The following is a 124,808-nucleotide window of genomic DNA, read 5'->3' as shown; positions in this document are numbered from 1 at the left end:
TGAGCAGAGAATCTCTTGCTGCCTCGTTCATGTGAGAAAGGCAAAAGACCCAATTCGCCGCAATTCCTCCGGAGGTCATGTCTGAAAATGGCTCAAGAGTACTGCACATGTATCCCTTGTTGTGTATAGTTTTATCACATGTTAAAGTCAGTACAATTGAATGGGTTCTCCGTGACCAAGAGGGCCTGATGTGTATGAGTGCCTCTGTTCCTTTCACACCTCCTCTCATGAGTTTCCAATGTGTGTTGTGACTTGGAGCTACATCAATAAAAGTGAAGTGAATTGAATGAAATGTTGCACAAGCTCTATCCAAATAAGGGTTAACTGTACAATACAGCAGACAGCAAGTCAAATCAAAACAAGGCCACATCACAGGTAAATAAATACAATTTATTGAAAATATTGCATGTAGTCCATCTAAAACAAAGGCCAACCGAAGTTGACCACTCAGACTGCAGCCCTCATCATCATTGGAATGAAAATCAAGTCGGTTTCCAGTTTCCTTCTGAGGTCTGGTTAATTAGCAGGTAATTACCTTGAATGCCATTACAGACGACTTCTAGCGTTGTGTTAAAGCATGCATACTTTCAAATTCCATAAAAGCACGGTCTCGTTTAAAAAAAAAAAAAAAGTCCATTGCACTCAGCGGAGCCTCGTGATTACATAGAGAAGAGAACAAAAGAAGACAACAAAAATAAAACATCATTAAAATGTCCTCAAACACGGCTTGCATTGCTCTGCGTCGACATATCCCTCACACTGTCAGCGTCTTGGTCCAAAGTGTTGCATGTAGTGACACCAGCGGTGAAAGAAAGACATTAGAAGCAGGTTTAGAGTATTAGCACATGTCATATTGAGCACATTAAGAAAATAAAACAGGCATTAATGTTGCTTTAAATGCTGTGGGAGGGACGACTGGTTCAAAGCATGACAGCCAATCAGATGTCCTGATTTCAAATTAATTAATTTCCTGTCTCCTGCTGTCAAAGGAATAAAAGCTTCTCCTCTGCTCTCACCCTTCTGTTGCAGCTCTAATGCGAAATGCATGCAGGTATTGATGTGTTCATATGTGAAACTTTATTTTGTACTTTTAAGAGAAAATTATATTAACTGTGATCTGAACATTGTTGTATTGCACAAATATTGAAAGACTTAATAGATGAAACAAGCTAATATTTCTTACATGATTCTTGTCTGCTATTAATGCACAACTACTAAAGAAGGGTTGTAGTTTTATTTGTTTTACCACATTTATTTGTACTGATCAACACAAGTAGATAGAAATGCCCCTTAAATTCCTGAATCTGTTGTTTTCCCATTTGTTTTCATTCCTTAGCATTCAACATAGTCAACAAATTTGTTTGATTTCTATCTACTTTCATTTCCATATCCAAAATGTTTCAACTGTATTCCTTATATTTAGCTTGTCGGTTTGGAGATTGAATTATGCTTCTGTGGGAGTGTTGCACATTTATTCTAAGATTATGTATTAATCCATATGAGTAAAAGTCTGAATTAAAAACAAATGTTTAGAGTCACTTTCTGGCAGATTGAGGCGGAACATTAATCAAACTCTGTCAAGCGACTGCGACTGATACTATGGCTTGTGTTTGAGTTGTGTCAGAAAACGTGAATGGCACTTAGAAGAATTGAACAGTATTTTCCATACATCTCACAATTCTTCATCATTTGCATTCGAGTCAAATGGAGCTCCCTGTGAAACAACGGCCAACAATTTATAACGCCCATCCTCAGCTCGACCCCTGACCGCTCACTCTCCACTGTCCGCCAGTCAAAGACTCGGAGGAGCGCCGACGTGGTGGGGTTTTCATATCCTGGCCCGGTCAGACCCCGAGTTTGTTGGCCTGTGTCAGCACCACCTTGAGTACAGGCATGAATGCTGACGTCTCGCTGAAGTTGCTGTTGCTGACGATGTGGGTGTGGATGTTGAGGCCCTCCATGTAGGCTCGGGACTCTATAGTCCTGGCTATGTTGTGTAGACCTCCTACGATGGCTGGAGAGAGCTGGAGAGAGGAAAAGCAGAAAGTGTCAGTGAGAAGTCAGCGCTCACCATTTGTAAATAATTCAATAATAACCATCAAAGCATGAGAAACGGCAATGGAAGCCAAGAATTATTTGTTAAGTACAGGAGTTTATTCATGTGGATGTCACATTTTTGTTGCTGCTTCAGAGCTGTGCAACAATAAATCCTTATAATACCATGAATTCATCATTAAACACCTGACCTGGACCAGGAGAAGCAGCAGAACATGTATGGAAGTCATAATAATAATCAATAGATTTAAGGTCTGCATATGAATTTTACATCAGATGTTGGCAACAACAGAATTGGGAGATTTTCCATCCAGTTTCTGATCAAATCAGATAAAAAAAACATTTGAGTGGTCTTGAGTAATGTGGGTTGTTTACACCCGGGTTAGGATTTGTTTTTCCCCAGAGAAAAGTTGGGCCAATGTGTGATTAAAGAGGCACTGCTGAGTATATGGAGATTATGTATATTCATTTGGTGTTTGAAATTACTCAGATTACTTCGCCTCCATCACTGAGAGGCACTGTGTGATTTAATTAAGCTTGTAGCTAAATCTGGTACAGTGCTTCTTTTCTCTTTGTAGGAGTTTTTGTTTTACTACATGGTCCCTGACGAATAAATGTAAACTCAACTGAAACTAACTTTTGGTCTCTGTGATGTTTAGCTCTGAGGAGCCGTCAATAATGAAGTTGATCAGAGAATCCAAATAATGACGATAATTCCTCTAATTCATGTGGGCCACCATGTCATCTGCACTTGATATCCTAAACTCACATCTCATAGTTTCTTAAGTGATGCATGTAAAATATTTAGATTCCAGATTCATATAAAGCATTATAAGCCTAAAGAGGAGAATGTTAGACTAAACCACATTTATTCTCCATGTTTTTCTTATTATTGTTGACCTCTTTCCACCCTGGTACTCACCGTCTGCTCTCTGAGTTTGTCATAAAGTGCTTCCAAACGTTTGTTGGCATCATCGAGCTTCCTCTTTGTTTGCTGTGAGAAGATAAAACAGAATATAGTCAAACATCTATTGATGCACTTTGTTGTTAGAGCAGAGATGAACTGTGTATTTATCCTCGTCAGACAGACTCACAGGGTCGGTGGCTACTGCCAAGCACTTCTGGATGAGCCCCTCGAATGTGGTCTTCAGGACCACGTGCTCATCGGGGATCGGCTTCTTCATGATCTTTTCAGCAGGGATGGACCGCAGAGGCTGAAAGGGACCAAGAGACTGTGAATAGTGCAAATCCACAGATAAGGACCTTTTACAGCCGTAAATCAAAGTCTCTCAAGGAACCGTTAAAAAAATATATAATGATACATTTACATGTAAAACAGTAAATAGAAACAATGGTAACACTTCTGAAACTCTACGGATTTATAAAATATTAGTTCGAGTCTGAACCAGTTGTCTTGGCCTGATGAAAACCTGAATTTGTAAGGTCTCGACATTGAGATACTGTATGTTGTGATTTGGATTTAAAACTGAATTGAATCATTGTACCATGATAGAATAGAAACTCTATTCAAACTATGCAAGTAGAGATGTCAACTTGAGTCATTCATCTTCAGGTTTTAAAAATGTAGAAAACAAAACAATGAACAAACTTTGGCCAAAACATTTACCTGCCAGGGTCTTTTTACCCTGTCTCCTCCATGTTAGTTGATGGGACATGGATCAAACTTAATAGTCAAAGTACACGTCAAATAAATCTTTCTCAAAGATGATTTCTGTGATTTTAGGTAGTCCAACATATCACACTGATATTTGTTCAAGTGTTAATTTTGAAACATCATGATTAACAGCTAAGACTGAGTTGTGATTGGTTGATCATGTGCATCGGCAGGGGCTCGATATCGAGTCAATAGGTTAACTCCACGATGACTTGACTACTGTGCAGACTCTGGCTCTAAATTACGTCAAAGTGCAAAATGGAGGCACCAGTATTTAGGATATTTTAGCTTCAGTTTTGTACAATTGGAGGAAGTGGAGACACCTCGTCCATAACAATGTCAGCACCTTAAGGGAACCTGAGGCAACCTCACATTTTCTAACCTGTACTGTTTACATTCTGTGTACCTGAATAACATCTCCAGTAGGTGCTCCCGGTGCTCCTTCCATACTTGTCTTGGGCATTGCAGGGTTCATGGTTGTCGGGGAAAACTGCTGCTGCTGCTGCTGCTGCTGCTGCTGCTGGCTCATTCCTGAGTAAGGGATCTGGGCACCCTGTGGGCCCTGGAGCATGGCCTGAGGGGCCCCAGAGGACCCCATCTGCACCTGAGGATCAGCACCCAGTGGAGACAGGATGGGAGCGGTGATGGGTGCAGGGGGAGTGTAGTTCTCTGGAACCTGCTGAATTATATAAATTAATAGATTTTATGTGAAACATACGACATCCACTATTTGTCTCTTTCTACAGCTTGGACACATATGGAGAAGAACAACAGTTACATATATACACTTCTATGACAGAATGCAGTTATATTTCATTTAGGAGACGAACCTTCTTCTTCTTTGTTGCTCTGCTCAGAGCAGGGGGGTCGTTCCAGCCGTTCTGAGGCCCTAAAGAACAGAACCAAACAAAATCCTCATGATTCACCCTCTCTCACTCTACCTGTATAAAGGGGTTAGCAACATTTTTGATTCAAGTTAAGCAGTAAAATATGTATTTCAGAAAAGTTGGGACTTTTTCCAAATAAATGTTTTTAGCAAGGTGTGAAATATAATCATCACACTGGTGACAACTTCTCTGTTGAGGGTCTAAAGAGTCTGATCACACATCTCTAAGCCAACCTGAATCTGTCTTTTAGCATCTTTAACGGGTCACAAGTTTCATCCATATGACAAATAGCTTCTAGTTATGTTCTGCATACAATTTAAAACATAAATAATGATGTTAAAATTCCAATTGTAGTCATTAAGTGTGGTCTATTTTTGCTAATGTGCAGAACGCTGATGAGCTCTCAGTGCTGTTCAGTGATGACCATCATCTTTATTAATAATTATTACATTTTTTTAGACCTGAATCATCTGGCTGAGGACTGAAGGATTTTTAATAGTGTTCATTTTAAATGCAGCAGATAATTTTGAAGCAGCAAAGTTATAGTCAGACTCATTTCTGTCTCGCTCTCTTGTCCTCGTCATTATCTGCCTTTGTCACTGTCTGCAAGCTGAAGGGTGCCAGAGATAATATTAATGCACAATATGAAATTATTATTCATTTGTGTCAAACACAGATGAATAATAATCAATTGATGATTTCTAAAGAAACAGTGTAAATTGATCAACATTGCATTTAAGGTGTACTCACTGTTGTTGCATTGAGGTTGTACTTTAATTTTGAAAGTCGTCCATCCAACATGCTAAGTTTTAACAAAATATAAGTATCTAATATCCGACGATCCTAAGATGGTAATATTTACAATAATTTAATATTTCAGTGATATTGCACATGGGTGTACTGTACTGTTCTGTTGTATATTATAAATAAATAAAAAAAATTAATTCATCATAACTTATTTGATCAACTTAATTGATTCTAATGAAACCCTGTAAAAGTCTATAATTATTTGTATGGCACAATCTCTAGAGTTTTGTCAGATTGAGTTCTGTATCGACAGGAGGAGAGCGATGACAGTGAGGGCAATCAGAGCCATGCAGACCTGTTCCCTGAGAGGCAGGGGTCAGCTCAGGGTCAGGGTCAAGCAGTGTACCTGAGAATCCGCTTGTTGGAGGAGGAGGCATGTACGACACAGGAGATCCTGGCCCGCCATGCTGGAAAGATGCTCCGGAGGACGGAGGAGCAGAGAAAGAGGAGGAGGAGGAGGAGGCGGCAGGGGGAAAGAAAGGAGGATGCGAGGGTGGAGAGGAGGACAGGCAGTGGCTGATGGGAGGTTGTCCGGGATAGAAGTTTGGTGCTTGCTGAGAGGGGACAGGTTGAGTGTACTGAGAGATAAAGCCTGGGGGGTGAGGCGGAGGGGAGTAGGGCTCTGCAGGAGCAGGTGGAAGAGGAGCTTGAGAGGAGGAGTATTGAAGAGGCTGATAGACAGGCACCCCCCCAGCTCCAGGTGGATACTGGCTGACCTGAGGGTAAGCTGGGGGTCACACAGGAAACAGATGCTATTAGAGAAAAACTGCTGCATGCTATAATACTGTATCGTGCAACAAGAAACATTCGATTAATAAGAGTTACAGTGCATGCTACAAAGGTTTTCTTAATTGGTAGGATACAAAAGACTCAACAGGCATAGATATTGAACCAAGACACTGTCATGTTCTGTTAGTGACTCTCAATGAAAACAACAGAAGATGTCTTGATATCTCAAACATTTTCTACAAGGAAATGTTTGCAAGCGTTTTAAAGTCAAGAGAGGAAAGTTTGTGTGCTGCTCATGTGCCACGCTCCTATAAATGTGGAGGTGGTTGTGGAATGCACACGATTATAGATGGTGTAACTCCTCCTCCGATCAATTTGTCAACATAAGATTAGCTGGAAATAAATCCACGCGAGGGCGCTGCACCATTCCACTGAGAAGAGGTGCTTGTAGTTGGTTTCTGTTCTCATTCGACTGCTGGACACATACAGTTTACTTAGAGCTCATTTACTTTCAGATATGCACTGAACTTTTCTCTCCGGAGGGGCTGTGAGTGAAAACACATATGTCTGAGTGAGACGCTCTGGACTTTCTCAGGAGTTTCTCCAACCAGTCCCATAGTTAAAAAAAAAACTCTGGAGAAAGCCCGAATGAGCCGATCTAGAACACAGCAGGATATCCTCCGCAGGATTTACTGCGAGCGAGTGGGTGTGTTGATGACGTTTTCAAACAAAAAAAACAAAAAAGAATACAATCAGGATGCAGAAGTGGTGTCATACACAAAAAGGACACTGATGAAGATGTCAAGAGAGTTTTTGGTGACAACGTCTGACGCGGGTGTCGATGTATACACGATCTCCGCAGTGGTTTCTATGTTGTTGTGAATGCGTCTGAGTGGAGAATCTCTGCATGTGTGTCTTTTAACTGTATGCTTATAAATGATCTAAAGGACTGAAGTCACATGTTGTCACAGGTAGCCCAGAATGGATTGAAAGTAAAATGATTTTAGCATTTGCCAAGACACAATACATGCAACTGGTTACATTTTGGCAAATTAGCACCATTAAAAGTGTTGCCGGATTAGCGACTAGCTACTATCACTTGCGAAGTATTCACGAGTGTTTTTAAAATCTCATTAGCAATCTATACTTTATAAATGCAAAATAATCATCACATTTAAAAAATGTCTTCAATCAAAGTAATACATTGAAAGTTGTCTGGATATCATAGCTACATTGCAAACAGGAACTGCTAACAGTACTTTTATGATACATTAATTTGCCGAAATGTGAAGTAAACTGTGATGTGAACCGTAGACTAAAAAAAGGTTTAAGGTTTAGTTTTAGCAGCAAATATTGAAAACCTTTGCTTTTCATTGTCTAAATGTATCCGTGGTCAATAGGGTTAGAACAAATAGGTTCAAACAAATTGGTTGTCAATGACCCTGGTGCTACAGAGCGCAGTCTTCTTCAGTGGCCTGTAAAACACTTACGCTGGTACTGATGGGAGTACATGAAGGAGGAGGCCGGAGGTGCAGCAAAAGCTGTGGAGGAGGCTGGCATCCCGTACATGGAGTTTGGAGGCTCCGCCTGCAAAAAAACAAAGAAGAAAAAAAGAGATCTGAAACCATCCTTCAAAATAAAGGAGAGAAAATTGTTCACTGAGCTCTGCAAGAGCGGCTGAAGCCAGACAGAGTTTGCAAACAGGGCAGAATGTGTGTTAAATCTACCTCTTCTGCTTTTTTGTGAGTGAGACTCACTCACCTATGAGGAAGTTAAAGCATTTTCACTATAGTTCAGTCATATTTTGTTTAGTAGCAAGGAACGGCATGCATGTCAGGAGTGTGAAGAGTCATGCAATAAATCACATTAATAATGGAGCAGCAGGAGAAACAAATGAAACTGAATGGAGTGCATGCATCACAGGAGACAGAAGAACCAGCATCAACAGGAAGTGGGCTGGTGAAAGCGAAAGGCATTACAACAGACAGAGGGGCCACAGAGAAGTTTAGGATATCCGGCATTGGTCCTATTATTGAAAACAGTTTAGTAATTTGCAGCTGTTAAGGTCGACTGTATTCAAGAGCATCAGCAGAGGTGTGTGTCGAGGCTGGATGGGTGGTCAGTGGTTGTACCTGTGGCTCTGAGGCGCTGCCTACTTGAGGAGGAGGAGGGACATTGGGGAGGGATGTGGGACTTTGGTTACTCCAGGAGGTGACAGTGGAGGCAGCCCTCATCTGAAGCACACAAGAGAAACACGGCACATACTAATGATGGCCGCGGCGCAAGGGGGGAAAACACCAAACAACAAACGCTACAGCGCACGAGCACTGGACCAGCGAGCACGAGAGAGAAGACATAAGAGGAGCCAGGGTTCAAATAACAGTGATACTGAAAACCAAGTTTGCACATACAGAATTATGTATCTTTCCCTTTTCACACATTTATCATTAATATTTGGCAATCAGTGTGTAATTTAAACCCCGGCTAGAATGGAATTCCAGTTACTGAAGTGACTGCAACACAATGGAAGACTGCAATGAGCACTTCACCAGACAGACAGGTGGTTAGTGAGTGTGAAGACATGGTCCTCGTCAGAGGGAGAACAGGGAGCGGAGCAGCCTGTGTTGAGGCTTAATAAACACCAAACTTAAAGCTGTGTGGGTCCTGATATGTGATGTTTAGAGTCTGAAGATAAAAACTCCCGGGGCTGGATGTGTAAACCATACGAGCACTTGTGTTTATAATGGAGCAATGTGTGCACTGCACGCACACTACAGAGCAACAAACACACATTTTTACTACAGAGATCTGCCGGTGATATTACTGAGAGGAGGTGAGAGATATAACCTTATCGTGAAACACGTTGTTATACTGATTGTGTTAATTTTTTTATCCTATATCTTCACAGCTTTCTGTAAAATGTCGATGACACATTTATAAACTTAATTTAAATCCTTTTTAAGATATTTTGTTCATTTACATACAAGCCTTCATTTTCCTGTTATTGATTATTATTGGTTATACATACATACAAGTTTGTACATGTATCTATTTTATAATTTTATGGTGTGACTCACTCAACTATATGAATAAATCTCCTTCTTCTTTTAATCATTAGTCATTAGTCTAATTGTGGAAGTGGAAATGAGGCCTGTGTGTGTGTTCGGCCCACTTCCACAGTGTCTAAGATTTATAAACAGAACCTTTTGTTTGTGTGGATTCATAAATCTGACAACAAAACAATTTTTTTATGTATCTGGTCCCTAGTTTTAAAATTAAGTTAATGAATAATAAAATTTCAAAGGAAACAACTGTGAATAAATAAGTAAAAACTTGGATCCGTGTGTGAAGACTTGTGTGGGACGTACTGGCTGGAAATACTGCGGATGGGCAGGTGCAGGCGCAGGCGCAGAGGCAGGTGTGTGCATCAGTACTGGAGCTGCAATAGGCTGAGTGGGCTGAGGCACCATGGTGGGCTGGACCGGGGTAAAGGGGTGGCGGGGCAGCGCTGCATTGTGTTGAGCCTGAGGGGCAGGTCGCTGAGACTGAGCTCTCTGGGTTTGTACAGGAGCTGCAGGAGCCACCGCCTGCTGCCCCAGAGCCCGACTGAGGCGGTCACGGAGCTGCTGTATGGCAACCTGCATGGACAAAACATGAGAAGGTGGACTTTGGTTAACCTCTGTGAGTGTTTTCAGTAAAAATGTTTAAAAGCGGCAAGCAGTCAAGACTGTTATGTTGAAACTAGTTATTTTCACACTTTACACAGTTACATCATCTCTACTTAGCCTCTATAGTCATATAGTGATGTTTCACCTAGTACATCATTCAGGTAATAATGAAAGTAAGACCCTACTAACTAGTGACAGAAAGAATATACTCATAGTGTGTTATTTTTATCAATAATCATATATTAATGAAATAAGAAAATGGACATCACTTCTTCTTTCTGGGCCGAGTGCTTGGACAATCTTTTGAATCTTCTGTCTGTTCTGCCATGGTTACAGTTAATAAGGAATACACATTCTAAATGACATCTTCACTCTGTCTTACCATACCAGTCATACCATAACTTCAACACAAGCTAGTGTACATATGAACTTATAGATACACTTGCATAACAGGTTGCAGCACTGCTTCGTACCTGGTTGGTGTTGTCAGGCAGGTAGGAGATGGCGGTGGTCAGACTGCCCTGCGAGGCCAGCAGGTTGGCGTACTGGCTCATCTTCTCGGCCAATAGGATGCCAACAGCAGCGGGATCAGAGCGCTGGGTCTGTTCGACAGCACGACGCAGCACCACCACTTTCTCCACCAGGTCCTGAGTAATGGAAACAGCACATTAGCATGGCTGAAACAGAAAATCCACTTGAACAGATTTGTTTGGGCCTAAAAGATAATATGACATATTATCAACATACTGTATGTAGTGCTAACAAACTGTAGCCTGGTGACACATCTGGTGAGATGATTGATTGAAAGCTCAAAAAACAACTGTCCACTACCTGCTCAGCAGCAAACAGCTGGCAGACACAGTTAGTGACCAGCAGGTGAACATTGTGGAGCATTTAGCAGTTTAAGAGTCAGATATTTCCCTCGGTAGTTGGTGGAGACCAAAAACACAAGATAAAGGTTCAATATTGGACTATTTGTGAAAGATCAGAAGCACAACTATGTATTAATGATAATTTTGTCCTGTAACTGTTGGGTAGCTGTGTAACTGCTATCTAGTTCAATGCTTCAGCTTCAAAAGTGATGAAATGTCAACAATATGATTCATTCTATCAACACACCTGGAGAGAGAGGGGACAGTGTCCTTCCTGAGCTTTGGTCCAACAAGACACAAGTTTCTCCACGTTGCCGGCACAGATGTAGCACAGGCAGGCCTGGACTCGGAGCTGAGCGACTTCTGCTGCATCCAGTCTGTTCCCAAGAATGTCTGACAAACAGAGAGACAATGACATTTAATGAGAGGAAAAAAGGAGGAACTGATGAAACCCAGAACAAAGACACATGAAAGAATGACCCACGGACAACAAACAACCATTTGCATGACAACTAACCACAGAGGGAAGAGAACTCCTCAGGCTGAGCGTAGGTCATGACGGCAGCTAGAGCTTCTTTCCAGTTCTGCAGGTCGCACGTCTTCAGGATGTCATGCCAGTCTTTCATCACCACTGCACTGATCAGCTGCAGGACAAACACACAGTTATGACACTGGCAATAAACTCTCAACTCATAAAATACATTTCCCTGCTGGTCATTACAAACCTTGGTTATCTTGCTGTGTGCTTTTGTAAAATATTTCTTCTGGGTCTTCTCCAAGAGTTCGGCCCCTCCTGCGATGGCGAGAATGATGCTGTCCGCCATCCGGTTGTCATGGAGACAGAGGTCCACAGCTCCCTCGAAGTCTCCGGTCAGCAGAGCCTGCGTGATCAGGCCGTCTACATCTTGAAGGGAAACAAAAAGGTTTAAATATTTAACAGTAACCAAATAATACAGCCATAGATTGTTTAAAAAAAAAAAATCACACTGGCCACTTTGAACTTAATAATTACGACTATTCTATGTCCGTACACACTAAACACTGAAAGTGTTGTTACCTTGACTGATGCTGAGACTGACTCCTTCTGCAGGAGCAGGAGCTGGGACCTCAATGGCCTCCTGAACTGGAGCCTGAACCGGAGCCTGAACCGGAGCCTGAACCGGAGCTGGGACCTCAGTGGCCTCCTGAACTGGAGCCTGAACCGGAGCCTGAACCGGAGCCTGAACCGGAGCTGGGACCTCAGTGGCCTCCTGAACTGGAGCCTGAACCGGAGCTGGGACCTCAGTGGCCTCCTGAACTGGAGTCTGAACTGGAGCTGGGACCTCAGCCGCCTCCAGAACTGGAGCTGGGACCTCAGCCGCCTCCAGAACTGGAACTGGGACCTCAGCCGCCTCCAGAACTGGAGCTGGGACCTCAGCCGCCTCCAGAACTGGAACTGGGACCTCAGCCGCCTCCAGAACTGGAACTGGGACCTCAGCCGCCTCCAGAACTGGAGCTGGGACCTCAGCCGCCTCCAGAACTGGAACTGGGACCTCAGCTGCCTCCAGAACTGGAGCTGGGACCTCAGCCGCCTCCAGAACTGGAACTGGGCTCTCAACTGGAATGTGCTCCTTCTCCTCCTCTTCCTCCTCTTCCTCCTCCTCTTCCACTGATGCTGTCGTCTCCTGAAACAACAGAGAAACTTTAAGTGATGTTTCATATTTATTTATACATATTTTCTTCTCCTTCCCCCTTGTGCTACAGATTATTGAACATTTTTCAAAGGCTAGACTCTATGGTCATGCTAGGTGCTCTGCCAGGCCTGTAATCTAATTTTCACAATCATTTAATGTGTTAGCATGCTAACATTTGTGAGACTGGTGGGAATGTGATAACCTCCTCTGCAAAGAATGTTACGTTTTCATCAGCGTTTGCTTGACTGTTAGGTAGCAGCAATACACAAAAACCACTGGACATATGACCATGCAACTTGGTGGAAGGATGTGGTATGGGTCAGGGAAGATTCAATTTCGGTAAGGATCTAGATCCAGGATTTTTTTTTTACTTTCTTTAACATTGCAAGAAAGAGCGTTTTTCAACATTCCCACTGTTTCCCCAGAGAATAATTCCTGCATCTAGATGAAGGCAGGTGACTGACATCTATGAGTGTGTGCACTTTGGTGCGGCTTGATTGAATTTAGAAGTCAGGGCTTTAGCAAAGTGATTGTAATTCATCATTAGGAGGAAATGTCTATACATATAAAATGGCATATATGAAAATGCAAAATTATGACATTATACCTCATCTAAGGGGATTTCCTCCTCCTCCACCTCCATCTCCTTCCCCACCTCCTCCTTCTCGTCCTCAGCGTCTCCCTGTGGGAGAACCTGTTCAACAATTTCTTCTGGTTCATCGGTGAGAAGATCTTCCTCTAAATCTTCTGCTTCTTCTGGCTTTTCACCCTCTGCTTCAGGAGTGGAGTCCAGTTCAAGTGTGGCAGCTGGCTGAAGGTTTGCTGCAGCGATCATGTCGAACACTGCCTCCGGAGTGTCTGCAGGCTGCATGAGGCTGAGGTCTGGTAAAGGCTGCAGGCTGACTGGAGCAGGCACCTCCACCTGAACAGGAGCTGGTGGCTAATTCAAATAGTAGTATGGTGATAGTTACTTCTGGAATCCTGAGATACATGCCCAGTCAAGTACAAGAATAAATACTCTTATTTTCTGGTTATTTTCAAAGTAAATGTTTTTACAAGGATATGTTTGATACACGAGTCTGAAATTAACATAAAACTCAATGGAGAAAAATAATTTGCAATTGAGAAATTTGTGCAGCAAGGTTGGAACAGTTTGGCACAGTGTGGGATCAGCTGGCTGAGATCTGACTTGGTTTCATTTTGTGGGTAATTACAGCACAGTCAGCTCTCTGGTCCACATTAAGATGATGAGATGGCGCTTAAGGTGGAGGCTATTTTTAGGCAGTCACTGGAGTAAAATTGAGTCCAGCAACAGGCCCAGGAAACCTCTAACAGAAGAAAGATGGGCACTAACTCGGGAGTTGTTTGAGGTTAGTGGGGGGACGTAAATATGAATAGATGATACGTTTACACCTCAGGGAGGGAACAGTTCATGTGTAAGAGAAGAGAGTCAAATGTGTGTGACAGTGTCTGTGAACATTATTCCAGCTTCCTCTGACTTGTGACACTTCCTCATTTAAAAACTGTAAGAAATATACTTAACAGCAATTCGGCTCCAATTACTGCCAATAGCACTAAGTCAGTTTTGTTGTACTGTCACAGAAAGAATGTGGACGGATTGATGAAAAAGCAGGTAACGTTGGCTGCCTGTTGTGGCAAAAAATAATGCTGCTTCAATCTATTCCGCTTTATACCAGTTAGATTCATATTTAGCCGATAGACATTTGTGTGGTCTTTTCTCTTAATCAAATTGTTGGATATAAAGCAAAAAAGTAGCGTTTCCTAAAATGTCAAACTATTCCTTTAAAATACCACAAGTTAACTAAACTAAAAAAAACTCACCTTGGGAGGATCAGCAGGTTTTTCCTCTAGTGCTGCTGAAATCTGAACACAAATGGACACATTTGTCAGGAGATGTACCCAAACTGAAACACTGGATTAAAGTATGACAAAGAATGTATTTTGAACAAATGTATATAAATACCATCATAATGGTTGAACAATAGCCAAGAAAACTTCTCACCTTCAGGGCTAACTCCTCTTTGTTGTAACCCAGAAGTTCCAGGAACTTGCTGCGGATATCGCTTTCAAAATTAGCCTGAAAAAAGAGTTTCTGTTGAAAACTACACTGTACATTTCTGAGTTGACTCTGACTTTCTATAGGAGAGGATTCTTTCTTATTTTCATACCTTGAGGAAAGACCAAATTGTCTTTTCAAACTCATTTGCAGCTGCATCGATCTTTTCCTGGCAGAAGTCCACGAAGCTGCCTGAGCTCAGAGTGGCCTGCAACTGATCGGAGCGCTTCAAAAAGGCTGTTTCTGTAACAACCTGACTGACGTGTACAACGTGGGAAGCGGGCTGCTGCAGCTGCTGAGGGTTCGGCTTTGGGTTCTCCAAAGACACCAGCTTTCCACCGAACTGCGAGTGACCGAATAAAACCACAAGAATGTAAGTGGGTCACATAGCAAAATATAAACACTTATACTGATGTAAGGCAAAAAAGAACCATGACTCACAGCGAACGAGGCCCCAACAGGTCTGCGGATCCATTTGGGTGGCTTCTTCAGGGGGTTTACTACAGCTGGGGGGGCAGTGGTCTGGGGCATTTGCAGTGGAGGCAACGTTTGTCCCGTCCCAAAAGGATCCATGTTCCCAAATGAGGTACTTATCTGTAACAGTCAAGTTAGACACAACGTAAAATGACTTGATGAAATGATGATGTAGTCAGAGGTGGGTGGCATCAGAAGAATCCAAGCATGCCGGTGTTGATATGCTTTAAACAAAAACATGTGATCTCCACAGCAGAATTTATACATTATACGAGATTTCTCTGTTGTTATTAACCCATCTGAAAAGAGAATCTCCTGCTGCATTGTTTATGTGTGGAAGGAAAACTCAGGAAAAAGTTTGGATCAAATTCTGTGGCGATCTCCGGAGGTCATGTCTGAAAATGGCTTATGTCTGTCATCTCCTCAGAGAACCTTATAATACACCTTTTTCCATTGAAATGTCAAAATGGCCGCACTGAAAAGGTTGTATTATACAAACCATCAAACACAAACTGCCTCTTGTTCATCTCAGTTTATAGCAGACACATGTTTTTGTCTGACGAGATTTACTCTTACCTGGTCAGCCTGTCTCTCGCTCTGCGCCTGGTTGCTGCCTCCCATGATGGAGTAGATGTCGATGTGTCCGCTGAAGCTGGCAGCCGACAGCACCGCAGGGTTCCTGGGGCACCACTGGATGTCGAAGCACCACTGGCTGCTTGTGGGCAACTCGTACAGCACCTGCATATTCAAGCAGGATGTTTATTAAAGAGGACAACAGCGGGACAGTCTTAGTGGAGCTACATCATTTACTCCGATAACCTACTTTATGTATTAAAGACATTTGCAGTAAACTTTTACCTCTGCTGTGTTTGGATTCCAGCACAGGATCCTGTTGTCCTTCCCACAGCTCAGGAGCAGCTCCGGATCAGCCAAGCTCCAGGCGATGGACAGGACACCCCTGCACAAAAAGACCAGGACTGTTACAACTTAAAACAGACCAGGACTGTTAAGAAACATGCTGCCAATATTTTATATTTTTTCACTGTCAAGAAATCCCATTAAAATACCAAAACCAACCATGTGTTAGTCTGCCTCTTAATACTCTGATATCTTCAGTCTTTCAGTGGCACAAGTATATTATGTTTGACTGGAGACAAAGTATTTTGAAAAACAAGTCACAAATAGAACATTTAAAGGTTTTTAAAAAAGCTCAGTAATTTTCTTCAACAGCTGGATACTGGAGCTTTTCCTTTTGTGCTCTACTGGGAAAACAGGGCAGCAGGATGATAATCACCAGTGTGTATAATGAAGGAATATGTCAACTGGTGTAATTATGTGACTCACTCAACAGTTTTTGAACACCAATGGCGCTTCACAGCACAGAAGAATAAGATTCCTCATGGTTGGTTTTGGTCATTTTATGGGATTTGTTGACAATAACAAAAATATTAAATATCACCCGGGTTATCGTTAAATACTGCAAAGGATAGATGAAAGCTGCTGTGCTGCTTAGTGTGCACAATCATAGATCTGTTTACCGTGTGTGATTCTCTAAAATCTTGAGAGGAGAGGTAGCAAAACGTAAGTCCCACATCTGGATGACTGGCATCCGATCGTCTTCCGAGGCCAAGACCAGCTGAGTGGCCACTTCTGGGTTCCAGGCCAGTCCGGAGCAGTGCATCTACAAACAAAGACACGCACACAAACAGTTTGAGTATTTAGTGCCTATGGATTGTGAGAAAACAAGGTTTCATTTGACTGGAAAAAGAACAACGTACTCTGTTGCTGTGGTCGCTAACTTTAATAATGAGGTCGTTTTTGCGGAGGTCCCACACTGAGGCTCGGCCACTCGGGCTGGCAGAGGCCAGGATGTGTTGGACCTGTTGGTTCCACGCCACGCAGCTGATGTCCTCCAAAGGCTGTAAGACAAAACCATGAGCTTTTGTTCTCAAGAACTTTTCTGTCATCAGAAGGGCTGAAAATGTAGCTGATTTACAAGATCTACCTGTGTTTTAGGTCCTGGTGTCATTGGAGAACCAAAGGTATTCATGTCCCAGATGTAGATCTCAGACTCATTCCCACCTGATGCAAACAGGTTTGTCTGCAACAAACAGAAAACAAAGTGCAACATGAGTAACAGCGGTTTTAAACACAGTGAATGTTAAATTCAGCGACACATGATGAAGTGGATCATACTTGGAACGGGTTGACGTCGAGAGCTCTCACTGGCCCCGTGTGTCTGTCACTCTCAGCAATGATCACGTCGCTCTCTCCAGCCATGATCTTTGCAGGGTCATAGAGGATGACGTTGCCATTCTCACTTCCTGCGATAAGGACCCCAGATGGGTGAGCGCCGGAGTCCATCCCATAGGGACCCCACACCAATTTGTGGTACCTGCAGGGAGAAGAAAAAAACATGAACAGACAGAAATTTCATAGAAAGGGGGACTAGTAATTCTTTGGTTTCAGCTTCTCAGCTGTGAATATCTGCTGCTTTTCTTTGTCAAATGTTACAGAAAACTCAACAGATTCACAAATGATAAAAACAATTGACAACATGAGTGTAGTCAGTGGTGTTTAATACCTGTGAGTGGAGGAGAAGCTGCCACATGACTTCATGTCCAGCGACCGCTCAGCCAGGTCCAGCTCGAAAAACTCCAAGGAGGCATTGGTGCTGAAGGAGGCATCCAGCTGTTGGGCTGATGTTCCTGCAGAGAGACAGAGCACATTTAATGTAGAGCTGCAGTGGTCAGTCGAATAATCACTTAAATAATCAACAGAAAATTGGTTGGCTCTTATTACAATAATCAATTGAGACATTTTTCAAGCAAACACAAACTTTTGACACAAACATTCACTGAATTACGAGAATCTCTGTAATGTTCTTGATGACATGACTACTCGCAGCCTATAATTGTTAATACAACTAATTTGCAATCACACAACTATACACAGCTTTTATTCTGAAGTTAGAGAGGAGTACTTCTTTTATACTTTTAAAGGTCCGCTGTGTAAGATTTTGTTGAGAGGGATCTATTAGCAGATATCGAATATAAAATATTCCTAGTGATGTTTTCACTAGTGTGTTTCATCTAAATTGTACTAATTGTTGTTTTCTTTACCCTAGAATGGGCATTTTATGTTTAAATACTTTATATTTACATCAGTAGTGGGTCCTCTCTATGGACGCTGCCATGTTTCTTATATTAAAATATACAAACTAAACACCTTTTGAGTTTTTATGACAACTGAAGGCTGCCACAGGTTCTCTGTCATGTTTGGAAGGTGAGGTGAGGGGGATTCAGCTGCAACATGCAACTTCACCACTAGATGTCACTACATTCTACACACTGAACCTTTAATTTTACAAGTCAGTTACAACTTTTCTCGTCAAGAGGTTTATTAAATACTCCCCTAGCTTTACATAAAAAACACATGGCAATTTAATCTTAGACCTGAAGGATAAGACAATTGAAGAAAGTGCTTTGATAATTTAAGCGAAAATGCCAAATGTGAGGACTTTGCTTTGCCATACGTATTTATAAACTGAAGGCTTCACCCTGAAGGCTTCCCCTTTGGGGGAAAATAACAAGAATTTTCATTATTTTCATATCGTCGAACTCAAATGTACACAAAATATAAAAAACTTTCTATTGTTAAAATCAAAGAAAATTATTATCTGATTAACCAATACTGAAAGTACTTGTCTGTTGCAGTCCTAAGCTTGTTGGTGTTATCCTTAAGAACTTTGTAGTTTTGCTGTCCTCCATCTCCTAAGATCAAATAACTTAAATACATTTAAACTGTATAAAGTTGGAAATCATTTTCTGTGTTGATGTCATTTCCCAGTGAAAAGGCAAACAAATAACACTGTAGGAATCAGTTGAGTGAATGGCTAGAAGAATTACATAATGTCCTGTCAGAACAACCGGCAGTAACATCAGCAGCAGCAGGTCTGTGCCGGTGTTTGCTGCATGCTCCTACCTGTAGCCAGGTAGACAGGGTGGTGCTGAGCAGGACTCCAGCTCTGGATGGCCGTGCGGTTGATCTCTTTGAGTTTCATCCTGAAGGGAAAAAGGTGCAGACTGTAAATGACTGTGCATTAATTCCTGGAGTAATCACAGAGAATCATACATGTATTGTATGTGGCTTCTGGGAGAATCATCACAGACAACGGAGCATACAATATTTCAGCTACTAGAGTATGAATTAAAAAAGAGCCTTGACTATTGGGTTTTACGTTGGGTTTATGCATATGTTTATTTATTTTCAAGTCTGACTTACATGCAGTTTTTTTTTAATAAAGGCTTCTATTTTTTTTATTTTCTTATGCCTTTAAGAGTTGTCATGGTGTCATTGATCTTTGAATTGCCTCACTGTTGAAATGTGCTATTCAAACAAACTTGCCTTGCATAGCATTGACAGTTTTTTAGGGTATCTACAGTTGTTATTGATGTCTATATATATGAATGTGTGAGAATGGGTGAGTGTGACTTCTACTGTTAAGTGTTTTGAGTGGTAAATGAGACTGGAAATGCTCTATATATAAAGTCAGTCCATTTGACATTATACATGGGCTGTGGAAAGATCCCTTCTTAATCTGATTCCACTTTAAGTGATCTGGATCTGTGCTGAGTTTGTTAAATCAAGACACTATCTTTTCAGTCTTTAAAGATTTTTTTTAAATCCCTCTTTGTTTCACTATGCCTCCATAACAAGACTGTAACTGGTTGAAATTGTATTTTACACATAACAAATGCAAAATATAGTCCCACATCATTTGCATTGAACTCACATTGGGAAGAGGAACACAATAAGTGTGGACAGCAGCAGCCAACACTAACTCATTCAATGTACATATGGTCATGTCAGTTTTATGTTAATATCTACTTGAAATAATGTGAATCTACACTTTAAAGGTAAGATGAGGCAAATACATACAAGTTAAGTCGTACGGTAATAGTAAAGTTATAGTATTACATGAATTGGACGTGGTTATTGACAAAGAATGTGTCTTTTATCTCAAATGTAAAGTATTCTGCTGTCATAAATACAATAGTTAGTTTTGTGGGTAACACTTCACCGTAGAGCTGTACAAATGGAATGATATTCAAAGTCTATCAATGAAAATCAGTTGAAATAATAAGACCTATAATTATTTATTGAGCGCCATGTAAAATAAATCGCAATGCCTCATCACACGTGACCTGCAGCAGAAATAAGGGGTTTAACCAAGTGAAAGATAGCTCATTAAATAAAGGTGAGAGGTCTGCAACACTGAAAATGTACACTGCTCATCCCGGAATAAAAACAGTTTCTAACATTGCTGCTTTGTAAATGAAATCTGAGTCTTTAAATCACCCTCTAGTGCTGTTTAAAAACTCAGACCAGTGTTTTTAATCCCGTTAAGACCTGTACGAACCCAGGACGTTAGAAATGCGTTAACTATCTCTACAGAGATTGAGTCCCGAGTGTTGCGTTCAAATACAGTGAGTTAGCATGAAGCTAATATTCTCAGTAGCAGTGGAAATGCACAGTAATGTGTTGACACTTTTTGTACCTGGTACTGTGTGTACTAGTACATGCTATAGGCTGATACATACTATAGTAGCCTGTTAGCTGCCTGTGCAGAACACCACAGTGAGGACAGATACACACTCACACAGATCTCCTTACTTCATTGAAGCAGCTTACCTTAACTTCGGTGCTCCTTCTCACACGAACAGACATAAAACACGTTGACAAACAGACGCAGTTCCTCTTTTTGAATCTGCTCAGGGTTTAAATGGCTGAGAAAACACCAGGAGTGGAGGCTACCGGGTCCCGGCGGCGGTCTGCAGGATTTCCACGTCCCCACTGGTGTCCATCAACGTGGCACTACCCGGAGCAACCACCTCCTCCACACGCGAAGAAGAACGACAGCTTCCGGGGGACGTCCGCCGGTGACCCACCTCCTCCGAGCTAGCACCATGCTAACGATGCTAACTGCAGACTGTTTTCAGATTAAAACTTGAAAACTCTTATCCTGGTACAACATATCCCTAAACACCCAGACTTTAGTGTTAAAAAGTAGGCACTATGAAATAAATTGTTTTCTCTGATGTAATGCTATTTATTTTTTTGTCAGATGTATTTCTACACTTGTTTTGTGTTTTATAAATTGTTTTCTCATGTTGCATATTTAATTGTATTTAAGGTACTAGAGTTAACCTTTATAATAAATATATAAAACGCTAAAAGGATAATACAAGTGAAAACATTTGAAGGTATTAAATATGGAATAATTCAGTTGTGTGGTTTCCTGTTAGTTATATACTTTTATGGTTAAGTATTGTAATTTAATACATAGATGCATTTCTAAAATCACTTGTGGTGTAAGTACTCAGATCATGTACTTAAGTTAAAGTAGCAATACCAGTGTAGAAATACTTAATTCACACTTTCTAGATGAGCATCAAAATATATTTTAAAACACCAAAAGCTAATGTGCCTGTGCAGAATCGACCATATTAAACATGGAAAGTAACTAAACTACAAATTAACTAAAATACAGTTGAATACTTGGAAGTATTTCCACTTTCTGCTACTTATACCGCTACTCACCGACATACTATTTTAAAAGTTAACTGCATTCATCTGATTCTTTTTGACAATTCAGATGATGATCAGCGTGAAATGAAATACCTTTTGATATATCATTTAATGGTTAAGTTACAGAATTAATTCATACCCGAGTGAGGAATTTGCATGCTACACCAGTATGTAAATTATAACTAGCTCCATCTTTACCAACTGCAATAATAAAATTAACAGATTAATACATCAGTGGTAGTAATCTTATAATATAATAGATACATGTGATTTTCTTATTACAACCAATTGAAAATAAATTAAGTACAATGTTTGAAATGTGTAAATAACGTTGAAAAAATGATTTCAAGTATCTCAATATTGAACACAACCAAGGTAATTTAGTTAAATTGAATGTCACATTCACCCTTGCAACCCAACTCTAGAGATTGAAAAGAGGATTAGATGCAACGATAAAGGAGTATTGTTTTAAAGCAAATATACCTGTAGAACCTGTAGTGAGCAGGAAGTCAGGTGAAGAATGTACTAATTGTCTCAAAACCACTCTTGAACAAAACTTCCCCACCAACCAAAAACCACACACACACACACACACCATGTTTATTCCACAACTTATTTTATTGTGAAAACTAAAAGCTTTGAATAATAAAACAAACAAAGACAAACCCTTTTAGTTCTTGTGGTAGATGCCTGGAAACACAAGCTCTGCAGTCACATCAGCAGGTCGAACCTGAAAGAACAATACAAAGCAAATGGAAAAGTTACTCTCACATCTGTTCTCCGCCCAAGAGCAGCAGTAAACTCGATGAGTGCCAAACCCTCATTTATAAGTTCATAGATAATCTTTCCCAGACATGTGAATGGGTCAGATGGGTAGTGATTGGAATAATCATTGGGATGGCAGCTCACTTTATTAGATTCAATGACTGCAATACTTACATGTGAGATCCAGGAGCTCAGTTCACTGGAACCCATTTTGTTCAGGGAGACCTGTAAGAAGATGCATTTAGGTTTTTAGATGTTCACAATGAAGATTTGACCTTTTACCATCAAAACAAATACAGAGACAAAAACAAAAGTGACATTTGTGTGTGCAACAGTCTAAGCGTTTGTGGAATTACACAAACAAGACTAGAATACATGTTTACACGGAAATATTGCGGAAATATCAAATTCATGTTATAGAATATACGCCGAATTAAAAAAGATATTGTTTGGACTTCAGAAGTTATATTCCATCGTGTTCTGATCATTGCATATATTCGTAAATTGTCGAGTATTTAACAATCACCAATATTAGAACCGGGGTTTGGCGTATCGCTTCAACAACAGGACCATTCCTCGCCACGTGGTCTGACAGCGGTGGGTTTACCCCATCAATCAGATCGATGGTGAAGTTTGAAACACGCAAACGATACAGACAACAGTAATGGATCATTTAATTGAAGACTCACTCACCCAACGGACTATCGAGCCTCTCCACGTGTTCAGTTTCAGCTAAAGTTGCTAAACGAAACCTTTTGGGGGGGGGCAAAAGCTTAAAATAGTAGCGTAAACAAGCTAAGTAGCTGTCAACAGCATCTAGATTAATTTAATACAAAAAACGGGATAATTTAACGCTTGTGAGTAAAATCAAACTGCTCTTAGCACCTCAACATTTTTCCTGAACCCCAACATGCTACTAACACGAGCCTTCTTCTTCTTCTTTACTGAGTTTCACCTCTGTACATCGCTGCCACCTAGTGTACGGGGTGTGCACTACAATAAATTACTGTGACACTGACCCTTGCACCTGAATTATAAACATTAGGGTGTAATATAATGTCACGTACTTTCTGTGACGCATACGATGAGGGAGGGAGGGAGGGCTGAAATATGAAGCCAATGCAGAAGAGCCGTTTCCCAAATCACCACCGGAGGCTGGCTCCAGGAGCGAGTCAATTCCTGGATGCACCACTCAAGAGTCAATGTTGATGAGAATGCAGCCACATTGAAATCACACATCACATAGACATCTGATCAAACTACAACCACACACAACTGATGAAGCGGATTAGCTGATGTTCCAAGAGGAACACTTCTGAATAAATAAACATTTAAGTATGTTTCAACAAAATATTATGACCAGTATCAATTTATCTGCTGGGTGCTTTCTCGATTTACCTTAGCATCTGTGCAAAGTGGAGGGAAAATCGTGTATAAAGTCCTTGTTGTTATTATTTTGCTAAGATAATGCACTTAAATTGTTTGTTTTATTCAACCAGTCAAAATTCCAAACATATTCTGTTAACACACAGAAGTTTGAACCCTTTTTTTAAAAACATTAAAACAACTTAAATAACAATGAATTGATTAACAAAATAGATGCTTTTGTGTCAGAAAACTAAATGTTGCTGCTTTTCTAACTTTGTTTAGTTCTTTTTGCTTTTTTGAGTTTTGGATGTTTCAAGTTAAAGAGAACTGCTTAAGACATAACGCTAAGCATACTTTAGTATTTTCTATACCACTAAATGTTTATTCTGTACCTCGTAAGAACAAGTGAAACTTTTGGATAAACATTTTTAATAAAACCAGACTTATCTATAATTTAACACTTCAAAATTCAGCTAATTTGCTTCATAATGACTGTATGACTGGTTTGATTAGGTTTCATTGTCAGTAACCTGTCAAAAAAAACATCACTGTCATCAAATTTTGATTGGTAAAAAAAAAAAAGAAAAAAAAAGACAAACAAAAAAGGCAGTTGAAGATGTAACCTTGGGCATTCATTCCAATTTTTTTTCTTTTACATTTTTATAGACAAAACAATTAATTGAGGGGGGGGAAAAAAGCTTTCAGGCACCTAAAGTGAGCCGGCAAACAACACCAGGACTTTGGAAGGGGAAAAATGTAAATGAGAAGCAGCCATGTTTAATGTTATGTGTTTTTCCTGCTCTGTAATGTGTCTGTGCCCCATCAGAGCAGCTTTGGACGGATGAGGTAACTTTAGATTTCAGGGACCAAACTTAACAAGTCTCAATTATTTTCTAATTGATGGTGTTTTTAATGTACAGTAAGCATGTAAAACAGAAAGCAGCACCAGATAAAAATGTGTCCCTCTGCCAGGCTAGCCAACTATTCTCAGCAGTGCTGTGTCTGTGTGAGAGAGCATAATGCATTACGTGTGCATTCATATTACAACTGCATTTATGATAAAAACCTCTTCTAATCATTTTCATTAAAACAATTTAGCCTAGCCGCAGTGAATAATTAACAGTTTGCAGCACTATAAGCCACACAATATTAGCGCTCACAAATATTTGTCAAAATAAATATCAAAAGATACATGTTCTGCTTGTCTACTGTAAGCACAAATGTACGGATTACATAAAAATTACAGGCATTCTTTTCAAAAAACTTCAACATGGGAAAGACAGAAAGTAAAAATAGAATAAAAATGGATCAACGAAAGTGTGGAGAACACAGATTTGATAGGGCCCTGTAGGGAAAATAAAGTGAGGAGATGTTTATAATCCTGTTCAGCACTTCCTCTCTCAGTCATTTCTATCCATCACAGCCAGGTGAATGGGTGCGATTAACAGTTCTGAAGGCAGATCCACCATATGCGGTGTCCATTTGTCCTTCAGTTAGAGGGTGAACAGCGCAAACAACTGTTCCATGTTTATTATTCCAGCTGGCCTTAGCTCGGCCCAGGCAGGGGAATCCTTTTACTTTGTTCTGCCTCCTGATGAGGGAGACAACCTGTTTTCCTGCAGGAGAGAAACTCCAGGGGTCCGAGACAGAATGCAGAGTAATCTGTGCCTCTTAGCTCCTTAGCCATGGCAGGTTAGAGGGTGGAGGGCCTTGGGAGGGCTCTGCCTAGCAGTTGATAGAGGCACAGTCTGCTTTGGCCTTCCCAGCGGAGCTAATTATCCTCATGAGGCAGTGTCCAAACTCCTCCAGGATCACCCTCTCTGCTTCAGCCTGAGGCTGATGAGTCTGTTCTGCCTTTTTGGCCTGTTCCATCAGACACTCGCACGTCGCTTCAAGCACCTCCTTTGTTACAAACGTGTATGGCAGTCTATGGAGAAACAAAAACATGGCCTTGAAAAGACAATACATCATCCCTCATGTCATCAGCCTTTATTCTCTTGTAGCAGAGGTGGCGACTCATTTGAGTAAAGTTTTTATTAAACTGAGTCAGTGTGGGCAATAGAAGAAGACGCACTCTGTGGTGAGAGAGACATTAAAAGTGAGTTTTTTCTTATCAATAGATAAGAAGAACATGAACCATAAGAAACATTTTAATACCAATTTACACCTCATCCATCCCCTGAGTTAATCCTTGGCCTGAAGTGACAACTCTGAATCAGTTACAGCTTTGCACCTGACTCACTTTCATGAATCATTTGCCTTGCTGTGAACAGATGTCCTTCCTCAACCACCTCTTTCCTTCCTTCTTATGCACTTGAGGATGGTCAAAGTTCAATGTTAACTTTACATAGAGCTGCCTCATTGACGCTTGAGAAGCAAATTGCTCTTGTCCAATAGAAAACTGTGTTCTCAGTAGCTTTGTTTACATGAACCGCAATAATCCGACATTAACTCGATTGACAAAAGATGTTGCCGTGCAAACAGCATTTTCTGATTACCTTAAACTAAATAATGTCATACTCCAGATAAGCAATAATCAAAAGAAGGTACAGAGTATTCTGACCTTAGTCACATTAGGTAGACATTTATACATCTTAAATGCATTATAACATCCTGTTGGAAGTTTTCACAGCATTCATCAACATGTACTGCAGTTACCAACTGCTTGAAGTCATAATCGGACTAGGCTCTGTAACATGTAAATGTAACATGTTAATATGAATATTCTATTAGTACCTCTTGTTAATGTCATAATCAAAATGATGCCTTATTCAGAATAAGGTTGACCATCATCATCATCATCATCATCACGACAGCTTTATACATTTTAACAATATCGGAATATATTTTTCTTCAGAGAGCTCCTGTAACTCGTTGTTGTTGTTTAAGAGGAAAAGTGTAACAATACCTCCCGCTTTCACTTGAAATAACAGGTGTCGACCTCATGAGCAGGTCTGAGATCTGTGACGACAGCTTGGTCCTGGCTGCAGTCTGCTGCTGTACTCTCACTTCTGCTGCATCGGCCAAATGCATCAGAGTCTTCCTCTCCGGGCTCTCCTCAAAGTTCTTACAGCCGATGCATTTACAGATGGACGAGCACATGATCTTCGCCTGAAAAGACGAAACGAAGGAAATACACAAATGTAAATAATGGGCTATGTTGTCAATAAGAAGAAAAAGAAAATAAAGTTATCAGATCCTTTGAATCAATGCAGTGACGGCGAAAACTCACCTCGTAGCACTCGCAGTAGTTCTTCAGGCAGCCTGAGCGCTTGCAGTTGCAGCCTTTGCTGTGCCGACGGTCCGACTCTCCCTCTTTGCCTTTACCAATTTTAGGTTTGAAGGCCTCTGGATTTCGGTCCAGACACGTCTGTGGAAGCAAATTTTCACAATCAAATATTAATTCATCTGTCTGTCATGGAGAAACTTCAATCAAACAACTAATTCGCAGGAACTTGGTCCATACCTTTATAGCTTTAAGACGTTCCGTTTCGTGCTCCAGGTTGTTGAAGCAGTTGTTGCAGTTACAGTTATTGCAGAACTCTCCGTTTGCAAAGCAGTCGCAGTATCTGGAGGAAGAAACACAGAGCTCTACTTAATCAAAGTAACTGAAAAAGGACTTTGAGTCAGCAGCCGATATGACAGGGAATTAGGAATATGGCTGCAACTAATGATTACTTGCATTATTGATTAATCTATTGAGGATTTGTTAGGATTAAAAAATGTTCTTTTGATTCATGAGATGTTAGAAAAAAGTCAAAATCAAAATCATTCTTAAACTCATTCAGGATAATATTATGAAAGAAAAAGAAAATTACATCCAAGAACCAGAAACTTTTTAACTATCTGATTATCCAACTGATTCTCCAACATATACATTGATAAGGTCAAGCTCCACCCTTTTGTCCAACAAATGCAAACAAGTTAGCCTCAGTGACATGTTGTACTTACAGTTTGAGACACTGTGACTTGGTGCAGTTGCATGGTTTCCTTGGTCTTGAGGTCGCTTCTGCTGTCGACAAGCTGTGGGCCAATGACAAATATGGCTGGGATTAGAATCGAATCACACACACATTTAATTAGTCGATTGGAAAAGGTATCATCTCAGTCATAATTTTAAAATACTATAAAATATTAACTTTGTGGTTGACGTGTTACTTCATTGTCAGCGTCTGTATTTTTTATTTTATTTGAGAAGTGTAAAATATGATTTGGTTCATTATGACACTGTGGCGGGACAAATTAGAATATGACAGGCCGCCACAGTCTAGATAATTAATGGGAAACACTGGGTATAACTGTATAGTGCTTGCTTTTCATGGCTATTTTAGTTAGTTGCTTGATGAAGATTGTGTCAAACTTAGGTTTTATTTTCTAGTCTGGTGAACACCTGTTTAAGCTGATGGTAAATGATTTAGTTTTTTCTTCCACACATAAAAAAAATGTATGTCCCTTCTTACCCATTAAGTGGCAGTCTGGCCTGAGTCTGGATACCAGTGGCCGCAGGGAAACCAGAGCTGCTGGCGAGGGTCACAAAGGGGGACTGCTGGAGCTACAGGAGGCCAGAAAACACAACAGAGAAAGCTCAACACATGCCTATAGAAGAGAAGTGCTTATTAAACGCCAATAACACGACAAGCCAATATCCCGACCAACCTGTGTAACGTATTGTGCTGGCACCACCGCATAGCCCATATTCCCGCCCCCGGGGGCTGGTGCCAGGACGGTGCCTGGAGGGAGGTTGGTGAAGTTGGGCTGGATCTGGGGGAGTGGAGTTGCAGGCATGATCAGGCGTTGCTGGGTCTGAGTGGTTACTACTTGTGCTGCCGATGTCAAGGGCTTAGGTGCCACCTACAGGGAGTTAAGTCAATGAATGAAGCTCAGGGGAGATTTCACACAAAGTCTGGACATAAACATGCTTGTACAGGAAGCCAAAGGTACCTGTTTCATGGTCTGTGCTGGGATGATAGGGACAGACATCCTCACTGCTCCTGTACTGACCACCATAGGTTTAGCTGAGGAATGTAAAAATCATCATGAGTTCCCACACGCGTCTTTGCTAAACAACATTAAATGCCACCTGGGTTTCTTGACTGTGAAAGGGTCTGTTCATAAGTCACCTGTCTGTATGGAGCTGGTGCTGGGACCACTGGCCTGTCCTGTGCTGCTTGCCGTGGTCGCTGTGACGAGGCGGACGTAGTGAAACCTGCTCCCTGGCACCTGGATCTGCTGCACGTTCGACTGGGTGGCCAGCGGGATGATGGTCTTGAACTGGGAGCCACCGACTCCTCCCACAGTCATAGACTGCACTGTTTTAAGATTCTGAATGGCAATAGGACAATCAACATTCATCATAATGACATTTACAGTGTTTCTTGTGTGCGGTCTCTTTTCACATCAGATGTGACTGTGGCTTTAGCAATATAGCAGCAGCAGAAACTGTTAAACTGTTAACATGTGCTTCATTGATAGAGTAACTCATCTGGTCCTGACCCCATGTTCCCTAACTCCTGCACACAATAAATGCTCTTACCTGTACATTGCCTTGGTTGGTGGCCACCTTGACTGGAGAGGAAGACGTGGACTGTTGGACTGTGAGGATCTGCTGGCCGAGTGCTACGTTGACAGGCAGCGTTACTGACTTCTGAGTGGAGTTGGAGGTTGGTGAGGCCACCGATACAACAGTTACCTGGTGAGAGACAAGAAGAGTGTGATCTGTACAACTAGTCACCTCATCAAATACTAATAAGACACAAAATATACCTGCTTTTCTCACACAAACACTGTCAACTAGCCTGCTTGAGTTTACTGACAATACAGATCTTTAACAATCAATGATGAATGTGTGTTCCGTCTACCTATCCTACAGTGGCTATCTTTATCTGGGAAACACATGTGTACACAGTAACATAAATGACTGCTGTATTTCATGTAGGCGTGTCAGGTCCACTGACATGGCCACAGACACTGTTTCATGCAGTAGTGTAGGTTTAGGTTATTAATCACACTTGTCCTCTTACTGCTTGAATTAAGTCAAAAATACTGTAATCATCTTCAACTGCAGTAGTGGTACTTTGAGGCCCCTGTTACTGGAAATATTCAATAAAACTGCAGCTACAAAAAAAAGGAAAAAGAAGAAGGAACCAGTTATTGTGAAAATGAGAAAGAGTGAGCAGAATTTACCTTGCTGGGAGTCTTAAGGGGTGAAATAGCAATCTTTTTGCCAGGGAGGGTCTGTATACTAGTGTTGTGGGTTTCAGTGAGAGTAATGGTCCTCGAAGGCATCCCTGAGGAATTCTGTGTCAGGACCCGTCCTGTGACAACGTAATGCACGATTTAAGAGAAGATAGTTCAATAACATTAATCTAACAGACAACATTTCAGCACTTACTTATGGGTTTAAAAAGTGAAACCGAGTGGTCTTGATAACGGACTACAGCAACAAAAAGTCAGTTATTGAACAATAATTTTTTTTATAGACTTACCAGTAATAACAGAAGGAACTGATGTCTGAGGACTGAGGCCTTTGCTATTGACAGTTTTCGTGATGATGAACTTGATTGGTGCCGCGGATGACGTTGGTGTTTTCTTCGCAATCTGTGGAGATAGTCAGAATTCATTTGTGACTCCATTCTTTTAGCCTGATGCCAGACTTTGAAATGTGTGTTTTAATTTACCAATACAAAAGCTCCGGGTGCTGGCTTATAACAAAGTACAGCTCGACTGATACAGGGTTTTTTGAAACAAATACTGAAAGTGATTTGGGAGTTTGAACTCCAAGATATCAAATAGTATCTGAACAGGCAACTATTAGTCAATTAATCATTTAGGCAATTGGGAAAAATATATTCAAGTATTTCAATAACTGATTCATCGCAGATATTTTAACTTGTGGTCAAACAACAAGGATGGTCACTGAAGATTTATTCGATATTGACATACCTCAAATCCTCGAGCTTTCATTATTCTAATGTATTCTTCTGTGTTTGTTTGTACTCTGTCTATCTCTTTTCTTCAGCTTTGTGCAAGTGTTAATCCAAACCCCCCCCAAACTTTTTTTGTCTTTTTTCGTCAATTGCTCTTCATCTTGTGCAAAACTCTTTTCTTGTCAGGTCGTGCCATAAAGCCACAAAAGATAGGAAGAAAAAATTTGCTTCATCTTCAAAATTCAACGTCTTAAATTGACAGGTTGTGTCTTTTAATACAGATGAGAAAAAAATAACCAAGGTGAGGTAAACCTAGAATAATGCATCTAAGCCAGTCTCCTAACGGATTACTGTAACAAAGAATATTGACTCGTCTTTTGTCCTCATTTCTTTTCAAAACAACTGAGGGTGGCTTTCTTACTTACCGACCCGGCAGGGAGGCTAATTCAGGAAAGCTAGATGTGTCCTGTACTGCTGACATACAGTCATATGATTGACAATTAGCTGCAATTAGCACAAAAGCCTACACACCACATAATAGTAATCATGTTTAACACTCTAGTGGAGTCAATCCAGCTGACATTAGGTGGGTCGGGGGGGTACACCCTGGACAGGTCGCCAGCGTATCGCAGGTCCAACACAAAAACAGACAACCATTCTCACTCACATGCACATCTACTGACAATTTAAAGACACCGATCAACCTAAAACCACAAGTGTATTACATAATCAAATAATATGAGCATACAACCGTTTAAATATTGCACCTATAATAAAATAATCAGCGTTACCTGTACAGCCTTCAGCTGCTGAGCCTGTAATGTGGTCAACTGGTTGCAAGGACCGCCCAGCACCGGCTTCAGCTCCGTTCTCCCACCAATGGTCACCACTTTAAACTGAGTAGCTTGAGACTTGGTGTCTCCTGAAGTCTGTAAAACACCAGGCTTGCTGCCCGTGTGGGGTAACTGCAGCACTATAGGTTGCCCCGACTTTCCTATTGCTGTAACCAAGAGTTTTTGTCCATCCTGCTTGATGACCTGGGGTGACACGCCTGCAGTCTTTGCCGCTTCAGTGGCCTGAGACGAGGCCACCTTGTTGAGAATGATCTGGTGGTTCGCGGGAGAGATAGTGAACGGGGCCGTGAGCCTCGTTAACCCACTCGTAGAGACACTACAGTCAGTCGCAGTGACAGTCACACAGTCTGTAGTTTTGATGGTGGATGTGGACAGGGCTGATTTGAGGGTTAGCAGGGGCGACGATGAACTGGAAATTGAGATAGGAATTTGACTTCCCGAGATGATGCTGAGTGCAGAGTCTGTGGTCGTGGAGGTGGTCAGAGCCCGAGTGTGTTCTGTTGAAGCGGCACCTGAACACAGGCCCAAGCTCTCTGAAGCCATGGGCGTATCCGTTTCCATGGGGACCGATGTGTCGTCACTGGCCTCTGACTGGACCATGGTGGTGGCTTCAGGTTGTGTGTGAGGGACGTCCTCTATGGCCTCAGTATCCATGATCTCATCAGGCAGGAGGCTGTTGAGCTCTGGTGACACCACATCCATCCTTGCATCCAAGTGTCAGCTCTCTGTTGATACTGACAAGAAGAATAACACAATTATCTTTCATAGTCACAGGAAAATGTAAAAAAAAGTACAACTATGCACATTTTTGTTGAGCACATATTACCTGGAATGTCTTAAGAATGTATTAAGAATGTATTAAACATGTTACTGGCTTTCGCCGCACATCATGGCACATTATGGACATATGGCCAGTTTATTAGGTTCACCCATATTGATCTGTAATAACTCTGCTGTACGTTCAAACTGTAAGTTTTTGATGACATTGTTGGAAATGTGTAAATTAAAGTATATGTTTATTACTGAAATCATAGTTTGAGTTGAATTGTACATTGAGGTGTGTTTTTACTTCTTTTTTTAATGTGTATTAGAAACACATCTCAACATAATGCAGCCAAGTCTGACACCATCATAACCTCTGACCTCTACAGCCCAACTGAAAAGAATCTGAGATATATCAATTAAGTTTCTTTACACGTGAGTAATACAAATCTGTGCTTCAAAAATTCTATTCTTTTCTCCCCAATCTGTAGTTAGTCCAGTTTTCCACTGCAAACTGTGGAACCCACTACATGATGAAATTGTGAGGGGAAAATGATGAATGAAAAGAGGACCGTTCAAAAAAATTACATTTCAGCTTATCAGCTGACATAAACGCCAATACCTATATATCTCCAATCAGGTATTGTGGGCCGTTCTATCTGCCTGGCTGATTTATTATTTTATCAATGTCTCTATAGTGATCAAAAAGCCTGCACATTATAGGCATCATACAAAATCGACCTTATGGCAGTACAGCTGCATTGGATTACATTAGGATGTACAGTTATAACTACAAAAGTAGCCAAACAGAGACCAAGAAAATGTGGATTATCTCTCTCACACACGATGCACTATGTAATTGATCACTTTAGATTCTTTGTTGTAGATGATTAATAAATAGGGACACACGGACACGAATCCAGGCTGCTGGCAGAAGGCTGTGCCAAAAACATAAACAAATATGCCAGGCATCTAAAGTGAGCGAGTTATGCTTATTCATAGCAAAAAAAAAATACCTGTGAATAAGTTTTCAGCAATCACGAGATCTGGTGAATTTGACAGAAGCTGACAGCTGATGGGGGGGTTAGCTAGGCCGCACCGATCATCGCAGGCGTATCTTTGTCCTGCTGCTCTCTGCTCAACATTAATCCACCGAAAAACACATATGAACCCTCCCCACACACACACACACACACACTCAGTGGACTGATCCTATTGTTGTCACGTCCCCGTGTGTAAGCCACCGACAGAAACTGTGCTCCTCTCATCCACGTGAAAACACCCCCCCCCCCCACGACTGGTCCCAGTTAGGTCAAAGACTGGGAAAAATACGACAAGCTGTCTGTTGGCTGCGTTACTATTTCAGGCCGGGGTTGGATTTCGAAAGATCCGCCATTTTTACCTCGTCATCAGCCCAGTTAGCTCCCAGGCTAACACTGGGCTGTGGAGGATGGGGTACCGTGGTTTAACATCACTCGCAGTGGACAAAGACACTTACCCGCAAACACAGCAGTGCGGTTACAGTGGAGCTGGAGGGAGCAGTCGCTGCTAGCAGGAAGCTATTAGCAAGGAACTAACTGACAACGTAAACAATGCTAGCTCTCAATGCCCCCCCCCTTCCACTCCATGTCACTTCTCCAGGTATCCACACGGACTGAACTATCTACTGCACCTTTACATTCACCTAAGGACACGGATAACCGCTGCCTGGGAACTATGGTTTAAGTGACCGTGTTAGTAACCAGGTATAAAGGCCACTTGTAAGTTAGTAAACGTACAGTGAGTCTGATACGTGAACCCAGGTGAGACGCAAGAGCAGTTTGTAGATCAGAAACCCCCACAGACCCCAAAAACAAGTTTGGAGCCAAGAAACTAGGAGCTAACCTGGTGACTTGTGCTGTTACCATTTCTGACAGCACACGCACGCGCGCACACAGGAACACAGTGCCATCAAAACAACTGTCAGGGATCAGCTAACTTAGCTTTTACTTTGCAGTGAGCGGACACTTCATGTTAATCAGTTATGCGTTAGTTTGAACCAAACTTTGTCTCTGCTCAGAAATATTACGAGCGATCGCTTGCAGGTAATAGCCCGGCCCCCTGTGCTGTTGTCCGCCCGTATCTGCTCCATGATCCTCCTCCTCATCACGAACCTCATCAAGCCAGCAGCCCAGCGGGCAGGACAACTGTACTAGCAAACTTGCTGAGCTTGCTAACCCGAGCTAGCTAGCTACAACATTATACCTCAACATTTAAACACGTTCTCAAGTGTGCGGCTTTCCACATGGATCCGCTGGGGTGGGCTCCGCGGCGGGGCAGCAGGTGGTCGATCTTACCGGAGATTTTGACGCTGGGCGACGTATCCAGATAAAGCGAGGAAAGGAAAGGGCGATTGTTCAAAATACCGCGCCGAGCGCCATTCCTCCCTGACATTTCACAGGCCGGCCACGCCCTCCGAGCCTGACGTCACCGGGACGTAATATTTAAAGGCGCAGACAACTTTAAAATGTACACAAATTAAAAACTAGTAAATTTATTTTCTGTTTGTTTTTGATACCCCACAGTATGTATTATTTTTTCTTTTTTTACAAACTAGTGGCCTTTTACTGATTACATTGTGCATCACATCTGTTACATCTGTGCTGAGGCCGGTAATCTTTGTTACCATGGGTATTTTATATTATATCAGTCAAATCAGAATTATTGCCAAAATCAGATCAATACTTTCATTCAGTAATGCACAGATTCCCATTCATGCCTTTGTCTCCAGCTATCCGGATTATTGCAAGTCTCTAGGAGCCCCCCAGAAGTCAATCTACCACCTCCAACTTGAACAAGACACGGCAGCTAGGGATCTCACAAGAAGTCAAACATATAATCACATCACACCCATTCTCGCCTCATTGCACTGGTTACCCATCGTTTGTAGAATTGATTTTAAAATGTGAAAATTTATTTTTAATCACTGAATGGCCCTGCAACACTTTACTTAACAGACCTCACAACTTATACCCCTGCTTGTAACTTTCATTCTACTCTCAGTAAACAGGGTAAGACTATAGACAGAGGTAAGGAGGACATTATGGCTCAACAGCTGTAAAACAAACTCCCTCCGTTGATCAGACAAGCCTCAGTAGACCTCAGTATCCTCTTTTAAAACTCTTCTCTGATGGCTTTTAACTTTTGTTTGTTTTGTTGCTTTATTTCATCCATGTCTTGCATACAATTTATAATTGAGCTGCATGTATTTTCAGTTTTTTTTTTATGTCTGAGAGGCACTTTGTAAATATTTTATTTTTTAAAAATAAATGATGTTTATTTTCATTAGACATTATATTAATCTGATGGTTGATGTTTGATTGAAAAAGGTTTTTGTGGCTTTTGTTTTTGTAGATTCAACTGTGTGGATCTATTAATGCAGCCATAACTTGTGTTGCTGTGGAACAAAAAATGTATGTTACGTTGACAGGTGTTGCTGCTATTTTGGTAAGCTGATGCTATAGAAACAGCTATGAATATCTTGCTGAGAGACCAAGTGCCCTGTGCCCTTACTCTCTGTCAAGTAAGCTGAATTAGAATCAGGGTGCAACCACAACAACAACCACAACCACAACATCAACATTTATGGCCGACTTAAACTAGCCAGCTGAAGTAAAGAATCAACTTTGATCTCCATTGTTATGGTTCTCGTCTTGTACAGGGAAATCTAGTTTCAATACCGAATTTTTCAGTTTCTGTTATTCTTCTGTCTTGTAAAGTGGTGTTTAATCAAACTGGTGCCATTTTCTCTGCATGTGTCAAGTAATTTAAAAAAGTATTATTATTCCATTATAACAGAACTGTAACCAACCAACCAACTGTTGCCATTACTCTGAGGACTGTTTAATCAATTCTTTATATAGTTGATTGATTGGTGAGTGGAAATAAATTCTCCCACTCAACTAATCAATCAATAATAATGATAACAACTATAATAAGAATTCATATTATTATCATTATTATTTGTTAGTTTAATTAAATTGTAAGTACATTTTTAATAAATTTCAACGTTGCTACTGATTTTGTTTCTATGATTTGATGTAACAAGCAACTTGGCTCATTTATTTAACCACTTATTTACTACTCACTGCACTTTTTTGTCCTCGGTATTATTTGTTCTCTGTTTCTTATTAAGTGCTGCCGTTCATTGTGAGGGGTTGAAGGTGAACTAACCGTTCCTCCTCCTGGGTGGTTGCTTCAGGCGCCCTCTAACGGCCGGAGGACCGATCCAGCGCTGCGCCCTGACTCGCTCCCCTCTTGGCGGAGGAAGCCGCCGCTTGTTGACACTTCGCAGGCGACAATGGCGACCGAAGTGAGGCAGGAGCTTGCACAGCTGATGAATTCAACCGGATCCCACAAAGACCTCGCTGCCAAGTACGTAGCACCGGTTACACAGCGGCGTGTTCCCGACCACACGCCTGTTTTAAAAACCAGAGAGTAACGACGCAGTGTGTAGCAGCGAGATAGCTGTGGCACACTAAGCTAGGCTAACGCTAGCTAGCTGCATTAGCCTTGCAGACAGGCTAACGTTGGATTTACTGACTCAAACCGTTAATGTGCGTCAAATCACGTTGTTGCGCAAAGTTTCCGTTAAACTCCCATGACGCACAATCTGCCGTTGGTGTCTCTGTTACATTTAAGCACATTAGCATCTATAAGCTACTGGTCTGTAGCTACACAGCCGAGGCTAAACAGCAACCACATACATGAGGAGTCTGACTTGGAGCCAGTCACCACATCTCTTTAACTTGTGTTGCCATTGTGGTATTTAGTTTGTGATGTCTGATGTAATAAATGTGTTTTGTTGTTTAGCTTAGTGTTGTGTTTATGTATGTGTATTCATGTCGTGGGGCTGAGGACAAATAACTAGATAATTATTATATCATAGAGTGAAAAGAAATCAAATAATGAACAGGTATAGATACTGTCTGTACTGATTCAACACCTATGCTGCTGCTTCACTGTCTGTACATTATTTTTCCCCCCATTATAATATTACAAATACATTTTTCTGAAGGATTTTTTAGACTGAAGTGTGTGGATATGTGTTTTAATCACATGTTTACGGTGTCAGTCTTTTAAAATGGAAATGCTTTGGTCAAAAAGTTTGTTTCTAACCTGTGAAATCTTTTGTAGATATCGACAAATACTGGAGAGGGCCATTAACTTTACAGATGCAGATCAGCTGGAATCCTTGAAGGCCTTTGTTGAAGCAAGTATGCTGTGCCTTTTTTTATTCTTCAATTTGATCACGCTTTCTTCAGCATGGATAGTGCATTTGCAGAAACCGGATTTCTTACAGTAAAGTCTGTACCTTTCTATTACAGTGGTCAATGAAAATGTCAGTCTTGTCATCTCGAGACAACTGCTCACAGATTTCTGCACACATCTGCCCAACCTGCCAGATGTCACGGCTAAAGCAGTGTATCACTTTACTTTGGAAAAGATTCAGCCGAGGGTCATCTCCTTTGAGGAGCAGGTGAATACCTCTATCTCTCTTTCACAGCCCCAGTGAGAATGTTGCCATCAATCATTCAGTCGGTTAGACATCAGTGGAAGTAATTCAAATGTATCATTAAATTATGTTCATACATGTCCTCAGGTAGCTTCAATCAGACAGCACTTAGCAACCATTTATGAAAAGGAAGGAGACTGGAGGAATGCTGCCCAGGTTTTAGTTGGTATTCCCCTGGAAACAGGACAGAAGTAAGTAAGCTAGCGGCAGATTTATTTCTTGGAATTGAATGTGTTTGATGATCCCATGTCTTTAACTAACTTCTTTGTCTCTCACTTTAGGCAATACAATGTTGACTATAAGTTGGATACGTACTTGAAAATTGCCCGTCTCTACTTGGAAGATGACGATCCAGTGCAGGCTGAGGCCTACATCAACAGAGCCTCATTACTTCAGAATGAGTCCTCTAATGAACAGCTGCAGATACACTATAAGGTACACAATCGCTTCAGTGAATTCAGGGTCACATTGACCCCATTAAGACCTGGTATTAACATCTGTCCTGAGTGAAGTGGTCAGCGCTAAGTATAGGTCTGAAAGCCCCCAAATACATCCTCAATGCCTCTTGATCACTCAGACCACATTCAGATTCATCTCAGTGCCCATATGTTAGTATGTTTGTGGTCAACACCACAATATCTACACTGAAAACCACATAATGATTGATATGCTTCTGAAATTGGTCTGTCTTCGTAGTAGAATCTCATTGATACACTTAGCCTCTCCTGACTCTGCTCTCTATCTGTCTCTTTCTCGCGCCAACACACATACAGATGCATTTGCAACTTACACATCTGTATAATAAGACAGGGTAAAAACAACAATATTTGATATTATGTGACAGAAATGTTGCTCATGATTTTTTTTTGCGTATAGAGCGAGGATGTGAGATCTGAACACAAGTGCTCATAGGAGACACATTCAGGACGTATTGTGATGCCAGGTGTGAACAGAAGAACTTGGCGCTTTCCACTTGTGATCGTATCTCTCAGGACGGATGTTAATATCAGTTCAGAACGGGGCCAAACTGTATCTGTTGTTGCTGCTGCCCACAGTTGAAAGCACCTTTTATGAGGACATTGCAGTAAACGAAGCCTGTTGTCATTAAGATCAACTCTTCACACTGTTTTGGTTCTTAGGTGTGCTATGCAAGAGTCCTAGACTTCAGGAGGAAGTTCATTGAAGCTGCACAAAGATACAACGAGCTGTCCTATAAGTCAATTGTACACGAGAGTGAACGTCTAGAAGCATTGAAACATGCTCTCAACTGCACTATACTGGCCTCTGCAGGTACCACTTAGACTAATGTGCGTAGATTCATGTATTTAAAAATAGGATGTTACCCATACAAAAACTATTGTACATCCTCCTTCCTTGTAGGCCAGCAGCGTTCCCGTATGTTGGCTACTCTCTTCAAGGACGAGCGATGTCAACAGCTGGCTGCCTATGGTATCCTGGAGAAGATGTATCTGGACCGGATCATCCGAGGAAACCAGCTCCAGGAGTTTGCCGCAATGCTGATGCCTCACCAGAAGGCCACCACAGCAGATGGTGAGTGAGCGATATGAATATCTTCACACATCCACACAGAGTTGCTTGTAATCACTAGGGCTAACTACACTTGAGCTAATTGCATGATTGCTGCTGCTGTGTAACGTTGTCTTGGACAGTGTAGACACTAACAGTGAATGAAGAGCCATTAATCCAGTTTATTGCAGCTTGTAGGAGATCATTTTTGTGTCATATTTTATGCATGAATGCTGTGGATGTATAAATATCAAGATGCTTATTTTAGTAACTTAAATCAGCAAAAAAAGAAATCCCTCATCTATCACAGGTTACATGTATTAGCTGTATGTAGCTTGTGAGTTGTGTATATACTATTTACTTCTAATATATGTGAACTTTGTAAATACTTTTGTAAAACAGCACAATCTATATGACTGTATCTTGATTAGTAGCATGCGAGGACATTTGGGGAGAGTAAACACGACATGGCAAAGTCAAGTTTTTCTTGTGAGCTGGCACAAGCAGCAGAGATTAAAGCACGTATTTTTCCTCAAAACCATCCTGCCTGTTTACTGTAGCCAGCCGGATGCCACATTCCAACTGGTTCCAACGTTCAGATTAGGATAATGTTAGTAATATGAAAGACTGTTCTTCTCTAAAACTTTTAATACAATTTTTAAGGTCAAAAACAAACCTCACATAATATTTGAATTACTAAGACTTCAGCATTTACATTGTCATAGTTAACTGGGGCTAACTGGTCCAAGATGAAGCACATGGGAAGGAAAATCTAAATGTTAAAATTCATGTTAAAATGGACATAACTAGAATAAGTGGTAGATGGGGCTAGGCAAAATGACCAAAAATTATATAAAGATAGAAATTCTCATATTAGTCAATATCATTAATACTCATAATTGTCAATCACATTGGGTCAGGGGAGAACTACATACATACGATACAGTAATCTTTCTATCATTTTGAGATAGGGCGTTTTATAATATTGAGAATAATTCATGGATCTTGATGGGAAATGATGACGTGTATAGGGAGTGATATTTATGAGTGTGTGCAATTTGATGCAGATTCAAAAAACAATCTGGATCTAGTGAATTTAAATGTAGGGACTGTTGGATCTTACAGCTTCTTTCTAAAGCTCTGCTAATGGTGGAACATCACTAAAGTGGAGAGTCCAGTAAACACTAGTCTCAGTTCCACATCAGTAGGAATGTGTGTGGAAAAATTGACACTGATGTGGAGTCCTTAATGTGCAACCAGAGTTCACGGAGCCTCCCTTTAATGGGCAGTGAATTGTCAGTGTCTTTATATTGGCTCCACACCATTCTCCGAGTAGAATACAGAATTAGCCACACTTAGACTTTGCCATCGTTTGCATGATTCCCCCCAGTATGTTCAAATGTTTGTGTTTCTTTGTTTGTAAATTGCAAAATGTATCTGAAACAGATAAAGAAAACATATAATGTCACATGGCTTTTTAAGGTGTTCTCACTTCTTCAGGCTCCAGCATCCTGGACCGTGCTGTGATCGAACACAACCTCCTGTCCGCAAGTAAACTCTACAACAACATCACTTTTGAAGAACTAGGAGCATTGTTGGAAATCCCCCCAGCAAAGGTGAGACACGGATTAGATGAGCAGATAAACAAAATCGATAAAATCATCTTAACTAAACAAGTTGGTTCCAAAATAAAAACTAATCCTGCTGGTAATAAATATTCTTTTGCGTGACACACATAACTTATGTTGCTGTTTGTTTTCCATGTTATATGTGGAGATTATATTGTTCTGTTTTTGTCTTTAGGCTGAGAAGATTGCCTCCCAAATGATCACCGAAGGACGCATGAACGGCTTCATCGACCAGATAGACGGCATCGTACACTTTGAGAGTGAGTAATGACAGCTGCTCTGTTTTTACATTTCAAAGTGATTTAAAAAAAATTTACTTTCCCGTTACAATCCAATAAATTCCAACACATTTAGTATTTAACACGTGTTTATGACGATACAATAATCTTTTTTATGTTTTCATTTGATTTTGTAAATATCTTGTTTATAGTGTGGTTATTTGAGTCAATAAACTAACCAGATGTATGTCTATCTGTGGCCAGTAGGGAGCAGCCTTTTCAAACACGAGTGTTATTAAACAACATAAAACTCATTCCCAGTTCATCAACCAGGGCATTGTAGTGATAGGGCAACTAAAGCAGTCATTCACACGTAAATCTGTGTAGTGTGAAACATGAATTGGAAATATGTTTGATTCCCTAATGTTTCCCTTTTTTTCTTTTTTCAGCCCGTGAACCTCTTCCTACCTGGGACAAACAGATCCAGTCTCTGTGTTTCCAAGTCAACAACCTCTTAGAAAAGATCCGTCAAGTTGCTCCAGAGTGGGCTGCACAGGCTTTGGAAAACCAGATGACCCAGTAAACATTCCCATCCTGCCCTAAAAAAAGAGAAGATAATCCCTCCCTCAGCCTGCTCCAAAGTTCCATCTGCCTGCTCAACAACGTCACCACTTGACGTCACCACCAACACAGAACCCTCTGGTTTTCTCTTTTTGCAAAATTTTCAGAGAGCACTGTTTTATTAACTTTGCCCACTGGGATAATAGTTCAATGTTTCTCAATACTTCAGATGTGTAATTGCAATAGTTGTATTCACAGGAGAGGTATTATATAACTTTTGTCTTTGACTTTGGATATGATTCATTAAATACTTTTCATGTCATAGGGTCAAAAAGATGTGAAAATATACAAACAGTCTGTCTGTTTAAGCTTTTGTGTTGAAAACATTGTTTTTTTAACTTAATATAATGAAACAGCAATGTTCATCTGTACTCAAGGACACTTCTCGGTCCACCCTCATGAAATTACAGCACAAAGAATTAAATTCAAAGCTGAGAGAAATTGTTCAGTTGTGTCATTTAAGTTCTTCAGAACAGAAGAAGACTTTGCTGAGAAGTGAAACAACTTTGAGAAAAACAAATCAGGTCCGGTTGCTGACTGTTATGTTCACATGTACAACTCCTTATATCATTTTAGTTAATTTTCTACATCAGTAACAATTATTTGAAATGCTACACAATTTAAATTCAACACTTGCACGACAAAGTCATGAAATGCACTTTGTGAGTTTATCTTTTGGACACACTTTCAGGCACACTTATTGGGGTTAGTGATTCCATCAGAATCCACAAACAGGTTTTACCATCAAGGTTGAAGTTAGACACGTTGAAAAGTGTGAGTTGGTTTGTTACATTTCATACACAACTTTTCTGTTAAATGCAGCTTTTAAAAAGCTCTTTACTGTTGCACCCAGTGGGCTGCAGTTTTCTTTATAATAATAATATCAAACCAGCTGAGTTATAATTTTACCCATTTGTAGGTATTTTGATATTCTGAATATTCCTAATTACATTTGTAAACATTCACTTCACAAAAGCAGAACAGATTTGGTTAAACTAACGACAAAACCTTTCGAGAACTATTTCATGGAAGTTCCTTTTTCTACATCAAGTTCAAACTTGATTCATTTGATATTTTAATTAGATGTCCCTGACTAAAATCAGAACTTAAATTTACAATAAGCATTACTGCACAAATTGAGAATATTTCGTGGTAGCTGTAAATAATAACAATCATAATTTCATAATTATTAAGTTCCAGACACCAAAACTAAGAATTTATGAAAGTGTGGTTAGTTAAAGAAAGTTTTCCCCAGTGAAAAAAGAGAACCAAATCTGGAAACTATGATTTAATCACGCAGCATTGGACAATACAGGAACCAAAACAAGGAACAACCAGCCCCATGTGAAATTAAAAGGAAAAGCTTCATGGTAATTCTGCACAATTGAAGTCAACAGCAATCTTCTCATACAGTCGACTGCTCAGAACAACATAGATATTTAGCCTTTATTGTAACTGTAGATTATGAAGCTTCTTCTCCACCATCGAGGTGCCAGCTAATGATTAACTCGCTGGAGAATGTGACAGTCAATGACCTCAGAGGATTATAGATCATACTAAAAAAGTCACAAAGAGTAAATTACCTGCATAACATGCAGTATAGCATTTAATCAACAACTGCACCAGACACAGAGCGGGCTGAATCAGCAACACGGCGGCCAAGCAGATTCTCGACTTCTCAGCATCTAGAAGACACAAAGGAAACTCGTGATTTTCCAACTGCTACATAAAACTAAATGTAACATAGCAATTCATCATGAGGTGGTAAACGCTGCATGTGTGGGGGTGTTTTGGCTCCAAGATGCTCACCCGTTCAGAAAATGCCTTGTTCCTTTCTGCGGTCAATGTCTCTCTTCAGCTGGCAGGTAACACAGACCGGACAAAGCCACGACATCATGAAGTCGGTACACATTGAACCCTAGAAACACAGAGAGTTGGTGAGAGAGGGTGCAGCCCTGATGTGATTATCAGTGTTTTACACGGTTACAGCAGGTGAGGAGTATCTGTTGAGTGGGGTTGGGTTGACGCCCAACCTTTAGTACATGTGTCTCCAGCTATATAAACTTAAGCAATCATACACTTTTTTTTCTCTAAGGCTAAATCATGTCGTTCCCTATGTGTATACACATATATGTACTTTGGAATACTTTTTTTGTTTTTTGTCAGGATCCCCACAAGAAGTCGTGGCAAGAATCTAATACTTATTAGGTTATTAGTTAGGTTATTACTGGTGTAGGGAACAGTTCTGTTTTGTTTTTTTATTACTATTACTTTATTAGTTTGCACTTACTCTGATGTTGTATTTGGTCCTGTAGACGCTGCGGATGGGCATCCCCAGACCGCAGCAGCAGCACTCGTTCATGTCACTGGCGATGGAGAAGCCCAGGCACATGTAGCAACACAGACCACAGATGCCTGTGGCAAGAGCAAAAACAAATGTCCTGCTTACTTTAGCTTTATTTCGGACACATAGTTTCCATCAGCATATAAAAAAAAAACTAAAATAACCAAACACAGAACAATGAAATAAAACCATGTGATTACAAAGGATCTGTTCCAATGTTTCCTTATACCGTCTCAGTTCAGGCCCGTATCTACATTTTTAAGTCAGTTTATCAACACACACATTAATATATACAATTCCTCAACATAGCATGACAGGCAGCATCATCTCTGGAACATGTAGCTTGTGCAAGATCCTGAATGCATCGTTATGTGCCACTTGAAGCTCTTTTCCCTTTGTTCTTGACTGGAGCACAAGTGGGCTGTGTAGAGTGGAGTACAGTCCTAACCCTCGTCATACTGCTGAATGCTTACAGGTTTTACAGTCGTCGCAGAAATCACACACGCCGGTCTGGAAGTCAGAGGGCTGGAACATGCCTGGTTGGTTGGTCACAGCCATGATCGGGATAAAAACGTCTCTCTGTGGGAAGAAAAGGGTTCGTTATCACTGATCTTGAGCCTAATGCCGAAGAGCTGTGGCCTGTTTTGTGGTCATTACTTGTGTTTCTTCCCCCAGCAAAGATAACTATAAATTACACCTCTTTTGAACATGAAACAATACGGGAAAGGGACATGCAGGAGGGTAAATCCATTTGGGATTCTCAGCCAGGCCGTCGTTACAAGGTAAATCTTACCAGATGGTTGGAGAGGTGGAGGTAGGTGAAGCTGACAGCGGAGGCTCCTGGACAACAGACGAGGGAGTGTGAGTCTTTATAACCAGTCAAAGTAAGTGACTAACTAGGCTTTACTGGTTTATAGGGCAGAGATATTGCAGGCAAAGGAAGTCCCCTTAATACACCCACCCACACCAAGCCCAGAAAACATACGGCAATAAACACACCTCAGCCAGCTTCAATCCTGGTTGAACTTTAGGGAAATGTTTACTGTAAATACAAGTACTTCTGTTTTCTGAAAATGCAGAAGTTACATGGTGAAGAGAGAAGGAAACGATGAACGTAAACTACACTTAAGTACAATTGTGAGGTACTTGTTCATTACTTGAATATTTCTATTCAATATAAATACTAATATAAATACGATACTGGTGCAGTTCAACACAGTAAATGAAGCCACAAAACAGAAGCCTCTATAAAGAATAGCTAGTCATCTCCATCCGTGCTAACCACGACATTAAAAGGCTGTTTACATATTAATGTAGTATAATATATAACAATATAACCTTGACTGTATGGATATTTAGTATTACTGATAGTACTTCCGTACTTTTAATCATAATACAACAGTATCTCTACATAGTGCTGATACTCTGTCCACTGCTGAACGAAGGTGACACTGTGATTGTTTTACTGTGTTCTGTTGTTCAAATGTTCAGAGTAGTGAAGTTTATATGACCGACACACCATGAACTGATTTACAGCAGCAGAAAAACCCTGCGAGTGACCTGGATTGAAATTCTCTCTGAAAGAGCATGGCACACTGTTTTAGAGTTGAATGCAATTTAGTGATTGAGCGTGGTTTTCTTTTAAAAACAAACTCAAATCATCATTATTAAACTTTCCACATTTCAAACCCCTTGCTGTGCTCCTTTCAGACACACGGTGGCGCTGCTTCCCACCATCTGGCTGCCACCCACTCGGGCTGTGCAGGAGGAGCACAGTAATGAGGGCCTGACTGTAATGATACAGGCTCCTACATAATGAGCAGCTGTAACTGCAGCTCAGGAATAGGCATGATTTTCAATTTCCGACAGACTAAAGATAGACGAGGGCTAAATTACACTGAAATGCACGGGGTTGCCATTAGCCTGCGCTACAGCAGACCCTTCAAACTACATTTCCCCAGAGGGAACGTATCCACTGTTTCAGACACCACACTTTCAAACCCGAGGCCTTATTGCCAACAAATGTGTGTATTCTGAGAAGCCTGATACGTTGATTTAATTGATTATTTCAAGATACAACACAGTCGATGTCAGTCAAACCTGTGTAGTATCGTTGTTTTTAGCATGACATCAGTTTTCATTAATTAAATTCAAAGTTCGTGCCAAACAAATGTCAGAATAGGTTATTTCCCCCTGATATTGTTCCTTGTTGATATTTGTGGTTGCTGGGTGATCATTCTCTGTCACTCTTATCACTGTTCACCAGATTTAAACTGCAGGATATTACTGTTTACCAGTGGTGGGAAGTGCATTTACTCAAGGTTCAGTTTTGAGGTAGATGCAATTTACTTGAGTATTTCTATGTCATGCTGCTTTATATCTAACTCCATTACATTTATCTGACAGCTTGAGTTACTTTTCAGATCAAGGTATTGCAAACCGAACCTGTGATCCCTTTACAAAACGTGATGCCATAGATAATTAAAATGACTGCTTCCTCGACCAACTACAAGAAAGTAAAGTATCACTTATATGTTAATGCATCAGTAATGACAAACCAATAATATAATAGTTCAACAGACAGAGGGCATTCTGCACAAGTGCTACAGGTGCTTACTTATTCACTTTCACTTTATTAAAAATGTAATTCACTTTAACTTGCCTCTGCTTTTTCCTACAATGGTGGAGGAAGTATTCTCATCAAGAATACTCTATTTCAAGTAAGATTCGTGCATTTACAATTCTATTTACATAAAAGATTAGCTAAATGTACTCATAGTATTTAAGTAAAAGTACTCATTCTGCAGAAGTCGGGGCTTTTACTAATTATTCTTATACCGTGTGTCATCAGAGGATTCTTAATACTGATGCATTCATTCTTCAGCAGCTTTTACTGTTGTAGCTGCTGAGGTGGAGCTTGTTTTATACAGTTAGACAGTTTAGTACAGTGGTTGTCATCAGAGGGGTCAGGCCCCTCCACAGGGTCACCAGATAAGTCTGAGGGGTCGTGAGATGATTAAAGGGAGAGGAAAAATCAAAAGTTTATGAGTTGTTTCCCTTCACTTTGATTTTTACTTCCATTTTTTAAATCTTTTTTCCCCGTGATGTTTATCTCTGCATGTGGGCTTGAGGCGATCATTGTGATGAGAAGTTTAGAGGTGAAATGTCTCTTTGGTGAAACCGGAAATAAGAGATAGTCATCTGCATTTGACAAGGACCCAAACTACACACTGATTGGGATTTTAGAGTCTCAAGTAAACTCAAAACAGATGATACGCATCTCAAAATAGTCGCAGTCTAAATAAATAGGTTCATATAAAGTAAATAAGTGTGGAAATGGTGCATGGGGTGAAAAGACACAGATGACCTTTGAGACAAAATCAAACTTACTCTCAGTCGTACCCTTGACTTTCTATATTAATGCATACGTCACTATGCAAAATCCATCTGGATGGATTTTAATGTTTTCTTATGCAATATAACAAAGTGCATTCACTTAGGCAGTGTACTTATGCACTTAAATATAAATACTTGCCTAATACTTCATACCTGATACTCCACTGCAGTTCAGAGGGAAATATTCTACTTTGTACTGCACTGCCTTATTTTTGTATTCACAGCAACTATTACTTACTCTAGAAACAAATAACATTTTACATTCAGCATGATACATTTACAGCATAATTATCTTAGAATGTAAAATGCATTATTAGAGATTTTAGTACCCAACAGTGTATAGAATTGTTAGAATTAGCTTGACTTTCACCAGCTAAAACAATAAAGTGATGAACTCATCAGTAATAATATTCTCATCTTACAATATCGTTCATAGGGGAGATTTTTATGAATCTTATGTACTTTTACTTGAGCAACATTTTCAGTACAGGACTTTTACTTTGAAGGCAGTATTTTTACACTTTGGTATTACTAAAAAGAAATAAATCTGAATACTGCCTCCACCGCTGCAGGTGAAACAGGGTGCTGGTTTGATATTCTTGACTTGGTGTCATATAGTTGAGTAAAAAGTTAAAACTTCCCTCTAAATTGAAGTGGAGTACACATACAAATAGCAAAAATGGGAAATACTCAAGTAGAGTACAGATGCCAAACTACATTACTTGATAAAGAAAATTGTTGATGCAGTAAATGTGAGCAGCATTAAATACTGTCAAGATGGAGCCAAATTTAATTAACAGTGAATCATATGAGATCATCATATGTCTGACATGGAAAGTCTTTATCTGACAGGTAACTAAAGTGTAATGGAGTACATGTAGAAAGTAGCAAAGCTCTAAAATACTCAGGTAATGTACAAGTACCTTGAAATTGAACATACATACGTCAATACTTATGTCTATCATCAATACTTCAGTACTCTAACTTAATTTACATTTTGAATGTAAGAGTTATATTTGCTATGGACTATTTTTTATATAGAAGATGTATTCAGATCCACTGCTTAAGTAATTATACCACAAAGTATGTAGTATGTAGTTAAAGTAACTCTCTATCTCAGTAGATTATTATTGCTGATACATTATTGTTAAACTAGCATTTATAGTCTAAGCCTCCAATTCTTTTTTAAACACATACAAAATTGTTGAACAAAGAGATACCTGACTCTCTCAAAATCAATAGACACAGTTGGGTTCTTTGATTGATGACCAGCCAACATATTTATTATGTTAATTATGAACAAACTTTAACTTTTGTCTGAAGTAGCAGCAATCACACAACTGTTGAACAAATGTCGGGGAGTAAAAAAGTTAAATATGTTGTGGACCAGAAGTATAAAGTTAGCCTACTCAAGTACAAGTGCAGTACTCAACTTCAAGTACTTCAAATTGTAATAGGTAATCAGTTGCAGTCATTGGTACTCAGCTACCTCCCACCTCTGAGAGTGTTGCAAATATATGTCTTTGTACTTTTCTATATCATCATATATACTATGTATAATGTTAATATACTGTGTATTTATAAAGTTTTATAATGTACTAATGTACATTGCCACTTTAACTCAAGTAATCAGGTAGCCTTAATGATCTGAATGTTAAACCCCCCTCTCCTCGTGTAGGGTTATTTTCTTCCAGCGCTGAGGTTGAAGTGTTATTTCAGGGCAGCACAGATAGACATGCGCACAGCTGATGGGAGAGAGGCACATCTGCACTGACGTCAACCCCCCCCCCCCCCCCCCCCCCCCAGCCCAGCCGCAAAAAAAAAAAGAAAAAAAAGCTGCCAATTTGAAGCCGTCCTGGACTGGGACACCCGGTCTGTGCAGATGTAGTGAGGAGGAGCAGCTCCGAGCCAACTTGTGCTGGTGTTTGCATGCACGTCTCCCCGAGGCAGGTCCGCTGCTGCGCGCTGAGAGACTGTGGCACAACACCCTCCGCAACCTCAACTAACTTTTTAAGCCAATCTGTGCCAACAGCAGCAGCACAACAACCACCAGCAGCAGCAAGAACACAAAGTCTAGATTATATAGACGACTGATGGGCTGGAAATAGACCCTGGAGGAGATCCAACACTTTGAAAGGCTGACTTTGTGTGTGTCTCTGTGTGTGTGTGTGTGTGTGTGTGTGTGGGACAGTGTGTGGTGAGAGATACTGCTGCTGCTGCTGCTGCTGCTGCTGCTGGACTGAGAGGGAGAATCACAGAGGATGGCAGAGTCCAGGAGGAGATGAGAGGAGCTGAGGAGGTCTGTCTGTTTGCGGAAACGTCCCAGTCTTTGTGTCCTGAGCTCTCCCCCTGCACAGTTGGACCGGAGCTGACACTATGAAGATGAGCATGGTAACATTTCTCCCATTACGCTCCCCGTCTGTTCAGAGTAGGACGGTCTCTTTCCGGGCACTTTTCGTTCTAGTCGGCAGGCAGATTCGTGTGAGCGTTTAAATCCTCTCAGGGAAGCGGACATTGTTTGCCAACCAGTTGACCCGCTCATAGAGTTCCTTTGCATGCAGTGTCAGTGTTGGTGTACTTTTGGAGACATTTACGCACGGTCTCTCCAGCTGCAGGGTGTCAGTTTTGCACCGTTGCAGGTCTGCAAGTCAGTCCGCGTCTGGGCTGCTCAAACTTTACCAACTAGAAACCCCAAACTTCCCGACAAAGGGAGGTTCACGCCTTTCTGCGACAACCCCGCGGTCGGTTTGTGATCCGCAGGCGCTTCTCGGAGGTTGTGTTCGAGGAGGCACCGGTGCAATGCACACGGGCCAGCGGCCAACTGTCTGGGTCAGAGTGGCCAAGTAGGTAGCGCTGTCTGTCTGGTGTGTCTGGAGCGCCGCAGCTCCGCGCACAGCTCAACATGTAGGTCTCAACAAAGACTGCTGCTTTCCAAAAAGGCTGTCTGGCTGTCATCCGTCCACTTTTCGCCGGCCACCATCCCTCTATCGCCCGGAACCGCTGACGTCTGTTTATACTGGTGCCGTTGGCGCATGCTGCCGTGAGACGCGTCAGTGAGTAAAACCACAACCTGCACAGATTAGGATCGTGTCGACTGGTCAGATTTATGCTTCTCCTATGGTGTGGTTGTTTCGCTTCAGTGAAACTTGCTTTTTTATCACATACAGGTCTCTGGCCATGAACCTGTCATCTCCTAGTGATCGATGTTTGAATTGATAGGGAAGAGTCGCTTTGCAGAAAAGTCCCCAGAATCTGGTCGTTTGTTCTTGAAGTGACACATTTCATGTTGGATTTAAAAGAGGTGTTGACTGAGGAACTGCAACTCAATGATGATGAACTTTGTGAGAGATTTTCATTCATTGACAACAGACTACAGCTGTGACTGTTTCCTTAAAGCTGCAATGATCAGTTGATTAATCAACCAGTTGACCAACAGAAAATACATTTTACCATACTTTTTGGTTTGTTACATTGTAAATGAAACATATTTGGGTTTCTGGGTCTTGGTCAGATTAAAAAAACACTTACAAGATGTCATTTTGGGCTAATTGGCATGCTTTTTTCAGGATTTTGTGGATTTTGTTTTTGACAAAATGATTCCTGGGTTAATCGATAATGAAGATAAATATTAGATATATGCCTAATTTTCATTACTGAGTCATCTGCCAATTATGTGTTGATTAATTGATTAAACATTTGGTCCATAAAAGTTAAGAAAAGAGTGGGAAATGCCAATTAGATCATCATCAAAAACCAGTATTACATTTACAATAATGTTTTACATGTTTCACACACAGAGAAAGCAGCAAAGCCTGAATTTTGAAAAGCTGAAACCAGTGAATTGTTGTCATTTTGCTGGACAATATAGATCAATACAATATTTTGATAGGTTCCAGTGAATTTTCTGTTGATCGACAAATCGACAAATCAACTGCTGGTCTCAGCTCCACAACAGACAACAATCTGAAAATGGGTGAGCGATGATTCCGAGAGAGAGAGAGAAGATCATTTAACCTCTGATTGATTTTCTTCACAGGAATGCAGATGGATTGGTCAAGACAAGTTCCCAATATAGAGCTTCCTGTTTGGTGCTACACCTGAGAGTCACTGTGTCTGATGGATTACGGTGTTTTCTACGAGCTGCTGACATGAATCCAGAGGCCAGTGGGATGTGGAAGTGCTCGCCTTCAGGAGAAATCTGAGACTCGGATGAGCCCTCGAGCACAACGAGAACTTTTAAGTGAAGGAGATAAACCATGGACTTGTTATGGTGTGGCATCGGACCGACCGTGTGCTTTTAACCCGTTTGTAGCACCCTCTACCCCCACCCCATGTCACATCTTTCCCTGAATTATGGAAATTTTGTGGAAGACGCTGACTTGGACACTGAGCCTGGTGGTGATGGCTGCTTCTGAATTTCAAAGCGTCAACAGACTTTCGCACAACTCTCAAGGTATGATGCAGACAGGTGGATGGGACGATTTTATTGTATCTGTATGTTCATTATCACAACATCTTCTCGTCTCTATTCTTTCTTTTCCTTTTCTCCTGTAAAAGAGGAGTTCCTGTCCAACCTGCAGCACTTCCAGCTGACTGTCCCGGTGCGGGTGGATGAAAATGGAGAGTTCCTGAGCTACACTGTGAAGCACCACCGGCCGGGCCGACGGAGACGGGGGGCCGTGGATCCCATAATGGGGCCAGTGCCGGCGTTGGACCCGGACCCTCCAGAGTCCCGGCTGTTCTACAGACTGTCGGCCTACGGAAAGCACTTTCACTTAAACCTGACACTCAACCCCCACCTGGTGTCGAAACATTTTACAGTGGAGTATTGGGGCAAAGAAGGGCTGGAGTGGCGTCATAACATGGTAGATAACTGTCACTATGTGGGATTCTTGCAAAATCAGCACAGTACGACCAGAGTGGCACTCAGCAACTGCAAGGGCCTGGTGAGTACAATGTGGTGTTGGAATTATTATTAAATGTGATCAGCTCACACTCTCCAACAGCCCCTGGTGCCACAAAGAGTTCAGGCTACTTACCTCAAACAAACCCCTACTAATACTAATGTCAGAATATATACCTAGCTTGTGCTGCTCTCATGTCAGCCAATCTTTCAGAGGCACGGCCAAAGGATTAGACCAATTGTAGTTTGCTTAACACGATCTTGGCCTCTTTCCACTTGGCACACCGAGTCTGCAGGCAGCTCAGAGCAAGGTGATGCTCATGTAGAGAAATCACATCATCACGCTTATCCGTGAGTGTTCTGCATCAGGGCTTTTCTCTCCAATCTCTCCATTGAATATCACTCTTGAGGCTCTAATTTTAAAAGCCTCAGTAGTTCAGCTCACATTTCTTCAGTTGATCCTTTTTGTGATCTGTAAAATAACGTGTCTAACCCATGCATATTACCTCATTTCGAAGCGTCTTTTCAAAAACTAAACTGAACACCACTAACAAGGCGTCTAATTATCCTGTCTTAGCGTTTAGTCCTCGGGCTTTTATCCTCAGACTGTGTGACTTTCCAGCTTCTCTTTGCTAATCAAGGAATTGGAAGAAATTTTAATAGCCGCTATCCCTCCCTGCTTCAGGATAACTCTAAAGAAGGAAAAAAAGGGCCCTGCTTCTTATTGTCAAATGTAATCATGTGGAGAAAACGTGAAGCCAAATGTGTTGGCAAGACCCACACCGAGTATCATAAATTGAATTAGTGTTTGCCCTTTTTTCTAAGAGCACCAAAAATGGACAAAAATGTGTCTGCACTTTAATGTAATCAGCGATCTGCACAGTTTGGGATCTTGACATCACTCACTATTAAAAACTCTAATATGTTTCTGTTTGCTAGTGTGATGTGGGGTTTATTGCTGTCATTGTGGGTTTTACAAAATCAAACTATTGTTGTGTACAAACTTATTATTCGAAGGGGTACTCCAGCTATATAACACTTTGAGTCATGCAGCAGACACAATACACAAGGAATGGCAAAAGAGATGTTCATCCCCAACTATCAGTCTTACTTAAACAATGATGTATCCTACATTTCACAAAATGCAACTTAATAGCATTTGTCATGTACGTACACATATGTCAAACATCATGGCCACAACTTTTAGTGTCAGATTGCTGTAAAGAGATGACATCTCCGGACCCAAGATTATTCTGATGGTTTATTGTGATGATGTCATCAGGGTTATCTCAGCTTAAGTTGTCAGAGTTACGGAAATGTATAATAGTATATTTAAATGTATAATTTATATTTATCCAGAGGAACTTTTTTACAACTCTTGAGGGTCTGAAGGCAAAGGCTGTTTTCACCTCACTAGCTACTAGCCAACAATAGCCTGCTAGCAGTAGCTAGCTATCAGTAGCCTGTGAGCTATCTGCTGAGCTCAGCGTCAAATGTGAGTTGTTGGGATTTAATTTTCAGATAAATCTTCACTACAGCAGATTTAATGATTTCATCATAGTCATTTTTATTCATACAACTCGACAACACTCTTATGAACTCATCTTTTCAACTCTCATAGTTGTATGTATGCAGTCTTACCTTTACAGCATTAAGCCCTAGTTATATTTTAGTTATTAGCGTAGCTATAAAATTTGATTTTTGGAACAGAACTCGTAACTTTAGCTTTCACTTTGCTGTTTGTATGCATCACATCGAATCTAAAGTTTGCTTCGCAGTCTGTCTGAACACACACAACTGAACTTCATGTGTAAAATTGTTGGTTTCCTTTTAATAGAAAGTACAAAATAACAACTACTAAACATGTAAGTTTTTTTCCCCCCTGCATTGTTTAGATATATGCATTCACTTCAGTGCTGATGTTTGCTTGTGTTTGTAACCTGTTTCTTTCATTGGTTTTCTTTCCAAGCATGGTGTTATAACAACAGAGGAAGAACAGTATTTAATAGAGCCATTAAAGAACATATCCTCCACCACCTCCAGCGAATGGAACCTGGAAGAAGCACAGCAACATGTTATTTATAAAATGTCTGCCATTCCCTCACCGCAAGAGCATAGCCAGGAGTTCAGCTGTGGCATTTCAGGTTGGTGAACCTCCATCTGGGTTGGACTCTGTGTGGGTGGAACTGACGTAAAGGAAGAACTATACATAGCAGGTTAGAGGAAGTGCTGGTTTGGTTCTAGGCCCAGGTTCTGGTAGACATGACCGGGCCTCTTGTGTGCTATAGTTGCTGCTGGCCTGGACACCTTTCAACCTGTTAGAGAAAGTCTCCCTCCAGCTTTCATAAAAAAGCCCTTCACTGCATAAAGAGTACTTGGCTCTGACTTTTACTGAAGCACAAATCCTATTTATAGAGCCAATAATCATGTTCAGATTTTGAAATATAGACAACCCAGTGCCCCCAAATACTCTGACTGCTGAGATATGACGAATTGGAAAAAGAACCAGGTGGATATTTAGGTATTTGGGCCAAGGTCTTATAAGAAACAGCAAAGGCTGTCATCGCCAGGAAGCTAACATGCCCTAACATGTACCACCCTATAGCTTTTTCCCAGAGCATCTGGGTCATAAAGCAAAAGGCTTTAGCCGCAAGGTTCAAAGGGGCAGATTCCCTATGTGCATCAACCACACACAACCTAGCTCTCTCACAAAGATGATGCATCATGATTTTGGTGTAAATTGTTGTTTCATTATTTACAATAACCTGTCGTTGTCTCCCTGTCGTCCACAGACCTCATTGAAAGCAGTGCACCTTGCCAGCATAACGCAACTTCCCCTGTCCACTCGTCCCCTGTTCCCCAAACCGACAGCGAGCGCTCGAACAGCACTCGCAGACAGAGACGCTCTGTCAGCACCGAGCGCTTTGTGGAGACGCTAGTGGTCGCTGATAAAATGATGGTCGGTTACCATGGACGCAAAGACATTGAGCACTACATCTTGTCTGTAATGAATATTGTAAGTTTGATCCTACTTTTTGGTCATGTTGTCCTGTCTTATTTATCTGTTAATTTTAGATTATCTGATTAATTGTTTGATTGTTTGGAAAATGTCACCAAACAGCCCAGTGTGAGGGCTTCAAATGTCTTGTTTTGTCTGACGAACATTCAGTGTAACAACATGCACAACAAATTCTCACATTGGAGAGGATAGAACCAGCAAATATTATGCAGTTTTGCTTAATAATGGCTCAAACAATTATTCAATTATCAAAATATTTGCTGATTACTGTACTAGTGTGGCCACGGAAAGTACTTCATGAAGGCAGATTGGATGTTGTGACATATGGACACAATTTGTCTGACTTTGTGTCTTTTCTTCTTTTCTGGAGGTCAGGTTGCCAAACTTTACCGTGATGCCAGTCTAGGAAATGTTGTGAACATCATTGTGACCCGGCTGATTGTTCTGACTGAAGATCAGGTAAGAAAAAAAAAATCACCTTTTCCTCCTGAACCCTTCTCTGTGTCACAGTTTCATTTATTAATTTGCCTAACTTTGAGCTGTCCATGCAGTATTACCACAGTTATTACCGCAAGCCTTTTTTTTATAGCGTCTGTAACCTCACGTGTAATGAGTATATAACTGATACGTCTGGCGTGACTGAGCTGCAGTATTTTATGTGATTGCTGTGGCTGAAGGGGAGAGAGGAGAGACTATTCACCATATGGCCACCGCTTAAGATAAAAGATGTGCTTAAGCATCTTCCCTCAGGGAGCATTGACTGAGGATTTTTGACATGCACTGTACATGTGTATGTATGTGTGATGGGAGAAACAGTGTCCTAGCATCTGTTTTATTCAGAAGGGGGTCGTAGAGGCTCCTTATGTAGCATCAGGTCCAAAAATCCAGTTTTCATGTTAAGCGGAGCCGCACTTTGATCCACAAGGACGGCTCGTCTGTCAGTCCTGGTTTGGGATGAGCTCAATAGAAAATACAGCCTCAAAACATATTATGGTGGAAGTGAATCACTGATTGGCTGCAAGCTGAATTCAGCACATCTTCATCTTGTAATGGATTCATATAATTAAAACTAGTACATAAGGAGATTCATTTTGCAGACTCCACTACAACGTCCCCAGTTCTTTTCCTACTTTCCACTTCTGCTTTTTATAAAATTTCAGCTAATCTTAAAATAGAGTATCTTCTCTCCTGCTATAAAAGGTTTTACCTCTACCAGTACTGAATATAGGCGTAAATCAAACACAAAAAAGTTTATACTGTGCCAAAAACTTGTTCTCCAACCTCCCTCTGATCCCAGTTCAGTCCTCCTTCAAATAATTCATCCAGAATTACACACACACACAACCGTTCCCCTCAGGCGGCTGGAGTGGTTCAAGTGTTGTCAGCGTTGTCAACACATGATAGTTCAGTGTCACTTTGTCTTCGATGTTACCTTTATTGGACAGTAGACGATTGTGACGGACAGAGAATGAGGAGAGAGAGACGGATGTGACATGGAATAAAGGTCCCTGCCTGTGATTGAAAACTGAACTAGGGTCGCTCAGCTATGTGACACCACCATGCCATATGCTTTGATAAATGTTTGCCTAGAAATGCTGTATCACAACTGCTGTCAATCAGTCCACAAGTGTTCTCCATGAAAAATATCTTTTCAAGTTTTGGGGTATTTAGTACTTTAGAGTGATATGAATTATTATAGGAAACAATATGAAATGATATGACATGATACAACAGAATAGGATAAAACATGTTATAACACGACACAAAATTATACAACCTGACACTACATGATATGACATCATGTAGCACAACGTGATGAGCACAATGCAATGCAATGCAATACAACGCACACAAGATAACCTTACTATAAGGGATATACAAATTGTCATATTAATTGTTATTATTGTTAGTAAGTGACTAGTAAAAACAAACAACTGACAGGACAGGGGCACCTCAGGGGGTCAATCAGATTTCAGGTCATTGCCCCCCTGGCCCCACCCCTGGATCTGCTCCTGACATGATACGATTCAACATGACAACATGACACAGTTAAATAATATCCAAAATGATACAGCCCGACTCTACACGCTATGTCAAGATACAATACAATCGAATATGACATAGTATGATACAATATGATAAGACACGATAAGACATGGCATGGCACACGATGCAACAGAATAACGTCAGTAAATTATATGACACAACACCATTCATTGCTTTCTTTCACACACTGAATACAATATGACACAATTCTATATGACTCAATACAACACGCACAAAAGGAAATCACATAATGAAATGTGACAACACAACACAACACAATACAGTTTAAAGGACATAACACAACACCCCATGAGACATGACACAATGTGTTTTGACGTAGTAAGACATGACATTATCCTATGATGTGATATTGTAATGCACTGGAAGAGACTGTAAAGGTTTGATATTATTGTAGTTATTGTAACACGGTTGCATGTGCTGCTTGTGTTGAATTTGCAGCCTAACCTGGAGATTAACCACCATGCTGACAAGTCTCTGGACAGTTTCTGTAAGTGGCAGAAGTCCATCTTGTCTCATCACGGCGACGGCAACAGTATTCCTGAAAATGGGATGGCTCATCATGACAACGCTGTCCTAATCACCCGGTAAGTGTAGACTCTCATCTACGGGATATGGACTACATTTTCCTCACATGCCGGTATAATGATGCTGCTGAGTTGTTCTTTCGGCTGCTACTTTCATTGGAAGTAGCGCTAATTTCCTAATTTTGAGCAAATAGGTTGCAGGTTGTTTTCTGTACTGTTGGCTCATAAAAGCTGTGCAGTCACGGTTCAGCTTCAGAGTGTAGTCATGTGTGTGTTTGCTAATAGAGGTGGCCAGCAGGTACGGCAGTCAAACCTCCAAAAGTCCAGTTCTTGTGCACACCCTCTCAACCTGTAACCGTTAAAGCCGATGGGAATAAACACCTCAGTTCTGAAAATAAAATGTGCTGTTTCAGACTCGCTCTACCTGTCACGCTGCAATTTATGTTAAGGGTGTTACCATAAAACAGCAAAACTCTGTCATTACCTGGAATAGGCTTCATTGTTGCCAGAACTGTTTTGGCTACATAACCTAGCAACTGAAGAGTACATTCCCCCCACTGGTTTTGTTTAAAGAGAGGATGGCGTTCTGTGATTGACATGGGCTAAAGCCAAGATGTTTGACTCCGTAGGCTTCGCACAAAACAGCCTTTCTATCATTAGTGTGCTCATGCTTGTTGTCTGTCAGTTGATTTTCTCCAGCTGCTTTGGCTCACGTTTTTATTATTGGTTTTAGCGTCGTTCCGTAAGAACCAGCAGTAAAGACTTAGTAGCTTAGTGGTGTCTACAGACAACAGTCATGGGATTTATCTCAGGGGCTGTAATTGTTTCTAGTTCTTCTGTAGGACATGATATAACATGGTCCTATTCTCATCGCTTAAAGATGCCAAACACCTCTTGGAACTGTTTTGTAGCTTACTCATCCATATTTAGCAGCCATATTCTCCACAAAGGGTAATTTGGTAATTGTCGGACCAGGTCTACACATGCCAACCTGCACCACCCATAACGAGAAGAAAGTAACAGCAGCAGCAACAGTTTAGCATTACAGATGTACACATGTCAATATTCGCCACTTACAGCACCTTAAAACCTTGTTGTAGCTAAGGTGCTAGCAATAATAGCCGATTTCTACACTTAGCAGAGACAGACCAATAATATCATCTCAATGGGTACCTAACAAATTTAAGTTTAGGATTAACTCTGTAGCTTTCAACTCCGTTTTGTTCTCCGACAACTCTGGAAAATTGGTTTGTCAGAGCTTGATTGTTAATAGAAGAAGCAACTTATGTGATGTGAGTAGTGAGGCTGAAAAATACAAGATTTGTGCTTCACAGCCAAAGATATTGAAAGGATTAAATTGTCCGAAGCTCAACTGGCTAAAACGTTATGCTAGGTGCTATAAGGATAAAAGCCAAGGCCAAAAACAAATGAGCTAACATGTTCTGTAGATATTTTTGAAATTTTATGTAGATATTTGTGGACCAGACAATGACGCCTTATAACTTAAGTGATGACCTGTTTTGTAATAGCTCATAACCCTTAATCTAGTGCAATCATCAAGTCAAAAATTTCAGTTTGAAATTTCCCAAACTGCAATTTTCCCCATTGCCTGCAGGTGGCATAGACTTTAAATTTGTATAATCTTTTTTGCCTGTAGATGGCGCACATCAACACTGCAGTTACTTTCTATGCTGATGGGTAGCCACACCCCTGATTCACCTCAGTGCTTTGGGTCAGTTCCAATATGGTGGGACATCGGTAACCTTTCAGTAAATATAGCATTGGTGAACCGTGAAACCAAGGCAAAGCGTAGGCGAGAGATAATGAGATAATAAGCTGTGGGGAGGAGGCCCCAGCTGGGCTCAGTGATGCTAACACTGGAGATAGTATAAATAGCCGATGGTCGACACCAGGAAGCTTCTATTAACCACCATGTCTGGAGGAGCAGTCTGACATTCCTTCTAGGAATGCGTTTACAAAGGTTTAGATTTAAAGATGGCGGATGCTTGCAGCGTTCACCTCAGAGGACTTTTAGTAATGAGCTGAAACTGTGACAGAATTTCTTTATTCAACACTGGATTAAATATAAACTTAGTTAAAGATTCATTTTATTTGTCATTCGAAAACATGTCACTTTTCGGTGAGACAAAAACAAGACATGCCACATTGGGTTTAAAGAAAAAGCACTTTATGACTTTATAAATATTCACTGGAATAATTGATAATGAAAATAATTGTTTGCAGCCTCCGATTCAAGGCATAAGATTATACTATTGTGAATACTAATTTGGGAACGTGCGACACATGTAAGAGCATGTATCTTTTGTGTTGGATAGATAGCAATGTTTCACTTGCTATCTACTGGTAGAGTGTATGGATAGATTTGTGAAGAATAAAGTAAAAGCACTGATGTAAAATATGAAGGGAAAGCTGTTGCCAGGAGAAAATATATTTGCTTTATGTGGATGAACTGTGGATCACTATTTGCATACTTCTAGTGAAGTGTATTCTAATTATGTATCCACAGGTCCTCATTACACACATGCTAATCATTACTTACTGAGGCCTTCATGGTCTAGTTAGATTCACAGAGGTGGACATTTTTCCTGCATTTAGTATCACTATATTCTACGTCTACTACTGCTCCATCAGTGCCGCTCCCCTGTAGAGACGGACCAGCAGGACACACTAAACTTAATCTTCCTCAACACTCAGCAGTAAATGGCAGATTGTCTGTATTATTGTAGCACTTTTCCGGTCTTGATGACCACTTAAAGAGCTTTAGATCACAGTTTTGCCATTCATCCATTCAACAGGGCATCTAAATGCAGCACTTTCTCCATCACATGTTATTCACACACTGCCGGCACAGACAACAGGGGCAATTGGGGGTTTAGTTTCTTGTCCAAGGACACACCAGCACATGGGATGGGGGAGCCGGGGGAATGAACCACTGAACTTCTGGTTAGTGGACGACCCGCTCTACCCCTATTGCTTCTTTGATAGTTTGTGTTACCATTCTGCCTTATTTGGAATGTGTCCCATCACAAGGGGAAACTATGGAAATACATCAAAACAAATAGATGTCCTGAACGAGGTCATGGTTGTACCTCGCTGATCCGATGTGAAGGAGGGAGCGACACCGAGGGAAAGCAAGGAAGGAAGGAAGAGGAGTTTATGGCAAGCAGGAGCGCGAGGAGGGAGAATGAAATTAAATCTGCTGTGCCCTTGTTTTTAATAGATTAAAAGCTTTAGGAATGATTGGATCTTTCATTTTAAATGTATGATGTGGCCCACTGTGTTCAGGCCTTGTTTTCCCCCTCGGCTCTATTGGATTACCTGTGTGTGAGTTACGGGAGTTAGCAGTTGGGACACGGCATGACCGAAGCTTTTCACTTTATTCTCGTTGACATTTGCTGTGTTAGCCCTGTGACATTTTGCCAAAGGCTCATGCTATAGATGGAAGGAGCGAACCAGGTGTTTTCACAGCTTTCATTACATGCTATTGTTATGCTAAAGGTTGAGATTATATCTGGTCAGACTGTGATTAAACATGGAAAGAATGAGCGGCAAAGTGCCAGTGGAAGAAAATACTGTACACATAAAAAATGTAGAGTTAATGAAATTGTTTCTGTTCTTTCCCTTTTTTTTCAGATATGACATCTGCACCTACAAGAACAAACCCTGCGGAACCTTAGGTGAGTGGACTGAAGAGCAACGTTTCTATACACTGTTTTAACATGTGTTTTCCTGCCAAATAGGTAATCTTATACTATATGATTCTCTGGTGTAGGAGCTCATTCTTTTTCTTTTCCCCCTCTGGAGGGGTTTTCATTTTCACCTTCAGCGTGTCCTCAGACAAACCTTATTCGGCAGCCTTTGCAGTCTCCCTTTAGGAGAACACCAGACAGAACCAGAGGGATGTTTTCACTTGGGTTATTATAGCTCCTCGGTGGCTCTCCTCTGTTGGTTGAGGCCAGGAGTGCTGATCCCGGACAGCCGTGGTCACCTCCTTGCATGGCCTCCAATTTATAAAACCTGTCTGTCTCTCTCTCTTTCCTCTGCCTCCAGCCTCAGTTGGTCTGAGGTGTTTACACTTCCACTGGGGCTGAGGAAGAGAAAGAGAAAGGTATGTGTTGGACAGGCCAGGCATGAGACTTAGGGTGGAGTGGGGGGGTGGCAGGTGGCTAAAGAGGAGAGTAGTGACAGAAGGAGGAGAAGGGAAAGAAGAAGAGGAGGAGTTGAAAGGAAAATGGAAGGGGAAAAGGACAATTATAGGGAGTGTGAGAGTATGCAGGAGGGAGGTAGAGTTGGTGATATGCTGGTTGTGGAGGTTATGGGGGTGGAAAAAGGACAGCAGGCAATGGCACACACACACACACACACACACACACACACACACACACACACACACACACACACACACACACACACACACACACACATCTCTCTCCCTCTCTTCTTCAACTCCCCCACGCCACCCCATCTCAAACCTCCCACCCACCCAGGCCTTCCACTCTCCACATCTTATCTTTGTAAAGGCCCTGCAGGCACCACAGTATATCTTGAAGGTAATATTGTGACTTCAGGGGTGGTTTGACAGATTGACCGCATTCGTCACATTCCCCGGTCGCTTTAATTGCCCTGGCATCTGCTTGGCTTCCTCGTAGTCTCACCACCACCACCCTGACCCCACCCCTCCTCTCCTCCCCTCCTCTCCTCCCTCTCCTCTCGGGGATCATGCTCCCAGGTCAGATCGCTGGCCTTTAAGGTCGGCGAGTAATCACGGGGCTGGAGATAATGCACAGTCCAGTTAAGAAAAAAAGACCCTTGCAATGTGTGTGTCTGCGCTCACCCAATGCTTTGCGCGTGCACATAGTCACACACACACACACACACACACACACACACACACACACACACACACACACACACACACACACACACACACACACACACACACACACACACACACACACACACACACTTCACTCTCTAACACACACATTCTTAAACTAATCGTAGAGTAGCCACCCTCCCTTTCCTCCTCCTTTCTTCACCTCCAGGCTCCCTCTTTCCCTGCAGTAATGGTTTCAGTGGCCTCCTGATTTGCGAGTCTATTCTTGTTTAGCCTCTTAGCAAAGAGGATACAAAAGCCATGCCACTTTAACAGGGAGCCAGAGTTCATGCAAACTATACAGGGACGCTGACCAGCCAAACATGATTCATGTCTTTGCTCACTGTAGTGCAAATGGGATAGTTCGTCAAGTTTATCCATATCACACTTTGCAAAGAAATCGCAGCGCTCATTTGGCCTCTGACTGGAAGTTGCAGAACTGAGTTCATGCATCACAAAGTGAGAGTTTGAATTTATTACAAAGCAGACCTTCAGCTGCCTGTGTATGAAACACATTAATACAATTACAATGTAATACAACTATACAGCTATTAGTCCCATCGTTATAAGCGGTTTACCATTTTGTTTTTTTTGGCTTGGGTTTTGACAGGTGTTTATATAATTGTATCTGCCCTACTTATACCAATGGGGGACTGGTTAAACAACATAACTTTTATTTCTCTACTGTTATTGTTATCTGCCTCATCCTCTTCAATTAAAAAGTGGGGACAGTAAGTTCAATCATGTTCCATGCACCGGTCTGATTTTAATTGTGTTATCTCATTAGTGGTGTGCAAAGCTGCAGTTTCGAAAACTGAGAATTCGGGGTAGAGTAAATGTAACAACTGCTGATTTAGATATTTTACAAATGCCAACTTGTCCAGGAGCACCAAGGTGAAATCTGCGTCTGCCCTCATCCCCTTTCTTATGTCCAACAAGGAAACTTTGTTTAACAATACCGGCGTCTTTCCACCGCACTCCTAGTTGCTGTTGCCCACTCCATGAGAATAGTTGCTCTCCTCTTCAGCTCTGGCAAACCAATCATCACTAGATGACCTAAAAACACATCACAGTGTGGAAATGTTGCCATGGAAACCAGATTTTAACTTTGGCATGATGCGAAATACAAAGAGCTTTACCTGGTGCTGATTCGGCTAAATCAGTATTTGTTGAACTTGAATTTGTTGAAATCCAGCTCTCCTGCTTTAATAACACCAGACTAGAGATCAGCTCGACCGGCTGTTAATCCCGATGCAACCAGTTCCTAATATTCAAATTAGATGGAAATTCAAATGAATTATTAGAATGTTTAGAGTTAAGAGTTAAGTGAGAGTTTTTTGTTTCCTATACTGTGCACTGACCTTTTAGGTTTTTTACATTTTATGTGTCTTCTAGTGTCCTCAGCCTGAAAATAATGAAAAATATTACTACGTGGAAACAAAAAAATTGAAATGCTCTTTCCTTCCCACAGTTACACACATCCTCCTATGACACACATGCGAACAGATGCACACAAACAGACACACACACACACACACACACACACACCTGCTTTGGGCTGTCATATGATCCACTCTCCAGTCACCTGTAGATGTAATCTGTGAAGGATTGCCTCCTGTCTCCCTATCTGACCTGTCAGGCATTAGGAGAAAAAGGACTTGCGACACCTGGATTGGGAAGAGGTTTTAACTTTAAAACACCTTCTCCTCTCCCTTTCTCTCTCTCCCCCTCTCCCTCGTTCTCTTACCCCACTTCTGAAAAATGAGGAAAACATGTATATTTTCTGACAGCTTTCTGTTGGGGCACGGTGTTGGTGAGGGGGTTCTTATGTTCCCTTCCTTGGCTCGCCTTTTGGTGATCCCTTGTTACCGTGAATTGAAAAGTACAAATCTAGCCCTTGTCTAGACATTTTACTGCAGTCTCTGTAGTGTGCAAGAAATAATGAAAAAAAAAAAAAACTGTCTAGCCGATGATGCTTAACTCAACTCTCCAACACCCCCAAAGTGAATGTATAGCAGCAGATTGTCTTTCAGCACTGCTGTAAACAAGTCGATCATATGTGTGGAATCCCAATTTTATGACTATGCCTCCTAAGAATGCTACGTCCTCACCCTGTGTTTGTGTGTTTGTCTGGCATGTGTGTGTGTGTGTTTTGTTGACAGGCTTGGCCTCAGTGGCTGGAATGTGTGAGCCGGAGAGGAGCTGCAGCATCAATGAAGACATCGGCCTCAGTTCCGCTTTCACCATTGCGCACGAGATTGGCCACAAGTGAGTTTTAAGACTTTTTAAGAGATCCCAATATAAAATATCCAATTTGACCTTACTTTTATGATCCAAATGGAAGAGGTGGGACAAAGCAAATGGGTTTTGAGCAAGAAGCACTCATCCTCACATTCACTGAATTTCACGTGTTAAACATTTTCTCTTAAAAAATGCACGGCCATGCACAGATAATCTGCTTTCTCTATGAGGAGAAACACTTGGACAAATATAATGCTGTAATCAGTGAATTTGAAGTTTAAACATGGTTAGAGCTGCGACAATTTTGATAAATAAGCTTAATCGATTTCACAAAATTTCACTGAATTCCCTGGTTCTCAAATATGAATAATTCCATGTTTTCTTAGTCTTGTATAACAGTAAACTGAATATGTCTTCTTGGGTAATTTGGAAATGTCATGGCCATTTTTTCTATTTTCCGACATTGTATAAACTCAATGATTATTTGACTAAATCTGAAAATAGTTGACGGCTCAACCTATTGAATATTGTTATTCTGTTCACCAGACGTTTGGTGTTTTGTCTTTTGTCTTTTCTTCCTTCCTTCAGATTGGTATTTTCTTTACTGGCATAGTTTCAGATGTTTAGGAACAGGCAGTTCAGTTCAGCAGCAGCCCCGGGGTCTTTACTCTCCGACCATAAAATTCACTACTTGTCCTTATTTCTGTCAGCCCTGCTCAGATCATCATTGTCACTGGTCCCCTAATACGATTACATGACTACATATGCGACACTGCCAATTTCTGACAACAGGCCTTGAAGCTCTGTGATGCAAAGTTCTGGTGTTTGCTCTAGTTACAGATGCCACCTTCACACAAACAGAACGAACAGGCAACCTTTTAGGGCAACTTTATCAAATGATTGTGTGAGTTATCAAATGTCGCATTTTAGTTAAGCGAGAATGGTGAATTCGACTTGGAACGAGCAGAACAGAAAAAAATATTACGACACATTCAGGAAAGGATTACACAGATGTTCCTGCTTGAATCCAATTGTTTTGTCTTCAACTTCGCATGAATCCCAATGACTTTGGTTGTCTCCTGACGTTTAGTCCAGGAGATTCACATTTGTGTCCCCGCTCAGGACGAAACTAACGCTATTCCCATCATTCCTAATTGTTTGGTACTTATAAGCAAACATTAGCAAGTTAACGCACTAGACGAAGACAGTGAACTCAGTTAACATGCCTGCTTAATAATGAGCTCAGACACCGCTTTTACGTGGTGTAGCCTCACAGTGTGGGACATCAAGTCATTCCAAGTCAAAAAAAAAACCCAGAAGTCTAAGTGAAATCACAAGGCACTGCTGGTAAAGTTCAAATTCAAATTGTGAGTCTTTTGTGATTTTGACAAGTGGAGTCCACATTCATCAGATTCATGACTCGATACTGACTGGAGTCCAACACATTGGACCTGTGTCCACACTACTACCAATGAGATTCCTTCTTTTGCTTCAGATCCTTGTAAAACCTTTTATCGCTTTCACGACTGTGCGCTCTAATAATTGCTCTTAAACAAACATAGCTGACTACTTGGGCTCGCCAGACCTGCATGTAGCCCCTTCTTTCCCCCAGCAGACGACTTGAACTGTATCTCCACATATTTCCTCATGTAAATGTCAGTGTCTACATACCTCTGGCTCTTTCTTCCTGAATATAAAGCAAAATAATGATGATGTATTAGTCTACATATCCCTCTCGAGAGAGTTCAGCAAGATGGCGATTTCCTTTATTATGTCTCATGTCTGCTTCTGTTGTGGGGCAGTTGTAAAAATAGTCTCTGCTTCTAGAGGATGTATAAAAAAAACACACTGCAGTGGGGTTTCAACTCGGCTGATTTATTTCCAGAGTAGGGTAAAATGTCATAAACGCCAGCCTTAGAAAAACAGGTTCAGACTGTGCGATGTGGTTGGGTTTGTTATATACATTAGACCTGATTTGTGCTCCTGGACTGCAAGGAAAAGTAAGCTTTGACATCCTGCTGAAACTTGAGATTTTCTCTCAAATGATATCCAGACAGATAAGCTTTTTTTTTTTTAATGAATTGTTAAAATGATTTATTTTCAGCCCTCAGTGTGAAATAAATTCTTGAGGAGCTTTCATAACAGACCACAGGGTTGGGAGGTGTTTGGGTTTTTGGGTCTTTCTCTCTCTTTCTCTGGTGAAGCCACTGATCTAAAAGGACCCCCCCCTCCCCTCCCCTCCTCACCCCATCCCCATCCCCGCTCCAGTTGGTGTCGACTCCCACCTCACGGCCTGCTCAGACCTGCAGGACGGTGATTGACAAGCAGGCATCAGAGTGGTGATTAGAACTTTTTCGTTCCTGCCGAGCTCCAGACAGAGTTTGACCCTTGACCCCTGGCTCTCCTCCACACAGCTGTTTCAGTGCCACAGAGCTCGAACATGACAGCCAGGGCCAGTGAGGGAGACATCCTCCAGTTAGCATGCTGGACTTTCCAATGTCATTCCATCTAAACTGAGCAGTAAACTGCCAAAGACATTAATTCCATTTATTTTGTGTGTTTCAGTTTTGGGATGAACCATGATGGCATTGGCAATTCCTGCGGTACCAAAGGCCACGAGACAGCCAAGCTGATGGCCGCTCACATAACAGCCAACACCAACCCTTTCTCCTGGTCTGCCTGCAGCAAAGACTACATCACCAGCTTTCTCGAGTAAGTGGATGATGGTTGTTCCCAGTGGGACTGTCTGAGTGTGTTTGGGTTTGCCTCCGTGTGTGTGTGTGTGTGTGTGTGTGTGTGTGTGTGTGTGTGTGTGTGTGTGTGTGTGTGTGTGTGTGTGTGTATGTGTGGAGTACAGAAAAAGGTGCAGCCTGCAGCCGTCTCGCTTCACAACCCGCCTGCCACTGGCGGGCCCTTGTGGTGACCCGCTAGCCTGCCTTATATGAAAGTCCTTCCCCACTTATTCACATCCATGTCATCACTAAGACTCCTGCCAGACCTCCTTGTGGCCGTGTATGATAACTGGGTGCTTTCCACCCATGCATCCCTGCACCACAAGGCGGGTGATGTTAGAGCTCGTGTGGTCCTTGGTGGTGACGTGTTGGCCAGCTGCCCTCAACCGCTGCCCCACTGTTTAGTGGATAGGTCAAAGACGACAACACATTGGAGCACACAAATAAACAGGAGAGTAACACTGTGACATTTCAGTAGAATGAGTCCTGCCAGTCTGGAATGATAAAAAACGTTTTGGTGCAGAGTTCGAAGGCCTCCAGAGTCTAGGATATGAAGGATGTGATGATACTGTGACGATGGTAGGACTGATACCCCTACGCCTTTACACCAACATGGAGCCGGTTCTGTGCCAGTTTGCAAATTTTTACCAACCAGATGTTGTGAACCATCAGAGGGAAAGAGAGGGTGGAGACGGAGACATTGAGGAAGGCATTACAATTACAAACACCTCTACCGTTTAGTTGACTTTCATTGTACACTTTGCAACACCCATGTTGATTTCAATGCATCCTTGATTTTCATTGGTTCTGCACAATACTGTTGGAAACATGGACTGTTTCATTGGGTAGCACTATGACTTCAAGAATCCTGAAGAGAACTGGTTGAAGAACCTGAGCTAATTTGGTAGAAAGAGGTTTGTTTGAACTCAAATTTCTTACCTTTAATCATCATGGGTTGAAACTGCCTTGTCTGAATGAGCAGCATTAATTGGGTTTTCACAGCTAATTTCAAGTGGAGAGAGGAAAGAAAGAAATAATTAATACAAATTAAATTCACTCTTTCTTCTCCACTAATTATGGTAATCCATTTTGTCCAGGACAGTATCCCTGAATCCCAACAGCCTGGTCTCAAACAACTCTCTTTTTGCTCCCACATTGGGGACGGCTGGTGGCTGTTGAGTGAAGACGGACATTGCTCCACAGACCGAGCTGAAAAGTGAATTATAAAAGTGCATTATACTTTTTTCCTGAGAGGGCTCAGCCACTGCTGGGAAACGGCTTCATTGTTTGGGAATAACAATCAGAAAGTGGTCAGGATTGTTCTCTCAAATGAGAAGCATGCTATTCTACTTTAACTATCAGAGAATGAGGTCAAGGATTCCTCAGCAGCTCTCTGAAATGGCTTGCTCGCAGCAATGGCACGATGGCTGTAAACTGCTGCAAAGAGCCACGCTGACTCAGTGGAACTAGCGGACAGAACCAAGTTGTTCAGCAGAAATTGGAAAAACATGCCAGACACAGCTCCGAGTGAGTCACGGTGTCATTTGAGGTGATCTAATCAATATTTTTGTATTAACAATGGATGAAATTGGCGTGTATAATGTGTTTCTCACTTGTAGTGAGAAACACACATAATCCAATTCCTCGGGTTTGAGTTTTTTAGTGTCTTACCTCATTGTTTTATTTTTTGCAACTTTACTGTTTTGATTCAGCCTAACTGCTCTCATCTGTGTTGATTCTATCAGGCAGCTGTTAAAGTGGAAAAAAGGCTCTGATAAGCCCAGTGGTTCAGCGCTAAAAACTTACTAGTGAAAATAAGAGTGGACTTAGCAGTTAAAGAGACAAATATTCCCCTAAGGAATTGACGGAGAACAAAACAGAGCTACAAGCAGTGTGAAAACTGGACTTGGTGTCCAGAAATATGTCTCCAAATGGATGCTAATTTCAAATCAACTTATAAATTTGAACATACTGTCAGGTCTGTGTGTGGTGGCTGGTGCAATTGCCTTTAAAAGAGCAGACTACTTCCAAGTGAAGTTGAACAGGATCCTATAGAGAGGGAAACAGCTGAAGGTTCATGCCAGGACACTGCTGCTGACTTAAAAACATTGGCAACATCACTGTCTGAAAGGAAGTTCTACTTAAATCGGATTTTTATGCTATAACAGGTGTGGTTTAAGTTGTAATCCTCTAGATTTCAGTCCTGGTTGATGTTAGGACACCCAGTTCAATATTACAGCAAATGCTCCTTCAGCAGCGTCTTTGTCTGCGAACAGAGGAGCAGCTGATGTGTCCGTTTACAGTGCACCCAAACAAAATCACATTGTTTTAATGCAGATGTCATTCAAAAATAATTGCAACCGCAGTCTGACCCCCTGCAAGATTTAAAACTGATATGCAGTTGAAAAATGCAGAATATGACCACATCTTTTTTTGTGAAGCTGCTGCTGTCAACGCAAAGTTCCTGTGGCTGCTTCACAATAAAACACTCAGAGACGATATCGATGAAATATCGATATCGAAGTCTAGTTTAGAAATGAAAAGCTGACCATAAATAGTATCAAAAATAAGGTTTTATTTGATCCTGATTTGAAATCTGAAGGATCATAATTCTGAGAGAGACAGTGATGTTAACAGGTTTTACGGTTTTGTCTGGACTGTTACCTGCCTGACAAATGAGGTCAGAGGTTACAATCCAGTGTCAGAGAGTCTTACCTCAGGAGCTGGGAACAGGGACATCCAGTCCACTCCTCTAAAGCCATTACCCTGCTGTGCTAATATGGATGCTCATGTATAAAGACTTACATGTATCTGGCTTCCTCTGATTTGCCCTTGGTAGAAACATGCAGAGCACATTATTCCCTTTTAGTCTGGTCTTTTATTGTCCTCTTGATAATAGAGCCCATATATTTAAGCTTACCCCTGCAAAGAAGAACCAGGCAGGGTTCCAATTATCTCAATTTTTTGTCACAGACCCAGAAACACTGAACACAGAAATCTTTCCTTTTCAGTCTTTGCGTAGAGGACCTTTCTCGCCACAGTTTAGCTTGATCGCTCATCACTAAGACCTGAATGCTGCTTGCAAATCCTAATAATACACAACCCTGTGGTGAAGTATTGATGGGAAGTGTTGCAAGTCTGCGGTGTGTCTCTGTGTGTGTGTGTGTGTGTGTGTTTGTGCATTCGTGTTTAGTTAGCAAGGCCCTCCAAGAAAGCGGATAATAGCGGCTGCGGTTGTCAGATGATGTTTCCGGCTGAAAGCTGTTAAAGGAGGGTTAGTGAACAGCACTTGTGACAGAGATGACAGTATTATATGCCAGCTTCCAGCTGGGACACAAAGAGCCGCTTCTCTGCCGCTCCGTCGGGTTCCTGTCCATTTCTGGCTCAAGTCTCTGAGGACGACCGAGGCTGTGCTCCAAGGAAAAGGACACAAAGTTGTTTCACTGCATCTCAGAGCAGCATCTCCCTTTGCTTTGTTTATTATACCTCCGTTTGTATCACCCTGTTGCTTGAGTTTTGTCTTTTCATTCGGGTTTTATTGCCTTAAGCTTTTATGTTTCTTACAAAAGGGTTCTGTCTGTAAACTCCAATTATCCTCCCTTTCTCTCCCTCAATCAGGGTTTTGGATATCGCTCATGCTTCTCTTTGCCAAGTAAACAACTTTGGCTGTGGTGTTGGCCTAGATTCACCATCTTGCTCGAGCAATATGTGCTGCTTTGTTTGGGTTTTTTAGTAATGGTTAATGAATGCACTCACAGTTCACTCACAGTTTATTCTCTCAGGTCTGCATGCCAGTTTGCAATAAACGTTAAAAGGCAGGCGGTTTAGGGGTTATTAAACTCACTAAGACCATGTGCTCTGTCGATAATAGACTTGGGTGACTTGTGCCTTATGATAATTATTAGGTCAGTCGGATTTAATCATGCTGCTGTGTCATCGTTGGTTGGATCCAAGCGGGACGGTTAATATCTACATGAATGACCGGTGTCAGAGTCCGAAGGACGCGCATGCTCCTGCATATTAAAGGATATTTCCGCTCAGCATAATGAAGTTGGCTGAATCCACCAGACAGGAAGCCTTTGCGACAGTGTCAAATAATAGCCCCTATGTTTAAACTTTGACTATTTTGTCTCTCTCCAAACCAATAAATAGTGAGGCTTGCCCTCAGTGCAAAGGGAGTCTGGGGGCCTCAGAGGCTCTCTCTGTGATGAGAGGGTCCTCCGAGGAACAAGAGCCAAGAAATAGGATTATTCCATTCAGTAACTGAGATCAGTGGATGGAGAGAGGAAGACAAGAGAACGAAAGAAAAAAGGAAGGGAGAAAAGGTTTGCTCCTCTCAGTCTGGAGCATTTACGTTTTGCTTAAAATGCATTTTTTGCATGTGCTGCTCTGTAAAGAAAACAAACAGCATGTTCCAGATGTCTTGATTTATTTAGGACAATATTGTCCTAGAGAACATATTTGATAGACAGTGCAGTTCATCACTTAACAATGAAAAATATTCAAAAAAGTTCCATAGGTAAAGGATGCATGCTGTTTACCAGAAGACTGTTGCTCCAGCTATAACACTTTGCTTTTGTATGATGTAAGTGTTTAATAAGAGACTGACACATCACTAAATTAAAAAAGTACATAAAAAAGTTTAGCTGTCACTAAATATTTGCACATAGGCTACAAACGCTAGGTAAATGTGACGTAGGTAAATGACAAAGCTAACTAACTTGCTATTACCTTTTAGGAATGCTGTTTAATAATAATGTAATGTTATGTAACATGGACTGGATATAAAGATGAACATGATGGCCCTCCAAAAGTGAAGCCAAAGCTTCTCATTCGCCACCTGGTGGCTGGCTACAGTATCATAAATCCCACCTCCACAATGTTAGTTGATGGGACATGGACCAAACAAAAATGTCAAATGTAAATTTTTCTTAAGTCTGGTTTTAATTAGTTATTTGATGATGGAAAAAATGTCATTATTGACAGCTGAGACTGACTTATGATTGGTCGAGTGCGTGTATCGGCAGGATCTAGATAATGCGGCTCAATGCCCTGATCACAATTGTGCAGACTCTGGCTCCAAATGGGCAAGATGGCCGCGCTCTTATCTTTTCTAGTGGAAGTGGAGATGCGTCGTCCATCTTTATATACAGTTTGTGATACATATATACAGAACTTTCCAGAGCACAGTATCTAAAATTATAAAATGTTATGCTGATGACATCAGACTAAATAGTTAAATTACTTTTGTTTGACACACTTCCAATCAATCTAAACTGCAACTTACTCTGAAATACATTTTTCTACTACTCACAATACAACGTTTTTAAATGACAATTTGAACAAATATCACAATATATCTCAAATTACAAGACATGCAAGTAATGCAAATGAGACATGACTTGACAAATAACTCAAAGATGAAAACATAAACGAAGAACTAGTCTGCATATCACTAAAGCTAAGTGAGATAAGGAGATATTTTGGGGGATTTGGGTGAACCATCTGTTTAAAGTTCTCTTAGTTTCAGTCCTCAATCGTCTCCTCTCTTGTAATCTGGGCCCAAGTCTCGGTCTGCTCAATCACAAAGCCCAGCTCTGCGTTATTGTTGTCACCAAGCCCACTTTTCCTTTCGAGGGATGGGAAGAATTCCATTGCATGTTGCAGCTGCCACAGCTGGAAAATAGCACAGTGTTATAGTAAATAGTTGTAGTAATATTTTTGCCTTGAGTGAATCCTCTGACTCAGGGAGAAGTAGAGATGAGCTTGAAATGAAATACATCTGTGTTTGTTTATTGGATCTTGTCTTATCGTATGATTTCAGTCTCCTACACAGAAAAGGTGACAGGGTCAAAAGAATAACAGAGAATTATAATCTGTGAGCCGTGTGTTGGCCCTCAGCGATGGGATGAGAAAAGCATCCATACAGCAACACAGAGAGTCAAACATGCTCAGCATCTTAACCCAAAATAAACAGACACACCAAAGACACATAACTATTTTTTCTGCTAGAATACAAAACTGGTGTGTGTGTGTGTGTGTGTGTGTGTGTGTGTGTGTGTGTGTGTGTGTGTGTGTGTGGGCGTGTGGTTTTTTTTCTTCTGAGAGTTCTTTGTGAGTGCACATATTTCTATCTGACAAAACAGACTAAACATTATCCTAGGCCCTGGACATATGACCCATAGCTCACTCCAGACTCTTCTCCTTCTTTCCCTGCTCTGTCATTTTATTGGCTCCTCCGTGGATCCAGCGCAACCAGTGACACACGCGCGCAGAGCCATGTAATCAGAGAGAGTTTGTGCTTTAAGACAGGCGGGTCGGCCGACAGCCTTCCCCCTTCGCCTCCGGTAAAATGTCTCGGCTTGTGCTTCAACCCTCCCTTTGATTAGCAGGTGTTGATGTGTAATATCAACATGAATTACATGTCATTTTCAATCTTTGACAAGCTTCCTACAGTGGTAGTTTGGTGGTAATATTAAATGAGTCAAACAGCACCTGCCATGGTCTAATAGAGAAGAGGCAGGGGCGGGGGGACTTTATTGGTATAGAAAGGTTCCTTTGTGTAAGAAACAATCCTATTATAGGTTTGTTTTTTTGACAGCTCAGGTCGGGGGACGTGTCTGGACAATGAACCTCTGAAACGAGACTTCCTGTACCCAACAGTGGCCCCGGGGCAGGTGTACGATGCAGACGAGCAGTGTCGCTTCCAGTACGGGACTTCCTCCCGCCAGTGCAAGTATGGGGTAAGAAACCAGCATCTTTCACGCCACTCTACTGATCACGTGTTCTCTTCTCACTGAGCCAAAGCGACTCCTCTTATGTGTTTAACAAGTTCACATAGGATGATGTCGACAAAGATATCTCAAGGTTGATCTGCTGAAACACCCACACTTCACTTTAATACCAGTATAGGCTCATGAACAAATATGAATACATAATGCTCATAGGGTCCAATCTGAATTGTCTCATGTGATTAAAAAAACAGTATCATTTGATTATGCACTGTTGATCAGACTTTGACGACTTTTTTTGACATGGAAATTTACAATTACCATGTTTCCTATAGCCAAAATAATGTAATTGAAAAATTAACTTTCAAATTAAAATGTAATCATAATTGCCAGTTGCAGCCCTAGAAATCCCTGAAAGAAGGTGTCCCTTACCTCTATGATATCAGCTAAGATTCAGATCATAATAATCAGAGGTAGCCAACGGTATACATACTCTATATACTATACGTTTAATATTTTAAAATTCATCGTGCTTCATCATCAAATTCTTGTCAGCAGTTTTCACCATATTTGTTTGGCTGTGCAGGATGAACCACCTCACAGTGAATGGGAAACTGAGCAGTTGAAGTGTTGTCTTGTTAATAGCTTCCTTTTTCATTTTACGTAATTCCACAGAGTTTATTATTAATTATTGATCAATGACATTGCAGAATGATTTTACATTCACCTGGAACTTAACCCTCTGCATTAATCTGAATATATTTTTGACAGAAGCAAATCCAGATACAGAGAGCAGATTGTGTTATGCCCTTCTTGGATATTATACAACTGAATGAAAGTTAAGTGAGAGATTATAAATATGGTGCGATGCAGGAGGCAGGAAAACAAAAGGAATTGGGGGAGAAAGAGAGGCTGCAGGAAATTTTTTGACACTTTTGCTTGAAAATCACATATAATTAATCAATTATAAAACTGTTCCTGATAAATGTATGATAATAAACTACTTAGTTCAGTACATTGAGGTACAGAGCTTTTAAATTTGGGACAAAGAGAGCACAGGTATTAAAGGAATGAGATTATCTTGCTTCGTATTTGAAGATGTGAGTGATGTGCAGCTAATAATAACAGTTTTTCTTCAAGTTTATGTCTCCTAATTGAGATTACAGGGAGGTCAAAGGTGAGGAGGGTAATTGTTTTATCATTGTCTGACAAATAGAGCTGGTTTGGAGTTGTCTTTTCACACATCACCTTTTTTTCTTTTTAGTCCCTAAACTTCCTATAGAGAGAGAGAGATGATGGATAAAAGTCTACACGACCCTTGTCTGAGTTTTCAAATTTTTTGTCCTGTGATGATAATGATTCACCCTCTTGCCTGGATAATGAGGAAAACTTGATACATAAAAGTTAAACGGGCAGTGAAAGACAAGCAGCAACCACATGGTAAAATGAGCGGTTGCAGAAATCCACATCCAATTTAATGAACAATAACGCGACATTGTTTTGCTCGACATAAATATTTGCACACATGATGGAAAAAAAAGGGGGGGGCAGTGATTAGCTGAGATCATGTAGTTATTTCATTTCATTGAAAGAAGTATCTGACAGCAGATTATAACAGGCCTCAAATCAAGCCATGTCATTTTGGCTCATAAGCTCATAATTGTGGTTTTAGATCAGCATGAAAGACACACATTTATGAGATTTATGAGCGGATTGGATTCCAGCAATGATTCAATGGGGCTAGATTGGAGGTTTTCATCTGACAATCAGATCTGTTTCATACAGCCATCTGTGAAAGAGATGCCCTCTGCGACTGCTTACGGGAATGAATGGAATAGTCTGGTTTCTATATCTAACACTCAGCCATAACCTGTTGAACTTTTCCACATTAAGATGAGTATTTTGTTTATTTTCTAACTGTTGTGGACTCCGGAGAATACAGAGGAACAGTGATGGGAAAGGCAGAGAAGTTTAGCCTGAACAAATCAAAGTTTATCTCTAATATAAATAATGTAAATAATAATGTCAAACAGTCATAATGTCCTTTTAATATTTCTCTTAAAAAACATGTTGCTCAAGCTACAATTCCTATGGCTTCAGGCTGAAAAATAAGAAAATGATTTGTAAGGTTTTTAACCAGAACAAACTGATGTTCTGGTCACTAATCTACATCATATTTATTCATCCTCAGGACAGGGTGGACAATTTAGTGAAGAATTAATTATTGGGGCAGCTTGTGCTACTTTTGTAGCATCTTGCGGGTTTTCCAAATTAGTTTTAGAACATTTTAGAAGTTCTCATGAATCGAGTATGATTTAGAATCCCAAGGATCAAGTAATAGCGGCTGACTAACACAACCAGTGAATCTGAGTGGTTGTGTTTTTGGAAGTTGGTGTTTTTTCCATAATTTAGGATTGCATTACACCATTTGTGATCATGCATGTGTCATTGTGTGTGTTTGTGCAGGCTGCAGGATTGTAGGGATGATAATGTCTACATGTTGACCGGTCCCCCACTGTGTTCCAGATTGAAATATCTACTACTATATTGGATGTATTGGGTTGATGGATGGATTTCTATGAAATTTGGTACAAACACTCATGTTCTCTTAAGATACATACGTAATAATTTGGGTTATCTGCCGACTTTTCTTTTGGCTACAATTTCCCTTTGTCTAGCACTTACATTTGTGACCAGATACCTGCAAAACTAATGCCACTCCCATCAACCTCAGCTGTACTTTGTGTTAGGTGCTTATTAGCAAATGTTAGCATGCTTGCTAATATACTAAGCTAATATGGCGAACATGACAAACATTAAACTAATAAAATCTTGTTCATATCATTGTGGTGAGCATGTTAGTTTGCTGCTAATTCAGTTCATAGCTCCGCAGACGTTTTCAGACATAAACTCCGGAGGATGGTCGCAGAATTGGGTCCGGACTTTCTCCAGAGTTTACCTTTCACACATTAAAGGGATAGTTCACTGATATCTTCCAATGTCGGAAATGCTAACGTCAGCTAGCTTAGCCACTTCTGGTGGACTTTTAGGCTTTAAACATGGTGAAAATGACATATTTTCGAGTCAAATATGAATGTCGTGGCTTACGGACACTTAGATGACACCACATGAGCAGTTTCGGATGCTACAATGTTCATTTCATTGCGTCTGACACTGCTGAGGATCACCTGTTGCAGAGCTGTGGCATAATTTGGGACCGACTCAAACGTCTATATATACAGTTGTCAAATCAGTATCAAATCAAACCAAACAATCTAAGAAGGAAAATAAACCACTCCGTTCGGAAATCAAACCTCAATATAAACTGTTTTATATTTAGGGAACATTAGTATAAGATGTTGGGAACCACTTATGCAGAACAATATAACAAGCCATATTTCACTGAATATGGCCCATGAAGCCGTCAAAGATTCCTATAAATTCAGAGACTTTAAAGATCCTTAAACCCCAGGGGTATCACAGACTTTGAATCACAGCACGAGACTGAGTCAGAGGTGAACAGAGTAACACAGACATCAACAGAGGAAATTAGTGTAATTTATAGCAATAATTTGTTTTTTAGTGACTTCTTCCCACTTCTCAGTTTGACTATAAGCCTGCATGTGCTCAAAGCTTCCAGACAAAGCTGTGTGTGTGCTTTTCAAACCCGAGCAAGCTGAAGGTATGAAAAATAAACAACCGTTGATGGCTATATTAGCAAAGTTCTTACTGACTGCCTTTGCCCTTTTTTTTTTATCTCCAGCTTGTTCTCTCTTTGCGTAAATCAATCAGGCCCGTATCCATGTTCGTTAAGGCCCTGGCTGCTGACCTTTTAGCTGGGCCCAGATAGTGAATGGAGCAGTGGGTCAGGTTATTGAAACCAGCTGGCAGAGTGGAGTCACTGCAACCAGAGAGTGGCAGTTTGCTGCTTTATTTAATCTGGATAGGCTCAGGGAGCTGCAGGGCCGTGGCATATTTACTGACCCTGGGGGTCAGAATCTATGCATGGGATCATAACTCTTTTTCATGGGCCTGCTCTTCTGCCGCACACAATTGTCCTGTAAAAGCCTTTGAAGTGGAGACGCGAGGGAACCCAGTTCAGTTTAATGGGAAATCTAATGCAAGGTTGTGCAGAGCTGTCCTTGTAACATGTGTTCACTTTATGGTTTTATTTATTTGGGGGCAACTTAGTGCTATCTTCCCACACACACACACACACACGCACACCATTCCTTCAGTAATCTAAATGGATTCTCCTTACGTCCTAGACTGAGGGGTGAGCAGGAGAAGACAGAGATATGATGTTTATTCAGACCACTCAGTAATACTAAAGATATTTGTTCGGCCTACAACTCGTCTTTATCTAAGACTTGGGAGGCCTATTGCTCACTCTTGATTTCCCCTAAGCAGGAGAGATGGGATTTCTTGAACTGATGTCACGGTCCCGTGTGGTCCTGAGGTGAACGTGAGCAAACGTTAGTCATGGTGTTGATCCAGCTGACTCTTCATTTCTCATAAGAGAACATTAAGAGCACCTAGTGACCCCTGGCATATTGCTCAAGATGCACTATGATCCAAAGCACATGGGCTCTGGCAGTTAGTTGCCTCTCAGCAGTGTTGATGTGGTCTCATCGACTCCTCTCGTCCTCTGATTTGATCTGGAGTTGTGTAGATAAATTTCCACGCTGTTTGTGGTGTTGTTTTTTTGTTTGTCTCTTAGCTGTTGGATCAGAGAAAAAAACAGAGAGGAAAATCCCCTAAGGCTACTGATAAATCTTTCTCACCCTGATTCAGCAATCTACCCTCCAGTCTGCTGAATTGATTTATTCTGATCAACTTGCTTTTGCCTTCTTTCCTAGGAAGTGTGTAGAGAGCTCTGGTGCCTTAGCAAAAGCAACCGCTGTGTAACAAACAGTATCCCGGCTGCAGAGGGGACTCTGTGCCAGACTGGCAGCATCGAGAAAGGGGTAAGTCATCAAATCCTTGTCAGATGTTTAAAGGTTTACCAGAAAAACTCGTCGGGTGGGGTTCTGATATATCCTTCACTCTTTCCTCCTTCACCCAAACACAATGGAGAACTTTTTCCTGTCAATAGCATTTCAAGAGGATCAACAGAGTATTGATCCCCAACGAGTTTGATCATCAATTAATTGTCAAAGTTATTTCATCAAGAATAAATGTCGGATGCTCAAGCTTCTGTTCTGGTTCCAGATGTGAGTACTTGCTCACTTTCTTAGTCTCCAATGATTTAAAACTTTGATGTTTTGGGGGTTTTGATTGATGAAGAAGAAGAAGAAGATGTCACCATGGACTATGTTGATGTGTCTTGGATTAAATGATGAAAATTAACTGGAAAAAAAGCCTTGTTAGATCAGGAGGAGGAGGGAGAAGTTAATAAGCCAGCTGACATTCAAACGCACACCTCTGATCTATTGTGTTAGTCTGCTAAGCACTACACAACTCACTTTGATGTATAATTATATTAGTATATTCATGTTTTATGGCTAGACATTTTAACTTATTATATCTAATTAGTATTTTAAAGTTTGTTTTTATTATGTGAACAGCACACTTCTGTTGAGACTTTTGAGACTCCTGTTCTCAAATGCCTTTTCCCAACATTCAGGCCTTTACTCTAGATATGCACACACCTCACTGTGAATACTTTTCAGTGGCAGAACTTTCTACCCAAGAAATAGTTTGGATGAATTTCCCTTGAAAGCTCCGTCTAACTAGCTCTGAGTAACTGGGACTTGATCAGATGTTGTTGACTCATCTTAATGATTTGAGTTAATTATTTAACACAACAAATGAAATTACCAAAATTTTTAACAGAGGCAGAAATCTTAGAGTTTTGAAATAATTAAAAAAACCTTAACTATCAGCATGACTTAATACCACAAGAAGTGTATTTGTCATTTGGGTGGAGCGACCCTTTAAGCTTCACATCGTGCAGTACCTGGTGATGTGAAATGAGCACTCTGCTACTCTGCTCTAAGTGAGGCAATTAGCCTCAGTTAGTGGTACCTCACTGGCTCAGCTTGCATCTGTTCCGCTCTGGGAAGGGTGTACCGTTCCCTGCGTGTGCACTCATGCAGTGGGTGCTACCAAACACACACACACACACACGCAAGCAGGCCAAGCTTTAGGTCATCAGCCCGCTGTTGATGCCAGCCAGGTTAGAGAGACAGTTTTAACACGGATTATGGCAGCCATTGTCACTGGATGGTCCGAGGTCTAAAAGGGAAGAATAGGAGAGTGTCACGAGCTGTCACCCGTGATTACCATTAGCTCAGTGGAGCCTTTGAGGGTCGGGGCCCACGGACAGGGTCCTGGACAACACAGGGGGCCCCAGGTTGAGCCTGGGGGGCTTTGGAACAGCTTTTGGAGCAGCTTTAGGAGAGCCGGTGGCATACCCTGTCTGCCCCTGCCGGGGGCAGCTTCAAAGGAATATGAATGTCAGCCATTTCTCACCCAGCGTGTAATGGAGAGAGGCCCTTCCAACAGGAGCAGGGAGAGAGGGGGGCAGAGAATGGGGGAGGGGTAGCAGGAGGTGGGAGAGAGGCAGAAGCTGACCAATGGAGAGTTTTTTTGTGTTTTTACTGTGTTCACATAGACTCACACAGATATACTCCAAGGTTGTTTCAGAAAGCAGACTTCATCTTCCTTCCTTCTGTGTCCTGCTCCCTCCGCCCTTCTTCCCATCTCTGCGTGTCCTCTCTCCTCTCTCCCACAGCTAATCTTGTTTACATAGCGTCTCAGGATGTGAATGAGTAATTGTGAAAGAGGACAGTGGCCCAACGTAGCCCTCACCTTGACTGTCCCCGTCTCTCTGGGTTCTTAACCTACTGACACAGTTGGAGAGACAAAGGGCTGTCTCTGATCCCCTCTTCCCTCTGGATCTCTGGACAGCTTAGCAGGAGGCTTAAATCACTACTGACACGCTGGACAGGGCTTTCAATCCCTCACCTACCTCTGAAACCACGCCACACTACACTGGAAACACTACACAAGAGAACAAGAAAACATGCTTGATCAGTATGATGATGTTAATTAAGCTTCGGTATCATAATGGTTAAGGAAGGAACATGTGCAGGTGAATTATAAGAACATTATTAAAAGCTTAGAAAATGATACGAGTCAAAGAAATATGTCACTGTGTCCAGAAATGTCTTAATTTATTTTCACTGCTCAGACACTTATGATCTTGTAAAAGTAACAATGTCACAAAATTGTCCATTACAACATACTCTCTATGAATTTAATGTATCACACATATTAGCATAAAGGCATGATTTTCTTCATTATCAATTAATCTGATTATTTTCTCAATTAATAGTTTAGTTGAAAAAACTTCAGGGAAATAGCGAAACGTGTGTTGCTCACAGAGGAACAGTTCAAACCCATAATTCTGTCTTAAAACTACACTTTTTTTTGTTTTTACATTCAAACAAATACAAATTAAAGATTAAACATTTTCATTTGATTAGTTAAATAAGTCAGTTTTAGAGATGTTTGTGTTTATGAACTTCGGACAGAAGCAGGTTGTTGTTTACGTCCTGCTTACAGCTTTTAAGCTAAGCCAGCAGCTATCAGCCGGCTCACCTAGGCCTAAAAACATTCAATTATTGAATGACACCTCTTGTAACACCAGCACAACTGGAGAAGAATCATTAAATCAATATTTACCTGGAGTTTTGTAGCATTAACTAACATTAGGCAAAATTACTGGTCATATTTGTCAAAGTAAAGTAAAGCTATTTGTCATGAATTTAAGTTTTAACAGAAGATTGTGATGCACAATAACCAAACTTTACCCCGTCTCTGTGTGTGTTTTGCTGTTCCCACCCGGCCAGTGGTGCTACCAGGGGGAGTGTGTTGGGTTCGGTACCTGGCCTCAGAGTGTGGACGGAGGCTGGGGCCCCTGGTCCATTTGGGGGGAGTGCAGCAGGACCTGTGGGGGCGGTGTATCCTCCTCCATGAGGCACTGTGACAGCCCAGCGTAAGTAGGCAAAGTAAGCCACAGCAAGCTGAACACACACATCCAGGTCCTGCCTACAGGTGTGTGTTTGTGTGTGTGTGCACATGTGTATGCTGTGTGGTTGTGTGTGCGTCTGAGTGGTAGTAAAGATACTAGTACAGATAATTAGAAGCAAATTGGTAATGAAACATTTACAAGGGTATATGTTTACTTCCTTGCCTTGATAGCTTTTCATTTAAAGCTCAAAGTGAAGACTTGTTCTTAAACATCAACCTTTTATTGTCTCAAAGTTTTTTATATTGACGAAGCATTTAATTCAACATACGACCCATCAAAATAGCCTGTAATGACGCACAATTTCATATATGTGTTTCTTGATGCGCTCTGATCCACAAGCACCAGGCAAGACACAGTCTTTCAAATAAGGCTTCAAAGATCCCATCATGTATGTGATTGTTCTGTACTTGAAAGCGGATTTAAAGTTAGTCACTCAAGAGATTCTTGGCAAATGAGTGGAGATTTAACGTGCTATTAGCATTTACATGCTGAGTCAAGCCAAAGTTATATGGTACATATGTGTTTGCTTTGAGTAGAACGAGGTGCAGCTGTCAAATCCAAGAAAGACATAATAGCTGTGATTAAAAGAGCTGAATTTGCTTCTTCATTTACCAAAGATATAAAACCCACACTTGAGAGAAGGGGAGAAAGCCTCTGTGGATTTAAAGTGTGGAAAGTAAGGGCGGACCAGTGTGTTAGAATGTCTTACACTTTCAATCAAGGCAAGCACATCCCCAAACATAATTCTACATCAGTCTTATTAACCTGAAATCACTTCAAAGACAAATGTTATGCCATATTAGTACATAGTAGTATATAAAGACACAAGTGCAGGGCTTCAGTTTTTATCCACGATTTGGTGGTTTTGGGGACTGGACGGTCTGTTAGCATAAGATGGACTTAAAGACACAACTCTCTCTCCACAGTAGATTATTGCGTGGTTGTGTTTAAAGGCCTCCTGTGTGTCCTCACCAGACAAGTCATTGTCCAATGCATCTTCGTCTGGCAGCGAGACGTCTGGGATCTTTATCCGTCTTCAGTGTTTGCATTCCACTGTTTTGGAAGCTAGATATTACGTCAAACATGTCATGGGAAGACACAAGAAAGAGCCAGGGCGAACCAGACGGAAGGGGAAAAGGGGGGAGAGAGAGACAGGAAAGAGGAGAAGGCACCGGCATAATGTGGAACACCTGTGTAAGGTGATCGCCGCGGCTCAGGCATCAGTGCAAAGAGGAGGGTGAGAGAGAAAACACAGTCATACCAGCCGTTAACTCATTCATTACAGAGCCGGTCTCAAGAGTTGTTTTGCAGTGAAGTGGAGGAAAGGGAGGCTAATGAAGATGAGAAGAAGGGAAGAGACGATAAGAGCAGAACAACTCATAAACGCAGTAGATGTGAAGTGAAGAGTGGACGGGGAAAGGGACCGAGTAGAGAATCGTTCTGAGGTTACACACTTGAGTCTCCCTCCCAAATCTAAATGTCATGTCACACTTAAAAGCTCTTAGGACAGCTTGGATTTCATGAATGAATCATTGGCACAGATGCTCAGCAAAGAAGCAAATGCAGACAGACTTCTGGCAGGAGGTTTTGTTTTAGGCCTGTTTCATGACCTCCCGTCACTAAACCTTTCCTAACACATTCACAGCGTCCCGAAGACTGTTTCTGTGGAGAATTCATTTGTGATTTGAGCATTTATGGTGCTCGATGTGAATGTGTTGAAAATGTCGTCTCACTTTTCAATCCCCTGCTCATTCAATTCTCCTGTGTCTCTCAGTCCGTCTGGGGGAGGCAAGTACTGCCTTGGAGAGAGGAAACGCTACAGATCCTGTAACACTGACGTGAGTTTCTTAATTTCTTTCCTCTACGCTGTCTGCTTGGTTTTTAGAGGAAAGAGTACAACTTAAAGGGCTTCATATCACTTATAGTTTCAGATTGATATTCTCACCAAACCCTCTCTAAACATTGTTCTTATTGTCCAACTGCCATGTTCCAAATCTTAGATGTGTTCAATTATTACTGTGCACTCACAACAATGAGCGTAATGAGCAGCAGTGAGTGGCAAGACAAGCAGTCACTGTGTCACACACAGTTTACTTTTGCCCTGGGTTTTGCCACTCAGACTGCATATGGGCTACCCTACCTTATTGACCTTGTACCTTTCAGCAACAAGGACAAGCTCTGACTCCATAATTTTTTCAACGGAAGTGAGAATTTGTCACATTAGCTGTGCCTCAATTCAGGGGTTGCATCGTTCGAAAGACCCAGAACACGCAGCCAACGGCTTTATGCATCATAGACCGTGTAGACTGCGTAACCCCGAACAGAAATGAAACGGTTTGGTCTTCTCATTGCATCACCTGCTATATATATATAAATCATCTGGCCTATTGATTGCTTGTGAAGATAAAAAATATAAACAACTTTATAACCTGTATGTGAGCATTAGTTCCCCTTAAAAGATTTCACAACAGAAAAAATCCAGCCAATATACTGCTAAAGCACCCAGTAAGGTAGTAAATCACTTAATGTTGAATGAAACTTTGTGCCTAAGAACTTTTTAATTGACTTAAAGTCAGTGGCCTTATGACCTGTTAAAAAATATGAAGTTGTGTCCTCTTCCTTGTTTTTATAATAGTCATTCATAGCAACCAGAAGTTAAAGATATGGATATGGAATGAACAGAAAACATGGATTGGCTCTGGTTTGTAAAGGGACTGAGGTAGTCGGTCTGTTGAGGCATTCTGTGTCGGGATGGATTTGGCCTGTCACAGCATGACTGCTGCACCTCCTCTCTGCTGCTCCGCGTTTCTCCTGCAGAACATGTTATCCTAGGAATGGCTCTACAAGGAGCGCAGAGATCAGCTCGCAGCATCGAGTCACCTTTAAGCTGTCTGACACGCTTTCTTCCTGGAACGCAGGATGGATGATGATAAAAATGTACAAGGCTGTGATTCTATATTCCCCTGGTGACTCTGGGCTTATTCGTCTCTTTGTCACTTTATAATTCATATATTATTTGTGACATTTCACTTGAGTCAACGATGATGGCCATTTCAGAGTGCATTTCATGAAAAGCAATTCACAGACCTTTTTTGAGGTCTGGAGCAATGCTTTAAACAAATATTTAACATGGCTGCAAGTTGAGATCTCAGTTCAACTATTTCTAGGTGGCCTTTTTTTTTCACTAGGTGAAAATGGAAATAGTTAGGGTCCTGGTGGACATTTAACCGCAAGTCTTAAAAATAACAGCTGAGACCAAGCACTGAGTGTTTTCTTTGGAAAACAAACAACAACCCAAACCGCTATTTCATCACACTGACCACACCTTGTCCAGGGAAGTGTGTGTGTGTGTTTGTGTGTGTGTGTGTGTGTGTGTGTGTGTGTGTGTGTGTGTGTGTGTGTGTGTGTGTGTGTGTGTGTGTGTGTGTGTGTGTGTGTGTGTGTGTGTGTGTGTGTGAGCACAAGATATAAATACAATGACACATACTATCTCTTACACACATATATTTTGATGTTAATATACCAGCTATTTTCCCTCTCATCACTATTACCATCAGATATTATTTGTTGATGGTGCCTCCCTTCCTTCCTGTGTTTGCTCTGACGAAAGTTGCTCTACATCAAAAGGCTGCTACATTAACATAATGCTCCACATCAGAGTTATGGATGGATCATTTTCTAATCGGCTATCCATAAGGTTAGTCTCGTACTGCCATGGAGTTGAAGGACTTGAAAGACGAATGATTTAAGACTACGAGTCTACAGCCACATTACAGGCTCTGTGAGGCTGTATTTGTCATTAGTGTTTAGTTTTGCAGACACTTGGTCATTGACAAATTTAAGTTTTGACCTGATAATGATGCAAGTTAATGTATTACCATAATCATCACAAGAAATACTGTGGTGGATGTGAATGCCTGTGCCAAATTCCATTTATCAAGACATTTCAATGAAAATAGCAAATGAAAGTCACAAGATGACCTGTATTATTAGTATTCATCATGTGGGAACCATTAATATCTCCTCAAATTGTTGTTTTTGTCCATCAAGTGATAATTACAGGATAAGTTAAAGGGCCGCTAGGGGAAAAATATCAGAGGCTTACCAAAGATATCAAGATTCATCCTCTGGGCACCATGAACTGCTTCCAATAGTATTTCAGTTTGTAACAAAAGCTCCTCATAGAGTCTGAGGATGAGCGATCGCAGGCTGGTGTTGTCACATTTAATATGTGATCAATCAACGGCAATGAACATTTTGACCATCTATGAATCATTTAAATCATTTATGAAGAAGAAACACCAAACATGCTCTGGTTCTACACGTTTAAATGTGCAGACCTCTTTTCTGTGGACTCTATGTTACAATAGCAGGTTAATTGAAAAAGAAAACAATTCTCACTTGCGGCCCCCGATAATGTGATTTTAAATTGTTCCTTCCCATAGGCACGTGTTAGCACATGCAAATATCATTTGGCTGTGCATTGTCATTTCAACACACACTTGTAATAATATTATTTTGTCTCTTCTGACTCATTCTGCATGTTTGATGTGCAAGTTTAAAGCTGCCATATTGGCAAAACACTCGAGTGGTAATGAAAGTGGCCCAGCCTCCCTGTGGCCCGCTCCAGTGTGGAACACTTTCAGCATGTGAAATACAGCTTTGACCTGAGAGCTTTTATTTGTCCTGGGGGAGAGTGTTTGGGGGTTTCTAAGGACCTTTTCACACCAATAAAATGCTTCTTTCCACTTTTTTTTACCCCCTCTTACTGGAGCAACATCCACATAGTGAAGTCCCATCCCAGATAAATCAGTCCGCAATCCGAGCCAGAACCAGCTCTGCACCAGCCTGCACTGTGCTGGGCTTCTCCCTCCTCTGGCTGGGTTTATGTTTCTAATTACCCAGCCAATGAAGTGCTTCATTATCCATCATAAATTCACACATGAAAACAAAGCAATCTCTCCAAATGCAAAACACACTGCTCTCAATTAGGGATTCCAAGGAACAAGTCTGTTCTAGCGTCCGACAATAAAATGTGACATCTTGTGGCATCTTTTGTGCATTTGTTAGTAACAGTCTTGTCTATACAAATAAAAGCCTCCCAGAATAAAGAAGAGGTCTCGGCAGATAATTCACTTACTCAAATGGTAACAGCATGCTCGCCTGCATGTAAAGATTTTAAAGGGCCTTACCAGTGTGATTGCAGGGTTAACACAAATAGCATACATTTTCTTCAGACCATTCTTTAACACATACTCCACATATTTACGTGTTTTTCATTTAGTTTGAGGCATTTATGGGGTTTTGGTAATTGGTGTATGATAATAAAATGGAATTGGCCGAGTCTTTAAACCATTTTGAGCTGTGTAATCCACCAGAACAAACCTTCCTCATTTGTTTACTCTGCAACAATAATGCTCACTCACAACTTTGGCTCACTTTGATGCATGATTGATGTTCAATGTGATGGATCAACTTAGGCAAGTTTCTTTTCCCTTTTGTTACTTCGATTGTTTTTTTTTTATGAAAATCTTTTTTATGGCCATAACAGCAGAAGAAAACAACAACACTGTTTCCAGGCAACTTCCAGGAGGAAAAGATAATACAAATAACGAACTCTTCATAATGTGTGTATGATGATCCAAGATTGGTAAAAAAAGATAGTTGGTGAATAAAAAGTAAAGAGGCCACTCTGACAGTCTTAGTCTGTCTTTGAATGTAAAAATATATTCTTAGTATCTTAGCATGAATCTCCTTGAGGGTTTGAAGCTAATTGACTGTTGTTGGTAGATGACTCAACAAAATTAGTGTCTTTTCATAGATTTTTGTATTGTATGGAAACGAAAAAAGTATTTCTGTGCTTGGAGCAGCAGCATAGGCTTTCAAAATGTTAGCGTTAATGTCAAATGTACTGATTAGTCATAAATAGGCAGAATAATGATAAAATGTTCACTCTTTTTCCTTCTGTAGGCGTGTGCTGCAGGATCCCGTGACTTCCGAGAGAAGCAGTGTGCCGATTTCGACAGCCTGCCTTTCCGTGGGAAGTATTACAACTGGAAGCCTTACACTGGAGGTGAGTCATGACAGCAATTTGTAAATCTTTTGATAAGTTTGTGTGTTAAGCTTAGTTTGGAACTTAACAAAATCAGGGTGTAACATTAAAAGTTGTGCAATTTAGACTGGTTCTGGCTGGTCCCAAATCAGCTTTATACCATTTCACTCTGCTACCTGAAACTTAACAGTTTTTGTGGTTATACATAGTTTGTAACAACTAATGAGTGAACTACTTTGTTGGGTGCAATAGCCTCATTATAGTGATGTGTAATTCTTTGCTTTATAAACAGTTATGTTACAAGTTTGTGCTCGTGAGAAGGTTGTTGTGTTCAATCTCTATGTTTCTTAGTGCCGCGCTGTAAAGCTTCCCTGTCATTCTTTTTGTGCCACGCATGACCTGCGTGTGTACCCAGTTCACACTGACAGAGAGAAGGTGTCTCTGATGAGTAAAGAATTCTTGAGATTCCACTTCACTGTGCCATGATTGAAGAGCCTCTCTGGTCAAATCTGCTGCTGGCCCAGCCTGGAAGATTTTAAATCTTGGACAGATATCAATGTCCTGACACAACTCATGTCATGAATCTCCCAGGACAAGAGCTGGAGCTCATTCTTTGGTCTATTCTGGATCAGCACTTATCTGGCTGAGCCAGAATGGGTGGAAATGCAATTGTACTATCACAGCTATTGGCAGCAGTGAAGGAGTGCAGGCCTTGTTCTCCCCCTAAGTTCTCCCCTTGATGTCTGCAGATCATGGAAAATATCCACTTAACTAAAAACACAGATAGCTCAAAGAAAAAGTGATAAGAGTTTGAAACATGCAAACATGGCTTTTATTTTCCTTCTCAGATGGAAAAGCTTAAATTACATCTCTTTTATCACTAGGGTCTGTTTTGTCAAATCCATCACCTCCTGACTCACAGCACTCTGCGGGCTGGGAGCTGTCATGTACAAACAGTGGATAACCTGCGCGTGGATGTTAGTGTAATTGTTGCTGGCAGCCAGTCCCGTCTCTGATGGTGTCAGTGTTACAGTGACGTCATATCTGCGGGTTTAGATCTGAGCACCGCCGTCTTTAGTCCACATGATTATTATTGTCGACAAGTTGAAAGGAGATCCCAGAGCTGGCTGCAAGTCCAGGGACGAGACGAGTGTCTTGTCGCATAATAGGTTCTATTAAGGTTTGTGCTGTGTTGTCTGTTTTTTTGTGTTGTATGAGTGCAGACTGAACTGTCGATAACTGTGAGCTCTGTCTGTGTATTCTGTGTAACCCAGGTGGTGTGAAGCCCTGCGCTCTGAACTGCCTGGCAGAGGGATACAACTTCTACACCGAGCGCACTCCTGCAGTCATAGATGGCACCAGATGTCAGGCTGACTCTCTGAACATTTGCATCAATGGAGAGTGTAAGGTAAGGGAGCAGTGCCTTGTTGCCGAGGTATCAGACCACCGGAGCACCATTAATATAGATCTAATGGGGAATTGATCAGATGAAGTGGACGGGTTGTAAAGAGACGTCCAGGTTAGCCAAGTGTATTTTTAAGAGAAAACAAAAGCAATTCTGTTGTAATTAATAGTTAGTTTACAGACCGGCAGCCCGTCTGATTATGAGTGATGTAGCCACTTTCCCCAAACTGAGAATTTACTTTGATGAGTACAATGTTTTTATATCTGATATAAGAAATACCCGGAGCTTTGGAAATAAAACTGAGGTTGGACAATGATGAACTCTTCTTTCTTCAGCCTATTACAGTAGGGCCTTCTATCGCATGTCCCAGTCTTGCTCAGTAGACATAGTTATGATGGACATCACGTGACCAAGGTTCCATTCCCAGGTCAAAAACTGATACAGAGTAAAGCTTTAGAGAAATCTGGAAAGTGGACCTTGAGACAAATTGTTTCCAGCCACTGTTTCCACGGACTAGAATGAACTTTCATGTTGTAATTCTGTATTCATAGTTTGTTGTTCAAGGGCTGATACTTATTTTATTGTAGTTTCTATCTCATTGATTAAAGCAGGGGTTATCATAGTGGGGTCAAGGGACCGCTAAGTGTCCTTGAGGGGTTCCAGGGGTTCTGTGGCAAAATGGGAATCATTTATTTTCTCCATAACTTCACCCATAAGTAACACACTGAGAGAATGTACGACTATTTCGGTCCTGAATTTCACACACTTCCTGAAATAAAACATCTAAACCCCAAAGTCAAATGGGGTCTGTGGTCTAGTTTGTGTCAGTTAATGGATCTTTGAACTGCAAAGGTTTGAAAACCACTGGATTAAAGGATAATGTCTCCTTAAATAGAACGTGTTATTTCTAGATCTGGTCAATCCTGTGAAATGAGGGCAAATGAGGCAGATGTGTAGAATATGAAATGAAAAGTTGATGCCAGTAATTCTCCAAACTAAATCCAATACTATGATTGACTTGGATGTGAAATGTATGTCGGATGTAATAAAGAAACATTATGCGTCTACTGCCACGACACAGTATGACATCATCTTCGTCGGCCTATTGTGAATGTTTGTGACTGATATTGTGTTGAGTTAAAGTTGGAGTGACATTTCATTTCTATGCTAGCTGGCCTAGCAAGAGTTTCCTCAGCCTCTGTGCCTCAAGTTTGGGAGATAGTGACTGCATAAACATGGCCGCAAAAAAACCCGCACCATTCTCCTGCGAGGAACAATCAGACTTTGAGCTGCTGATTGTGGCTGATTGTGATCCAATGACTGGCATTGCTCGTTTTGACTCTTATCAGGGCTCTGCAGCCGCGACCAGGATTGTTTTGTGATAAATAAAACACAAAAATCATTGTTTTTATTGAATAACTATTTTATATTTATTTGGAAAAGAGTGATTTAATAACAAGGCAAAAGAGTATTTTATCAAAAGGATTTGGCAGCTGGTGCTGTCTTTGTTTTCATGAGCATAAATCACTTTGTACAGTGTGTGTGTGTGTGTGTGTGTGTGTGTGTGGAGAAATAAGGTTTTTCGTGGATTTTCTGAGATGCAGCTGAAATAACTTTTTGGTGCCTCACTTTAAGTATTTGCTTTGACTTCCACCTGACCGTACAATTTGATTCCTGTTTGGCGTGAAACTCTTGCGCCTGTGCCCACAACATTACTCTGATTCTAATATAAAAACACAACATGATGTGTGTTTTAATGGGAAGAGAACTCTGAGTGGTGGAATATTCCCTACCAAAGGCACATAGCAGGTTTATTTCCAGTCTGAAACCAGCATGTCGTTTTATTTCAGGGGCTGGCTCTCTGGGTTCACTGCCACATGATAAATCTCTGGAACACTGTCTGCTTGGAAAGATGTCAGAAACACTAAAAACTGCGAAGGTCCTGCACATGTGCTGGAGAGACAGAAAGAGAGAAAGAGAAAGAGAGAAAGCAAAGAGAGAGAGGAGAGAGAGAGAGAGAGAGAGAAAGAGGAGAGAGAAAGACTTCAAATCACACAGGGAGAGAGAGGAGAGATAGTGATAGAGAACAGAAAGAACCTGGGAGGTCCAAAGGAGGAGTGGAGATGTCAGTGACAGCAGTGATCCTCCCAGTTGTATTGTCACACAGCATTAGGTTGACGAAGCTGTTATCACACAGTTTAAAGACTGGAGCTGTGTCTGGTACAGTCACTCACTGCTCTGTATAGTGGAGAGATGCAGCTAGTTGCAATTTTCATCAATGATTAATCTTCAACTGTTTTCTCAGACAATTGATTAGTTGTTTGGTCCATGAAATCTCTGGAGAAGCTGCAACTTTACCTCAGAAAATGGCTTAATTGAATTGTTGATTAAGTTTTCTGTTGATCAACTCTTTGGTTAATCAACTAAATGTTGCAGCGATGATATGTCTGATACACAGCATGTCTGCCTCTCACAATTCCCACAATCAAAAAGGAGTCTCCACGGTTCTTTTTGCTGACAATCCCACAATGCAGTGTGTTGCTCACTGTGTGACTGATGCAAAATGCAAAATGACGGTGATTTGCCAGCATCTGACAACAGTGAACAATTTAATATCTGTTAAACTCACTATTAATACTCACTAAAATAAAAATGTATATAATAGATAAGTGTGAAATACATATATCAGTTGTATTTTTTATAGTTTTTTTCTTTTTTCTCTTTGTTTTACTCCAATGTTATGTCAAGGGGCAGGGTGATTGAATTGTTCATGGTAGTTTAAACTGGATACATATTTTGTACACAGACAAAGAAACAGTGCAAAAATACTTTAAAGACACAAAATGATTTAAGAATTGTTAATATATTACACAGGGAGCAGTTCACTATAGGTTACATGTCCTGCATTCACACATTCTCATACATTAGTGCATAGTAGCTTTGTTGTGAAATACCATATTAAGGATGCTCTGATAAGTCCACATATTGTTGCTGTTGCAGCATTTTAAATAGGAAAATAACAGAAACACGGTTGTTGCCTTCAATCAGAATCTACTGAAGTTCCCATCGAGCAGTGATGAAGCAATCCCTACAAAGTTAGCCCAGATGAATATTTAATAGACTGCATACGGCCTCCGTATTAAAATTTATTTGAAGTCAACAAGTTTATATCTGTTGGATGGGCGAGTTTCAACACTTTGAGTCCATCATCTTTTATGAGCGCTCTTATAACCTACATGTGAAAACCTGCGAGGTAATAAGTGATTACAGATGTATAAGTGTAGTTATAGTAAGGATAAGGACATTTTTTCTACTATCAGCAAATACCATTAAAAATAACAACAACAATGTGTCTATCCCTGAATAGTTGCGTGTTTAAAGGCCATAAATATATATTTTGATATAAACAATTTTTCAAAACAGCTGGGTGCCTTTGCAGGGGACTATTTCTAGCTGTGGATCAATATATATTTGTTGCTCCAGGGAGTATTTCCTTTTTGCAGTATTGGCTCAGTATTTCGTAATGTATTATTTTATATTTTATCTGTTTACTCCATATTGAAACTGAAAAAAGTTTTGAAAAAATGTATTGAAGCCTCTGCTCTGAAATCTGACCTAAAGATTCCTGAATCCATCGTCCAGTCTGCAATTAACACAACGCTCCCTGTCTCTCTCAAGCACGTGGGCTGCGACAACATCCTGGGATCTGATGCTAAAGAAGATCGGTGCCGTGTGTGTGGAGGGGATGGCAGCACCTGCGAGGCCACAGAGGGACTCTTCAACGAGTCTTTACCCAGAGGAGGTAAAACATACCTGACTCCAGACGTGCTGTCTTAGGATGAGGGGCTAATATGTTCTTTCACCTCAGCTCCAGCCGCTTTCAGAGCAGCAGAGGGTGTGTTTAGGTTTGATGACCACATGTGACAAACCAAGGATGTCTGTAAAGGAAACTAAATAACTCACCGCTCTTCTTGGTAAAACAGCTTTTGCCCAAAATCCAACACATCCCAGGAGCCAGGAAGATAATCTTTTTTGGAAAAGTGCCTTTTTCACCTTTCACCTTGTCACTCACCAACAGAGCATATGTTTTTGGCTATTTAGAATTAGGTTGTCAGAATAAAGATCAAAACATAATATTTCCCCCATTTCATTTCATCGAGTGAAGAAATTAGAAGTATAGGAGCTTGGTGTTGGCTGTAGCCTGAGATCGTCTATAGGGGCCAAGGAGAGAGAAAACATATTTCTCCTTCTATGGTATGGCTAGTAAACCATCTAAAAATACTGTGTGTGTGCATGTGTGTGCGGAAAAAAAAGGAGGGGATTGTTTTGTCCTCCTTCTTTGTCCTTTTTCGGTGATTTGGAATTTATTCTATAGATGCTCCAACCTAAAAGGATATGTGACTTTCTGTCTCCTCTGATGTTTAATATGTCACGTGGAAATTAGGATTTGGGTTTGTGTGGGAGAAACAACACGTAAATGAAGTGTCCTTCTCTTCCAGGCTACATGGAGGTGGTTCAGATCCCAAAAGGATCAGTTCATATCGAGATTAAAGAAGTTGCCATGTCCAAGAATTATATCGGTAAGTAATGGCCTCAGAATCATTAAATCATATAAGTGATTATGCTGATACTTTATATAAATAAGTCCTACCAGTGCTGGGGATTTAAGAATGTTGATGCTGGTGTGTTACCCACTTTGGTCCAGGCTGAAATGATTGTATGGGATTTTGTACAAACATTCATGGCCCCCAGAGGATGAATCCCTCTTCGATGATCCCCTGAAATCTAGTGTAGAACCCCCAGCAGGTTAATATTTCTGTATTTTAGTGAGTTGTTTGTCGACTGAATTTAATGAAATTTTGTAAAGATATTCATGCTCTCCAGAGGGTGAATCCTAATGATTTTGATGAACCCACAACCTTTTGTCAAGCACCAACATGAGGTTGACACTTGCGGCTTTAAGCAAAATGTCTTTACAACTATCGGTACAAACATTCATGGCCATCAGAGGATGATTTTGCCGACCTAATAACCTGTCTTCCAATACAATGGCAAAGTTGACAATTTTGCTTTCCAGTAAAAATCTCAACTTGTTTAGGACAGATTAGCATGAAATTTGGTACAGACATTTACTAATGACTTAATTTGGCCCTTTACATTTTCTCAAGTGCCATTAACAGGTCAAAATATTCTCTCCAGTAAAATATCTCAACATCTACTTGATGGATTTTTAGACAGTGGTATACAGAAATTTGATTTTACACTTTGTGCCTTCATTAAGTGAAATGTCTCCACAACTATTGAATAGATTGGTATCAAATCCAATGCGGACATCCTTATTTTCCCTCAGGATAGTTGTCTATCTTTATTTGTGTCCAAATACTGCATCTGCAAAACTTAAGATAGCTCTAAATATCGCTTATTAGCTAGCTCGAAACTAAGTTTGTGAATATTGAACACATCATACCCCCTTTAAATCTGCAATAAGCTCAATTCACCACTGCGTTCAACTTTGTAGACACTTATTCTTGTTTCATCATTTATCCGTCAGTCTCAGCAGACACTGCAAACACTGCAGTGTTATGAATTGGCAATTTGCAACATCAAGCTGTTTCATATTATCTGTTCCGTTCTGTGTCAACCACATTTCCAGGGATTTCCTTGTCAAGAGAAAATTAGAAAGTGCCATCATTTATTCTCCCGCTGCCTAATGTGAAGCAATAACACAGTCTGTTGCAAAAAACAACAAAAAAACAAAAACAGAAAACTAAATCTTTGCATGTGTGATGATGGTCTTGGCATCAAACTCACCCATTCTGTTCCAGACTAAACAAAGACTATTTGCAACACTGGCAGCTTCAAAACCAAAACAATCAAACGAGCAGATTAAATTAGGCCAGTTCTGTGTCTTTTCATTAGCCAGAGAAAGACATGTGACAGCGTGTTGAATTTATAGCGGATGGTGTTGATGGAGGGCTTAAATTACACTTTGAACCGGAGAGCTGCATCAGATTTATAGGGCCGTGGTGACAGCTGCCTGGTCCACCAGGATTATGGAGGATATGATGTCTATATATCAAAGTTTAAAGAGTGAAATTTTGGCTATTGTGTTGGACTTGATTTTCCCTTCCAAGCAATTTGTAACTTTGTTATGAATATCATCTGTGACCAAGGTGATAAAGATAATGTTTTTCTTTTGTAGCATTGTCTGAGTCCTTGCTATTTAGGTCAGGTTTTTTTTTAAATTTTTTTTTTTTTATGTTTTGTATTTTGTGAAAGCAAAAACCAAGTGAAACGTTGCAAAACACAATACACGTCCTGTGAAGACTTGTGTTAACTCCACGGTTCCAAATAATAAAATCACAATGCTCACTATCTGAGCCAGATGTGCCGATAATTCATTTATCGAGAAGGCTGTGATGCGTTAAAGACGAGTAAACTGTTGCCCATCTCATTCACTTAAATACAGCAGGGGAGTCTGGAGAGCGCGAGCCAGAGAGCGCTCGGATCATTTCTCCCCAATTTGGCCCCCTTTCAATGCAGGGAAATGTGGATATTTTCAGATCTGTTGTGCTTGGAGACCAACTTTTGTTTTGACAACCAGACAGAGTGGTATTCATGAGGTTCGTCCAGGCTTTCACCTGAAGTGTGTTTTCTTTCTCTCCCTAAATTAGACGTATTGTACGTGTCGGTGCACGTGAATGTCTTCATTATACAGCGTGTCTCTGCTCAGTCTGTCGAGGGATAGAAAGTTGTCAGTGGCTTCAGGGAGGCTGAAAATGATGATGATGGTGATGAAGACGAACGACGGCAATGACATCATACCCAATGATTGTCTTCACCTGTTGCCTCAGCTACCGTTCCTGTCTGCTTTTGATTCCAGCCTTTTTACAGTGTTTCTTTCTTCCTGTGATCACCCAGCTTTGAAATCTGAAGGGGATGATTATTACATCAATGGAGCGTGGACCATCGACTGGCCGAGGAAGTTCGACATCGCCGGGACGGCTTTCCACTATAAGAGACCCTCTGACGAACCGGAGTCTTTAGAGGCGCTGGGAGCTACCACTGAAATCCTGGTCGTCATGGTAATACAACATTTATTATTTCCCTCACTGTAAATTCCGACTTCTTCTTCTTTTCTTTAAAATTTTCCTCAGTGTTCTTTAACTTGAGCTGCTTTCAGAATTGCGCCGAACTCCCGATAATCTCCGGACACTATTTGGCACTATTCTGTACTGACATTACTCTGGAGTTTCTCCTACCAGCACCGCCGGTGTCGATGTGCTGTAAACAAAAACACGTGATCTCCGCAGCTGAATTAATACGCTACATAATGCCTTTGCTTCCTCTTCCCCCCCTCACCTGAATCCTGCTGAGGTTTCTGTGTTGTTGGGAACACGTCTGAGCTGAGAATCTCCTGCTCCTTTGTTTGTGTGTGAAAGGCAAACTCCAGAGAAAGTCCGGACCCAATTGTGCGGACATTCTCCGGAGTTCATGTGTGAAACCGGCTGTAGAGATACACGGGTCTCCTGGATACTTGATGTTGGCATAGCTTTGGCATGGCAGCTGACTCTAAATACCACACTACAACTACCCAGGTTTCTATGTTTCCTAGGTGTGTAGATGTTGGACAAACAATATTGCATCGTAGAAAAGCGAACCATGATCTCCTTTTGGGACCTGAGTTCTTAATCAGGTTTCTCCAAAACATAATGTTTAGTTCAGCCAGGAACACTTTGTCATGATTTAACCATTTATTGCACAAATGGGAATACAGTTGTGCTTGGCGCGGATGGCTCCATTCTTTGGATGTTCCCTGAATTAGCCAAGCAGCATGCTAAGATAAAACAGGGAACATGTGCAAAAAAAAAACCTGGTGGGCGTAAGCAGGCAAGATAAATACCATTTACCGAGACCATTTTGGACTTGGTGCAAAAAGGTGGAGGCTGGGGTGGTGGAGGTAATTGCTAGCAGCAGAGCATGAGTGGTAGTGTAGCTGAGCAGGGATCAGTGAGGAGGGGTCGTATTTAAAGGGACCTCTTTGTTGAGAGAATGGGCTGTGATTGGTGGGCGACTGACGAGCACCCATAAACCTATCAGAAGCTGACAGCTTATGACAGCTGAGCACATGGCTGCGTGTCCTGCATGAACTAACGTGATGCTCCATTCTTTGCTCACTGTCAGCGACGCACACAACTGAATGTGAAGCTCAGTGATTTGATGTTTTCATTGTTTAAGCACATATAGCTTACTTCTCGCTTTAAGGCACGCTGGTGTAAAAAACAGTTCTATTCATATTTAACATGTTGGCAGAAACAAATGTTTGCTTAACTTTTAATATTTTAAAACCTATTTCCTCACATCTAACCGTCAGTGGAAAAACATGAAACCACTGTTTTGGCTTGGTGTCACTCTCACCTGAGACCCACGACACAGTCTTCACGACTTCTGTAAATTGGGAAACCTTAAGTGACTCCTCAGTTTGTGGCTCTGCATTGATATGTGTTAGGCAGTCCTGATGTACACTTCATGCTGTTTTATGTTGCTCTGCGTCAGTCTAATCGGGTGCTAACCTTCGATCACCCACAGCCAGCGGTTTGGGGTTGGAAGCTATTCATATGCCGATTTTGCTGAGCACAAATGCAGTGTCACTTGGCTTTGTGAGTGTCTACTGTGTGTTGTTGTACAGTTTGCACGTGCATGTTAAGAACCATAGATACACCTATTTTTGTAATGGGTTTCGTGACGTATTTGCGTGTTGATGCGAGACAACTGAGCCTTTTCTGGCTGTGATGCGCGGGTGGTTTCTGCCTTGTAATGAATGCTGGAAATACCAGACCACACAGCACGGTTTGGAATAGACCGGCCACTCCACCACTAGCGATTTCTTTGTGGCTTTCAAAGCTGTGCCTCACTTCCTCAGTTTCTGCATCCAGCAGACTAATACAAGCCCAACAGGGGCCCACTGATCCGGACTGTGCAAACTGCATTTAAAGTTACAGTGATCAATATTTGTATGTTAACAATGCATCACATTAATATGTGTAATGTGAAAGGGCTCACTCATAGTGAGAAACCCACAGGGGATTAACACCTGATTCTGTACTTCCTCTCTCCTCCACAGATATTCTTAGCATCGCTCACCTCATTGTTTTGGTTTTACAGAACACAACAGTCTCTTCAGCTGGTTCCACCAAAAAAGAATGAACTCATTGGATTGGACATTGGTCTGGTGTCAAACACAACTCTAAACATTACACTCCAGTCATAACAACTGTCTAATAATAAGTCAGTGTTGTGTTTGCAGATTTTGGCTCTGTCCTTGTAGCAAAAAAGCAAAATCCAAACAAACACATCGGATGCAGCTTTAGCAATTCAACTCAGCTCTGTAGGAATGCACACAAATACCTGATTTAATAACTTTTTATGTTGTCATACCAAACATAGATATTTTACTATTAATTCATTCCTGTCTCAACCAGACTATTTCTCCTTCTCTGTCCTCACCTGTTCTTTTTTGCGTTTCTCCTTATTTCAGGTCCTCCTTCAGGAGCAGAACATGGGAATACGCTACAAGTTCAACGTGCCCATCCAGCGCACAGGAAGTGGCGACAATGAGGTGGGCTTCTCCTGGCACCACCTGCCCTGGTCTGAATGCTCGGCTACCTGCGCTGGAGGTGAGTCGGCACTGCAACTTGCATTTTGCTTTTATCGATTTACTCTTTTTTCCCCGGTTTCAGCCTAGTGGAAAATCTTTTTTTTGTGACATTTAGATTTAATTTTCAACTCCTATTTTCTTATGCATTTTATTGAAACTGTGCATTAAACAGGTGCATGAAAATGCACTTTGTCAAAAGCAAAACCTCTACTGTTGCAGCTCATTTTTCCAAAGATCTCTCATGCCTTAAACTACTCTTGATTAAATAACAGCTACTTTCTTTAGCTCTGCCAGGTGCCAAACACAGAAACATTCCACTTACTGCATTTTATTCTCATGTTACATAGTTTGTTATTTATCTTTTAATCAATTCCAACGTTATACAGATTATTTTAAGCAGAGCGCGGTCTAGCCGCCAGTTACATGTCATACAATATGACTTTTTTCTTCATAAACACTGATTTTCTAAAACTGTTGTGTAAGTTTTCATTATCAAAGTTTATTTTTCTACGAGGGAAGGATACTGTCTTCTCAGTGTCGACCTTCTGCTGAGCTCCGGTGGCCAGTTGCCTTTTGAAAAATAGCACTCCAAGCATTTTGGTGTTGAATGCCCTAACATGCTGTGTGTGTGTGTGTGTGTGTGTGTGTGTGTGTGTGTGTGTGTGTGTGTGTGTGTGTGTCATTCTGTAAATCTCCCCCAACCAATAATTCCACAAATGCTGAAGAGCAGTGTGTTGAAACCCAGTATCATAATTTGAGAGGGGTTTCCAAAATCATTACTTTATAGCCTGGAGATTCAGCCCTCTAATAAATTCAATATGTATATTTTCCATATTTTATCCAGAGTAATGAATATGGTGTAATTTCTGTGAATGAGCTGCTCTGCATAGCTTCTGGTTTACCAGAGCTGCACACAGATATGGCCACTCTTCCAGAACGCTTGTCCTCCAAAGTCAAACATTCAAAATCTGAAACCGCACTGAAATGCTGACCATGGCCTCAAGAATGACTAAACCAAACCTTTTAGCCCAAAAGCAATGGGTTTCATGTAACAATAAACAGTGTTTCTTCCCAGTTGTCAAGCGTGGCCTGGATGGGTTTGTAATATTTTGTAAAAGCATGACTGAATAAGCATGTGGGTTTTTCTGAGGAAGGATTTCCAAGTCCGTAGCAGACGTTTGAAGCTATTCCTTAGGCGAGGAAGCACACATGGCCTTCCAGCGTCATAAACATGCCTTTGCATTGTTGATCCAAATGATCTAATTTGTGTCTACTGTGTGTCTCTGATCGCACAGAGCTTTAAATCTGTAAAATGTAATTTAATCATGCTCCCATTCAATACAGCAAGCTCAGCTAATCATGGAGTGTTGCTTAATATATCACTGCACTAATAAAATCTATGAAAAACACCTTTTGACAGCCTTACAACTGAAACTGCTTTACCCCATGGTTCGCACTATTTCTCCAAATTGTATTTCACTGGAAGAACAGATGGGTATATTTTCTATACTACGCACACACACACACGCATCCATATCTCATTACAGCTGCTAGACAAGTCTGCTGTGGGATATGTCCCACGAGGGTCCAAACAGACCCTTTCTGAGTTGCTATGGCATACACACATACACACACACACACACACACACACACACACACACACACACACACACACACACACACACACACACACACACACACACACACACACACACACACATACACACAGTGGGAGTTGTGACACAGATACAGTAGCCCTCGCTCTCTCCATTAGAAGCCAAAGTAAAGAGCTCTCTGCTCTGTAAAAGTGATTTGCCAAGATATCCTGCAAAGAATCAGGAATTTACATGTCTGGATTTGCTACAGACTGAAAGTGATACCATGTCCGCTCAAACACAGCGCTCGACACGACGGCCGGCTTCCATGTTTCTGAGGTGATTTAATGTGCGAGATCAGCTGAGCCCTCTGCTGCCTTATTGATCAGTCTCTTCCCTTCCTGCAGGCTCCCAGAAGCAGGAAGTGGTGTGTAAGAGGCTGGACGACAACTCGGTGGTGCAGAACAGCTACTGTGACCAAGACAGCAAACCTCCGGAGAACCAGAGGGACTGCAACACTGAGCCGTGTCCCCCAGAGTATGTTTCACTTAACCTTAAATGTTGCCAGTATCATCTCACAGCTTTTGTAGTTGATTAATTAATCGTCTCAGTTGTTTGTAAAGTGTCAGAAATGAGGTAAAATGGTAAATGCTCTGTATTTATGTAGAACTTTTCTCGTCTTGAAGACGACTCAAAGCTCTTCACTGTACAGTTTTGCCATTCACCCATTCACATCCATTCATTCAGTGCATCTATGTGCAGCACTTTCTCTATCATGCAACACTCACACACTGCCAGCACAGCCATCAGCTGTAATTTAGGGCTCAGCAACTTCGGCAAGCGGAATGGGGAGGATGGGGATCAAACCGTCGACCGTCTGGTTAGTGGACCACCCGCCATAACTCCTGAGCCACAGCCGCTTACAAAAACAGTCTTCAGATCGCTTGTTTTGTCCGGCTGGTGGCGTAAAGTCCAAAATCTGTTAAAGTTACAATTACATTAAAAACAGGAAACTCCTTAGATTTGAGAAACAGAGGATTGTTGGCATTATGAAAGACTTGAATCATCAGGTTTTTTTTATATTGAATTAATCAGTTATCAATTTTATCCAAGACCTCCTCTCCTGCTTAGTTGTGTACTTTTGTATTTGAAAGAATACAAAAGGCTGCTGACAGCAGTGAGACTAAACCAAAACAGTGAAGTCTGAGGCTGTAAAACCAAAACAAAGAGCTAAGAGATGCTAAAATGCGACGTACCACTGAGGAATACTGCGTCGAGTGATAACGCTCTGTTGGTTTGTCACTCCCAGCGAACACCTGTCACATTACACATGGACATTTGATCCATTGTTCGTATTCAAATATGGAGTCTTGCAGCTTTAAATTAATGTTATTGCTGATATTGATTCAACTTCAATGAGCCCTGTTGGAAAAACGTGTTTGGGAGAAAATAATAAAATAAAAGGGCAGTGATTTATAACTGCATATGTTAACTATTTTCAGTGTTTGCCTCGTGCCAAAAATAAGAGCCTTGAAAATGACCACCTGTGTTTGATTGTTTTGGCGTCTTTACCGATCCTGGAGGGGTAATATACACGTATACAGGTGGAATATGAACTCGTGTTCGGTGGCCAAATGTCCGTAAACCCCGCGCTGGAGCTGGAAGCACGGCCAGACTCACTTCAATCACGTCTGGAGGGAGAGAGTGATTCAATACATCTCGTTAATTAGTTTCAGATTATCTAATGATTATTTGTGTATGAGAGTGAGCGTTGGTGTCTTTCTTCTGGGCGTCGGCCAAAGCAACTGATGGTATCGTAAATCCACTGTGTAAGTGGTCATTAGTTTTCCTCCAATCACACTGCAGTCTACATGTTATATATTTCCACATCTGTATCCAGTGGTTGCAGACTTGTGCAATCTCATTTGTTGTGATTAATACTTGAATACTGTGGAGGTGCACGTGTGTGTTGAGTTACACTGCACACATGGCATTTGTGCCTGTCAGGGAGGCCGACGCTCTTATGCAGCCCCAGGAAAGGCCGACAAAAGCCGACCATGTAAACACGATTGTTTTAGAATAGCCCGAGTTTTATGGGCTGGAGTAATGAAAGCAAACAGATGTTTGAACACGTTGTTAATTCTGTATACATTCTTCCAGATGATGTAATATCTTACAGGCTGCATGTGTTTGGAAGGCCGTTGTCTGGGCAGGTTTATGATATTAATTCTGAAATATGTGGACGGGAGATTGAACAACACCAGGTCTAATTTTGTGGAGGTCAGAAGCTCAGCGGGCTGGCATGGCCCAACACGTGACACTCGAGCGTAGTCAGCAACACGGTGGCGACGTGTCTGCCAGGTCACAAGAGTTAACATTCATCAGAGTCATTTAAAAGTGTTCAACTTAAAGGTTCAGCGTGTAGAATTTAGTGACATCTAGTGGTGAAGTTGCATGTTGAGCTGAATACCCCTCACCTCAACCTCCCCTTCCAAACATGAAAGAGAACCTGTGGTAGCCTTTGGTTGTCATAAAAACTCAAAAGGTGTTTAGTTTGTCCAATATAATCGACATAAAGTAGATCCTTAGGGGTCATCTGGGTATTTGGGGCCCTGGTTACTGTTATTAGTGCAGATCCAATATTTTAATTTCAGTTTCTAACTTTGAGAGGTATAAAAATGTATTTTCGGAAGATTCATCCCCCGGTTTTTTATACTGGACTGATACTATTTCAGTTGGCACCAAAAAGTACTGAGGACTGATATCCTTTTGGAAATCTAGCCTCAAGTTTAAGAGTTATTAAATGTGATTCTACACTTTTTCCTAAATGATCAAAACCCTTCTTGCAATGAAGTAACCATGGGTTGTGAACAGTGACACACTGGAATAACAACACTGAAAAACTCCTATTACAGTTTTAAGACTGAGCTGTTATCTTTGGTTCGTCTGTTTGACGTCATGTTTCCGTCCTTCAGGTGGTTTATTGGCGACTGGTCGGAGTGTGGGAAGACGTGCGATGGCGGGATAAGGACGAGGACAGTCCTGTGTATCAGGAAGATCGGGCCTGCCGAGGAGGAGACGCTGGAGGACACCCACTGTCTGACTCACAGGCCCATCGAGCAAGAGTCCTGCAACAACCAGTCGTGCCCTCCTAAGTGGGTCACGCTGGACTGGTCCGAGGTAAGACGATATTCTGAAACCCTTTGGCCTCATTGTGCTGTGTAGACCCTCTTCTTCTTCTTACAACTCTTCCTCTCTCTTTAGTGCACACCTAAATGTGGGCCCGGCTATAAGCACCGCATCGCCTTGTGCAAGAGCAGCGATTTGACAAAGACCTTCCCGCCCGCCCACTGCCCGAGCCACAACAAACCTCCAGTTCGAATCCGCTGCAGTTTGGGACGATGTCCTCCTCCTCGCTGGATCCCTGGGGAATGGGGACAGGTAGGACAGCAACCTCCTTCAGGTCACAGAACAGATTTTAGTGATCTTCCCAAACAACCGTACGCTGGTTAATCCTTTAAAAGGATAGCTTGAATGTTTAAAAGACGCACAGATATATTCCATGTGTCAGTCAATGGTTAATATAATTTACACCAGGGTGACACAGAGAGGTTGGGGGGGTTGTAAGCAGGCCTGTGACGTGTGTGTGTGCATAGAGGCTGTGTTTGTGTGTTGGAGTCCAAGTGCTCCAATAGGCCTGGAGTGTGTGATCAGTGGCAGTAATATACTCCTGGCTGTTTGAAGTTTATCTCTGCCTCGGACCAGGCCTCTCTATCACTTCCAGGAACACGATTTAGGGGAAGACCGAGGAGTAGCGTTCTCGGGTTCACCCTGACATGGCTTAGAGCGCTCAGCAAAAGCTGTTGAACTTTATAACACAGCTGACTCATGTTAGCAAGAGGACGCCAGAAAAACGTGCGTCAGGGAAAAGTTGTATCTACAAAAAGTATGGCTTGTTATTTTGCAGAATTTGTTAATAATTTAGTGTAAAAGTGGAATTTTTAAACAGTGCGCTCTGATGTTTAGAGGACGGTTGGGGCGGATGACTAATACTTCAGTGGAAGAGATGTCATGGTGTCAGCGCTGTGTTGTTCAGGTCAGAGGTCAAGAGTCAGGCAGTCTGGGTCGCAGCACTCCCTTGGCTTCTCCTCATAACGGCCACATGTGCGTTCGCAAACATCAATAAGACACTTTTACAATTCAATCAGTGCCAATAACAGTCATAAACAAAGCCGAGCTGACTGATAACCTCAGCGTGGTCCATCAAAGACCGGGCTCCTCGCCATGCCGAGCCAACACTAACGCCTCGTAGAGCAACAGCTGGAGTCTGCTCTTACGCAGCACTTTCTCATGCACTGCAGAGGTGTGTGGAGAGTGTGTGTATGTGTGTGTGTGTGTGTGTGTGTGAAACCCTCTCCCCCTGTATCCACCTCTTCTTCTTCTTCTTCTTCTTCTTCTTCTTTTTGTTTTTGGCTGTAATTACAAGCTTCGCCCTCGCTGGACGGCCCTGAAGCATCAGAAAGAGGAGGTTGTTGCCAGTTACAGAAAGCCTGGTCTCTCAGGCCAAAACCAGTTCAAATCCCACTTAAGTCACGCCATTGACGTACACCATCTGTCATGGCTGGCAGCGGGCCCTAATAAAGACTCTCTAATTGGGAAGGGATGACATGCGGGCTCACTGATCTGAGGCAGCCAGAGAGGATCAGCAAAGGTGACAGAAAGCCTGGTAGTTCTCTCGTCAGCGGGAGGCGGCGGTTTGTTGATGGTTGGGTTCACATCCCACACTCCAACGTGGGCACACACATAGCGATGGCTGACAGGTGTGTTATTTCTCAGTGCTCCCAAAGTAGATTAATTATTAGGAGATCCACTTTATTTGAGACTTTTGTTCTGCCAAATGTGTGCTGGCACCTCCTGCAGTTGTTTTCATAGTCTGTCTTTGTTTCTTTTTTTTTATTCCATTGCAAAAGAGTTTAATGGCCACCCATATAATCAATCTTAAGTTTTTATGACGACTGGCACATCGATAGGAGTCAGACAAAAGGCATGCAGGTGCACATTTTGGATTCAGTACAACAGCTTTCAGAAAACATTTTCTCTCTTAGTTGTGCTGTCAAGATGAGTCCATCAAACGGAGTCTCCTCTGAGGGAATCAAGCCAACAAGGACGATATGTTGAAGGAGCACCTGACCGAATATAGCAGCATGAAAAGACGGGGAAATGATATAGGGACGACAATTTAAAAACAAGCACAATTAAGTGTTAAGTCTATCTAATCTACTAATTCCAGAAAACTCTGTTTGTATGTGGAACACATGTCTCAAGAAGCGTTCACCTTGTCGGTTTCACACTTGACAAGGTGAAACCGATGGGCGACACTGCCCAACGAGGTGCAGTGTTGAATTAATGTGATTTGGACGTGCAAGATATTCAATATTAATAGACTTTGAAAGAACAGGCGATCAGTGCTCTGAAGCAGCAGCGGCTGGGACTCATCAGTGACGTTGTCGATCTCAACCACAGCGCGTTCACGACCACAGCAACAACAACTGATTCTCCAGCTCAGGGTTCTGCGTGCCGAGTCGAGCTTCACAGAACTTTGTATAAACAGATGAAAAGCTCTTTGTGAAGCAGCGGTGGTGCAGCATCGGGGTTCTGTGGACTGAGTCCTGCAGCAGGTTTTTACTTGTCTAAGCTCAATTACTGCAGGTCACTTTTACAGTTTCAGAAAGAAAGCTGCAGCCAGGATCACCACAGACCTGCGGAGCGAGGATACAGAGACATACAAACATTCACCCTCACAGTCACTGTGGGCAATGTAGGGTCTCTAATAAACCTAACCTGCATGTCTTTAGATTGTGGGAGGACGCTGCAAACTTCATGCAAACACCACACAGAAAGGCCCAGAACAATTGCTAAGCATTGCAACTTCAGTGTGTTCTTTACCGTCCTTTGAGCTGTGTCACACACTCACACACACACACACACTTTTTGTGCTTTTTTGTCCATTTGTTTGCTTCTTTGGCAGATATGGATCACCTACGTGGTCAGCAACAACAGCAGTAGTTTCAGCAGTTGCTGCTCATGGAGGGGATGAAGCTTCTTTAGAGCCCTTGAATGCCGTATTAATGCAATATTTTGATTATTGAGTCACAACTCAATCTGATCACACAGACATGATACACATAGGGTTAGGGAGGGTGTAGGGTTAGGGTTAGTGTGACTGACATTACCTGGGAAAATCATTCCTCAAATAAACAGCCATATCTATTTTGAAATCATAGAAAAGATATGCTCTATAACTCCAGAACTTGCCAAAGAATCAAGACACAAAATTCTCTTCAGTCATCCAGTGATATCTCTCTGTACAGCCATAGATGCATTACAAACTGGAACTACTACTACTACTCAATCGCCAAACTTTTATTGGTGCCAATTTGCCAAATATAGGGGAAAAGGGGGTTGGGGGATTTAAGTTGCAGCCTACAGCATAACTCAGTGATTCCATAGCAACATTATACTTCCTGTTTACATTCAGAAAGGCCACAAATTATGGGGACTCCACACCATAGCGCTTTATTATCCACCAGCAATAAACAAATAATCTAGTCAGTGTCATAAGACCTTGAAATGTTGACTGTCCATGCATCTGTTAAAAATTGTAACAAAGGATAATGAATAAATTATACAAAAGCAAATAAGTACAAATCAAAAATTGGATTTCAAATTAAAATACATGTGGAAAAAGAAGGGCAACCTTTCCAGGGTTTACCCAGCCTCTCGCCCGTCAGCTGGGATTGGCTCCAGTACCCTGCAATCCTCAATGTAGAAGTGATATGGATACTGGATGGGTCAGTGGAGGAAAAAGAAATACAACCAGAATGTTTGGGGACACCATAATGAGAATTCACATTAAAGACAAAACATATTACGAGAATAAAGAAAATGTCCGCTATGCGTGTTGGTAGAAGCTCCTCTTTCTCTAAGGAGAAACAAGAGGTAATATTCTGGTCCACTCATATCACACAGACATAAAAGGGTGTCTTTTTGTGCACAGAGAAAACTTGTAAGGATGCTGTTGACCTGGTTACTCTGAGTTGGGGAGCTATTTCTTTATGAAAAAGAAAGGGACTCTAGCTGTGTACTTGCTGATGATTGGTTGATTGTCGTGAAGTGTTATGTGCAGGGATCACTCAGACTGACTGAAAGTGTGTCTGGGTGCAGGGGGGCTCCGACTCTGCCCAGTTCTCACAGAGGAAAGATGGTTCTCACTTAACCTTGTTACGTTCTGCTGACGAATTCTCTCCTGCATATGCAATGAGTCTTACTCTGGCGTTTTTCTGTTGCAGTGTTCGGCGCAGTGCGGCCTGGGCCAGCAGATGAGGACAGTGCAGTGTCTGTCGTACACCGGGCAGCCATCGAATGAGTGCGCAGAGTCACTCCGGCCCACCACCATGCAGCAGTGTGAGAGCAAGTGTGATGCCACCCCCATTGCCAATGGCGACGGTAAGATTACGTACTGTTCTGCACTGTACTATGCTGTACTGTACTGTGCTGCAGTGCACTGTGCTGTACAGCAAGCACATGTGTGAGCCTGCCATCACATTCTAATAGCTCTGGCTCGACGCGTCTGTGTGACGAGCTGTCGGCTTGCAGTTTTTCATCACAGCCAAGAAGAAAGTGTGTGGTCACCAAACAGACGCAGGTCTCTGTTTAAACCTGCAGCTCCCTTCGAATGCGAAGGCAGATGGTTTATGTGAATACCCATTGTACAATATGTGCAAAGCCCCGACTGGAAAGGTTATAAACTGTCTCTATCTTCATCTTCACTGTTCTACTATGACCTAAACACACTTGGATGACACACTCTTCTACACTTTGCCAGCTACATTAATCTTTCCAGTGAGGTTGGCTCCTGGTCAAAGCGAAACAGCTCAACCCTCCATATACACTTACACATGATGGATGGCTATTCAGATGCATAAAGAAGGGCCTTTCGATTAGGCTGAATGGAAAACGTGAGCAGCGTTTACAGGCTGGCTAATGGGATTAGCTGTAGGCTAATTGTTCCTTTACGGACAGCAGTGAGGCAATGTCTCGTTTCATTTGGCTCTGTGGAGGCAGGGGCCAAAGCCTAATAAGGGAAGACACTCTGATCGTGATAAGGCATTTAGAGCACTGCCTGTCCGGCATCCAGCGAGCAGTTTGTGTGTGTATTTGAGTGTGCATGGTGGGGATGGCAGGAAGCCCAGTTTGTGAACGAGGCCAGGATCTGTCTCAGCTTCAGCCTCCGCGTCCAAGTATAGTTTTATTATGTTAAGGCCTGAGGGAGATGCACCAGCACTGATGTAGCAGGTTAGACCAAGTTTGTGCCTCTCGTGTATTACCTTGAGCACCTGATTCTCTGTTGTGCAGTGAAGTTTTACTTAAAAACAAAATGTTACAAAGAAACATGAGTTTATGCTACAGACGAGTATCTGCTGGACTTTTAATGCAGTGTCCTCTAAAAACAGGTCTTGGCAGCTGTTGGCAGTTTTAGTCGTCGAATGTTTTCGATTGCAGGATGTCAGGAGACATTACAAACCTCGGAACTACGTGTTTGTTCTGACAGTTTTGGTCTTTAAATGGTGTTTTGTGGAGTTTCAGTCAGCAACGTCAGACCTGCAGTAAACTGGCTACGGTCCAGTTCAGCAGCAACACTTAAAGTTAGGTGCATAAATTAATCATTTTTATTTAACCAACCCTTCCAGGTCATGTTTATTTAATGAGGAATCATCACCATGTACACTTTTGCTGTGAAATAGTGTGGTGTTTTTAACATTCATTCATTTCTAGAAATACCTCCAGAGCACCAGATCTTCTGAGCTGTGCCAACGCAAGATCAGCGTCATCTAGTTAAATTAGAGGGTTCATCCATTTGCAACAGCCACATGCAAAACAACACAACAAAACACAACCTGTCAGAGATAAATGTGCAATGACATAGGAGGCACAACTGGGGCTAGAAGCAGTTCACCTCTTAAAATCTTAAAACAATAAATTAACCCACTTCTCATTTACTCTCTCTCCCCAGAATGCAAAGATGTAAACAAAGTGGCCTACTGCCCGCTGGTGCTGAAGTTCAAGTTCTGCAGCCGAGCGTACTTCAGACAGATGTGCTGCAAGACCTGCCAGGGACACTGACCCTCGGAGCACAAGAGCGAGGCGTAGACAGAGAGAAAGGCAGGAACAAAGGTGGAGGGAGGCGGACACAGCACTGAAAGGGAGAGGAGAAGAAAACCGGGCAGACTGGAAAATAAAACTCTGGACCAGTGGAAGATGGACAAAGAGAGCTGCTGGTGAACGAGGTGGAGAGAAGTAAGGACATCCCTGTCTACCACACCTGACCCTCCTGCCCTCCATCATGGTGGAATCCAAACCACTGCTCAGCTCATAACGCTGACACAAACTTTTTTTTTTTTTCACTTCTGTGAAGTGGAACTTAGAAGATTATTTGTTGGTGATGTTATTTTTATTATAATAATAATTATTGATATCATTGTTAGTCTTCCTCCGTGTTTGTTGTTTCTATGAATCCAAAGTGCTGGACACATCGCTCACACAGGATGTACCCCGGACACGGACAGACGGAGGGGGAGGACCCCTCACCAGAAGAGGGGGACGGGAGTTGAAAGTGTCAGACTCGTGTCTTTGGGACGACTGTGATGGTGCTATTGGCAGGCAGACTTTTGGCTTCGGTGCACTTTTTCGTGTAAATACTATTATTTACAATTTACCGCTCAAATACGACAGAGAAACCCCATCGGTGTACTGTATATTTATTGTACAATTCCAAACAGAGCTGAGATATTGTCCTCTGATCATGTTTTTGTCAGATAGTAGCCTACTGTCATGGAAGGGAATGTAATGTGATTGAATTTCAATGTCTCTGTGCTGGAATGAAAATATTACATACTGTAAGATATGTTAAACCCTTATATAGTGTAAGGATTTGTATATTATATATAATGTTTATCCTGGACCAGAAAATACCAAGTGGTTATAGGTGAGCTTTTATTCCATCTTTTTATTTCCCCGGTCGGGTGCCTTAGTTACTCAAATCAAAGTTCACCCAGTGTCAGTCCACAGTAGTATGAAGATATTGTCAGACGGTGCCTGGGCCGCATGAAACACTGTTACCAAACTGGCCTTTACTAAACATCCCATTGAGGAGCTTTCAGTTCACTATTGAAGGATTCATTTTGAAGGAGCACATGCTATGAAGCAGCTTGTTTGCTGGGATCACAGTGCAGTCACTATTTCCTATATATCTTCAGGCTGGAGGGTTTTTGGATCAGATGTTTTGTTTGGTCATGTGATTGTCACGGTTTCAGCGCTGATAAGAGTGAAAGGGATAGTTTGGAAAATGTTTGCTTTTTTGCCCTCTTGCCCTGAGTTGGAGGAGAAGATCGATACCACTCTCATGTCTGTGCGCTAAAAGTGAAGCCTGGCTCGGTCTAAAGGTTAAGAAATATCCCCTTTGTGCAATGTAGCCTGAAAGGGAAGGAAGCGCAAGTTCAAGCAAATTTAGCGCAAAACTATCCGAGACCAGCACCGTGTATAAGTTTATTATACATACAGTTTATTAATAGCTCAGCAGCCAACAATGCGTTATCACATTATATGCTTTTATGTGGCTTTCGATGTCTGTCAGTAACAAGGCAGTAACATGCACTGTGTGTCACTGGTGAGTGGATGTCATGAGCTGCCGATTCTGTCGGTGACTTCCATGATTCAGTTCACTGAGGTTCATTTGCTTGTTCAGTGTGCTGGCTACTGCTCCTCACATATGAATTGGCCGAAAAAATTATTTAATTATATGTCTCCAAAAGACTTCTTTTAAACCAAACAGATCAAATTTTGAAAATAACAAAAGACCTTTCAGGGGATTTGCGAAAAAACGTAGTCACCATTTCACAACTGCAATAGGCCACAGTGCGTCATGTGATGAACGCAGAAGTTGCAGCAGCCCATGCGGCTGTTACACCAAACATGACTTTACAGCCCAGCTCAAACGTACAATGTCCAGTGATAGTGACAGAAAGTGTGATCATCTCGAGCCTGCCAGAAATGGGAGTAGAGAGATGTTCACTACCCACCTTGAATACGTGAAGGTACTTGGGTTACCTGGACATGATAAAAAACAAGAACCACATGTGCAGTCAGATCCCTCCCATTGTTGGTGTGTGTGGATTTGTCAGAGATCAACTGTACAGTTAAAGTATGTAGTGTAAATTAGAACGTCAGACTGATGATAGGCCAGAAGCTTCTTTGTGTCTTTATGTGCTGCCAGGCTCGATGTTTCCAGTCTTCCAGCTAAAGTCGCTGCTGCTTTACTTTCAGGGTCCACACACGAGAGTGGTAATGGTCTTCTCATCTAACTCTGCAAAAAAGTAAATAAGCTGACTATTCCTTTAAAAAAGGGGCCAGTGCTAAATATACTCACCCATCAGATTAATTGCGGAGATGTTGCCAGACCACGTATCCAGGCTGCAGACACCCGCTCCAGATAAAGTTACCTCCTCATCGTCTTTCCCTTTTCTCTCATCATTGGCAAAAAAGACAAAAACAGCCAACTCAGTGGTGCTTCACACCCCCCACCCTTTTTTACTTTTTTTTTTTATTCCATGGAGTACTGTGTTTACCTCTTCTTTTCTTCCTGCTCTGCTCTGAGGGTTACGGCCTTCCCAGGCTTCTGGTGCTATCAAGTGGGTGCTTCCATTCCACCCTCTCCAGTGTGCTTAAAAGTGAGGCTGGATCCAAACAATATGAAATAATATCCTATCAATATCTCTGTTGGTAAATGCTGGTCATGTTATTGTTTTGTTTGTATCTGTTTATACCTCACACTGGGAATTTTTCATTGTTAACCGCGTATTGTTGTTTGTGCTACCAGCAAAATGGACACTCAACCCAGTTGTAACCGATCCCTTTACCCAGGTGACATTTCTGCTGGTGCAGGGGTTATGAAAGGGAACAACCTATGAAAACGTCTCCATCACACACTTGTCGTGGGGGTACAGTGCGAGTCTGAGAAATCTGAGAGACAATGTAGGACTGGGCCAGGATCTCATCGAAGCTGTTAACAACTAATTTCTAATTTTTTTGCTGCTGCTACTTTTTTGTGGCCACTTTCAGTATGACGACGTCGAGCAGATTTCAGTGGTTGCCGAGCCTCGAGTGAGGCAGGTGGGAAAGGACAGTGGATGCTGAGAGGCATTTTTGAAATCGCTTGGACTAACTCATCTACTGGCTGTGGGATATGGAGCCTCCAGAAAAAGAGAAGTGAAATCAATCAAACTGGTACTCATTGCTGTGAACTTGGATGTTTGAATGTCACATTGCTATTACCTGTACCTAAAGTGCAACAGAAATGAAAAGCATCATGTGATTAGTTGCGTATATTTTATATTCGGTATTAATGTTGGTACACTGTTACTAATTTTTTTTTCAAATGTAAATTATATGCTAATTTATTGCGTTGTCTCACTTGTACATTTATTTCACTGCATGCAAACTGAAACTTAGCATAGTGAAAAAAATGCAGTGATACAGCCCTTCACCAACATTTTTTTTTTTAAGTAGATACAATAAAAAGAGCAGCTTTTAAAGAGACGGAGTTAGTGGATTCATTCATTTCCCTGCTTGTCCAAACACACCAAAACATGTCTGTGCAACTTTTCTGGTGATGTACACCGTGATTTCTGTGAGAGGAAAAAGCCCAATACGCTCTGAGGATCAAATGAGAAGGGTTGGTGCCAGGGTAGATGCTCGGTTCTCACAGGCTTTAAGAGATATATACCCTTGTCCTTTCACTCAACTCTTGGAAAGCACCCACAGCATGAGAGCAGCTAATGGCATCACACCAGGATACCCGTTACCACTGCTGAAGAAACCCATTCATTCACTGCCTTAGTTTAGGGTGACCGAATTGGAGAAGTCTCTAAAAGCCTTTCTTCATCTCCGACACACCAGCTGCATCATCATCTGAGATTCAAACACGACAAGACGTCAGTGGCGTCAAACACCTTTCCGAACTGTCCCTGCTTTGTTGCCATAGAGCTGGATATGGCGCTCTCCTTCCTCTCATCCCGGCCTCAAGTGTCTGGATTCACTCTTAGGGAGCTGTGAGGTTTCCACTCTCCTTGGTAATTAATTCCAAATAAACAGTAACTAGCCCACTTGGCTGGGAAACGCTGCCGTCTCCTTCTAATCCACAGTGTCCAATTACAGAGGGAGACAGATGGCCTGTTTGGTCTAATGTAACCAGTTTAGAATACCTGTACGTCTGGCCCGGCTTCTGTCTCCCGCGCTGGCCCGTCTGCAGGGGTCTGTGATTACATTAGTCCTAACCTGCAGAGCTGAGGGCGACAAGGAGAGGGGAAAAAGTAAGGTGATGGAGTTCAGGCCGAGGGATCCCGTATCTGCAGATGGACTGACAGCCCTGATGTGGCCGCCTCACATGAAACATTTGCCCACTCGTCGATGATAGCTCATTGTAGATTAAACACACAAACAATAGTTTTTTCTTGAGAAACTTAACACCGCCAGAGGATACTGTGTTCACACATTTGGCCATGAGACCTCCAGATTATAAGGCAATTCAAGGAAAACGCTCAAAACAACACATCCCAGCTTTAATGGTATTTATCTTTGTTTCTGTATCGCTGTAAGTCTTAGAATCTGGTCACACCAGAAAAGGCCTGGTTCTACGATTTGAATAATATCATTAAATTGTGAGAGCATTGCAGGCTGGTTATTCTAACCCTCCTGCAACTGTTGAGGTTTTCCAGCGGTGGTTAGAACCGCCCCAGTGCAGCTGCACGGACCAAGCTGCACATATTCAATCACTGTTTCATTGCATTGCAATTTTCCTGCAAAAACAATGCAATGCTCCTGGGAATTTTGGGCCAAATGACAATTAAGATGATGCATTCATCACCTCTGGCTGCAGCAACTGGCACCATGCTCGTGTGATGTGTATTTCCATGTTATGATCCAGATAAAAGCAGCTGCAGATGGATGTAAATTTGGCAATGGTTGGTTGTGTCCACGCTGCTGAGCCCTGACTAATTTCAGATATAACTTAAGTCATTTCATTCTGGAACCGTGCCAATGTTGTACACAGAAATTCATCGGGTGGCATATCTGGTTACAAAATCTTGGTGATGTAGTGACTACACTCATTGGTGGAGTTGGTGAACGGGGCAACTAACTGCTAAATTGGGTTATTTGGGCTACAGCTAGTCAGTCACAATATTTCCAGAGATTCTTTCTACTTCCTTTATTGTCCCCAGGTAATTTTGTTTAGTTCGTTATTCAAGAGGGGAAATAAAGCTCTCTCCCCATGTGTCGGGCCATCTGTAGGTTTCTGAGATTATATTAGTCCTAATCTGCAGAGACAAAGAACTTCAGGCTGGAGGATTTCGTAGATGACCTCACAAAGCCTGAGGTGGCTTCACATGAAACATTTGCACGAAACAATGGTCAGTTAGTGAACTCATTAGGTAAGCTTGGTTACTATTGGGACAGTGTGGTTACTCATCCTTGTTTGTCGATGTTGATGATGTTGTGGAGCAGTTTTTACTCCAACAGAGGAAGGTCTGTTAGTGAGATTGAATAGATTCCTCAGTTTTGGACTCTCTGGTGCTCAGAGGTCATCATGACTCTTGGTCAGCGTTTCAAATTTGAAAACTCACCAACTTTAAAATGGAAATGTTGTTCCGAGTTATTTTTCCCGGCCAGAGAATCAACAGAATGGTGGTGATTTATTGGAAATCCATTGGAATTGAAACTGGCAAAAGAAAATTGTTGCTGAGAGCAGCCCTGCAGACTACACTACACAGTGAGGCACTGCCAGCACAACTGTTTACAACAAAATGGAGAAAATGTGACGGAACAGTTAGACTCTCTGATTCCTGAATGTTGACATGTCGAGGAGATAATATTAGTCTCCCTGACATGCACCATGTGTATTCGACCAAATAAGTGACAAGGTGATTTCCCAGTACATTGGGCCACTGAGCCTTGGAGCTCACAGGCTGCTTATGATAAGAGGTGTGCAGAGGATGGGGAACAGATTTCTCCTTGTCTGCAAGATTCTTCACTTCAAATGGAAACTACTGGCTGTGAGCTTGTTAGTAGTTAAACCCCCCTCCCCCTCCCCCCACAACCTGCATGATAGAACACACTATTTGCAAGTTATTACTAACAGTCATTATGATGCATGAAAAGGCTGATGAAATGTAGTCAAGCCCAAAAACTTGATATACAATGTCTCTTCATCTGACTTCACCTGTCTCCACTTTTTGAGTTGGAGACCCCAGACACCCCGTGGCATTGCCCTTGGCTGTGGTCCCGGGGACATACCACAGCTCTAAACTTAAAGCCAGCGCCTGGTTGTGCATTTATTCTCTGGCTGGGAGGTGTGAGGATTAGCAATGAACAACATAACTCAGGGCTCTCTATGGGTTTATCGCTCCTAATCAAAGCTGCCGTGGTACTGCGGTGTCATCGATGAGTGCTTGAAGTGTTTTGGACGCTCTTCAATTTGAACACAGTGCAGCAGGACAAACAGCTCCAGATGGTGTGGCTGGAGACAGTGCATGCACGGACTTGGGGGTCTGACAGGCAGGAATGCTGGCCTGGGGATGGGAAGGTCAAGGCTCCAGCACCTGCTATCTACTGGGCTTCGGCCTGTTAAGCCCCACTGCCTTTTCCCACAGCTGACACCCAGACCGGACTGCTGTGGATAAGATCAAAGCCCACAAGGGTGCTGGCTGCAGAGGAGAGGGCAAGAGCTGCCCCACACACACACACACACACACACACACACACACTGGGAGGATGTGTTTTTTCCTTCACACCTTCAAAGATGTGATGAGAAATGCTTGAGCTGTGCATCATGGCCTGGTTCAAAGATGTTTTTCCTCCAGCGTCGAGAGCTCCACCGTGAACCAAACACAGGATTGTGCAAACAGATGCCGTACCAAAACATACCTTATGCATTTTAACAGGACAGGGTTTCTTGATGGGTTTTCCAAGCGTCACTGGCAAACACGGTGGTGCAGCTAGTGGCCAGTTTGTCTCAAAAGGGAAAGCCTTAGTGGAACTGCTTCACATCTGGTAAATAAAAAACTCCCACAAAGATTTACAAGTGTGGCATTGTTACGTGGTATCCATCAAACTCGACACCTCGACTCGCTCATGGACTCACCACTTTTGTCGAGTCATTGCTCTCTGCTAGAAAACGTCTGGGACTTGTGGGAAATAGTTGTTAGAGGTTGGTAGAAACCAGAAATGGTAAATGATTTGTACTTTAGCGAAAAATACAAAGCGATAATCAGAAGAAATGCTGGTGAACTAGGGATGATTCGCAGAAATGGGAATTGTTATCGCCGCCTTTTCATTTCCACGCGCTTTCACTTTAATTTCACTTGTATTAATTATATTCAGTTAGATGCAGCTTTCATATAATTAAACTACCAACCAACATTAAATTGTTGGTTTCAGAAAAATGATCGGATGCAAAGCTATCTTGACTTTGACACCAGATACGGTGTTAGCAGGGGGAGGTTCATACCGAGGCATTGACCCTTCAGGGCCCGAGTGTGTTGTGGTTCAACAGGTAGCTGGGTCACCTTTAAGAGACGTCGCTTTGTTTCTGTGCCGTCCTCTGCCAGCGGGAAAGGCAGCAGGTAAGTGGATTAAGTGTATAACAAATCAATAGCCAATCACTTAGGCCAATGGAGAAAAGCCAAGAGCTTTTGCATGGTTGTATAAGGCTGGATAATATTGTGTGTGTGTGTGTGTGTGTGTGTGTGTGTGTGTGTGTGTGTGTGTGTGTGTGTGTGTGTGTGTGTGTGTGTGTGTGTGTGTGTCATCATTTGGGTAGATACTGAACAGCCTATTCTTTGCACAGCATACTTAAGGACATCCTCTCTCAAGAGCATTATGAAATCCATCAAGAATGAATTACGCCGTGATTTAGCCTCCTCTGTTCCAACTGCCTCCAACTAATAAATGACAGCAGGCTAATGAGGACAAATGATAATGGGGCTGTAGTCAGAGCACAGAAAGCTACACGGCTCTGTTCAGTTACATTGAAATGCCACTTCTGTCACTGTTTCATAGCCCACATGTCCTTCACTCTCGCCGTACGGAGGACATCTGGTAGAGCCCATTTAGGGATCGACAGCGACCTTGATGGTCCACCGTGACGTTGACCCTATTTGATATCTATTCTGTTAGAAGCCTGTAACTGTTCTTATGGTCTGACATAACAAACTGTTCAATGAAGGAATTAGTCATCCTGTTTTATAGTGTGTTTATTAAATAGTGTTACGTCTCTGCTCTCTTTTTACAGTGAAAAAGGGTCTACGGAGGCAAAAGGATCTGCCTGCAGGTAATTTCATAAATTGACATTTGTAGGGACAACAAATATGATTGCGGGTGCCTTATCAAGACTTTGCATGCATATTGAATTTACCATAAAAACTGCCCTCGCTCTGCGTCATGGTCACCGACACTTCATATAATTCTAATATAATAATTCATATAAGAAACACAAAACCACCACATATCACCATCTCATAAACCGCCTTTGGCTTATGTGTTCCATTGCCTATCTATCTGGAAGATGCATAGAAACATAGGAATATATTATATATATATATATATACCTTCTTAGAAAGTTCATCAAGAAAAGGAAAGTAAATGTGCATGTGACATGACACAAGGCAAAGACAATAAGCTAAAGGGAGGCGTAGGAGATAGAGTCAGGAAGTGACATATTCATTCCGCAGCAGAGATCACGTGATCATGTTTAAAGCCTCGCGACACCTTCGACGGCTCTTATTGTTACATTTCGCCTGACTACCTAAGTTAGTTATTATCATTTCATTCCGTGTTTCCTATTTTATTTTGGTAACCTCTGTCTCTTCTTGTACCGACCATTTTTCTTGCCTCTGAACATACCTATCTCCGTTGGCGTCTTCTACGTGTGTGTCACCGCTTTTTAACGGGAGACATTTGTTTTCTTTTTGTTTGTTTTTTTGCATATTTGCGTCCGTCGCGTGTTAGAAGTGTCATCACCCCCCCCCAAACTGGCTTTTACTTCAACAGACAAACTAACAAAGTAAAGAGCTGCATCAACTCATACTGACACAAAGTGGAGGGGAAAACCAAGTTGAGTGAATGTGATAATGGAGGAAAGCTGAGTCACAAACAAACGTGACCTAAGTTTGTTTGTTTATGGGTAGCCAATGGCAGATAGCGAGCCACTTGTTTTCCATCTACGACTCCCTTTTATCTTCTCTGCCCAGGGCTGTGAGGTTACATACCTCAGATCCAGCAGGAAAAAATAATGACTCTGATTACATGCCCTTTGCACTCACAAGCGTCAACAATTCATTGATACGCATTCGGAGGGTCCTGTTGATTTACAAACTGCGAGGCGGGTCAGAGAGTGCACTGCGGCGTTTATCAGGTGTAGAGTGTGCTCAGCCAAGGTGCAGTGGAAACAAGGAGGCTGGAAAAAGTTCCATGTGGGTCTTGAGGATCTGAGAGGTTGATAAGGGGAAACATGTGGGACAGTGATTATTTTCTATCAACTTGGGGTAACTTACAGATTTAAATGAATCTTTCAGGAGAGTAAGATGGGAAGGTTTCCTCGCAGCAGCAGCAGCAGCAGCAGCAGCAGCAGCAGCAGCAGCAGCAGCAGCAGGAATACTAGGGGGTTTCTCCGAAGGCCACTGTCATGAGTTGGATCCTGAATGGGTTAACAATTCACTGTGCTGACACTGGACAGGAACAACTTCTACGACTTGTCTTTTCCCTGTTGTGAACTAGAACAGGAGCTAAAATATAAAATATGCAGCACACAAAAACAAGACCATAATACTGCCACCATGCTCTCAACTCTGTGAGGCTGTGCTTTAGTGAAAACAACACCGGGATGTAATGAAAAGGATTAGAAGTCTTCAACAACTTCACAAAGCATTGGACTACAGCCAGGTTCATCACTTTTTGGGGTCCCCTGGAAACATTTCCGTTGGCATTTCCGCAATTTGCAGCGCGATTCTGTGTTTGCATGTGTTGTAACTTTTTGGAGCGAATTTATTGTCAAATTGATAAAGTTGTTTTCTGAGTTTGCACGTGTTTTTGAGATCTCTGGCCACTGTAGTACTTTGAGCTGTATTCTAAAACCATCATGGTGCATCTGACCAACATCCACACACAAAACATCACTGATCAAAAAGTAATAATCAGATTTCTACCTGTGACAACTGCAAACTGAAACAATAATTACTTTAATCAGCATGACCACATGAACACTGCTGTAGTCTGTAACTAGTTGGAATCAACATTCACGTTAAAGCCAAACCACATCATGGTTTCTCCTAGCAACCCACTGGTGGGCTCTCACCAAAACACAATATTATACTTATGGTACCTCTTTGTCTAATAATCTCTCACAATATGGAATAAATTCACCAAGACCTTAAATGGAAATGTTTTATTAAGTCCAGCCAGGGGGTTCGATAACAACTACCCTCCATGTAACTCAATGCTAAATATTCTTTCAGTTTGGGGCAGAGTGCTGTATTCCTGTGGTTTGTTTTGTTTGAGTTTAACCTTGGTCTTTGTTGTAGTCCTGGGCTTAATTTCTTGTTTACACTAGTTTCACTCCGTTTCTGAGAAATACTATTCATTCCTGATGAGTCCCGTCCAGTTGCTGTGGTATTGGAAACTTCATGGGCAGGCCTGGCTTGGACCTCATGTTTGGCAAGATGTGCAGGAATGAATATATTATCTTCAATGTCCCAACAGTTTCTGCATCACACAGCACTGGCTGGCATCTCGCTGGCTCCTGAAGTCAGTGGTGGGATGTAACTAAATACATTTACTCAGTTACTTTGCTTAAGTAGAGTACATTTTTCATGTATCTGTACTTTATTTTGGGGTACGTTTACGTTGACTCCACTACACACACACACATATCAGCAAACATCTGGGATCTCTACTACTTTTTTACAATGCCCTGTGTTACATGCTGTTCACATTTTTTGTTATATTTTTAAAAGTAATCAATAAAGAGACAAGCCAATCAGAGTAGGCAGGTGACACTAGACCCCGCCCCCTGCAAACATCTGTATCGGATTCAGAAGAGGCTGAGAGAAATAACTACAATAATGATGTAGTTCACCGTTGCATTAGGTAAAAGGCGACATTCAACAAGTACTTTAAGTATACAAATACTTCCTTTTGCTCGAGTAGAAAAGTTCATGAGGTATATTCTATGTTTACTTCAGTACATTTTGTCTGTTTTTGTAATTTTACTGAAGTAAAAGGTTTGAGTACTTCCTCCACCACTGCCTGACATGCACCCCCCCTCTAAGTATGTCTTAAACTCAGATCCACAAACTTAACAGCAACATGAGCAGCACTGCCGAACAATAACCGCATTGTAATACTTTATCATCTGAGTCTTTTCCAACAAGAGCCCAGGCAGGATTTCTCTTGATGTATCACGAGAAGCACTTTTGGAAAACCATCGTCTGTGGCGGGGAAAAAAAGGGAAGGAGCGGTGTGATCAGGGAGAAGAAACTTGGCCTGTTTGAAAAATAAATCTTATAAAGTAGCTGTGAAATATGATCAGTGACATTAGCACATCATGTATCCAAGTAAAGCGTATTAAAGCAGAAGCTTATGTTAAAGCAAGTCTGTCTTAAAACAGCAGCCACATCCCCATGTGTACATTCAATGAGTGAATAATTCTTCCTTCTGTCCACACAGGTCATAAGGAGATCCCTTCCCAACAGGCTTCCAAGGCAGAGGTGGGCAGAAGTAAAAAATAAACTCACTTTATTGTTCAGATTCAAATAGTCATTTACGATAATCTTATAAAACACAATGCACAGTGACAGATTAACAGTTTATAGCCTGAGCTCCTTGTCACGATTCAGATGAGTTCTAGCAGTTCCACCAAAGAGACATTTCCCCTGTAAACTTTCTTTTCAGAGGGTTTCATTTCACCGATGAGGCCAAAAGTGGAAAGAAATCTCCGATATTTCACAAAAAAGCAATGATTAGAAAAAAGAAAAAAAACTGACATAATGCATCAGGAGTAATTGTGTCATTTATTAAACTAGTGCAGTGGTCATTTGAAACCTGCCTGTTTGGAATGGGCTGTTTGTTTGGTCTGTGTTAATGCTGGCCACAGCTTATTTTCTGAAATTGTAAAAGTGACTAATGATCAACCAGATTCAAACAGTCCTAATCGTCCTCCCATCACTTACATTAAAACAGCCGAGAGAGACGATGGTCAGTATTTTCAAGAATAACTATTTCTCTGTACTCGTGTTGTTTAAAGATGGAATCAGACCTCCTCTTTCAAACCGAAGCAGAGAAAAAAGCTGTTGGGCTTTGAGAACACCTGCAGCAGAGCCAAATGTACTCTTTGCTCTGTCCTTGGACGTGTGAATGACCCGCCATTAACCATGAAAATCTGCCGTGACTGTCCAAACCATCTTCTCTTTGATCCCACGAACTCATCAATATCCTGCCAATGAACGCACGCTAGGTTACCGAGCGCTGCTCTTCTGCACACTCCGCCCATCACACCCGGGGGAATTAGCTGTGGAGGGAGGACTCATGGCCCTGGCCGCAGTTCAGGGGTCAGGCATGTGCTTACACACACCTATTTCAACACATGACTTACATAAATCCAGGGACCATTTAAACCTGAAGTGTGAAAAGGAAGAGGTAAAAGCTGAAAGCGTGTGCTGTAGCGTCACTTCTGGTTTCACAAGAGGAAAGACAAGAGGAGAAAATGATCCATGTCACAAAAGAGGTGTTAGTTGAATTTCCATGAGATGGGGAGGATTAGCTGTCTATATTTAGCTCTTAGCCACAAGGGCAGAGGGAGCCGGTGGTTGAAGAATAGCATGATAATGCTATTACCATCCCATCTCATCCCTGGCAGACACGTGACCAGCGGCACACAGTGGTATTTCCTGCTCCGAGCCGGGCACAGTGACACCGGGGAACGTTATAACGATCTCCTGCTGGTGCTGGAGGAGAATTACACCACCCTGGTCCCAGAGTGGACAAAGCAATTCTGTACATCTTCATGAAAATGAATATTTGAAGATTAAAGGATTTAGATTTAGTGACATGACACTTTGTTTGCTGTAATTATTCTTTATTGCAACAACTGCAATGAAAGTGCAGTGGTAGAATATAACTCAGTACATTTACTCAAGTACTGTACTAAAATATAACTGTGAGGTACTAATACATCACATTTCAAGGGTAAACACAACCTATCTGACAACAGGTTTCTTCACAAATTCAAATTTTACACTTTAAACACGCAAGGAGATTATATGTAACATATAGAGATTTTCTATGCATCAAACTAAATAACTAGATATTATATTTGAGCTGAATTGTGTAGTTGATTCATCAAATTGACTACTTTGATAATTGTTTACATCACTTCTCATGTAAAAGATTATACATATATATATTTTGCCATTTGTAATTATTTTCCCAATATACAATACAGTAATTTGTCAATTAATGAAAGAAACTAATCATTAGATGAATCCATATTATACAGTGAAATTGTGTTTAACACATGCAATAATATTGTAATGATATCCAGTCATCTGTCTGCATTATAAGGTCTTTATTTTTTTAAGTTAAGTTGAAGTTGATCAGACTAACATACGTTTTCTTGAGGAAGATTATAAATTCAGGCAAATTGTGTAAGTTATGGACAAATATGAATAGTAAATATATAGATGCATTCTTCAGGTCAGCTTTTAAAAAGACACATGCAGGTGGTGTTTTAGAGACTGTTTGAGTTTTGTGAAGTTCTTTAACAGACCAAAGTCTGCGACAAGCACAAACAGGCATGAGAGGATTATTTTGATGCAGATTAAGTAAAGAAATGTGAACCCATCCTTTTCATTTCAGTACTTCTGTCAGTTATGCATCAGTGGGTGGCACAATTCACCCTGACCTGTACCCAGCAGCACCGAGTCAGTTCGATCACCTGTTTTAGATTTGCAGCAGCTCGAGCCAGGCCGGGCTCATAATGTAAAATTAACTCTCCTTCCTGTTCCAAATGAAAATGTAAGCATAATCCCAGAAGTGCAGTAAAAAAATAGTGTGCGGGCCAAACACAGCTCCTGGTCTCACACATGGCAGTGGCAGATCATTTACCCCCAGAAACCACCACAGGCAGGTGGAGTCTTTGGTTTGAATAGTTCTAAGCTCTGACTGCTCCAGTGGTGACATGAGGACGACAGTGTGGCAGATACTGTCGACAAAAACAAGCAGGCGAGTGATGCGGGGATCTCTGGTGAATTAAAGGAATGGTTTGACGTTTTTTATTTGGAAAAAACAAATGCCTATTTGCTCCCTTAA

General features: G+C 41.5%; 5 protein-coding genes and 1 long non-coding RNA gene across 15 annotated transcripts; 2 read left to right on the top strand and 4 right to left on the bottom strand.

Moving 5' to 3' along the window:
- Window positions 1-376: 376 nt before the first annotated feature.
- sec31a (SEC31 homolog A, COPII coat complex component) lies at window positions 377-20,828 on the bottom strand. Of its 7 annotated transcripts, XM_047344457.1 has the most exons (29): window positions 20,612-20,827; window positions 18,902-18,981; window positions 17,502-17,625; window positions 17,114-17,312; window positions 16,923-17,018; window positions 16,696-16,836; window positions 16,456-16,598; window positions 15,776-15,875; window positions 15,494-15,655; window positions 14,885-15,037; window positions 14,556-14,786; window positions 14,390-14,464; window positions 14,209-14,250; window positions 12,974-13,306; window positions 12,076-12,357; window positions 11,751-12,015; window positions 11,419-11,597; window positions 11,211-11,337; window positions 10,941-11,086; window positions 10,295-10,468; window positions 9,522-9,791; window positions 8,286-8,387; window positions 7,644-7,740; window positions 5,771-6,151; window positions 4,561-4,619; window positions 4,137-4,409; window positions 3,150-3,269; window positions 2,978-3,049; window positions 377-2,024 (listed from the first exon to the last, which is right to left on the bottom strand). In XM_047344457.1, exons 2-29 carry the CDS (start codon window positions 18,978-18,980, stop codon window positions 1,845-1,847), a joined length of 4,605 nt encoding a protein of 1,534 aa, XP_047200413.1. In that variant the 5' UTR covers window position 18,981; window positions 20,612-20,827; the 3' UTR covers window positions 377-1,844. The 7 variants fall into 7 exon arrangements, with proteins under 7 accessions (XP_047200413.1, XP_035040660.2, XP_035040661.2 ...); XM_035184769.2 differs by having other exon boundaries at window positions 11,751-12,357; XM_035184770.2 differs by having other exon boundaries at window positions 4,137-4,406; window positions 11,751-12,357.
- A 1,279-nt stretch (window positions 20,829-22,107) lies between these two features.
- LOC118125835 lies at window positions 22,108-23,282 on the bottom strand. Its single transcript, XR_004698888.2, has 3 exons — window positions 22,967-23,282; window positions 22,448-22,498; window positions 22,108-22,238 (listed from the first exon to the last, which is right to left on the bottom strand). It is a non-coding gene; the product is annotated as an uncharacterized LOC118125835 (long non-coding RNA).
- A 771-nt stretch (window positions 23,283-24,053) lies between these two features.
- lin54 (lin-54 DREAM MuvB core complex component) lies at window positions 24,054-34,646 on the bottom strand. 3 transcript variants are annotated; one of them, XM_035185238.2, is made up of 14 exons: window positions 34,520-34,646; window positions 31,359-32,155; window positions 30,127-30,238; window positions 29,825-29,955; window positions 29,175-29,330; window positions 28,762-28,963; window positions 28,583-28,656; window positions 28,298-28,492; window positions 28,102-28,193; window positions 27,593-27,664; window positions 27,108-27,210; window positions 26,874-27,011; window positions 26,550-26,752; window positions 24,054-25,568 (listed from the first exon to the last, which is right to left on the bottom strand). In XM_035185238.2, exons 2-14 carry the CDS (start codon window positions 32,121-32,123, stop codon window positions 25,367-25,369), a joined length of 2,445 nt encoding a protein of 814 aa, XP_035041129.2. In that variant the 5' UTR covers window positions 32,124-32,155; window positions 34,520-34,646; the 3' UTR covers window positions 24,054-25,366. The 3 variants fall into 3 exon arrangements, with proteins under 3 accessions (XP_035041129.2, XP_047200476.1, XP_035041130.2); XM_047344520.1 differs by lacking the exon at window positions 34,520-34,646 and adding an exon at window positions 33,200-34,489 and having other exon boundaries at window positions 28,298-28,402; XM_035185239.2 differs by lacking the exon at window positions 34,520-34,646 and adding an exon at window positions 33,200-34,486.
- Window positions 34,647-36,423: 1,777 nt separating this feature from the next.
- Window positions 36,424-42,172, top strand: cops4 (COP9 constitutive photomorphogenic homolog subunit 4 (Arabidopsis)). 2 transcript variants are annotated; one of them, XM_035185162.2, is made up of 10 exons: window positions 36,424-36,596; window positions 37,359-37,438; window positions 37,550-37,701; window positions 37,825-37,928; window positions 38,019-38,172; window positions 38,877-39,027; window positions 39,118-39,288; window positions 40,747-40,880; window positions 41,068-41,152; window positions 41,560-42,172. In XM_035185162.2, the coding sequence occupies exons 1-10, from the start codon at window positions 36,523-36,525 to the stop codon at window positions 41,691-41,693; spliced, it is 1,239 nt and encodes a 412-aa protein (XP_035041053.1). In that variant the 5' UTR covers window positions 36,424-36,522; the 3' UTR covers window positions 41,694-42,172. The 2 variants fall into 2 exon arrangements, with proteins under 2 accessions (XP_035041053.1, XP_035041054.1); XM_035185163.2 differs by having other exon boundaries at window positions 36,425-36,596; window positions 40,765-40,880.
- An 832-nt stretch (window positions 42,173-43,004) lies between these two features.
- plac8.2 (placenta associated 8, tandem duplicate 2) lies at window positions 43,005-45,089 on the bottom strand. Its single transcript, XM_035185164.2, has 5 exons — window positions 44,869-45,089; window positions 44,549-44,654; window positions 44,022-44,146; window positions 43,541-43,649; window positions 43,005-43,416 (listed from the first exon to the last, which is right to left on the bottom strand). Exons 2-4 carry the CDS (start codon window positions 44,631-44,633, stop codon window positions 43,545-43,547), a joined length of 315 nt encoding a protein of 104 aa, XP_035041055.1. The 5' UTR covers window positions 44,634-44,654; window positions 44,869-45,089; the 3' UTR covers window positions 43,005-43,416; window positions 43,541-43,544.
- Window positions 45,090-49,345: 4,256 nt separating this feature from the next.
- Window positions 49,346-112,969, top strand: adamts6 (ADAM metallopeptidase with thrombospondin type 1 motif, 6). The gene is made up of 25 exons (XM_035141406.2): window positions 49,346-49,862; window positions 51,508-51,924; window positions 52,029-52,417; window positions 54,344-54,518; window positions 55,167-55,390; window positions 55,769-55,852; window positions 57,899-58,044; window positions 61,639-61,682; window positions 65,044-65,149; window positions 67,688-67,834; window positions 74,456-74,597; window positions 79,445-79,552; window positions 82,442-82,587; window positions 84,398-84,461; window positions 88,594-88,696; window positions 89,950-90,083; window positions 93,759-93,882; window positions 94,580-94,660; window positions 97,002-97,165; window positions 99,619-99,757; window positions 101,741-101,870; window positions 104,309-104,513; window positions 104,598-104,774; window positions 108,683-108,839; window positions 110,407-112,969. The coding sequence occupies exons 2-25, from the start codon at window positions 51,825-51,827 to the stop codon at window positions 110,514-110,516; spliced, it is 3,399 nt and encodes a 1,132-aa protein (XP_034997297.1). The 5' UTR covers window positions 49,346-49,862; window positions 51,508-51,824; the 3' UTR covers window positions 110,517-112,969.
- Window positions 112,970-124,808: the final 11,839 nt, after the last annotated feature.

This window comes from Hippoglossus stenolepis, chromosome 18 (assembly GCF_022539355.2).
Source record: "Hippoglossus stenolepis isolate QCI-W04-F060 chromosome 18, HSTE1.2, whole genome shotgun sequence".
Taxonomy (NCBI): domain Eukaryota; kingdom Metazoa; phylum Chordata; class Actinopteri; order Pleuronectiformes; family Pleuronectidae; genus Hippoglossus; species Hippoglossus stenolepis.
Note: the sequence above shows the minus strand (reverse complement) of the source record. Positions and strands in the feature narration are given on the sequence as shown.

Excerpts from the sequence above, each read along its gene's own strand:
- plac8.2 (XM_035185164.2), bottom strand. The coding sequence starts at position 44,633 with ATGGCTGTGACCAACCAACCAGGCATGTTCCAGCCCTCTGACTTCCAG. Across the intron at positions 44,147-44,548 it reads CTGCGACGACTGTAAAACCT|GCATCTGTGGTCTGTGTTGC; the intron begins GTAAGCATTCAG and ends CTCTTGCCACAG. Across the intron at positions 43,650-44,021 it reads GGACCAAATACAACATCAGA|GGTTCAATGTGTACCGACTT; the intron begins GTAAGTGCAAAC and ends CTGTGTTTCTAG.
- adamts6 (XM_035141406.2), top strand. The coding sequence starts at position 51,825 with ATGGAAATTTTGTGGAAGACGCTGACTTGGACACTGAGCCTGGTGGTG. Across the intron at positions 55,853-57,898 it reads TTGTTCTGACTGAAGATCAG|CCTAACCTGGAGATTAACCA; the intron begins GTAAGAAAAAAA and ends TTGAATTTGCAG. Across the intron at positions 101,871-104,308 it reads ACTGAGCCGTGTCCCCCAGA|GTGGTTTATTGGCGACTGGT; the intron begins GTATGTTTCACT and ends TCCGTCCTTCAG.
- lin54 (XM_035185238.2), bottom strand. The coding sequence starts at position 32,123 with ATGGATGTGGTGTCACCAGAGCTCAACAGCCTCCTGCCTGATGAGATC. Across the intron at positions 28,657-28,761 it reads CACCAGCTCCATACAGACAG|CTAAACCTATGGTGGTCAGT; the intron begins GTGACTTATGAA and ends TACATTCCTCAG. Across the intron at positions 27,211-27,592 it reads AAGTCACAGTGTCTCAAACT|ATACTGCGACTGCTTTGCAA; the intron begins GTAAGTACAACA and ends TTCTTCCTCCAG.
- cops4 (XM_035185162.2), top strand. The coding sequence starts at position 36,523 with ATGGCGACCGAAGTGAGGCAGGAGCTTGCACAGCTGATGAATTCAACC. Across the intron at positions 37,439-37,549 it reads GAAGGCCTTTGTTGAAGCAA|TGGTCAATGAAAATGTCAGT; the intron begins GTATGCTGTGCC and ends TTTCTATTACAG. Across the intron at positions 38,173-38,876 it reads AGCTGCAGATACACTATAAG|GTGTGCTATGCAAGAGTCCT; the intron begins GTACACAATCGC and ends TTTGGTTCTTAG.
- sec31a (XM_035184769.2), bottom strand. The coding sequence starts at position 18,980 with ATGAAACTCAAAGAGATCAACCGCACGGCCATCCAGAGCTGGAGTCCT. Across the intron at positions 12,358-12,973 it reads AGGAAATCCCCTTAGATGAG|GAGACGACAGCATCAGTGGA; the intron begins GTATAATGTCAT and ends CTGTTGTTTCAG. Across the intron at positions 4,410-4,560 it reads GAGCAACAAAGAAGAAGAAG|CAGGTTCCAGAGAACTACAC; the intron begins GTTCGTCTCCTA and ends TATATAATTCAG.